A 144179-nucleotide genomic window follows, 5' to 3' on the forward strand; every position below is an offset into this window, starting at 1 on the left:
CACAAATGCTGACGGATGACCATATGGCTGCCCGTGTGGCATGTTGTCAAGCAATGTTGACGTGCAACGACAGCATGAATGGGACTTTCTTTTCGTCGGTTGTGACAATGGATGAGATGTGGATGCCATTTTTCAATCCGGAAACAAAGCGCCAGTCAGCTCAATGGAAGCAAACAGATTCACCGCCACCAAAAAAATTTCGGGTAACCGCCAGTGCTGACAAAATGATGGTGTCCATGTTCTGGGACAGCGAGGGCCTAATCCTTACCCATTGCATTCCAAAGGGCACTACGGTAACAGGTGCATCCTACGAAAATGTTTTGAAGAACAAATTCCTTCCTCCACTGCAACAAAAACGTCCGGGAAGGACTGCGCGTGTGCTGTTTCACCAAGACAACGCACCCGCACATCGAGCTAACGTTACGCAACAGTTTCTTCGTGATAACAACATTGAAGTGATTCCTCATGCTCCCTACTCACCTGACCTGGCTCCTAGTGACTTTTGGCTTTTTACAACAATGAAAGACACTCTCCGTGGCCGCACATTCACCAGCCGTGCTGCTATTGCCTCAGCGATTTTCCAGTGGTCAAAACAGACTCCTAAAGAAGCCTTCGCCGCTACCATGGAATCATGGCGTCAGCCTTGTGAAAAATGTGCACGTCTGCAGGGCGATTACGTCGAGAAGTAACGCCAGTTTCATCGATTTCGGGTGAGTAGTTAATTAGAAAAAAAATCGGAGGCCTTAGAACTTGAATGCACGTCATACAAATGAAAAACTTCAGGATTGAACAAACGACTGTTGATGGATCATCAATTGAAGGCTTGTGATGGCTTCGTGGAGAAAGTTGACAGTGAAATAAATGGAATTTTTGCTGACGCTCAGGAGAGGGGCGGAGGAGGGGGGGGGGGGGGGGGGGGACGAGGACTGAAAAAAAATTGTTTATGATAGTAGCCACAATTCGTTTCAAAAATTGTCGAACACATACGATGGCTTGATCTGGCATTGCGAATATTCGTGGATGGTGGACGGACAGCGCTTTCGGCTCGTAAGTAGCCTTTAAAAATATAAATGGAAGGAATACCAGTGTTTGCAACATTAAGGCAAAAACGATACGAATATGCGAAACTATTATTTGGCACGAATACACAATTACTCGAAATAAGACTCTAAGCAGCTCTTGAAGGGACTGTAAGAAAGCCAAAAAAAAAAAAAAAATGATCAGTTGCTTTTAGGATCCCTTGTGGCTCTAGCTAGTGACTTTATAGCAAACTCTTGCAGTTCTACATCTACATCTACATCCATACTCCGCAAGCCACCTGACGGTGTGGCACCAAAATCGGCTTACGTGGATAAACTCTACACCAGTGGAAGTTCGTAAAAAAATCATTAGAAAGAAATTTTGTAATAATTTTGCAACAGTACAAGAACTGATAAACACAATAAAGCCATATGTTGTCATAAATTATCGAAACTTCGTATGGTTGTGCGAAAAATCCATCCTTGTACCTAAAGATGACGCTGTGTATGATTTAAACAGCCGAGTTCCAAATATGATACCGGATCCAGTTAATGAATTTAAATCTTTAGATACGGTAATGGACACTGATGATTCAGTCAATTTTCACCACACAGTTTTCGAACGTCCTTACGGAATGCCACCTAATCTCTGACTACTCTGAAATTCATATCTAATCGCCTGGCGTATGGTTCATAGAACCACTTTCACTATTTCTCTGTTGTTTCACTTTCAAACAGCACATGGGGAAACGAACACTTTCGTCTTTTTGTGCGACCTCTGGTTTCTTTTACTTTACTACAATGATCATTTCCCCTATATAGGTGGGTATCAACAAAATATTTTTGCATTATGAGAAAACTGGAGATTGAAATTTCGTCAAAAGATCACGCCGCAACTAAATATGCCTTTGTTTTAATGATTGCCAACCTAACTCGCGAATCATATCCTCGACACCCCCTCCCCCTGCCCCGCCTGCCGCCCCTCACCTTTGTCGAAGGAATTTCGGAAAACCGTGTGTAGTAACTTCACTTTAGTGGCACTGGCATCTGTAACATTACCATTGCTATCGTACAATGAAGGGATTCATTTTGTATCACCGCTGGCGTACTTTGCATACAAACAGAAATCTCCCTGGATTTTATGTTATATTCCGGCACAGTTGCAATGTGGGATGTGTTAATAGCATCTCGCATTTAAGTCCACACTAAATTTCGACCTTTAGTAAAACACGGCCAATCTTAGAGATTTTGCGTCCTTTTAAATTTGGCACAATGTTTTCGTAGCTTCAGCAGCTGTTCTCTGACCTGTTTTGTGTGCCGTGTGGATGAGTTCCATCTCTTATTAATTTATTGACATAAATCTCTCAATAGCCTTCAATACTATTTCTTTGAATTTAAGCCACATCTGATCTACATTAACATAGTTTGGAAGGCATTAGGACACTCTTAGGAAAGCACCAGGCGATTTTTTATTTGATTTTTTAATTAGATACATTTTGAGTTTATTTTTGGTGTTTCTGGGTGTTACGGTATTCAGTATGACTAACGACCTTGTGCTCACTAATCCCTGAATCCGTCGTAATGATTACTATTTGCTCGGGACTCTATTTGCTAAAAGATCAAAAATATATCTTCGCAAACATTTACAGTTCTAGTTGGCTCCTGAATTAATTGTTCAAAACAGCTGTCAGAGTAAGCTATTAGAACGATTTTGGACGATATATTATGCTTATCATTGACTTTAAACATGTATTTTCAGCAACATATCGAGAGTAAATTGAAGTCATCACCATGTATAGTTGTACGTGTGAGAAGGGTGCCTATCTGGAATGAGACTCAAGTAGTCTTTGAGCTGTTCAGCAACTGTATCATCGCACTTGGCAGGTCGGTAAAACGAAAATGGGGTCAATAACGGTGCTCTTATAAAATTAAGATCTGCAAATGTTTTGCTATGGTACGAAGTAAACGCTAGAGAGATTGTTGCTAATGGCATAGAAACTTCAGTACCAACATGAATAATTGGATTAGATTAGATTCAGTTTTCGTTCCACAGATCCAAAAATGAGATGATTCTCGTGGGTGTGGAGCAAGTCAGAAAGTATAATATAAAAGCAGAAAAAATGAATATAATACTCACTACTCTGTTCGTTTGTCAGAAGATTATCAAAATTGCTGAATACATTACAGTAAACTGGAACTGCTAATATTTACAGAATTAACACACTGTCAGAAAGAGCCGTACTTATACTCTTAATAAATTTGTATACAAAAAACACCTAATCTTCACTGTTGTTACCACGTGCTGACAAAGCTGAAATCTAACAGACATTTTTACTGAAGCTGACCTAACAATTCCTATTAAGATATTCATCTATAGAATAGAAAGAGTTGCCTATCAAAAAGTCTTTCAAACTCTGTTCAAATTGTGCTTTATCTGAAACCAAGTTTTTATTGGTTGCTGGCAATTTATTGAAATTGTTTGTTCCTGAATATTTGAGGCCTTTTTGGAGCAAGATAAATTATTTTAGATCTTTATGTAAATTTTACTTATTCCTCGTACTGATACTATGTATTGACCCACTGACTGGAAATATGGACATTTTACTAGCGACAAATTGCATTACAGAATAAATATATTGAGAGGCAACAGTTAGAATAACCAGTTCCTTGAACAGGTTTCTATAATATGATCTTGAATTTACACTGCAAATGAGGCTTGCTCTCTAAAAATTTTTGCTCGGTTTCACGAGATACAGCAGAATATGATCCCACACGACATAATAGAATGAAAGTAAGCGAAGTATGGAAGCTTTTTTTTATATTTATATCTCACACATCTGACGTCATTCACACTGCGAATACAGACCTGTTCAGGCGCTCTATCAATCTGTGATCCTAGAAATTTAAAATTGTCAACCTCTTTGATCTGCATCTCTTCATTTGTTATACAAATTCTGGAAGGGAATCTCTTACAGGTTTTGAATTGCATGTAGGGGATCTGTTCAAAGTTTAATGACAGTGGATTAGCTTTAAACCATTTAGTTATACAATGGAGGAGAAAGGTTAGTCATTCAACGAATACCAGTACCAAATTCCGATTTTCCCTTAGCTTTCACAAGGTTTCTATTGCGGTTAGACTAATTTTTGCCAAAACAAATAACCATGTTCATGGACAGCCTAACTGCATGACATGTGTGTAGTATACAATACGTCCGATTACTAGACATCGTGATCCACTGTAATTTTTTTTCTTTATCCAGTTGAGCCTCTATGGACTGCGTGGTAACATCCAATTTAATTTTAGTGTCTAGGTCTTGTTCCAGCTTTGACTTCCTGCCAGCATCTTCTGAGCCTCTCAAGGAGTGCCTGTTCATGCTCTTCGGACAAAGGTCCTCTCCGTCTTTTGGACGTAACTTTATGACATTTTTTGTTATATATTTATCATCATGCCTATTTTTAATTTGCACTAATTATTGTGTAAGAAAATTTGAGACAACACAGAAAATATAAAAATGATCGTTGAGAATACGAACGTGTCAGTATGGGAATCAGAATGAGTGAGTCAGAAGGTGTGCTATTGAATTCAGGTTGCTTTAAAAAAGGAAATGAGTTGTTTCAAGCCTTTAATTAAGGAGGCTCCTCGCAAACACCTGTGAACTTCTGCAACGAACGTAAATAATATTTAAATATGACTAACAAACTTCGACACCTCCGATTCAATCAGCTGAGGAACTGGATATTTTCGATACTTTTCCTGCTCCAAAAACTCCATATCTCATTTTGCACAAACCACGATATTATGATATGGATACTGCAAATAATATTGTTGAACTTAAAGTTTGAGTTCATACACATCTGTATTGATACAGAAGTGTAGTGATTGGTGGAATGGATCAAGTATGTAAGTACTGTCTTCATACGAAATCCTGCATAAAGAAGAATCTCGAGATAAGTGTCGTTTCACTGGTAAAGTGTCTACCATCACTCACTGCAAATCCAGAACTGTTTCTCTCTTACAGGCCTGGGACTACATCAGATTACGAGAACTTCAACAATTCAAGGACATTCCCACTGATCAGCGGGAACCCTATGACCACCTGCCTGATAGCCGGCATGTCTACTTCTGGCACGGATAACAGTGGCAAATGGTCATGGCACGGAAACAATGAATCCTTGATAAGTGGCTGGAGGGAGTTAGTACCACATTTGCACACACAAGTCACCTAATTCACTTAAATTCCAGGGCGGAAGGCGATAAGCTCTGACGCCACATCTAATTTCATCCCAGATGAATTCGATAGGGTTGGGAGGCCAGCGCATCAACTACAGCTCGACACTTTGTTCCTCGAACCACTATCACACTCCTGGCCTTGTGACATGGTGCATTATCTTGTTGAAAAATTCTACTGCCGTCGGGAAATATGATCATCAATAAGGGGTGAAAGTGATACGCAACTAGTGTACGATACCCCTTGGTCGTCACTGTGCCTTCCACCAGCTCCATTTGACCCACGGATGCGCAAGCGAATGTGCCCCAGAGCATAATGGAGCCACAGCCAGCTTGTCCACATCCAGGAGTACAGGTGTCAAGGAGCTGTTCACCTGGAAAATGACGGATTTGTGCCTTCCCACTGGCATGATGGAGAAGGTATCGGGAGTTATGAGACAATGCTAGTCCCTGCTACTGCGCCAACGTCCAATGCCGGTAATCACGCGCTTGTTTCAGTCGTAGTTTGCAATGTCGTGGTGTTAACATTGGAACATGGATGGGATGGGTCGTTGGCTGAAGAGACCCATCGTTAGGAGTGTCTGGTGTAATGTGTGTTCAGGCACACTTGTACGCTACCCAGCGTAAAATTCTGATGTTATTTCCGCCGCAGATCGAAGCCTGTCGAGTTTTACCAGCCTGCCCAGCCTCCTACGTCTGTGATCTGTAATGAGGGTGACAACCCAACCCCACGACGTCTGGAAGTGGTTTCACCTCGGTTTCGCTGCGTGTTGCAGACACAACAGCACTCCACAAACACCCAACAAGATGTGTGATTTCCTAAATGCTAGTGCCGAGCCTCCGGACCATCACAATCTGCCCATGGTCAAACTCACATACATCAAACACCTTGCCCATTCCGCTCAAGGACACAGCACACTCACAGAGGCTACATGCACTGTGTGTGTCTGACTAGCAGTCCTTCCTTGCCAAGTAACGCTGCTATAGCCTGGAAGGGTGCATATCGATAGTACGTCGATGGTCGTAATGTTCTGGCTGATCAGCGTAATTCAAGCTTTCAAATAACTTCACTTGGAGCGCAATTTGTTTTAGACCAACGTTGGCTTGCAAAAACTTTCAAGGTTCAGGATCAAAGATATCGCACTGTGGGTCAGTGCCCTCCCTAGCAAATGAAAATGCAAAGCTGCTACAGCTGGGAGATGAAGGACTGGAGAATCATCGAAGACGTTGCTTTGTAGTAGGAGTAAGGCGCTATGTACTGAACTTTCAACTAATGTTTCGCGAAAACAATGAGTAAATTTTTTTTGGCACACTGTTTAAGTTCCAATAAATGTTGCTTTCAAACCTCGACCTTTCATTTAATTTCGAACTCCTACGACAAACGAAAGTTAATAAAACGAAGGAATGTGAGTGAATATGAGGAAATGAGATGAAATAATGACACTATTATAAATTTAAAAGTGTTTTATTTTTCATTTTAACATCTAAAGAGGTCGAACCATTTTTCACAACTTTTTATACTTTTGCAGAGGCAGAATTTTACGTCGGCGAAGCCACGGGCAAAATGCTACTTTTTTAATAAAGTACTGCAATTAGTGTACGTATGGTAATAACATACTGAAATTAGTGTAAGTACGATAAACCCCTCCTCTAGAAAAGTTGTGTCTTCTTTATTGTATTAAAACTACAGATCACTGTGAAAGAAATTACACAAATAACCTACGTATCAAATTTATAAGAATATTTAATGTTGTGGTTTTCTCGCCACAGCTACCATAGAAATGTAATGGTAGAAGACCGTTATCTGTCCTGACTTTTCGTCTTTTTCTTTTGTCAGCATCTTCACTTTGTAGCAGTCCTCTAAAAAATCATCAATGTACGAATCCATTTCGTCGTCTGGAATGCGACTGACGAACGCGTTCACAGATTTCACTGCACCTGAAACAAGAGAATTACAGCTCTTAATGTTCTGATATCCAGCCTGTTTTTCCTGGACTTACGATTATATTTAAAACCAGATTCCTTGCAGAACTGATTTGAAATCTCACAGCAGTTACGTAACTGAACTCAGATGTCAGAGAATGTCAGGAGAGACCCATAAATGGCTGTCTGAACTACAGAAAGGAAATAATGAACAAAGTACTCAACTGTTACCGCAGCTCTCATATAAAATGAGAAATGTGGAACAGAAAGTAAAGCACTTGTTACAATGGGAAGCCTCTACAGAATACGACAAAGTAAAGATTCAGAGGTTTCCTGAGAGTACAAGGGAAGATACTGGAATATAGAAGAAGTTGAAAGATTTATGACATCTGAGTTGGGGGACGAGACCAGACAGCGAGGTCATCGGTCTCATCGGATTAGGGAAGGACGGGGAAGGAAGTCTGCCATGCCCTTTCAAAGGAACCATCCCGGCATTTGCCTGGAGCGATTTAGGGAAATCACGGAAAACCTTCATCAGGATTGATCCGTCGTCCTCCCGAATGCGATATGAAATCTGAGCAGCTGGTACTGGAAGTAAAAATCTGTACAGAACTCATGCCGGAAATATCAGTAACAAAAATTGAAAGGTTTTTGTATAGAAGAAATTTAGAGACAATGAGATTTTAAGGAGGCATTTTGTTAAACTATACTCACATGAGAGCAACTTCTTCCTGCTGAAATAAATTAAACTAAATACAAGGGCTGGAGCTGGACCTAACATTTAACCATGAATTGTACAACAATCCATTCGTGAGGTACTACCATCAATCTAAAAAGAGTAAAAATTTACCAAATCGAGATAAAATCTGGTTGCTGATAGCTATACTTTTACTATTCCTTTCCCAGTCATCAGCTGTATTTCTAGTTTCTCAGACGGTTAGTACAACTTACACCAATCAAATTTTCACATCTGTTTTACAGGCGACAGAAGATCTAATACTCCATTAATACAGTAATGTTTCTTCATTTGTCATTGCATCAGCAGTTTTCCACGAATATTAATTTATATGACCAAAATTTTTAACTCTGTCTTGGAACATTATTCAGTTTTGTCGACTTTAAAGGGTCTTTCTGAAATAAACTGCAGAGTTGAATTTATGCTCTATTGTCTTCGTGGTTCCTTGAATTCGGGTACTTTTCGTTTTGTGTGCTGGTTCTGAAGTCTGGCAGAACAACGCCCAGCAGCTATTTCCCATCATCATTGGGCAATTTACCTCTGGTCTCTTGTATAGAAATCTCAAGTTTCTCACTTCACAAGAAACTTTGACTGGCATTTCAAAATGAATAAATATGAAAAAGTGGCTGTCATTGTTTCAGTCATGTGTTCTATATTTTCATATATTTTACCATTGACTCCTAATTTTTTTACCCCTATTTGCGTTAATTCCTTCTCGTAACTTCTTTAGCTTAGAGAAATTTATTTCTGAATAAATTTTAGTGTTTTTATGTTAGCAACAAATTTGGTTTTCTCTATAGTGGTTCTCAAACCTCGCTTTAATATTTCAGGCATTTTTATTTGGTTAGCAGTGAACTGCTTTTACATCTATAGAATGTACATATTATTAGTTTAGTTTCGGCTGTTACAATCAATATCTCACATTCAGCATGACTTCGCATTCCTGGCAGAAGATATTTTGATGTCACATGTTTATCACCGTTGTTCCTCATTACTTTCCAATTATAGTTCTTAAATGTCTTAGAGTTATGATGACAAAGCCCCGTAGGATTACATTGAAGATGTAAACAAATTTCTCAGCTGCTGTAACTGTCTGATGAACGTCATGTGAATCTACTGTCTTGAAACTCTGTCAATTTTCTGAGCTGTGCTTATGATTCTTGCATGTAGTAGCGTTCCTGTATTAACTGTAAGTAACTACTAGGTTACGAAACAGAGATGATACAAACCCTTTGTAATTGCTTTTATAAGTAAAGTGGTAAGCAGATGAACATAAATAAAAGATGTATCACGTTTTGCTTCAAGAAGATTAAATCAGATTCTGAAACCACTTTCTACAACGTACAACTGCATTTGCACTAACAAGGATTTCTATTAAAACTTGAAATATCATTTACTCAAACCACAATCAGTAGCGGTCGTTTCACTTTCTGCAAATACTAATGTGTATTGATGTATTTGATATCTCCTGAAGTGTCAATGTGAGGATATTGTGCAACCAGCACGAGGTCCCTGAACCAACAACAGAAGGGAAATTCTTACGAGAAGTCTTTTCTTGTCAGAAGACTTGTGGATATCGTAATGCAGATCTATATCACAGACTATGAACAAGATAGGTATGAGAGCAATATAAGAATGAAATATTACCATGTGAAGTCTACCGTTTTTAGGTTCTCTACTAGAGCGTTCTATTCATAGCGCTGACGTTTCATACTGAAGCCCTTGTGGATGTCTTTTGTAGCTGTTGTTCCAAGCCAAACCAGAACTACCAATTCCATCCTGGCAGTTTACGAAATGCTTCAGACTGCAAATTTACAACATATCCGTTACAAATATTAACTCTACAGCTGTGTAACCTTTACATCATTGCAAATTCTAGATCCCAACTTCCCAGTTGCATCAAGCTGGAGCAATTTTCTATAACGTGAGTTGTTGATTCATTCAGTTGTCAGCTTTACGAACCATAAACGAAGCGTCATGAATTCACTGCCTAACATGTTATAACAGTGCTTTTGAGAAAAGCACCCACATTAAAACACGTTCACAAGGAAGGACACGTTCATTAGATGCTACTCACCTCTGGTTTCAGAATCAGAATGAAATACGTAAGTTCGAGGCTCAGTCTTGACTATCACTGGTTCAAATCCCTCTTCAATCAACATGTTACGAAGATCACAGGCAGGATCCTTCGAATTCTGATATGGAGTAATGTATTTGTCGAAATCCTAAAATTCAAATCATAATACATTTTACTGATAATTATTTTAGAACAAATTCATGCATTACAGCAGAAAAACACAAGAAACAAAGTGGGCTGGCGCAGATACAGATGTCAGGCCCCAGAAACTTCCAGCAGCTCATGACACTATACTAATTATTTCAAATAAATAGATTTAAGGGAATGGTCACCACACATTGATAATCCTATGCCGATAAAACTTTTCATGTACATTGCTCTATAAAATTTCAGGCATTGTAACAGAATACGCTAGTTGACACTAGCATTTATCTCAAAATCTGGTGAATGACTCATATAGAAAGTAAGCATTTATCCTGTGATCATTCACAATAAAGAAATGAAGAAAGTAAACGTGAACGGTTCAGGCAGCATGTACTTTAAATTTTATGTAATTTAATTATACGAGTATTGTCCAGGAAGTAAGTTCCGATCGGTCGTGAAATGGACACCACAATGAAAACCTGTTGAAGCTTTGCACAGATGTGTTTGGCAGTGTCTCTAGTATGACCGTCGACCGCATCAAGATGGTCTTTTCATTTCTGGGCGCACTATGAGCGAGTAAAGGTGCCTAGAACAAGGCTGTCTCCCCCCAAGGAGGAGGGCCCGCTGAGAGGCTTCGCCTTAATGAATGCAGCCCACCTAACACAACTGCCACGCACTTCCTTCATGACAATTCTCAGCCGCACTCTGCAGGGGCAGTGAAGACGCTCCTGCAGCCTTTTCGATGGGAAGTGTTCGAGCACCCACAACACAGCCCTAACTGGCTCGTCCTGAATATCATTCACATGAAACGCTGGATACGAAGAAAACCCTTGGGCGCAGGCTACGCGCTATAGACCAGCACAGAGAATTATCGGGAAGCACAGGTGGCTGCCTTCTATGACAATGGTGTTGGAAATTCGGTATAACGCTCCGACAAATGTCTATGTCAGAGCAGTGAATATGTAGAGAAATATCTGGAAAGTGTAGCTAACTCTTGCAAATAAACTGTTTCTGATTTTCACTGTGGTTTCCATTTAGCGACCGATCGGAACTTACTTTCTGGACAACTCTAGTATATGAAAAAATTGTGTATATTGCCTAATTGCATAGAAATTCTCATTTAAAAACAATAGCATTTAATTTTTTGTCATGAAATTACATAGTGAATTTTTTATAACAAAATCGTTTCATTTAAATTTCTTGTACAATATGATACTCATCAGTTATACAGATTTTTATTTGTACATTTATTTCATCTGGCAAGATTTTGAACTTCAGTTGCTCTCTTCAGTGTAACCAGACTTCGTAAGTTAGTACAAACTATAATAATAATAATAATAATAATAATAATAATTATTATTATTATTATTATTATCTGTTTTTTCTCAGACTTAAGTCTGGTTAAAAATGGAACGTGACGCGGACCTCGGTCAAGCGTGACTTCCTTGTAACTGTATGGTATATGTTATATTGCATTTAGGAACTTTCGGGTAATTGAACATGTATCAATAATTACAGATTTTTGTAGTTGTATATATATGTTTGGATGTAGCTGTATTGCATTGATGTACTGGTGAATATTGTGAGGTATGACTCCTGTAGTTGATAGTATAATTGGGATAATGTCGACTTTATCCTGATGCCACATGTCCTTGACTTCCTCAGCCAGTTGGATGTATTTTTCAATTTTTTCTCCTGTTTTCTTCTGTATATTTGTTGTGTTGGGTATAGATATTTCAATTAGTTGTGTTAATTTCTTCTTTTTATTGGTGAGTATGATGTCAGGTTTGTTATGTGGTGTTGTTTTATCTGTTATAATCGTTCTGTTCCAGTATAATTTGTATTCATCATTCTCCAGTACATTTTGTGGTGTGTACTTGTATGTGGGAACGTGTTGTTTTATTAGTTTATGTTTTATGGCAAGTTGTTGATGTATTATTTTTGCTACATTGTCATGTCTTCTGGGGTATTCTGTATTTGCTAGTATTGTACATCCGCTTGTGATGTGATCTACTGTTTCTATTTGTTGTTTGCAAAGTCTGCATTTATCTGTTGTGGTATTGGGATTATTATTATTATTATTATTATTATTATTATTATTATTATTATTATTATTATTATTATTATTATTATCATCAACGTGCTGGACGTATCTCGTCTGGTACTGCAGTTGTGGAATAATGATAGGTATCTGTATGTGAGGTGAGATACTGAGAAGACCAGTGACTAAGGAACCCATGAAGTAAGTGTGTTATGTGAAAATTACGCCACCTATTAGGTGAATCTAACGTAACTGAATATAGAAGGGACGGATATGACCAAAGAAGCAAATTTTGCACACCTATCTTACGCAAGCATTCATCCCTAGCTTGCGCCATCAGTAGTTTTAGTTATTTGTGCCATTTTTAACTACATCACAGTAGTTCAGATTTGGTAGGACAAAACAGTTGACTAATTTTAGTTTCATTTAAGGTGAAACAACTTTTCTAAATCTGGATTACATTTAGGCACGAGAGGAATTTCTGCAGAACACTGTAAAATGAGTTCATATCCTTCCGCATTTGGAATTTTCTTAAGCGCAATAAGGCAACCACGCCCTAACGATTGTGTAACACCCAATCCTGTAACCGTCACACCTCATTCGTACTTCACTGTTGGCACCACACACGACGACAGATCATTTCGACAACCCACACCCTTTCATCGGATTGGTGTGCATACAGAGTTTTACATTACTTTGAATCACTCGTTTCCAGCCATCCAGTACATAGTGACGTTGCTCTTTACACCACCTCAAGCGTTGTTCAGGCAATGACTTCAGAGTTGTGTGGCTTGTGTGGAGCTGCTCGACCATTGTGTCCAGTTCTCTTTTTCATTCGTAAGTCACTGTGTTGGCTGGACTGATGGTAGCACTTGTAACGGAACTGAAATGATGGTGGGCTGACAGTAATTTGGAGCCCGCGCGTCGGAAACGGGCGCGCTTGTGTGAGACTGCCAGGGAGTGCACCCTGATGCCATCTATTGGCGAAACTGGGAATTAGCGCTACCTGTCAGACAATGCACTTAGCTCTCTGAGTCAAATGTATTCTTTTTCTTGGTAATTATAAGTTATTACTGTATAATTTAATGTTGTAAAGCGCTAGTAGTAAATTATTATGACTGGTAGTAAATATAAATATTCTTAAATACTAAATGATTTCAGTAAAAAGGTGGTAGGGGAACGCCCCCACTCTTGGTGATACGAGCGTAGCTAGGGGTAGCTGGAGACACAGGGACTGAACAATGGAATGGCCTGCGGAGTGTTGACGTGATCGGACGTGCGTAACTGTGCTCACGCAAAAGTGATTGTGCAACAGAGAAGAGGCGAATATCGTCGCCGTTTTTGGAGTAAAACACGACGAATGGTTGTTGAAGCCGCCTCTATGCCACTGGGGCTGATTGTAAGAGTTCCTGCGCCCAGATTTTATGGCGGACGTGCAGTAGCTTATACGATTGCTACAGCTCGTAGTTCCAGCCGCCATTAAGGGCATGAGGCGTGAAGAGCTGCGTTAGCCACATGCATCTCACCACCAGCACTGACATGTCTACCCAAGGCAAGACTGCTTGCAATTGTTAAGTCGAACTTTGTATACATGTAAAAGGAGAATACCAGTTTTCTTTTATGCAAGTGCAGAGGACGGAATATAGTAATGAGTAAAATTACGATGCATGTTGTTCATTGTAAAGTGTAGTAACCTCAAACATAGTATAGTGAAATCAGACTGAGGCCACCATCGCCTCTTTCATTTACAATTCTTTTGGTTGTAGAATACTTTAGCGTATAAGAATGTTGAAAAGAGCAATGGTCACACCAGAATGAGTCGCCTATTTATAGTTACTTAAATTTTTCCGAGTAACCTTTCAAGTAAAGTCACTTAACTAATTCTGTATCAATTGTCTAAAGAGTAATATCCAAAATCATTAAATAAGTTGAAGGATAGAATTTTGTTAACCCAAGTTGCATACACTGTCTTGGTAGTAATTACCAAGCCAACTCACAGAAATTGAGAGAGTATTTGCTTTGTAGAATCATCTAGAATGATCAGAAATAGTAATATTCAGAATTAAGTTTACATTCAACTCAAGCCATTTCACTTTGAAACGAGCCAAAAATTGATTTATTCTTTTGCTCCTTCAGAGCTGGCGACCGTAGTTATAAGTATTTTCAGGAGGATTCGACGGTAAGTCTGCTGCTCTCGTCGTGCTGATAGGATTATCCACTGCTGCTAGCAGTGGTGGTTGGATACATAAGCTCACTACCAAGTTAAGTGGGTCAGGTAGGCAGTGTTACCGTGTGAACTGTAGGGCACTGTAGGCCGTGGATCGAACCCGTTGAATCATCACAGCTCTTAGGGAAATAGTCCGGTTAGGAGTGTACTAATCATTAGGTAAATACTGGCGAGTAACGGTCAAAAATGTATACGCAAGTGAATTTAGCAAGGTCCACGTAGCACCTAGTTAATGTGGTGCAATGGCGAGGGTAGGAGTGGAGTAAAAGTGAGCTGAGCTTGTGGCAGCTGTGCTGTATTCAAATATTAACAACGTGAATTCACTACTACCTCTTACCATTAGGACTGAGCTATTTACAGTTAATATACGTAGCAGTAAGCGCAAAGGCGTGACAGCTACAAGTCCGTATTGGTTTTATACATACGGAATTAGGAAGCGGGTCATTCCGTCAGTGGAGGGGGTTAAAACAACCGAGTCAGTTGAGAACATACCCCATTTACTGATGGAAAGATTCGGCGGTTCGGTCGCACATTTTAGAGCCGACAAGTGATTACTGTCGTTTTCACCAGATTTTTTACAGTCACCCTCCGCAATGCTCAAAACTCCTGTCTTTCGGTATTTAACGTCTGCCTGGTTTAGCTGTGGTTGTTCGTTCATGTTTCCACTTCGCAATCACATCACCAACAGTAGACTTCAGCAGCTTCAGAATTGCTGAAATGTCCCAGATTTATCACTCTGGTGACACCTCACGACTGTTCCACGTTCGACGTCACTGAGCTCTCCTGCCCACGCTCTGTGGTGCTGCTCCTTCTCTATTGACAACACAGTAACCCCCCCCCCCCCCCCTGCCAGTCCCTCCTTTCACAGTGACGGGTCTGCCTCTCGTGACCTCTACCGATCAGTTCCGCACTACATAGGGCTGTTCGGATACGTTTGACTAGATATTATGTCACAGACGGTTCGTTCGCACACCGGCGTGGAGACTGACCAGCGCCGCAGTTACCCGCCTGCCGCAAGGCACACAGAGTTCGGTAGTTGCTGAAGTACACACTCTTCAGGGGGCGACCAGAGTTAGCTGGCCGCTGTGACGGAGCGACTGTAGGCGTTTCAGTCCGGAACCACGTGGCTGCTACGGTCGCAGGTTCGTATCCTGCCTCGGGCATGGAGGTTTGTGATATCCTTAGGTTAGTTAGGTTCAAGTAGTTCTTAGTCTAGGGAACTGGTGACCTCGGATGTTAAGTCCCCTAGTGCTTGCAGTCATTTTTGAGCGACCAGAGTTAGGGTTGTCACGCTCGACTGTAGGCTGCGGGGACAGACCGACAGACACACAAACAGACAAATTTCGGAGGACGAGTGGATACGGAGTAGTTTCAACAATATGGGATAAGCGAGTCCCCTCTGAGTGTGTCGTAAGAAACACTTGGGACATTGCAGAGTAAAACGTTTAACTGCAATTAATTGTAACATTCAGAAACAAGTGATTACTATAATTCCACGATGCTGAGAAGATGAAAGTATATATCAAGTTGTGATAAACGAAGCCACTTACACCTGTTGAGCACTGAAACAATTTAATTAGACAATAGTAGTGAGAAAAATCAAAAATTTGGTTTTAAAATGGTAGATTGAGGTAATTATTTCGTGCATAGAATATCTATAGCAACCAGACTGACACATGAAGATACGAGTACATAAAAAACGAAGAAAATAAGTAGTAACAACGAACTAAAGTAGTTCAGGAAATAAAAAATATAATGAACAAAAGACGGAAGTGTTGTGTGTATTGTGAGATTCCACTTCATGTCTTTCAGTTGAGATATGTTTGTTTTTGATCCTTCACTTTCTACTTTCTTTACTGTGATCCTGCCGTCATATCACACACTTTTTATACTAAACTCTGATATGGCGACCTTCAACAACTTGTCTTTCGTGTGTGAGATCTTTCCTGACAGTGGTTTCAGTCTTCGCGATTTTTCTCTTCTGGCTGAATATTTCCCTTCATTCCCGGTAGGGAGCAAATGTAATTATACCCCTGTGTTTCGTGGCACCAGGTCCTCTGCGTCCTACACGCTGGCTTCTGTCGATGTCAGTCATGTTAACCTGGTTGTCGCGAGCGATAGTGATGAAAAGGTCGTCAGTGTTCTACCGATAGGTTTCATTCACTATGAACAGGCCTGAGTTGCTTCTCTAGTAGTTCGTCGGCGATAAACGAAGCATATTACCTACATCGACATTTTTTTTGTTTGTTTCGTATTCAGGCAGGGACTTCCTTAGAGATCGTATTTTGACACGTAATTACTTCCGTCAGACCCGGTGTCGGATTCTACAATGAGATCTACACCGTCGTCTATGTGAGATCTACCGTGTCGTGTATGTGGAACGCCGCACTTACCTGGGACCGAGCCAGCTCCCAGATGTCTGGAATAAAGGACTTAAGAACACCCTTGACGCTGCGGCCTGTTCGTTTTTCTCATTATAATTCGTTGCCACTCGTGATACCCAACAGAAGAAATCACAGCGAAGCAAATAGCATTTCTATCCTACGTTACCATCTTAGTTCTCTACCGTACTACTCTAGAATACTATCATTATTGTTAAAAACTATCGAACCAAAGGCACACATGCAGCGGCCACCATCACACAGGTTCAACGGAGGAGAAGTAAATTTTTTTATTTAGACGAAGAAACGATTTCCTACAGTTATTACTACTTCTGTTTGTCACTAAAGAATGACAGTAAATATCTATAACCCTAGGCTGTCGTTTCCAAGCCTGTGGTTCACGAACCCCTGGGGGTTCGTAAAATATTTAAAGGTGTTCGTCAAAACACTTTTTCATAAGGTCAGGTTTCGAAGTTAGACCCAGTACTGTTTCCTTAGCTTCTGCAGCACTGTTATTATTATTATTACTATTATTATTTTAAAATTAAATTAACTCTGTATTTCTCCTTGTCACACATATGTAACATGGGGAATTTTTCACATTATTTCCACAATAAATTAACATTTACCGGGAATGCTTGACTTACAGTCATGTAACAACGTTAGGAACGTATTTGATTTCACTACAATGGAAATTTAGTCTGCCAGCTTCTTCACGATCTAACAATACTAACAACAGTACCACAACCCCGCTGAGGAACGCTGACATGGCGGTCAGGCCCTTGATTTTCAACAACAGCCCACTACTTCCTTCCTTGTGTCAAGTGCAGCAAGTCGTCAGTTGTGTATCAGAATCGTTCCCATTCACATTCAAATGGAAAAACTGGAAGTTCTAAAGGGAAACATGGTTTAACAAAATCTCAAGTTAGTGCTGTGACAGCTTGTGATTCAGCTTCTAAAGACGCGTGTCAGTCCGAAAAAAACTGAACTGTATGTAACGAAAAAGAGCAGTGATAATTGCATTAGGTTTGGATTTTCGTATAGAAGTGACAAGGACTGTCTGTGACCACAGAATGCCGTTTGTAGAGATATGCTTGTTAACAGTAGTCTGAAACCTTTCCCACTTAAAAGCCATTTAGAAACTGATCACTCCACCCACGTGAACAACATAACGAGTGGAAAATGATTTAACTACTTTTGTATACGCTGCAAACGGTGACGATGAAAATGCTCTTGAAGCGTCTTATTGCGTTAGCTACAGGACTGTTAAAACTACAAAACCTCATTCAATATCTTAAGTTTAATGCGGGCATGTATCAATGATGTAGTGTAGTGCATGCTTGGAGAACCTTTCACGAAAGAAGTCAATATGGTACCACTATCCGGTAATACGGTCAACCGCCACATTAAAAGCATGTTAAGTTATGTCGAAAACGAAATTCTGGAAACAGTTCGTGCCAATCCTTTTGCGATTCAACTTGATGAATCGGCGGAGGTCACCAACTTGTTACGTTTCGGCCGTTATATTGATGGGAAGTGTAGAAGAGGAGCTACTATGTTGCAGACCCTTAAAAGAGAGAACGATAAGATGAGATATATTTACATGAACATCGAATACTTTCGCGAAAATTCAATACACTCGACTAACTGTGTATGTATTGGTTCAGATGGTGCGAAATCTATGACAGTGTTCTATGCTGGGATGGTCGCCAAAGTGAAATCGGTAGCGCCGAACGCTTCTTGGACACATTTTTGCGTTCATAGACAGACTCTTGTTTCTAAACGCGTTCTCGATGGACTCAAACCTGTGCTGGACGATGCAGTAAAAATAATTTTATTAAGGATTGCGCTACAGATTCCGTCATTCTTGCAGTGCTTTTTGAGGAAATAGGAAGCATTTATAAGTGTTTATTGACACACACTGAGGTCGGGTGGCTATCTCGAGGTAAAACTATTTCTAGACTGTATGAGCTTAAAGACGGAAGTTTTTCTCACAAAGCAAAGTGCATGGAAGATGAAATCTGGTTTCAGATTTAGCTTATTTGGCAAACATTTTCTCAAAAATTAACAGTCTAAACTTATTTCTCCGGGGGTCAAAGTTAATGTTTATAGTGTGCAAGGCCCTATCGAATCAGTCTTTAAAAAACTCAATTTTTGGTAAAAGTTCTTCAACAGGAATCATACCGAGTGCTTTGATACCCTCCTCGACTTCCTCCTGGTAAACTATCTTTCTTTTGACGAAAATGTCAAGAATATAGTTAAAGAACATTTCAAGGGACTTTGAGAAACATTCAGAGATTATTTCCCAGCTATGTCCAAAAATAACAACTGGATTAGCAATTCCTTCGAAGAGTCAACTGTTCGCAGCCCATGGTCTAGTGCTGCCTCTGAATCACTGGGTCCCGGGTTCGATTCGCGGCAGGGTTTGGGATTTTCTCTGCCCGGGGACTGTTTGTGTTATCATCATCATTCGCGACAGTGGCTAGATTAGATATTGTAAAGATTGGGACTTTGTAACCTACTTCTACATCTACATGATTACTCTGCAATTCACATTTAAGTGCTTGGCAGAGGGTTCATCGAACCACAATCGTACTATCTCTCTACCATTCCACTCCCGAACAGCGCGCGGGAAAAACTAACACCTAAACCTTTCTGTTCGAGCTCTGATTTCTCTTATTTTATTTTGATGATCATTCCCACCTATGTAGGTTGGGCTCAACAAAATATTTTTGCATTCGGAAGAGAAAGTTGGTGACTGAAATTTCGTAAATAGATGTCGCCGCGACGAAAAACGTCTTTGATTTAATGACTTACATCCCAACTCGCGTATCATATCTGCCACACACTCCCCCCTATTACGTGATAATACAAAACGAGCTGCCCTTTTTTGCACCCTTTGGATGTCCTCCGTCAATCCCACCTGGTAAGGATCCCACACCGCGCAGCAATATTCTAACAGAGGACGAACGAGTGTAGTGTAAGCTGTCTCTCTAGTGGCCTTGTTGCATCTTCTAAGTGTCCTGCCAATGAAACGCAACCTTTGGCACGCCTTCCCCACAATATTATCTATGTGGTCTTTCCAACTGAAGTTGTTCGTAATTTTAACACCCATGTACTTAGTTGAATTGAAAGCCTTGAGAATTTTACTATTTATCGAGTAATCGAATTCCAACGGATTTCTTTTCGATCTCATGTGGATCACCTCACACTTTTCGTTATTTAGCGTCAACTGCCACCTGCCACACCATACAGCAATCTTTTCTAAATCGCTTTGCAACTGATACTGGTCTTCGGATAATCTTACTAGACGGTAAATTACAGCATCATCTGCAAACAACCTAAGAGAAATGCTCAGATTGTCACCCAGGTCATTTATATTGATCAGGAACAGCAGAGGTCCCAGGACGCTTCCCTGGGGAACACCTGATATCACTTCAGTTTTACTCGATGATTTGCCGTCTATTACTATGAACTGCGACCTTCCTGACAGGAAATCACGAATCCAGTCGCACAACAGACGATACCCCGTAGGCCCGCAGCTTGATTAGTAGTCGCTTGTGAGGAACAGTGTCGAAAGTTTTCCGGAAATCTAGAAATACGGAATCAACTTGAGATCCCCTGTCAATAGCGGCCATTACTTCGTGCGAATAAAGAGCTAGCTGCGTTGCACAAGAACGATGTTTTCTGAAACCATGCTGATTATGTATCAATAGATCGTTCCCTTCGAGGTGATTCATAATGTTTGAATACAGTATATGCTCCAAAACCCTACTGCAAACAGACGTCAATGATATAGGTCTGTAGTTCGATGGATTACTCCTACTACCCTTCTTGAACACTGGTGCGACCTGCGCAATTTTCCAATCTGTAGGTACAGATCTATCTGTGAGCGAGCGGTTGTATATGATTGCTAAGTAGGGAGCTATTGTATCAGCGTAATCTGAAAGGAACCTAATCGGTATACAATCTGCACCTGAAGACTTGCCCGTATCAAGCGATTTGAGTTGCTTCGCAACCCCTAAGGTACCTACTTCTAAGAAACTCATGATTGCAGCTGTTCGTGTTTCAAATTCTGGAACATTCCATTCGTCTTCCCTGGTGAAGGAATTTCGGAAAACTGCGTTCAATAACTCCGCTTTAGCGGCACAGTCGTCGGTAACAGTACCATCGGCACTGCGCAGCGAAGGTATTGACTGCGTCTTGCCGCTTGTGTACTTTACATACGACCAGAATTTTTTCGGATTTTCTACCAAATTTCGAGAGAACGTTTCGTTGTGGAACGTATTAAAAGGCATCTCGCATTGAAGTCCGTGCCAAATTTCGCGCGTCTGTAAATTTTAGCCAATCTTCGGGATTTCGCGTTCTTCTGAACTTCGCATGCTTTTTCCGTTGCCTCTGCAACAGCGTTCGGACCTGTTTTGTGTACCACGGGGGATCAGTTCCATCTCTTACAAATTTGAGGTGTGAATCTCTCAAATGATGTTGCTACTATAGCTTTGAATTTGAGCCACATCTCGTCTACATTTGCATAGTCAGTTCGGAAGGAATGGAGATTGTCACTTAGGAAGGCTTCTAGTGACTTTATCCGCTTTTTTAAATAAAATTATTTTGCGTTTGTTTCTGGTGGATTTGGAAGAAACGGTATTGAGCCTAGCTACAACGACCTTGTGGTCACTAATCCCTGTATCAGTCGTGAGGCTATCTATTAGCTCTGGATTGTTTGTGGCTAAGAGGTCAAGTGTGCCCAGCATGAGATTTTCACTCTGCAGCGGAGTGTGCGCTGATATGAAACTTCCTGGCAGATTAAAACTGTGTGCCCGACCGAGACTCGAACTCGGGACCTTTGCCTTTCGCGGGTAAGTGCTCTACCGACTGAGCTACCTGTGCACGACACCTGTCCGCGAAAGGCAAAGGTCCCGAGTTCGAGTCTCGGTCGGGCACACAGTTTTAATCTGCCAGGAAGTTTCAGTTCAAGTGTGTTTTCGCAACCATTTAAAATTCGCGTGGGTTTATGGACTAACTGCTCGAAATAATTTTCGGAGAAAGCATTTAGGACAATCTCGGAAGACGTTTTGTGCCTACCACCGGTTTTGAACAAGTATTTTTGCCAACATATCGAGGGAAGGTTGAAGTCCCCACCAACTAAAACCGTGTGAGTGGGGTATTTGTTACGAAACTCAAATTTTCTCTGAACTTTTCAGCAACTGTATCATCGGAGTCTGGGGGTCGGTAGAAGGAGCCAATTATTAACTTAGTTCGGATGTTAAGTATAACCGCCACCCATACGAATTCGCACGGAGTACCTACTTAGACTTCACTACAAGATAAACCACTACTGACAGACACACACTCCACCACCAATTCTGCCTAATCTATCTTTCCTGAACACCGTCTGAGACTTCGTAAAAATTTCAGTAGAACTTATTTCAGGCTTTAGCCAGCTTTCTGTACCTATAACGATTTCAGTTTCTGTGCTTTCTATTAGCGCTTGAAGCTCAGGGACTTTCCCAGCACAACTACAACAATTTACAACTACAATTCCGACTGTTCCCTGATCCAAGCACGTCCTGTATTTTCCATGCACCCTTTGAGATTGCAGCCCACCCCGTACTTTCCCGAGGCCTTCTAACCTAAAAAACCGCCCAGTCCACGCCACACAGCCTCCGCTACCCGTATAGCCGCCAGCTGAGTGTAGTGAACTCCGGACCTATTCAGCGGAACCCAAAACCCCACCACCCTATGGCGTAAGTAAAGGAATCTGCAGCCAACACCGTCGAAAAACCGTCTGAGCCTCTGATTCAGACCCTCCACCCGGATCTGCACCAAAGGTCCGCAGTCGGTTCTGTCAACGATGCTGCAGATGGTGAGCTCTGCATTCATCTCGTAAGCAAGACCAGCAGCCTTCACCAAATCAGATAGCCGCTGGAATCCAGAGAGAATTTCCTCAGATCAAAAGCGACACACGTCATTAGTGCCGACATGTGCCATCACCTGCAGCTGGCTGCACCCTATGCTCTTCATGGCATCCGGAAGGACCCTTTCCACATCAGGAATGACTCAACCCGGAATGCACAGGAGTGCACACTGGATTTCTTCCCCTCCTTAGCCGCCATATCCCTAAGGGCCCCATTACACGCCTAACATTGGAGCTTCCAACTACCCTCTGCGATTGCCCCACAAACCCAACATCGTCACTGAAGAGTCATCAATTTTAGCGTAAATGAAAATGAGCGTTTTATTTAAATTTCCACAGATTTTCACTTACAGCAAGTTTATAAGTCACGTCATTAATTGGTTTTTCGTTAAGTTTAAATGAGTTATGAGTGTTAGCGAATAAAGGCATAACGGATTTATTACCCTTTTCATCCACATATTTGTGCGAAAAGTCGCTTTCTTCGTACCCCCATTTAAAAAATAAATATAGAAACAGACTTCGTGCTGAAAGTGATTTGAGGCTTTATTTAACATCTGTGGTTCCTGACTTCAAGGCTCTTTGCCATGCAAAGCAGGCGCAACATTCTCACTGAATTCCAAGGAAGCGCTGAGAAATTTCAATGAAAACTTGTATTTAAGCATTGCAACTAGGCCCCCATGTTGTGCAACTTTTAAGCCGTAAGTAGAGTAACTTTAGGTTTTAATCATTAAGGATTAAGTTAGTTTAAGGCTACAAAACGTTTTGCTTGGAATTAAATTTTATGCATGTCTGCTGTATGTTATATTTAAAAGCCAGTGGTTCACCCAACTCAGATCGCTGTATAAGGGATCGCGACTCTTAAAGGGTTAGGAACCGCTGCCCTAGGCTGTTCTGTGTTGTGTTGTGCTGTGCTGTGCTGTGCTGTGCTGTGCTGGTCAGCCAATACAATTAACCACACGAAAATCAGAGGATTTGCATTCTAACGCAGGGAAGTGGTTTGATATCAGTAGCTTAAATTTTACTGACAAAGAATGCTTCGTCAACCTTACCTTCATATACTTACTCCACCGGGAGTTCTTTGCCATGTGTTGGTAGACGTCGAACATTGTACAATAAGCCTTCAGAGTAAACACCGCTTCACCACCCGGTGCCAGAAGTTTGTATATATTATGGAGGGCCCGCCTGAAAAAATTGCAGGTCTTAATGTAAAATGATCTGTAAAACAATTAACAAAATTCACAGTAAACATTTAACTGAGCTATTTCTCTGGTTTTCTCAGTGCGACTGTAAATCTGCAAGAGGGTGTTCAGCAGCGTTGTTTCTATCTATCTGCACGAAATTTTGACGAGTGATTTAACCTTTTTCACCTGTTTCGAGATGTCTTAGGGCCAGAAAATGAAAATGACTCCGGTGAGCACCCGAAGGTACACCCTCAATTAACGCAAGTGTTAAAGCAAGATAATATGAGAGTACCTCAAATCTTAAAACTTTTAGCCAACTTCATCACGGAGAATATAATGTTAGGCAAATAAGCTCAGCGGAAATAAATATTTTTCTGAGAACATCGAAATGCAACGTTACGAAACAATAATGCATCAGAGATTCAAAATAACCCAATTTTGTTAACAGAACCTGTAAACCTCGTCCTTTTTCTTTCAGTTTGATCGAACAGTTTCATTCTGCTATCTGCAGTACTTTTTAAAAAATCAAGGAAACACTAAAATGCCATTACCTCGTGGGAGAGAACAACTAATATGAAAGTAGGCTATGCCGTCAATACAGTGCTATTTATAGCTAAGTTCGACTACAAAAGCCCACTACGTAGTTTGATGTTCGTATTTCTTTTTCACGGACAGCACTGACATTCCATGTATCGTTCTGTCTCAGCAGACCTACAGGATATGTTGATATTTTAGAACTGGGGAAACGAAATAGTGCCTGTTAATGGAACGTACAGTGGAGACTGCTGTTCATTGTAGAATGCTAGGGAAATGCAATCAAGTTTACAAAATCAGTTGCTTAAAATACTCTTTTGAGCCATCCTATAACATTGTTCAACTGCATGGGACCCATATTAGATAGGGCTAAAAGGGGATAGTGAATGGCTAAAAACTCAGCACGAATAGTTATGAGTCTGTCTGACCCTCTGTTTAACATCACGGAGATGCTAAAAAAACTGAACTGCCAGACGCTTCAAGACAGACGGAAGTTATCACGTGAAAAACTACCTATTAAAAGTTGCAAAAACCATGCTACAACATTCTACGTATCGCTCCCATAGGGATCACAATGATTAGTGTATGCACACAGAGGTTCTTCAGTAAGCTTTAATCCCGCTCTCCATACATAAATTGAACAGCAAGCTACCAAACTGTTACAGTGGGACTTACTCTCTGCCAAGCAACTCAGTGATTTGCTAAATATGGATGTAGATGTACAAATATATCCACCAGTGAATGTCAATTGTATGACGATATTAATTATAATTTTCAGACTGAATTTGTTTCGACCTCATCAGCATTTATAAGAGAGACGTAGACCTACACTTAGAACTTCCCCTTGGATATTAGGTATTTTCTTGTAACTCTAAACATTATCCAAAACTGATTTAAGAAACACTTACAGGTTGATATAAATTTTTGGCGTTAATTTTAGACGATTAATTTGCTGTTTAATATTGTAAAACTGACGGCAGCGGTGTAGAAATAGATACAAAATCACCAATTAAATTTCTAGTAAAGAAATGAGACTTAGTCATTGTTTCCTTATGTAAGTTAAATAAAATACAGTGACATCAAGGCGGTGCTCGTATACAGCGACAGTGCATAAGAATATCGGTGCAAATATGGCCGGGATGAAGTCTGTTTCGTCATTAGAGTTGCCGCTGGTTTTGGTTCAAATGGCTCTGAGCACTATGGGACCCAACATCTGAGGTCATCAGTCCCCTAGAACTTAGAACTACTCAAACCTAACTAACCTAAGGACATCACACACATCCATGCCCGAGGCGGTATTCGAACCTGCGACCGTAGCGGTCGCGCGGTTCCAGACTGAAGCGCCTAGAACCGCTCGGCCACCCCGGTTTTAATTCCAGGAGAAGCAAGTAGGGTGCCAGTTAGAGAACCAGCACAAAGAATACTGATATAACTCATAGCAGTGATATGCACATCTGTTTGTGGAATTCTGATATCGTTATCAGGTGTTATAATACACAGATTTGCGACACGCGGCTTTTACCACCACTTACGAGTACATCCATCGAATTCTGCGATTACGATATTACGATATTTCAGCCTCCTTATAGGCATGTCTGTTTCCGAAGTTCTGTACCGGCATCCCTAAATGTCTGGTAACGTCTGCAGAGCCTGGGAAGCAGAGAGACAGAGAGCACATCATCTTATGAGCAAGTCACAGTGTTTGTCCAGCAACCAGTGAGGGCCACCCGGCGTCCTTGCCACAGTTGTGTCATGCTCCCTGCTTTGAGTGCCCCCACAGAGAGCACTGGGCCAGCAGCATCCATGTTTGTTTTGTACCCAGCTATATGTATATAAATTACAATCAAATGAACACCCTTAGTGGCTTACAGGTGTTGACATACGTCAACGGGGACACATGAAAATGTGGGCACTGACCGGGACTCGAACCCGGGATCTCCTGCTTACATGGCAGACGCTCTATCCATCTGAGCCACCGAGGACACAGAGGATAGCGCGACTGTAGGGATTTATCTCTGGCACGCCTCCCGCGAAACCCACATTCTCAACGTATTGTCCCGCACTACATTCGTAGTGCCCCCGCCCATTATACTCATTGCTCGCGGCGCGCTGCTGATTGCCGTAAGAGTTCGGGCACTGTTTGTGCATTCGCGCAGAATAAGAAGATGGTAAAGTGGCCGGTGAGCCTTAACGTACATATACTAAGATGGTATCTGTTCTTTCGGACATCTGTCCCAGTTGACGTATGTCAACGCCTGTAAGCAGCTAAGGGTGTTCATTTGATTGTAATTTCACTCTAACGAGCTGCATGGTCAGCGATGGTATCTGTTCTGTCGGACATGTCCGAAAGAACAGATATCATCTTAGTATCTATATGTATGTTTGTTTATAAACAGCTATACGTGTGTTTTCTCTATAAGGCCTCTTGCATACTAATGTAACCACCTACATGCTGGCCGACCAGTGTGGCCGAACAGTTCTAGGCACTTCAGTCTGGAACCGCGTGACTGCTATGGTCGCATGTTCGAATCCTGCCTCGGGCATGGATGTGTGATGTCCTTAGGTTAGGTAGGTTTAAGTAGTTCTAAGTTCTATGGGACTAATGATCTCAGATGTTAACTCCCATAGTGCTCAGAGCCATTTGAACCTAGTTGCTGGTTATGACCAAGTGGACGAAATACACTCACCACAAATGTCGTATTGTAACCAACCTTGTCCTCCGATAACACTGGAGGCTGTGAGGAGAATAAAAATGCTTCACTACTTCCCAAAGAAATGCGCTGCTTGATTTCTGGGCCTTCTGGCTGTGTAAAGAAGAATCTTTCACTGTTAACACAACATGAGGCGTACGTTCCAAACATATATTTTCAAAGACTACTTTTCAGCCAAAATATCAATTTTTACAAGAAATTTTGCACAGAGTAGCCTACCAGACATTTGGTGGAAGCAGTTATATTCCACCAACAGAGCAAGTAAAGCCATAAAATATGTTCGTATTTGATGATGTCATAGTGGAGAGCAAAGACAAGATACAAAGATATTTTTGTTTTGGCCATCATATGAAAGTCGACGTCATTTATTTAAGCCATATGTATTCCAAGATTCCTCAGCAGGTGGAGGAGATAAAGTCAACCTTATTATTCAAACAGGACAATGTGAATGTAAAATACATTTACCCAGAACATGTTGAGGCTGACATGCCATCTAACGAATTTGTTAAGGGAACCTGGACGTGGAGACCTGTACTGTTTAATAGTATTTTGAAATTTAATAACACAAGACTTTAATAGATAATGAAACTTTAACCAGAAAAAAGTCTATATGAAGAAATTTAAAAACTGTGAAATATATCAAGCAGTGAATACTTGTTTTTGTCTTACATGAAGAATTACGTGTAATTTTTACACACTACTCAAAACAGGTCAAAACAATTTTTTTAATCATTACCTTGTTGAAACAGTAAATATGGAATATTTACCAATTTGTTGTTTCTTGTATTTTTTAAAATGTTTTTAGAAGTCAATTTTTTACCTAATAATTTAAGTGCATATGACATTCTCCAGATTAAAATATTTAATACTTTGCTGAATAATGCGGTTCATTGCATAGGCAAGCATTACATTATTATTTACGTAAAATTTTGTTTTTCTAACTTTCATATTGGATGAGATGCTGATACCTACAACTGCAAAAACTTTAATTAGAGTAAATTGAAACTAAAGATTTGATGCCATTTTCTTCTCAGTAATAACATGTCAAAACATTCCAACTCCATAATTTTGTTGATTCTAAGTGTCCTTTTCATCTTCTTTGGTTGAGTTTGCATGTATGTGTTTATGTCCATTTGCTTCACACCTATTATACTGTAAGTAGGCTGTTTAGGTTTTTATGTTGGTAATGCCACATAGCGCTCTGTATGAAAAATCACTGACTGTGCTGCGTGCAGTCTGTGGCTGGTTTGCATTGTTGGAATATTTGCTATTGTAGTGTTGGGCAGTTGGATGTGAACAGCGCGTAGTGTTGGGCAGTTGGATGTGAACAGCGCGTAGCGTTGCGCAGTTGGAGGTGAGCCGCCAACAGTGGTGGATGTGGGGAGGGAGATGGCAGAATTTTGAGAGCAGACGATCTTGGACGTGTGTCCATCAGAAAGAGTAAATTTGTAATACTGGATATCATGAACTGATATACGTATGACGACTTCTGAACATTATTAATGTAAATATATTGTTTGTTCTCTATCAAAATCTTTCATTTGCTAACTATGCCTATCAATAGTTAGTGCTTTCAGTAGTTAGAATCTTTTATTTAGCTGGTAGTATTGGCGCTCGCTGTATTGCAGTAGTTCGAGTAACGAAGATTTTTGTGAGGTAAGTGACTCATGAAAGATATAGGCCACTGTTAGCCAGGGCCATTCTTTTGTAGGGATTATTGAAAGTCAGATTGCGTTTCGCAAAAAATATATTGTGTGTCAGTTTACTGTTGATCAGAATAAGTAAAGAGAGAAGTGTCTGAGTACGTTCAGTTTTGCTCAGCTGTTTGAAAATCAAATAACGTAAGAGGTTTACCAGCACAGTCATTTCTAATTTTCCAAAGGGGACGTTTCAATACGTGCAGCATGAAATGTTTCCTTCTGGCAAGAGGCGATGTTCTAGTTGCTTATCAATGGATATGTTGTGAAACAGAGTTTCCCAAACTGCTTTTGTTAACTCACTGACATTTTCGCTGTTTCTCGTGACGGCTAGAGCATAATATTCGATGAGGTTTTTTATTTCTGATTCGGTAAGTTTCCTTGTCCACCATTTGCTTTGTCAGAGTTTTTATCCTGTTATGTCCTTGCAGAGTTTCCTGACTTGCCCCAGTTCTCTGCAGCTCATGTCCTATGCATTCTAGTTTTTTATTTCAGTTTAATCATATGGTTTAGCAGCCAGAACATTAGTCAAGTCCATCAAGTCACCATCATGAAGATAGTATCATGCATGAGAGTTACCGAGCATTGCCCTCATTTAAGTTATGGCCGAAAGAGTCAGCCTACAGGAATTGTGAAACGAACTCTGTCATCCGGGACCGCGTGCCACAAAGGGCGTAGTTTCATCACGAGATGGGGAAACTCACAGGCGTCTATTGTCTATTGATGCCTAAGTGCTGTAGCGTGCGAGTGAGGCAGACGAGAACGTACGTCATAGGGAAACCCAGTAGAAGGCTTTTGTGGCAAAGGAGACGTAGCAGTGTTAAATATGGCGGACCTAAGATAGGCCATAAAGGGAAACATTTATGGAAACTATTAAATTCTGTAGTAATTCAGGGAATTAAGCAACAGTTATTTTAATCTACCAACCTTCATAAATTTTCATGGTGATCCCAATAAAACTTGAATATTGATAATGTCTATAAGAGTTTAGGATTTACTGTTAAAGTGAAATCCGCAACTTTTGTGACAAAGACCTGAATGCTAAAATCTGAACGCTTTAGTCGATCTTAACGATCGACATTTCATACAGAAGTACATCATCAAAATGACAAACGTTGTAAATATCAACTCTTGTAACTTCATTAGTTTAAAATGATATAGTAAATTTAAATTATCAGTATTTTCAGTTAAGCATCAGATCACTTCCTCCACACAAAACACACTGAACGACGATGGCATGACACATTATTGAATCATTAGGTAATAGAATATTTATTGTAAAGTTTAGTGCATAATAGTTAATTTTGTTCTTTATTTATTTATTTATCAGAAAGCACATTGGCGCAAGGCTACTGGCCGCGACATTCAAAGTTAAGAAGGAAATTTTATTGGTTTTATGTAAAAGAATTTAACAATGGATCAAGATTTGATTATTTAAGTATGTTAAAATGTAAAATAATGTAGAATAAGCTGTAGCCAATAAGATGGACGGCTTCAGGAAAGAACTGCCCTAGTCAGTTGAGCGATATTCGGCGCGCGGGAAACGTGGACGGGAACGGGCAGAGGGTCAGTGCGGGTGCAGACGCGAAAGCGGACAGTTCGGCTGGAGACACCAGACGCGAAAGTGGACAGTCGGTCTTTAGGCAGCTACGAAATGAAACGAATTAGAAAATTTCGCGTTGTGTGGTATCGCGGGACGTAGTCTGAACGGTGAGAAGCCACTCGCCTTGTGTGAACTCTAACTTGCATTGTTGTTGTTGTTGTTGTTGTCTGCAGTCCTGAGACTGGTTTGATGCAGCTCTCCATGCTACTCTATCCTGTGCAAGCTGCTTCATCTCCCAGTATCCTGCATTACGCGATGATATTGTGAATGATCAAACTGTGTCAGATGGATATGCGCTCGAGTGTAACAGTATCTCTAAATACGACCACTTTCGCTCTTATTTTGCTTTCTGAATAAACATTATTCTAACGAAATTGCAACTGTGTGGCCTATATCATTTATGGGTCGTTAATTTAATTCCCAATATTATTATTGTTATTATATGTTATATTAACTTTGTATTTCGCAAACTTGCCACCAGCCAGGCAATTTAACCAAAGGGCCACAAGTGTCTAGTTTAGGGCGTGTAATGCGACACGTCCGGTTCAACCCCTAGACGAGTTTTAGTCAAGACACTACGACGAAGACGAACCGCATGTGAGCCCTAACATCTTTGGGATGTTAGCTCGCATGCACCACATCTAGCAATTTACTTACTAAAAATAGAGACTGCCTCTTTGCTTTCCACGCCACCATTGAAATCGTCGAAGTTCTTGTCACATTTCTGTTCATTTACCTTAGTGGCACAACCTTGCCAATGTTTTGTCAATTATAATCCAACTCATTGCCTATATCTACGGAAGCAATTGTGAGAATAACCTGCAGTGATACATAGCCTCTCTTATGTCAGGAACCGTCCAATGCAGCAAGAATATTAGTACGCTGTCTAATATCTACACAGTTTCTTTCGCTGCCCTCTGCTTAGATGCTTCACTGGCTTCTGTTGTGGTATTATGCAAACGCTTATCATATCTCTCGAGTTTGACAGGTGTTGGTAGAACTCCTTTTTTTATATTCTCAATACACCTCATGGAATAAGTAAGGCGAATATTCAATTGGTTATATTTTGTGCATCTTACATGACACTGTGCATTTCGTTATTTTACACACTTGATATTCCATTACTATCTTTCTGGATAAGCCTGTTCTCTTATATGATCACTAACCATAATGGGCTTTTCACTATTACGGTATTTATATTTAGCAACACACAAAAGCAACTCTGAAAGCTTGCTCTTACTAATCAAAATGTAACCGTTATTTTTATATTTTCAACACCAACATGTTGTTAATTTTTGGTAATATGTTTGAACTTGCGTTCTGAAGCACTGCCTGGCGAAATTTTTGAGGAAACTGACTTTGTTGTACCGTAACAATTTCTTCATTTTTACGATTTCCAATGATGCATTTATGTTGACTACCACAAAATTTACGACTGCAATTAAACTTCTTCGTTTTTCGTATTTTACGATGTAAAATAGTTGAAATACACATTCACGACAGTAAGTTTGCAACACAAAAGCACTTGAAAAACTTAAGTAATCTACTTGTATCAACAGAAAGTTCGAGTGCAATAAACCCCTGCTCTTAGAACAGTCGGCATGTTCAAGAATATTACACAGACAAGTTGTTATGGAAATATCTGCACCAAAAGTATATAACAAGACGTTGTAGGTAATGTTTTGCGTACGACAGTAGTGTGACAGGCATTCGTGCTCCGCATCTGCTTTAGAAAGGCATTTAAGCACGATAATGGTGAGGTACTGTACATAAGGTATATATTTTCAATATCAGGAAGAATCAGAGATTTATTAAACAAAAAAAACTTTTTTGGGTCCTCTTTGACATATGCATGGATTTGGGGAGTCACTTTCAGTATGGCTTCCCGGTTATAGATAAAATGAAGAAACTGAATGATGGTCGGTATAGACGGAGCTTCCACAAGTTCCTGTTTAAGAGATAGAGCAAAAATACCTGACTATCAGTATACTGTGGGCTATGGATAGGCTCATGCAAATACAGTGCACTCATTTAGGGGTGCTAAGCACAGGTCGTACATGCAGACAACACGAAATTAATGGAACTTTATCATCTTATCGAAACAGTAGCCAGAATCCAGCAACAAATTGAAGAAATCAATGCAAGGCTATTGGATACACTCACTCAGCTTTGTTCAGACATTAGCTATGGAACATGCATCCCATCACCACCAGTAGTCTGAGTATATGGAATATGCATGCTAACTCAAAACCAGTTTAGCATACAATACCATGTAAGCGACAAAGTGTAAGGTTATTGAAGCGCATAACGACATTCATTGGAAATTATGATTGCTAAAATTAGGGCAGTCACGAACAAGTCAGTCTCTTAGAAAAGTTTAAATCAGTAACAAAATCTGCAAAGGTTGTCACACACTATGGATGGAGGTAAAAAAGAGGAGGAGGAAGAAGTAAAAAAAAAGAAGAAGAATGTGCTATTACAGATTTCATTAACCGTCCCAGTGATGATGAGTTAGACAACTTTCAGAGTCAGTACTAAGAAGCCATATATGTAGGGTAATCACACTATACTTTCAACCGAGAATGCAATACCAGTTGGGAATAATGAATTTGAAAGAACACCTGGTTTATTGACTAATATTCTTAAAAACTTCGAAAGCCGAAGTGTATTCCCAGATAATAAAGCACATGGTAAAATATTACGTATGACTAAGGCACATAGAAAAGCCAAGACACCTAAAAGACGAATATAAAATGCAAGAATATAACTAAACTTACATTAGAAGCTACACACAATGCAGGCAAAGGCACTGAAGTTCAGCTTCAAAGATTAAAAATTCTACCCCTGGAATACATATTATATACATATAACTATGACCGAAACGAAATCGTGGAACAAACAATTACTCACAGCATCAGCAGTTGTGGAGAATACAGGTCACACAAATTAAAACATATCAATAATATCAGAGCTTAGGAAAAACATTAACGAGTGATTATGGAGACCGTTGTTTGTGAACAGACCAGGCTACAAAACATTCATGCACAGCCATGTCATAATACAAGGACTGGATGATCTATGGCAGGCTGACCTAGTAGACATGCAGGAATATTCACAACTGAATAAGGATTTCAAGCAAGTTTTAATGGACGTAGATGCATATTCCAGATTTATATGGGCCCTCCACGTGAAGCTGAAGGCAGAGAACAAATCTGCACAGGTGTTTGTACAATTGCTGCAGACTGGAATGAATCAGTGTCCTGACAATCACACCGATAATGGAGGCGAATCTGCAACACACATTTCGAGGTAGTAATTGCACAAAAACTCCTATTTGAAAACTAATTCTGTTGGACACATTAACAGAAAAATAAAAATTCGGATATGGAAGCAATTTAATCCCTTAGGACCATGCAAATAGCTAGACATTCTATCACAATTCTTTGATGAATATAATGAAAATACTCACCGTACAATTAGGGCAAGATCTATTGACGTCCATATTGGTGAAAGACCACACTGGACTTGCATGTTGTGAAAGGCTACCGGCGATTATGAGTTTACTCCGGGATCGCAGTCACTAACTAGTAAGCCTTCCACTTCACTACCTGACTCATGCATCTGATAAACTGATATTTCCCTGTGACTGTGTTTGTAGTTGACAGCCATCATTTGACGTTATCAGATAGCAGTTTGTATGTGGTGGAAACTCTGCTCTGTTAAGGAGTAGGTTAATGTTTAACGTAACGTCGACAACGAGGTCACTGACATGGAGCACATGCTCGGATTACGGACGGATGGAGAAGGAAACTGGCCGTGCTCTTTCAAAGGAACCATCCTGGCATTTGCCTTAAGCGACTTACTGGAATCAGGGGAAATCTAAATCAAGTTTGCCGGACGTGGGTTGAACCGTCGTACTCTCGAATGTGAGTCCAGTGTGCTAACTGCCACGCTACCTCACTCGGTGGTTATCACATTCATTAGAATCTAAATGGGCTTGAGTGCTGAAATAATATTAATGAAATGGTGGTCCTTTCATTATTTTAGTCAATTGTTGATGGGTGATTAATATATCAATGCAGGACTGATCTTTTATAGAAGTTATGGCACAAACTTATTGACTAAATTAATAGGAAAAGTAAAACATGTTAGCGTGATGACAAAACATGATCTGTTGGCAACACAAGTAGATACAACGAATAGTTAACACTCCATTGGTTGACGACTGGTTGGCAAGGACTAAAGTTAGTCTGATTCAACAATTGACTCTGGCTCAAAACTTGGATAACGCAATCTGAAATTATCTAAGACTGAATCAAGTTTGATGGATCTATTCTACACAGAAGTTTTACTACGTTGGTGCAGCTGAGAACAAGTGGCAAGATTGTGATCCTGTTTGCCGTAACAAGCCGGAGCAGCGATACTGCACGCCTTCTCGATGTGTAATGCTGTCTCAGGTGACCGTCGTGGTTCACGTATCTGCAGACCAGCAATGTGCGGCGCCTGTAATTCCCAACCGCAGACACGAAATACACTATGTGATCTAAAGTATCCGGACACCCCCAAAAACATAAGTTTTTCATATCAGGTGCATTGTGCTGCCATCTACTGCGAGGTACTCCATATCAGAGACCTCAGTAGTCATTAGACACCGTGAGAGCAGCACTGATGACCTCAGAAGTTAACTTCAAAATGGTTCAAATGGCTCTGAGCACTATGGGACTTAACATCTGAGGTCATCACATACATCCATGCCCGATGCAGGATTAGAACCTGCGACCGTAGCGGTCGCGCGGTTCCAGACTGAAGCGCCTAGAACCGCTTGGCCACAACGGCCGGTTCAGAAGTTAAGTCCCATAGCGCTCAGAGACATTTGAACGAACTTCGAAATTACAGTTGCCATTGTCACAAACACAGATACATCAGTTCAACAACCACCTCCAGTAACAGATCCATTCATGATATGTCAGATTAGAAAATATGACGAATAGTTTTCAACATCTTTTGCGAAATCTTGATGTGAAGCTAAATGATCGAGATAAGAGACAAGGCGACAAAAAGAAACCCAATCCCGAACATTTAGCAAAAATTCTGGATATATGCATGAAAGAATTTTGACAAAGTAGCCAAGAACACGAAAATCAGACTAAAGTGAGTCTTACAGGAATAAGTTCCGAAATAAATGAGTCGAAAAAGCAGACGGAGGTACGCTCGGAACAATAAAGCAATTTTCTTTTGAGGTTGGCGAGTTAAAGACAACACAGACAGCAATGGAAACAGCTGTGCAACAATTCTCAGATCAGTTTGTAACATCACAAGACAGTGGATTATCGATTTTTCACTTTAATGTATGGTTAGGATTGTGTGTATTTTTCTGCAATGTTTATGCGGTGAATATGTTTATAAATGTTATTTAATTCAGTGAGCTATGTTTCAATACATTAACAATAAACGTTTAAAGTATTGTACGTAGATAGACTGGGATAGTCAAGGGGGTAACATTATCTGTAAGAGTGTCGATCGGTAGGCTTCATTAATGGGTTTGGATGCAACTGCTCGCGAAATTGCTGTTGGAGAGGCAGTCATAGCATTGAGTTACCAGACTGCTTCTGGTTCAGACGTAAAATGTGGCGTATCGCAAAAGCCGTCAACCGCCGACGCAACACGGCAACACACCGCTGTCGGGTTGGTTGCCAGCTGAGCCCCTGAGACTACACGGCGTTACGAACGGACGAACCGGGCTTCAGCAGCCCCCCCCCCCCCCCGGACCCTGGTTGGCGGAGTCCTAGTAGGCTTAACCTACTTTGCCTCCAGGTCGTCTTACTTTTGGCGTGGTTAATTCTTCTCTTTCTTTTGTGTTTTCTTATGGCCCTTCTCAGGTTCGTAAAACTTCTTGGTGCCTGCACTGCAGACACTGGGTGGGCCCATGACAGGCCGTCTTCGCTGCTCCCGGCGCGGACGGCGTAGGGAGCGCCTTACTTCGACGGCTGTTGTACAGCCGCCGGTGCGGCGGTCATCACTACTTCAGCAACTCTCTGCAGCGTGTCGGCAAGGTGTGTTACCTTGTCGATTGCCGCAGAGAGTGCTGAAATTGCTGCAGCCAGCCCTCCTTCAGGCGCTGCTGTTGTGGCGCCTTGGCTGGTTGCTGCAGGGTGACGTGAGGTACGGCGTTCCGTCTCTGTCATTTGCAGAGCGACATGCAGAGGGCCTTGGCGTGCACCGGACCACAGTACAGAGGGCGTGTAAATCAGTGAAAGGGGTCGCTCGTACCACGAACCTGTTGCTGCATCCGCCAGTCTCATGGGCAGCCAATTACGAAGAAATGTACCTCCCGTGCGGGTATTTAGGATCGCGTCCGCGACAATCACGGCAATTACGACACAGCCAGCCAAGAGAGGAAGTCTGCTCCGGATGCAGCACCGCCGACGGCACGCCGCCGCCAAGGGACTTCTGAACCGGTGCGCCAGCCTGTGAGCATTATGTCAGACTCACTGGCAAGACTGCAGAAACTGTGAAGTCGTACAGACCGTAACTTAAGTGTTAATCTGTTCCAATGTGCACCACTTAAGAAGAATAAGGACTTAATATTTGATAGTTAACTAGTAGAGAAAGAACTCTGACTATGAAAATCTTGTTTTTGTTGTTCCAAGTACTTGCGTTTAGTTGTGAGCATATTTCCCTGTTAGGAAAGAGCCACGAAGTTGGTTACTTGTTTCTTTTGGTGGTCAACGAAGACCATTTGTGTTGAATTTATTGTGTTCTTAAAGATAGGGGATGAACTAAATGCTCGTGTATTTCCTGCAGAATAATTCAGAGTTCAGGACAGTTCGAAACGTATTACAGTCGAAGTGTGCTGAGATTTGTGTGCGCTTATAATGGTGCTGAAATGCTCGTCGCTAGGCTGCAGTAAGAAGATTTTGTATGGGCAGGCGGTATTTGGAATTTTGTGAGCACAGAACAAGATTTCAAGAGGTTAACTGGCAAAAAAACGTGCTATGGGCCCAATTCTGCATACTGTAAATCGATGCCATGAAGAGCCAGTACCATTTATTGCTTCATAATGTTATCTGACGAAGCACCTAAGAAGATTCAGCCCAAAGTAAGATCTAACCAGTTTATCGTACGAGTTTGTACAGGCATATCTGCGTTTAGAACTGATATTGTTGACAGTTTTTCATTGTGATGATAATTGTTATACAGGGTGATTCAAAAAGAATACCACAACTTTAGGAATTTAAAACTCTGCAACGACAAAAGGCAGAGCTAAGCACTATCTGTCGGCGAATTAAGGGAACTATAAAGTTTCATTTAGTTGTACATTTGTTCGCTTGAGGCGCTGTTGACTAGGCGTCAGCGTCAGTTGATGCTAAGATGGCGACCGCTCAACAGAAAGCTTTTTGTGTTATTGAGTACGGCAGAAGTGAATCGACGAGAATCCGCGGGAAACAACTCAGTATGAACGTGACTCGCCTAAGGTGAACGTTTTCTGTGCCATTTAAGCCAATAAAGTTTTTGGTCCCTTTTTCTTCGAAGGTGCTACTGTAACTGGACTACAGAATCTGTAGATATTAGAGAATTGGCTGTTGCCTCAGCTCTAACAAGAAGCACAACAATTCATATTTCAGCAGGATGGAGCGCCACCACATTGGCACTTATCTGTCCGTAACTACCTGAACGTCAACTATCCGAGGCGATGGATCGGCCGCCAGGCAGCCCGTGACAGAGCACTTCATCACTGGCCTCCAAGAAGCCCTGATCTTACCCCCTGCGATTTTTTCTTATGAGGGTATGTTAAGGATATGGTGTTTCGGCCACCTCTCCCAGCCACCATTGATGATTTGAAACGAGAAATAACAGCAGCTATCCAAACTGTTACGCCTGATATGCTACAGAGAGTGTGGAACGAGTTGGAGTATCGGGTTGATATTGCTCGAGTGTCTGGAGGGGGCCATATTGAACATCTCTGAACTTGTTTTTGAGTGAAAAAAAACTTTTTTAAATACTCTTTGTAATGATGTATAACAGAAGGTTATATTATGTTTCTTTCATTAAATACACATTTTTAAAGTTGTGGTATTCTTTTTGAATCACCCTGTATTTGAGCCCAAATATTTTCCATGATAGGCTCCTTCCTTTCCTTAAGGGAACTTCCGAGTTGTATTAAAAGAGAGAACTTTACTTACGAGAGTGAATAATAATCTGACAACATTTTTTGTGATAAGTTTGAAGCAGTCGAAAATTTGACAATGCTTTATGTTAACCGCTCACAATTGAACAAATTAAATAGTAATAGTGCGAGCTAAGTTTTCTGAAACCAAAAGGTAATAATCTTCATTTCTTGAAAAGACTATTAAAGTACCATATTTTACAAAAGTGACTGGTCATGCTCAGATTAAATGAGTTTAACAATCGTCAGTACCATAACGTTTCCAGTGACAGCTTTCAGACTTTTTTCATTAAACATAGTTTCTTAAATGCCATTGGCCTTGCCGCAGTGGTAACACCGGTTCCCGTCAGATCACCGAAGTTAAGCTCTGTCGGGCTGGGTTAGCATTTGGATGGGTGACCATCCGGTCTGCTGAGCGCTGTTGGCAAGCGGGGTGCACTCAGCCTTTGTGAGGCAAACTGAGGAGCTACTTGACTGAGAAGTAGCGGCTCCGGTCTCGTAAACTGACATACGGCTAGTAGAGCGGTTTGCTGACCACATGCCCCTCCATATCAGCATCCAATGACGCCTGTGGGCTGAGGATGACACGGTGGCCTGTCGGTACCGTTGGGCCTTCATGGCCTGTTCGGGAGGAGTTTTTTTATGTTTCTTAAATAAAGGGCATTACGTTTCATCCTTCAAAACATGTAGGTCAATTTTTCAATTTTAGTTTATTATTATTAAGGTCTTATGGATTGCAGTGAGCATTACGCTACAGTTACTGCTAAAATCACTACACCAAAAAACTTATTCAATTATTGCTCCATTTTCAAAGCTAAAACACAAGATAAAATGCGAACATGTTTCCATACAGGTATACTCAATCCAGCCAACATTAAGCACTAACGTGAGTAACGTAATGTTCTGCTGTACACAATCCTATTGCTAATGAGAAATTAACGGGCAGTGGCAATGCTTCAAGAAGTTATTCTGTTTACCGGCCACAAAAGAGACCTTCATTTCACTGTAGAATTACCATTTCATAGCTGTGTCAATGTATTGTGAGAAGTTGAGTAGAGTCGTACGTGAATAACAAAACGAGCTAAGTTACGCTGCTATTGTCGTGATTTCAGTATTTCGGTATACTGGAGTTGCTCGTGCAGTGCGCTGGTTGCTGTAAAGTTTGTTTCAATTAACTTTGCATATTAATGAATAGGAAGTCAAAACAATTAACTACTGAAATTTCAAATCGGCCACTGAATAATATTTCGAGACTGTATAAAAGTGGGTTAGCGACGAATCGGCAATAACACCTGCTGAGTTACTACAGGATGATTTTACTTCGAGTCAGAAGCCTTATTCCACATTGTGGGGATCCTTAACAACACTTGTCATTACAACGTGTAGCACAGAGGAGGGGGTGTCACAAGTCCCGAAATTCAGCAGTGGAATTAAGAAAAGAAAAAGAAAAGCACCAAGAACTCGAACGCGACTATTCGTCTTAGTTGTGAACCCAGAAAGCATACACAAATGAATCAGTCAGGAGTGAATTACGTGCAAATGCACAGGCTGTAGGTCAAGAAGTCGTGCGTAAGTGTAGTCCACCGAACGATGCCGTAAACTATCAATGGAAACAACTCAGGGAAGGACTGCACCACCTGAAATATCACAATGGCGCGAAGATCTAAGAGCACAGGTTATTAACCTGCGGCAAGAATTAGCTGCGATCAGAAGTACTGCGCATGAGCCGTCACCGTTAAGTCCGCGTGTCAGCGACGCATACAGTTACGCAGATCCGTGCTATAGACAATACAGAGAGCCAACAGGACCGGTCAGTCAATGCTCGAAGAAACATGTTCTGGACCAACACCGTCGGCCATCCTGCTGGAAGAAAGGCTTGTGAAACACCGACAAGGTATATGTGCCGGAGAAAAAGATTCCCCACATCCTGATGATGTTATAAAAGGATTTAGAGGCATACACCTCAATCCTGGAGTGACGAACAAAAGATCAAATTAATAACACTTTATACAGGGTGGTCCATTGATAGTGACCGGGCTAATTATCTCAAGAAATAAGCATCAAACGAAAAATCTACAAAGAACGAAACTCGTCTAGGTTGAAGGAGGAAACCAGATGGCGCTATGGTTGGCCCGCTAGATGGCGCTGCCATAGGTCAAACGGATATCAACTTTTTTTTTTTTTAATAGGAACCCCCATTTTTATTACATATTCGTGTAGTACGTAAAGAAGTATGAATGTTTTAGTTGGACCACTTTTTTCGATTTGTGATAGATGGCGCTGTAATAGTCACAAACGTGTAAGTACGTGATATCACGTAACATTCCGCCACTGCGGACGGTATTTGCTTCGTGATACATTACCCGTGTTAAAATGGACCGTTTACCAATTGCGGTAAAGGTCGATATCGTGTTGATGTATGACTATTGTGATCAAAATGCCCAACGGGCGTGTGCTATGTATGCTGTTCGGTATCCTGGACGACATCATCCAAGTGTCCGGACCGTTCGCCGATTAGTTACGTTATTTAAGGAAACAGGAAATGTTCAGCCACATGTGAAACGTCAACCACGATCTGCAACAAATGATGCCCAAGTAGTTGTTTTAGCTGCTGTCGCGGCTAATCCGTACTACAGTGGCAGACAAATTGCGCGAGAATCGGGAATCTCAAAAACATCGGTGTTGAGAGTGCTACATCAACATCGATTGCACCCTTACCATATTTCTATGCACCAGTAATTGCATGGCGACGACTTTGAACGTCGTGTACAGTTCTGCCACTGGGCACAAGAGAATTTACGGGACGATGACCGATTTTTTGCATGCGTTCTATTTAGCGACGAAGCGTTATTCACCAACAGCGGTAACGTAAACCGGCATAATATGCAGGCACTATGGGCAACGGAAAATCCACGATGGCTGCGACGAGTGGAACATCAGCTACCTTGGCGGGTTAGTGTATGGTGCGGCATTATGGGAGGAAGGATAATTGGCCCCCATTTTATCGATTGCAATCTAAATGGTGCAATGTATGCTGATTTCCTACGTAGTGTTCTACCGATGTTATTACAAGATGTTTCACTGCATAACAGAATGGCGATGTACTTCCAACATTATGGATGTCCGTCACATAGCTCGCGTGCGGTTGAAGCGGTATTGAACAGCATATTTAATGACAGGTGGATTGGTCGTCGAAGCACCATACCATGGCCCGCACGTTCACCGGCTCTGACGTCCCCGTATTTCTCTCTGTGGGGAAAGTTGAAGGATATTTGCTATCGTGATCCACCTACAACGCCTGACAACATACATCAGCTCATTGTCAATGCATGTGCGAACATTACGGAAGGTGAAATACTCGCCGTTGAGGGGAATGTCGTTACACGTATTGCCAAATGCATTGAGGTTGACGGACATCATTTTGAGCATTTACTGCATTAATGTGGTATTTACAGGTAATTACGCTGTAAGATCATGCATTCGCAGAAATGTTAAGTTCAGAAAGGTACATGTATCACATTGGAACAATCGAAATAAAATGTTCAAACGTACCCACATTCTGTATTTTAATTTAAAAACCTACCTGTTACCAACTGTTCGTCTAAAATTCTAAGCCATATGTTTGTGACTATTACAGCGCCATCTATCACTCAGCGAAAAAAGTGGTCTAACTAAAACATTCGTACTACACGGATATGTAATAAAAAAATGGAGGTTCCTATTGAAAAAAAAAAACGCAGGTGATATCCGTTTGACATATGGCAGCGCCATTTAGTGGGCCAACCATAGCGCCATCTGGTTTCCCCTTCAAGCTAGACAAGTTTCGTTCTTTGTAGTTTTTTCGTTTGTTGCTTATTACGTGAGATATTTGGCCCGGTCACGATCAATGGACCACCCTGTATACAAGAAGATGGTGCCTTCTGGGCTTTTATGAACCAGTTATGGTCGGCATCGATTCAGCAACGTCTTCGAAAAGAAGTATATGATCAAGAACAGTGCAATACGAAATACGGCAGTTTAAGAAAATATTTTGAACGATATTTGAACAAGAAGAGATATTGGGATAAGCCCATGTCGCAAAAAGACAATCTGGCTGTTGAAATCTACATTACCTGCACATATAAAGGAGAAATTTATACAGGTGCAGGAGGTAGGTCTGGAACAGCTTATGTCAGTTCTCGATTCGTTAGAGCTTATACATGAATATTTAAACAGCAATTCTGGCAATGTCGCTAGCCAACCAGCGATAGCCATTAACGCTTGCAATAATCAAACTACACGGCGTCCAAAATTAAAGCAGCAAACGGAAATTTTGCAAGGTTGCGTTGCCACAAAGCAGTATAAACAAGTGATAGTAAATTAGAAACAATTAAAAAAAATACAGAACATATTCAACTACAACATGCATAACGGTAGCCAAAACTATTACTTTTTTTTCAGCTTAACGAATTTGCACACGCATTGTGCTCAGTATGGGGTGTGACAACCTAAGGCACCAACACGGGCCTACTAACGACAGGGCATGCTTGAATGATGTCATCAATCTCATGTTTAGGCAATAACGCCCATTCTTCCTACAGAGCTACTCACGAGTCCTTGAGAGTGATTGGTGAATGCCGACGTGATGCAGCCCATCTCCCTAGTGCATCCCAGACATGCTCTATGGGATGCAAATCTGGAGAGAGCAGGCTACGCCATGCATGCAATATCTTCCGTTTTCAGACAACTTACGGGAATTCAGCCAGGTATCATTAACAGCGACCGCTGATATTTCGGCGGGAAGACACCCCTCCATTTTCAAGGCAAACTGCAACGGACAGGCAATGTACAGGCAAATTTTAAACCTCGATTCTGGGACTAATGCAGGAAATACACACACACACAGACACACACACACAGACACACACACACACACACACACACACACACAGACACACACACAGACACACACACAGACACACACACACACACACACACACACAGACACAGACACACACACACACACTGAACACCAGTGCCACCAAAGATGACCAAAGCCAGAGATATCGATAGTGGGACTACGAACTAGCATCTAAAATTAGAGTGATTTTGGGTTCCGTTAAGGATGATCTTGGTGTGCGTAAGGCGGGTGTATATCTTATTCCTTGTAGCTGTGGGATGTCGTATGTTGGTCAAACTATGAGGACCGTGGAGTACCGATGTACTGAGAATAAACGGCAAACACGATTACAGCAGCCAAGTAGATCTGCTATTGCCGAACATTGCTTGGATACTGGTCACCCCATGTAATACAACAACAGCGAGGCATGCACGTCCAGCTACTGGGACAGTGTTATTAAGGAGGCAGTTGAGATTAAATTAGCGAGCAACGTAGTAAACAGGTATGGGGGCTCAAATGGCTCTGAGCACTATGGGACTTAATTTCAGAGGTCAGCAGTCCCCTAGAACTTGGAACTACTTAAACCGAACTAACCTAAGGACATCATACACATCCATGCCCGTAGCGGTCGCGCGGTTCCAGACTGTAACGCCTAAAACCGCTCGGCCACCCCGGCCGGCCAGGGATGGAGGTTTTTGTTTAAACTCTGTTTTGAATCCTACTCTCTCCCTTGTCAAAAACAGAGGGACAGAGTCAATGTTACCTCACCTTCTAGTTGGTAGTGTAGTCTCACTATCGATATCTCTGACTTTGGTCATCTTTGGTGACACTGGTGTTGTGCGTGTGCGTGTGAGAGATCTTTCCTGCATTAGTCTGAGAACCGAGGTTTTAAATTTGCCTGTACATTGCCTGTCCGTTGCAGCTAGGTTTGAAAATGGCGGGTTGTCTTCCCGCTGAAATATCGGTGGTCGCTGTTAATACTACCTGGCTGGATTCCCGTAAGCTGTTTGAAAATTGTATACGCCAGGAGAAACTCAGGTCTCACAATACCTTCCGTTTCCAACAAAACATGAACCACTCGTGCTCTATGAGGTCGAGCATCACCGTCCATCAATACGAAGTCTGGGCCCACAGCACCTCGCAACAACCGCGCATGAGATCCCAAGATCTCCTCACGGTACTGGACAGCAGTTAAATCTTGCTGATTCATCCGTACAGTTTCATCAAGAGGTATTCAAGTGCTCAACATAATTCCTGCCCACACCATTAGGGATCCATCTCCATATCGTTACCTTTCCATAATATTTTGGTTCCGAAATTGTGTTCCACGTGCCCTCTAGATGCGAATCCGTCCAGAATCACTCTCCAGACCAAATCGGGACTCCTACGTGAAACGAATATTAGCTCAATGTTCGACCGTCCAGGTGGCATGTTGACGACTCCACAGTACACATTCCCTTCTGTGAAGACTCGTCAGACCGCGCGGGATTAGCCGAGCGGTCTTGGGAGCTACAGTCATGGACTGTGCGGCTGATCCCGGCGGAGGTTCGAGTCCTCCCTCGGGCATGGGTGTGTGTGTTTGTCCTGAGGATAATTTAGGTTAAGTAGTGTGTAAGCTTAGGGACTGATGACCTTAGCAGTTAAGTCCCACAAGATTTCACACACATTTGAACATTTCTGAAGACTCGTCAGGGGTACAAATACAGCAAGTATCCGGCAGTAAAGGGCACGCTACCAAAGACTTCTGTACCCTGTTTGGCTTGACACAGCCGGCCGGAGTGGCCGATCGGTTCTAGGCGCTACAGTCTGGAACCGCGCGACCGCTACGGTCGCAGGTTCGAATCCTGCCTTGGGCATGGATGTGTGTGATGTCCTTAGGTTAGTTAGGTTTAAGTAGTTCTAAGTTCTAGGGGACTGATGACCTCAGAAGTTAAGTCCCATACTGCTCAGAGCCATTTGAACCATTTTTTCGCTTGACACAACACGATCAGTGGATGCTGCGATGTCAGATGCCATTTGCAGTGCAGTAGTAATACGATACCATCGTGCTCTTACAGCCAAATAACCGTCCACTCTTTCTGATGTCATTCGTTAAGCAATAGAAATGATTGCTACAAACTTTCGGAGTCCTGCTGACCATCCCTGTCCGACTGGCTGGGAGCGATTGCAGGACAGAAGCCTCACCGGTCATGGATATGACAATCTAAACAGCCTCTGGGATATAGTTTCAGTTTCTATACAGTGTCGCCTCATATGAGAAACAACAGAACAAGTCACATTAAGTCGTCGGGCCACATCAGTTTGCAACTCTTCTGCACAGCCTAAAGTTTGTAGGCATCTTCTCTGTGCCACACTGCACCATCTGTGACTGTGTACACAGTTATTGTGGATGTGGGACTACCCTGCAAACACAACCCCACCTGAGAAGTGCTCTGACGTCATTGTGGGCATGGTTTTCCGTTGATTGGAATGCTGTCTTCCATGCATAACACGATTGTAACGACATCTGTTGACAGTTTGTATGATTATATCGTGAATTAATTAGACGCATGATAGATAAAAAACAATCTGCTGCTTTAATTTTGGACACCATTCTAAGTGTAAACAGAAAGAAGGCCAGTAGTCTGAGTACTGACTGTCCACACTGTCCAGTGCAGCTATGCGCGTCTATGGGTGCACAAAGACTGTCCTGGTTAGTCTCCTAATCAAGGTGTAGCAGCAGCAGTATGAATAAAACGTCATGAATGCTCCACTAGCTCTGCTGTCTTTCTCATACGATTTTACAGAAACTATTCACCAAATTTATTTTTACGCTACATATAGCTTTATATGTCAGCTTCATGCTTAACTGCCCATGATCTCGCTACTGGTCATAATTACTGTGATATTCTCGTTTAAATAAGACGCTGCGCGAAATTCGAAAAAGTTTGTAATGAAAAATATGGGTTGCTATGATTTTGCATTTGGTGCGTATGTTCCTGCAAATGAAATTTAGCTAAGAAGTTGAATTTTTCTTTAGACTTGGGAGGAGATCTTTCTTCGAACTCTCAAAAAATGGAAATTGTGTAGCACATTCACTTCCCATGACTCGCATCTGAGTATGAAATGTTTACAACGTATTTCATAGCGCAAACTGTTTGAGGCATAGGAACGAGATTTTGGCAAATGATAGCACACAATGAGCAAGCATTTGCCACATGGTTAACATATAGAACTTTTTTATCTGTCAGTATAGCCAAAGCCATAGTTTTTATTTATTACTTTTTTCAATCCGTTACTGTAATTTTTTAAGATCCTTCGATAGCTATTGAAAAGAGAATTTACTAGTATGAACATAAACGTGAAATTTTTTATATTGCAGCAAACCGATACAATTAGGTTTTCCATAAGGTATTGAACACACTAGTAGCCTTCTGCTCGTTTAATAAAACACTTCAAAATCGTGCTTCAATAGCTATTTCAAGACGAGTCTGAGCAATTTAGACTGTGCTTCAGCAAAAAATTCAAAATTGCCAAAAATAGAAGTGTAGCCATTCCATATAACTGATGAAGATATTTCAAATGAAAAATGGTTAACAGCTGCAACAAAAATAAATCGCCAATTCTGTTTTAATATTTGCAGAATCCTGTAACCTACGCTATTCTTACTATGGAACAACTGAAATGGAAAATTACCTAAGGATTTTCCCGCTGTTTTCATCTGGGAAGTATGAAAATAATTCACAGCAATTAGTGTACCATATTTCTGTTCCCATCCCCATTTGAATGTAAGTGGTAAACTTGTCTCTCCTAATTATTTCTTAATGTATTAAAGGTAGATCATATATCTATATGATCTATTTTAACTGTAACAGTTTCATGTGGTTTGTTAAGTAATGAAACAATGTACACTCCTGGAAATGGAAAAAAGAACACATTGACACCGGTGTGTCAGACCCACCATACTTGCTCCGGACACTGCGAGAGGGCTGTACAAGCAATGATCACACGCACGGCACAGCGGACACACCAGGAACCGCGGTGTTGGCCGTCGAATGGCGCTAGCTGCGCAGCATTTGTGCACCGCCGCCGTCAGTGTCAGCCAGTTTGCCGTGGCATACGGAGCTCCATCGCAGTCTTTAACACTGGTAGCATGCCGCGACAGCATGGACGTGAACCGTATGTGCAGTTGACGGACTTTGAGCGAGGGCGTATAGTGGGCATGCGGGAGGCCGGGTGGACGTACCGCCGAATTGCTCAACACGTGGGGCGTGAGGTCTCCACAGTACATCGATGTTGTCGCCAGTGGTCGGCGGAAGGTGCACGTGCCCGTCGACCTGGGACCGGACCGCAGCGACGCACGGATGCACGCCAAGACCGTAGGATCCTACGCAGTGCCGTAGGGGACCGCACCGCCACTTCCCAGCAAATTAGGGACACTGTTGCTCCTGGGGTATCGGCGAGGACCATTCGCAACCGTCTCCATGAAGCTGGGCTACGGTCCCGCACACCGTTAGGCCGTCTTCCGCTCACGCCCCAACATCGTGCAGCCCGCCTCCAGTGGTGTCGCGACAGGCGTGAATGGAGGGACGAATGGAGACGTGTCGTCTTCAGCGATGAGAGTCGCTTCTGCCTTGGTGCCAATGATGGTCGTATGCGTGTTTGGCGCCGTGCAGGTGAGCGCCACAATCAGGACTGCATACGACCGAGGCACACAGGGCCAACACCCGGCATCATGGTTTGGGGAGCGATCTCCTACACTGGCCGTACACCACTGGTGATCGTCGAGGGGACACTGAATAGTGCACGGTACATCCAAACCGTCATCGAACCCATCGTTCTACCATTCCTAGACCGGCAAGGGAACTTGCTGTTCCAACAGGACAATGCACGTCCGCATGTATCCCGTGCCACCCAACGTGCTCTAGAATGTGTAAGTCAACTACCCTGGCCAGCAAGATCTCCGGATCTGTCCCCCATTGAGCATGTTTGGGACTGGATGAAGCGTCGTCTCACGCGGTCTGCACGTCCAGCACGAACGCTGGTCCAACTGAGGCGCCAGGTGGAAATGGCATGGCAAGCCGTTCCACAGGACTACATCCAGCATCTCTACGATCGTCTCCATGGGAGAATAGCAGCCTGCATTGCTGCGAAAGGTGGATATACACTGTACTAGTGCCGACATTGTGCATGCTCTGTTGCCTGTGTCTATGTGCCTGTGGTTCTGTCAGTGTGATCATGTGATGTATCTGACCCCAGGAATGTGTCAATAAAGTTTCCCCTTCCTGGGACAATGAATTCACGGTGTTCTTATTTCAATTTCCAGGAGTGTATTTTTTAAGGGCCATCGATAGTAGGGAAACGAGATTTGCTGTGGGTTTTCGCAACAATATTGCCCTATCAGCGCTGACACCAGCATTCTTTGGGCTCGATCTATCACAGCTTCCCTACTGAAGCAGCCTCACCTGTTGTCTGGGACCCAGTGCAGCACCATCACGCCGAACACCTTGCCGTAGGGCCCGTGCTGCCACACGGCCGTCTTAGTCACGTCGGCGTCCATCACGTCTAGCACCTCGTACGCCTTGACAGCCGGCACGGCGTTCTGCTCCTCTGCGTGCTTCACCATGGCTGGATTCACGTCACTCGCGACGATGACGGTTGACGGAGGCAACCGTGGAACCAGTACCTACACACGCAAACGTTTTATATTACATATGACACGATTATAGAAAGCTTTCACGTACAACCCACTTCAGTAAATCAGGAGCCTGGACGATGCAAATAAAGTACGTTTGGTGCGCTTATACCTGTCATCAATGTGCTTTACTTGACGGTAAAATACTAACAAGGGAACCTCCCCATCGCTCCCCCCTCAGATACGTTGGCAAAGTGGATAGGCCTTGAAAAACTGAACACAGATCAATCAAGAAAACAGGAAGAAGTTGTGTGGAACTAAGGAAAAAATAAGCGAAATATACAAACTGAGTAGTCCATGCGCAAGATACGTAACATCAAGGTTAGTATGAGCTTAGGAGCGCCGTGGTCCCGTGGTTAGCGTGCGGAGCTGCGGAATGAGAAGTTTTTGGTTCAAGTCTGCCCTCGAGTGCAAAATTTTGTTTCTTTTTTTCGCAAAGTTATGATCTGTCCGTTCGTTCATTGACGTCTCTGTTCACTGTAACAAGTTTAGTGTCTGTGTTTTGCGACCGCACCGCAAAACCGTGCGATTAGTAGACCAAAGGACGTGCCTCTCCAATGGGAACCGAAAACATTTGAACGCAAGGTCATAGGTCAACCGATTCCTCCACAGGAAAACACGTCTGATATATTCTATAGGACACTGGTGACGGCATGTGCGTCACATGACAGGAATGTGTTGTCGACCCACCTAACTTTTACACTTGGCGAATGGCTAAAAAGATTCTTCTACCTTGCCCGATTTAGGTTTTCTTGTGGATGTGATAATCACTCTGAAAAATGTGATGAAAACATAAGAGTTTGTCACATAAACTGCAACAAATGAATGCAACAGTTTCACAGTCGCACAGTTTTCCCTGTGCTCTGTCAAAACATATGTTTTTAACGTTTTCATACAATGTACCCATACTACGGCGCAGTTACCTCACGTCGGACGGACGGACGGACGGACGGACGGACAGATAATAATTGTCAGAAAACACAAAATTAAACTTTTCAATGGAGGGAAGACTTGAACGAAGGACCTCTCGTTCCGCAGCGGCTCACGCTAACCACGGGACCACGGCGCTCCTAAGCTCATACTAACCTTGATGTTACCTATCTTGCACATGGACTACTCAGTTTGTATATTTTGCTTATTTTTTTCATAGTTCCACACAACTTCTGCCTGTTTTCTTGATTGATCTGTGTTCAGTTTTTCAAGGCCTACCCACTGTGCCAACTTGTAACTAAATCTGAGGGGGGTGCGATGGGGAGGTTCCCTTGTAAGAGCAATTAGATGGAGGGGCAATGGGATTTCCAACACTGGCATTCTTGAACGTCGAAAGCCTCTTCTCCTCCTGTACGGCATGGCTGTGTGCTCCGTGCGGCTGCCTCGAGTCGACCGAGCATGCTGCTGCCTCTACACAGCGAGCGCCAGCGCGCGTTATCAGGGAACTTCCGGTTGCGCAATCTTGATTTTCCAGCAACACGGTGCTAGTAATACTAGGCACCGTGTCGCGCGGCTGCCTCGCTCAGCGGCTAAGTCCGCTCCAAGGTCACCCGCCTTATGCGGCTACGTACATTAACTGCACACAGCCATGAAAATGGCCGTGTGGCGGGGATTTCTAGACTCTGAATGCAGAATAGTAGTTGGAGCTAGATGCATGGGACATTCCATTTCGGAAACTGTTAGGGAATTCAGTACTCCAAGATCCACAGTGTCAAGTGTGTGCCGAGAATATCAAATTTCAGGCTTTACCTTTCACCACGCACAATTCAGTGGTCGATGGCCTTCACTTAACTACCGAGAGCAGCGGCGTTTGCGTATAGCTAATGCTAACTGACAGGCGAAGAACGCATCCGTTAGGACAGTGCGGCTAAATTCGGGGTTAATGAACTATGACATCAGACGACTGACGCGAGTGCCTTTTCTACAGCCTACAGCACCTCTCCTAGGCTCGTGAACCATATTGGTTGGACCCTAGATTACTGGAGAACCATGGTCTGGTCAGATGAGTTCCAATTTCAGTTGGTAAGAGACAATGATAGGGTTCCAGTGAGGTGCCGGCCTGACGAAGCCACGGGCCCAAGTCATCACAAGGCACGCTACAAGTCGGTGATGGCTCTGTAATGGTGTGGGCTGTATTTCTATGGAATATACTGGGTCCTCTGGTACACCTTAACCCATCAATGACTGTAAATGGTTGCACCTGGCCATTCTGGGGCCATTTTCAGCCATCCATGGACTTCATGTTACCAAACAACGGTGGGAGTTTCATGGATGACAATGCGCCATGTCAGTGGGCCATAATTGTTCACGAATGGTGAAGAGCGCTCTGGACAGTTCGAGAGAATGATTTGACCACCCAGATTGCCCGACGTAAATTCTATTGAATATTTATGGGAAATAATCGAGAGGTCAGCTCGTGCTGGAACTCCTGACGCGCCAACTCTTATGGACGGCTATAGAGGCACAATGGCTCACTATTTCTCCAGAGGACTTCCAGTGACGTGAATCCATGCCACATAGAGTTGCTGCTGTACGATGGGCAAATGGAGGTCCGATACAATATAAGGGAGTATCCCATCACTTGTCACCTCAGTGTAAACAGCCTACATATGAACACAGTTCACTCAGGAAACTGAGAACAACGGTGCGTTACCATTTTTGGACATGGAAACTACACAAATACCTCCTATGAGTTACCCTATCGTGACTGGAAAACCTATCTTGTTCCACAGAGCCCTTGAGCTGGCTCAAGTCTTGGTTGTGCCACCGAAAAATACGAAAGGTGACAAATCATTAAGCAATAGAGATGATGGCTACAAACTTTCAGATTCCTTCTGACCATCCCTGTCCGACTGGCTGGGAGCGATTGCAGGGCAGATGCCTCACCGGTCACGGATATGACAATCTTAACAGCCGTAGGAGGACTGTCAGTGCATTTATGTGCACTCCAGGAAGAGAACATGGCCAGCAGAAAACTAGCACGATGTTGATTTGCAGAGTGTCGCCAATCACAGGCAAGCTCAACAGTTCACGAATAGATTCTTTCCTATACTCTCCCGTTACCCATGACTAGCCTGTTATGTTGTAGGGCGAATAAACTTTCACAAAGATGACATATTGATACCGATCGTCTGCAATAGAGGTACCTTTCGTCCGCCAAAACCAGTCTTGCCCCGAGGAAAGCCATTGTGATACGGACTGAACTTAAGTTTTACAGATTGCAATTGAAGTGTTTCATATCGTTATGCGGCACCGTGTCCAGAAGAATTAATCATTACACCGGCCTATGTAGTTAAGTCAATTTGATTACACCGATGAAACACTGGAACACTAAGAAGAAGTTGTGGAACATAATGAAAGTTGGTAGATGTATTTCTACATCTGAAAGACGTCCATTCAGATTTCTTGCCAGTCGCATGAGAGAGGCGCTAGGAGTGTCACTGTGAGGATGCAAATCAGGTTTGCAGTGTATACCACTGTAATGGCCGTGAGTACCTCTGAGATTGTATGTGGTGAGTTGGTCAGCAATGAGTTAGACAAGAATGCCTTTAAGGTGATGTGATGATTGGTTTGTGGGGAGCTCAGCTGCGTGGTCATCAGTGCTCGTTCAAAGTCCAACTTTTTACACAGCCCAACTTTTTACACAGCCCAACTTTTTACACAGCCCAACTTTTTACACAGCCCAACTTTTTACACAGCCCAACTTTTTACACAGCACAACTTTTTACACAGCCCAACTTTTTACACAGCCCAACTTTTTACACAGCCCAACTTTTTACACAGCCCTATTTTTTACACAGCCCTATTTTTTACACAGCCCTATTTTTTACACAGCCCTATTTTTTACACAGCCCTATTTTTTACACAGCCCTATTTTTTACACAGCCCTATTTTTTACACAGCCCTATTTTTACACAGCCCTATTTTTTACACAGCCCTATTTTTTACACAGCCCTATTTTTTACACAGCCCTATTTTTTACACAGCCCAATCGAGTCACTGTCATGAATGAAGATGATGACACAAACACCCAGTCACCAGGCACAAAAATCCCTAACCTGCCCAGGAATCAAACCCGGGATCCCTTGATCCAGAAGCAGCAACGCTTTAAGAGTTTCAGGTGATTAAGACGCCATTATCAACACCTCGCTGCTTTTGAACGAGGTCGTGTAATACAGCTACGTGAAGCTGGATGTCACTTCTGCAATACTGCAGGAGTATAGCCACTGTGCATGACTGCTGGCAGCATCGGCCACGAGAATGTACGGTCGCAAGAAGACTGGGTGTCAGACGGGCGCGTGGCAACAGCGAGAGCGAAGACCATAGTGTTCGGTGAATGGCAATATGAGCAGTGGTTGGCTCCACAGTGACACAACGAACTGTTAAAAATTGTTACTTCAAGGACAGCTCCTAGCCAGACAAGTAGCGTGCATTCCACTGACTCCAAACCACCGCCATTTGCGACTTCAGTGATGTTAAGCGAGAGCTCATTGGAGAGCGGGGTGGAGGCGTACTGTGTTTTCTGATGAAAGTTGGTTCTGCCTCATTGATAGTGATGACCGCGTGTTGGTTAGGAGGTGGTCAGTTTGCGTCCTACAACCAACATGTTTGTGTGCTAGATCAAATGGACCTACACCTGGAATTATGGTCTGGGTGTAGAAGTGCGATGTCATACAACAGTAGGAGCACTCTCTTGGTTATCCCAGACACCCTGGCTGCAAATTTGCACAGCAGCCTGGTGATTCGACCTGTTGTGCTGTCGTTCATGAACAGCATTTCAGAGGGTGTTTTCCAACAGGATAAAGCTCGCCTACATACCCCTGTTGTAACCCAACAAGCTCCTCAATGTGTCAACATGTTACCTTGGCTTCCTCGATCACCAGATCCATCTGCAATCGAGTACATATAGGACATCATCGGACGACAACTCCAGCGTCACTCAGTCAGCATAAACCGTCCCCATAGTGACCAAGTGCAACAGGCATGGAACTCTATCCCATAAACTGACATCCAGCATCTGCACAACTCAATGCATGCAGCCACCATTTTGGACGTTACACCGGTTATTTATGTAACAGCATTTCATATTTGTAATGGTTTAAATCGCACTTACGTTAAGTTGTGATCTTGCACTGTTAAACACTTAAATATGTTACCTAGACAAACGTATTCCCGTTATTTCATCACTATACATTGAGATAATAGGTATGCTATCTAATGCTAACTTTGTGAATGTTTAATGTGGAGCACTTGCTACTTGATGGCTGGATTTTTTGGCAACCTTTGGACAATTAAACCGTAATTTATTTCGTAAATGTTCTAACAAAATATACTACCTAACTCTAAGAGTCACATATAATATGATATATTAAATGTAAGACTTTTGAGGTATCTTAAATTTTTTAAAATATCTTAATGTTAAGTTCTTGCTGTTGTATAGTGCTGATATTGCGCGGGAAAGAAGGACGCTGGTTAAGAGAGATTAATAGCAACAGTTGGACAGCGACTTAAGCATAATAAAGCCATATATGACTATACATCAACGCCGGGCAATTTAGGATATTTAAATAGCAAAACAGCATTTGCATACGCCATCGTCTTTGTAAAGTGGGATGACGACCCCAGCCTTGAAACACTGTCGCAATTAGCATAACGACACGTTGATGGTACAGCACTTACAATCAATTGCTGGCTTATGATAGGCGAGCTGTCACTTCGGACTCTCTCTCTGGGATGCCGCACACATTGTGCTGCGTTCTAAGCACAAGTCAAACAAGTCAGTGTAACGTCAATACTGGCAAGTAGGAAGCAGTTGTTTTATGCACCTGAAATGGATCATTTTCATCAAAATCAAAACAATTTTTCGCAGGCAGCAATGGTGATGGTAGAAGCCCTAAGTAGAAACACTTGTCCATTCTTCTGTTCAACATTTCTCCTGACGTTTTTTGTTTTGGTTTCGAGTTGCTTACGCCGAACATGTATTTGCAGCTATGACATTCGTTGATGAATAAATGTACGTATGCTGTGCCTTCAACACGTCTGACAAGAAAAAATGCACAGTGCAAGTAACTACGTCTCACCTACTGCAGCAGTGCTATGCTCGCCGGAGAAAATGTTTCTTACTGGCGACCTTTTAGCACTATCGATGGAGAAGAAATGCGACAGAGCGGTCCCGTGGCCTTTCACCGCTGACTCAAGCCATGACGTTGAGTACTGCCAGTTGGTTGTACGAAATCTGCGCAGTAAAACTGGTCCACTTGATAGAATGGCACACAGTGAAGTGAATGAAGTTGCCTGATTTTTTGCTGTACCAATGCAAACAGCCCAACGTAACCGCAAGTAATGATGTACCATCTACGTCTACACAAACTCCGAAATCCACCTTACGGCGCGGGGAGGATGGCACTTGTACCACTGCTAGCCGTTTCCTTTCCTGATCCACTAGCAAAAAGAAAAAGGGAGAATAAACGACTGCTATTTGCCTCCGTGTGAGCCCTAATTTCTCGTACCTTCGGGATCCTTACGCGCAGTGTATGTGGGAAGCAACAGAATCTTTATGCAGTCAGCCTCAAATGCAGATTCTCTAAATTTTCTCAAAAGTGTTCCTCGAAAAGATTGTCGCCCTCCATCAAAGGATTCCCATTTGGGTTCCCGAAGCATGCTTGTAACACTTGCGTGTTGTTCGAACCTACCAGTAACAAATCTAGCTGCCCGCCTGTGAATTGCTTCGATTTCTTCCTTTAATCTAACCTTGTACAGATCCCAAACACTGTAGCAGTACTCAAGAATAGGTCATACTAGCGTCCTACATGCGGTCTCATTTGCAGGGGGACCACACTTTCTTTTAATTTTCCTAATAAATCGAAGTCTATCATCTGCCTTTCCTACCACAATCCTCACAAGCTCCTTCCACCTCATGTTGTTGTTGTTGTTGTGGTCTTCAGTCCCGAGACTGGTTTGATGCAGCTCTCCATGCTACTCTATCCTGTGCAAGCTTCTTCATCTCCCAGTACCTACTGCAACCTACATCCTTCTGAATCTGCTTAGTATATTCATCTCTTGGTCTCCCCCTACGATTTTTACCCTCCACGCTGCCCTCCAATACTAAATTGGTGATCCCTTGATGCCTCAGAACATGTCCTACCAGCCGATCCCTTCTTCTGGTCAAGTTGTGCCACAAACTTCTCTTCTTCCCAATCCTATTCAATACTTCCTCATTAGTTATGTGATCTACCCATCTAATCTTCAGCATTCTTCAGTAGCACCACATTTCGAAAGCTTCTATTCTCTTCTTGTCCAAACTATTTACCGTCCATGTTTCACTTCCATACATGGCTACATTCCATACAAATACTTTCAGAAATGACTTCCTGACACTTAAATCTATACTCGATGTTAACAAATTTCTCCTCTTCAGAAACGCTTTCCTTGCCATTGCCAGTCTACATTTTATATCCTCTCTACTTCGACCATCATCAGTTATTTTGCTCCCCAAATAGCAAAACTCCTTTACTACTTTAAGTGTCTCATTTCCTAATCTAATTCCCTCAGTATCACCCGACTTAATCCGACTACATTCCATTATCCTCGTTTTGCTTTTGTTGATGTTCATCTTATATCCTCCTTTCAAGACACCATCCATTCCGTTCAAATGCTCTTCTAAGTCCTTTGCTGTCTCTGACAGAATAACAATGTCATCGGCGAACCTCAAAGTTCTTATTTCTTCTCCATGGATTTTAATACCTACTCCGAATTTTTCTTTTGTTTCCTTTACTGCTTTCTCAATATACAGATTGAATAACATCGGGGTGAGGCTACAACCCTGTCTTACTCCCTTCCCAACCACTGCTTCCCTTTCATGTCCCTCGACTCTTATAACTGTCATCTGGCTTCTATCAAATTGTAAATAACCTTTCGCTCCCTGTATTTTACCCCTGCCACCTTTAGAATTTGAAAGAGAGTATTCGAGTCAACATTGTCAAAAGCTTTCTCTAAGTCTACAAATGCTAGAAACGTACGTTTGCCTTTCCTTAATCTTTCTTCTAAGATAAGTCGTAAGGTCAGTATTGCCTCACGTGTTCCAGTATTTCTACGGAATCCAAACTGATCTTCCCCGAGGTCGGCTTCTACTAGTTTTTCCATTCGTCTGTAAAGAATTCGTGTTAGTATTTTGCAGCTGTGGCTTATTAAACTGATTGTTCGGTAATTTTCACATCTGTCAACACCTGCTTTCTTTGGGATAGGAATTATTATATTCTTCTTGAAGTCTGAGGGTATTTCGCCTGTTTCATACATCTTGCTCACCAGATGGTAGAGTTTTGTCAGGACTGGCTCTCCCAAGGCCGTCAGTAGTTCCAATGGAATGTTGTCTACTCTGGGGGCCTTGTTTCGACTCAGGTCTTTCAGTGCTCTGTCAAACTCTTCACACAGTATCGCATCTCCCATTTCATCTTCATCTACATCCTCTTCCATTTCCATAATATAGTCCTCAAGTACATCGCCCTTGTATAGACCCTCTATATACTCCTTCCACCTTTCTGCTTTCCCTTCTTTGCTTAGTCCTGGGTTTCCATGTGAGCTCTTCATGTTCATACAAGTGTTTCTCTTATCTCCAAAGGTCTCTTTAATTTTCCTGTAGGCAGTATCTACCTTACCCCTAGTGAGTTAAGCCTCTACATCCTTACATTTGTCCTCTAGACATCCCTGCTTAGCCATTTTGCACTTCCTGTCGATCTCATTTTTAAGACGTTTGTATTCGTTTTTGCCTGCTTCATTTACTGCATTTTTATATTTTCTCCTTTCATCAATTAAATTCAATATTTCTTCTGTTACCCAAGGATTTCTACTAGCCCTCGTCTTTTTACCTACTTGATCCTCTGCTGTCTTCACTACTTCATCCCTCAAAGCTACCCATTCTTCTTCTACTGTATTTCTTTCCCCCATTCCTGTCAATTGTTCCCTTATGCTCTCCCTGAAACTCTGTACGACCTCTGGTTCTTTCAGTTTATCCAGGTCCCATCTCCTTAAATTCCCACCTTTTTGCAGTTTCTTCAGTTTTAATCTACAGGTCATAACCAATAGATTGTGGTCAGAGTCCACATCTGCCCCTGGAAATGTCTTACAATTTAAAACTTGGCTCCTAAATCTCTGTCTTACCATTATATAATCTATCTGATACCTTTTAGTATCTCCAGGGTTCTTCTATGTATACAACCTTCTATCATGATTCTTAAACCAAGTGTTAGCTATGATTAAGTTGTGCTCAGTGCAAAATTCTACCAGGCGGCTTCCTCTTTCATTTCTTAGCCCCAATCCATATTCACCTACTACGTTTCCTTCTCTCCCTTTTCCTACACTTGAATTCCAGTCACCCATGACTATTAAATTTTCATCTCCCTTCACTATCTGAATAATTTCTTTTATTTCACCATACATTTCTTCAATTTCTTCGTCATCTGCAGAGCTAGTTGGCATATAAACTTGTACTACTGTAGTAGGTGTGGGCTTCGTATCTATCTTGGCCACAATAATGCGTTCACTATGCTGTTTGTAGTAGCTTACCCGCATTCCTATTTTCCTATTCATTATTAAACCTACTCCTGCATTACCCCTATTTGACTTTGTGTTTATAACCCTGTAGTCACCTGACCAGAAGTCTTGTTACTCCTGCCACCGAACTTCACTAATTCCCACTATATCTAACTTTAACCTATCCATTTCCCTTTTTAAATTTTCTAACCTACCTGCCCGATTAAGGGATCTGACATTCCACGCTCCGATCCGTAGAATGCCAGTTTTCTTTCTCCTGATAGCGACATCCTCTTGAGTAGTCCCCGCCCGGAGATCCGAATGGGGGACTATTTTACCTCTGGAATATTTTACCCAAGAGGACGCCATCATCATTTAATCATACAGTAAAGCTGCATGCCCTCGGGAAAAATTACGGCCGTAGTTTCCCCTTGCTTTCAGCCGTTCGCAGTACCAGCACAGCAAGGCCGATTTTGTTATTGTTACAAGGCCAGATCAGTCAATCATCCAGACTGTTGCCCTTGCAACTACTGAAAAGGCTGCTGCCCCTCTTCAGGAACCACATGTTTGTCTGGCCTCTCAACAGATACCCCTCCGTTGTGGTTGTACCTACGGAACGGCTATCTGTATCGCTGAGGCACGCAAGCCTCCCCACCAACGGCAAGGTCCATGGTTCATGCAATGTTACGCCTAGATATAAACAACATGACTGTATCAAGCAGGACATCACAAATGCTGTATCTGAACATTACAGGTTTGTTTCTCCTACTGATCCGCACTAACTTACATTTTTTCACTTTGAGAACTAGCTGCCATTCATCACAAACTAGAAATTTTGTCTAAGTCATCTTGTATCCTCCTACAGTCACTTAACTTCGACACCTTACCGTACTCGACATCATCAGAAAATTACCGCAGATTGTTGCTCTCCCTGTCTGCCAACTCATTCTTGTATACAGCAAATAACAGCCGTCCTATCAAACTCCCCTGGGGCACTCCTTACGATACCGTTGTCTCTGATGAACACTCGCCATCGAGGACAAGGTATTGGGTTCTACAACTTAAGTCTTAGAGCCAATCGCATATCTGTGAACCTATTTCCTATGCTCGTACCTTCTTTAACAGCCTGCAATGGGGCAAAGTGTATAACACTTTTCAGAAATCTAGAAATATGAGATCTACCTGTTGCCCTCCTCCCATAGTTCACAGTATATCATGTAAGAAAAGGGCAAACTGAATTTTGCACGGAGGATGCTTTCTAAAACCGTGCTGAGTCGTGGACATAGGCTTCTCGATATCAAGAAAATGTATTACATTCGAACTGATATGTTCACGGATTCTGCAGCAAACCTATCTTAGGAATATTGGTCTGTAATTTTTCGGGTCCGTTCTTTTGATCTTCTTATACACAGGAGTGACCTGCGATTGGGACTTTCGCTGGGCGAGAGATTGGCGATAAACGCAAGCTACATAAGTTCCAATGCCATAGAGTACTCTTTGGAAAGCCGAATTGGGATTCTATCCGGACCTCTTTCCGTTGTTCTCTACGCTATGGGTGCTTATTATTATGTAGTTCATATGGAAATCGGTTTTATGTTCAAACGACTGTACGTCTGTACGATTCTCCTGCGTGAACGATGTCTTGAAAGTTAAATTTGAAACTTCTGCTTCCGTTTTGCTATCTTCAAACGCCACACCAGACTGATCAACAAGTGACTGGATGGAAGCATTAGACCCACTTGGCGATTTTATATAGGATTAGATTTCTTTTCCGGTTCTCTGCCAGATCTTTTACTAAGGTATGACAACGATAGCAGTCGTATGCATATCATACACACACATCAAAAAAAGTTTTGCATCACCCCGGTTCCCAGGACTCTGGAAGATAGGCGTTGATTGTGGATATTTTATCACAGACACAGTCCCTTTGACTCTTCACAGATGTCACTAAACCGGCCAAAGATGTAAACAACCATGCATGAAAACGCCTATTAGACGGAGGAGGTCCGACGGCCGATTAGTTCCAGTCATTCCACCAGGAAGGAGGTACACGGCTCGTGTTGTCTGTAGTTAACCATGCCGAGACGGTCAATACAGCGGTTTGATCGATAGCGTCCTCATTGTTACTTTGTGCCAGGAAGGGCTCTCAACAAGGAAAGCGTCTAGGCGTCTCGGAATGAACCAAAGCGATGTTGTTCTGACATGGAGGAGACACAGAGACAAGAACTGTCGATGACATGCCTCGCTTAGGCCGCGAAAGGACTACTCCTGTAGTGTGTGATCGCTACCTACGGCTTATGGCTCGGAGTGATCCTGACACCAACGCCACCATGTTGAATAATGTTTTTCGTGGAGCCACAGGAGGTCGTGTTACGACTCAAACTGTGCGCAGTAGGCTGCATGTTGCGCAACTTCACTCCCGACGTCCATAGTGAGGTCCATCTTTGCAACCACGCAACGGGCCCAACAACATGCCGAATGGACCGCTCAGGATTGGCATCAAGTTATTTTCATAGATGAGACAATCGTCGGAGGCCGGTCTGGAGGCAACCCGGTCAGGCTGAACGCTTTAGACACACTGTCCAGCGAGTGCAGCAAGGTGGAGGTTCCCTGCTGTTTTGGGGTGGCATTATGTGGGGCCAATGTACGCCGCTGGTGGTCACGGAAGGCGCCGTAAGGGCAGTACGATACGTGAATTCCATCCTCCGACCGATATTGCAACCATATCTGCAGCATATTGGCGAGGCACTCATCTTCATGAAGAACAATTCGCGCCCCCATCGTACATATCTTATGAATGCCTTCCTTCAAGATAACGACATCGCTCTATTAGAGTGGTCAGTATGTTCTCCATCTCCATATCGAATATGCCTGGGATAGATTGAAAATGGTTTTTTACGGACGACGTGACCCATCAATCACTCTGAGGGATCTACGCCGAATCGCTGTTGAGGAGTGGGACACACTGAACCAACGGTGCCTTGATGAAATTGTGGTTAGTATGACACTACGAAGACAGACATGCATCAATGCAAGAGGACGTCCTACTGGGTATTAGAGCTACCGGTGTGTACAGCAATCTGGACCACCACTACTGAAATTCTCGCTGTATGGTGGTACAACATGCAATGTGTGGTTTTGATGAGCAATAAAAAGGGCGGAAATGATGTTTATGTTGATCTCTGATATTTTCTGCACAGGTTCCGGAACTCTCGGAACCGAGGTGATGCAAAACTTTTCTTGCAGATATTTTCACGGATGCACGAATCTCTAACCAACCCTTGCTTGTCATTTGCGCGTTCTCTGCTTCCTCAGCAGGTTCTTAATCTCGTTATTATTAACGACGTTGTAACAGTGATCGTAAAGATATTCCAAGTGACAGAAAAGGTGACTATAATGAGGTCTTGTCAATGAAAACAGGTTTCTAATTTGAGACGTACTGCTGCTGTCATTTAATGCAGGTCCATCTTTCCCATTTTCCAAGTGAACATTGCGATGCGAAACGCATGCATTGGGCACCTGGAGTCGGGTATCTCACGGAAGGCCATTGCTCGCAGCGGCACAAAGCTGCATGTATACAACGGGCCAAACACAGAAGCTGGGCTCAAGCTGAAGGTGTACGCGGTAACCGCAAGAGTCGCTACTTTGACTCTCTTCAAATGACGCTGCATCAGGCCACTGAGCCCTGTAAGCTGTAATATATCGAGGGTGTACTTTAGGGTGGAGGTGGCTCGGCGGTGTTTCTGTTTTCTTTCCGTAGCATGGCTTGAGCCGCGTCTTTCAGGTTAACGTCGACATGAACCAGGATGTTCATTTCGGCATTCTGTGTGACCATGTGTTGCCCTTCCTTCTACGAGGGGGATTTCAAGAAGTTACCCGTTATTATGGTGCAACAAGAAACATTTTTTGAATGCTGAGCTACACTTGAAAGCTACGTACGTGGTAGTGTTTCTCAACACTGTCACCAAGCCACTGCAAACCACTGTCGGAATGTTCTACCGATCCTTGAATTAGCCGATGACAGAAATCCACTCCGTAGTCAAGGAACCATTCTAGAACGCTGTGTGAACGTCTTTATAGCTGGAATATCTGCTTCTGTGCAAATGTTCTTTCAGCTTATCGAAAACATAAAAATTGCATGGAGCAACGTCTTGACTGTGGTCTTACTTCCCGATCAGCAGAAAATAGCGGCATCAGCTACAAGTAGGCGAATCCAGTCAGAAGTCAAACTACAAAGATAGGTAGCTAAAACCACACACAGTAGAAGGCCTAAAAGAGGAGGCCAAATCTAAAAACTGGAAAAACAGACGGACGAAAGAGAGGTCTTTGCACGGGAGAGAGGGAGCGGGGAGGGGGGGGGGTTGTTCACGGCTCCCACATCCAGAAAACACGAAGAGATCGTAACTACCCTGCCCCTGCTCCAGGAGTACAGCAGAACCCTGTAACTGAAAATAAAACCAGTTTCACGAAGGAAACTGAGGATCAGTTAAACCATCTGTGAATCCTCTGCTAACGTTAAAGACAACAAATCTGGACAGCTATACTTAGTGTGAAGGGCTAAAAGAAGGGGACTTTTTACCACTGTATGGGATACCGACAGCCCGGCTCCACAACCACATTGTGGGGGTGGCTAGTTACACAAGTTGGCTGGTTGGTTGGTTTATGGGATTAAAGGGACCAGACTGCGATGGTCATCGGTCCCTTTTTCCAAAAAATTAAAACTGCCCAAAGAGAATAAAAAAGAACAGCAGGAAAGACGTCAGACTACACGGGACAAGAAAGACTCCGACAGAGATCAGACAAAACAAATTAAAACACACAGAGTGTGACGGTGGTTGGCCGACCATAGAGAAAAAAAGAGGAAAAGCCAACCACCAAGAACACATTAAAAACTCAGTTTGAAATCAGAGGCCAAAAGCCAGAATCAACACTAAAAAACAAACACTCAGATTAAACGATAAAACCCCCTGCCCGAATAAAACGCATAACCAAGTCCACCATGGCAGAGTCATCTAGTAAAAGTGCAGAGAGCGCGTCAGCCAGCGCAAACGTCTGCTTGAGCACAGATAAAAGTGGACAGTCCAACAAAATGTGGACCACTGTCAATGCCGAGCCGCAGCGACAGAGAGGAGGGACCTCATGGCGCAATAAGTAGCCGTGGGTCATCCGCGTGTGCCCAATACGCAGTCGGCAGAGGACGACAGACCCCTTGCGAGAGACGCGCAAGGAGGAGTGCCACACAGTCGTCGTCTCCTTGATGGCACGGAGTTTGTTAGGGGTGGTCAGACCGCGCCATTCAGCGTTCCAAAGCGAGATAACTTTGCGGCGGAAGACAGCCCTCAAATCAGTCTACGGGAGGCCAATGTCCAGGGTGGGTTCACTGGTGGCCTGTTTGGCCAGGCGGTCAACATGTTCATTGCCCGGGAGACCGACATGACCGGGGGTCCACACAACGACCACAGAGCGGCCGCAACGGGCAAGAGAATGCAGGGACTCGTGGATAGCCATCACCAGACGAGAACGAGGGAAACATTGGTCGAGAGCTCGTAAACCGCTCAGGGAATCGCTACAGATGACGAAGGACTCACCTGAGCAGGAGCGGATATACTCTAGGGCACGAAAGATGGCGACCAGCTCAGCAGTAAAAACGTCGCAGCACACCTGGCAATGAATGTTGTTCATAGTGATCCCCTAGAGTCAGAGCATAACCGACACGACCAGCAACCATCGAGCCGTCGGTGTAAACAACTCCAGAGCCCTGATACGTGGCCAGGATGGAATAAAAGTGGCATCAGAAGGCCTCCGGAGGGACTGAGTCCTTCGGGCTCAGTGCCAAATCGAGCCGAAGGCAAGGGCGAGGCACACACCATGGGGACGTGCGCAGAGGTGCCCGGAAAGGAGGTGGAACAGGGAAAAACCCAAGCCCAGAGAGGAGCTCTTTGACGCGTACGGCGATCGGACAACCCGACCGGGGCCGACGTTCTGGCAGATGGACGACCAATTGCAGGAACAGGAGACGATAGTTTGGATGCCCGGGCAAGCTAAAAACATGGGCAGCATAAGCGGCCAGCAAACGTTGGCAGTTACACAAGTGAAAACTGGGTGAGCCTAATATGACTGATGTGTAGACAGCGTAAGACAGTGGGCATCTTCCGCGAGGAGCGGAAGAAAGAGCGCCAAACTGCAGTAGTCTCCTTCGTTGCTCATTACGGAGAGCAGTAGCGCACCAGATGTCACTCCAATTTTGGGCAAAGAGAGATTTAATGTGTACCCGCATATCTGCACTTGTAATGATAAAAGTCTACCCCTCTAGCCAAATGGCCAGCCAGTTCATTCCCTGGGATTCCCACATGACTTGGGACCCAGGGGACAGCTGAGCAGGCGGCATGGCAAGGGACAGAGATGAGCAAGGACCAAAGGCTGCCAAGAGTAACATCGGTCTGTGGCCTTTAAGCTGCTCACTGGATTGGTACATATTAAAACACTGTCGAAGGAGGCCTGAGTAACAAAATGGAGGACCAACTTAATGGCTAGCAGCTCTGTCGCGAACACACTACATGATCCCAACAGTAAATGGTGCTCCATTCCAGTAAGAGACGTAAAAGCATATCCCGCCTTATCTACCGTTTTAGCATCATTAGTTTAGAGGATGGTACCACACTGTAACTCTTCAAGGGTGGAATGTGGAAGATTTCGGAATATCCTAGGCGTGACAGAGACCTTAGAACCCTGGAACAGGCCGGTCCTTATCCGTTGAAGAGGCACCATCGGAGGGAGGGTTCACGAGGAAATACACGGAGCACTTTCCAGTAAGTGGAGATCCAACAGAGAGAAGTGAGGTGCATTCCAACCGCCAATTCCACCCAAGAGCAGGTATAAGGAGGGAGACATCCCTCGTTTGCAAAGAGGATGGGGAACACAGGATGGTCAGGGAATCGTCGAATGACTATTGTATAAGAAACGAAGAGCTGGCTCCATTGTATTTTAGAGTGAGAATCCCCTCTTCCGCGAGGAGACTTTCGACAGGACTAGTGCGGAAGGCACCAATAGTCAGAAGCACCCCATAAGGACGAACAGGGTCAGGTAATTTCAGAGTAGAAGGTGCTGCTGAGCCATAAATTTGACAACCACAATTTAGTCTGGACAAAACCAGAGCACTGTAAAGATGGAGAAGAGTAGCACATTCTGCAACCCATTATGTGTGGGCCATGTGGTGGAGAGCTTTAAGCTTCAGCAAGGATGTAGTTTTCAAGTGGCGAATATGGGGCATATAGTTTTCAAGTAGAGAATATGGGGCAGACACGTCAGCTTCTTGTCGAAAAAAAGACTGGATCGGGGTGTACTGTGGGTCGATGGCAAAAATGCGTAACCTGCGTTCTTGAAGGGACAAAATTGTAAGCCGTGGGAAAGGTCCAACGCAGAGGTCCATCTGATGAACACGTATTGGGTTAGAGTATAATGACTTTTCTGGAGACTAGAAATCTACTCTGTAGGAATCAGCATGGGTTTCGAAAAAGACGGTCATGTGAAACCCAGCTCGCGCTATTTGTCCACGAGACTCAGAGGGTCATAGACGCGGGTTCACAGGTAGATGCCGTGTTTCTTGACTTCCGCAAAGCGTTCGATACAGTTCCCCACAGTCGTTTAATGAACAAAGTAAGAGCATATGGACTATCAGACCAATTGTGTGATTGGATTGAGGAGTTCCTAGATAACAGGGCGCAGCATGTCATTCTCAATGGAGAGAAGTCCTCCGAAGTAAGAGTGATTTCAGGTGTGCCGCAGGGGAGTGTCATAGGACCGTTGCTATTCACAATATACATAAATGACCTGGTGGATGACATCGGAAGTTCACTGAGGCTTTTTGCAGATGATGCTGTGGTGTATCGAGAGGTTGTAACAATGGAAAATTGTACTGAAATGCAGGAGGATCTGCAGCGAATTGACGCATGGTGCAGGGAATGGCAATTGAATCTCAATGTAGACAAGTGTAATGTGCTGCGAATACACAGAAAGATAGATCCTTTATCATTTAGCTACAATATAGCAGGTCAGCAACTGGAAGCAGTTAATACCATAAATTATCTGGGAGTACGCAGTAGGAGTGATTTAAAATGGAATGATCATATAATGTTGATCGTTGGTAAAGCAGATGGCAGACAGATTCATTGGAAGAATCCTAAGGAAATGCAATCCGAAAACAAAGGAAGTAGGTTACAGTACGCTTGTTCGCCCACTGCTTGAATACTGCTCAGCAGTGTGGGATCCGTACCAGGTAGGGTTGATAGAAGAGATAGAGAAGATCCAACGGAGAGCAGCGCGCTTCGTTACAGGATCATTTAGTAATCGCGAAAGCGTTACGGAGATGATAGATAAACTCCAGTGGAAGACTCTGCAGGAGAGACGCTCAGTAGCTCGGTATGGGCTTTTGTCAAAGTTTCGAGAACATACCTTCACCGAAGAGTCAAGCAGTATATTGCTCCCTCCTACGTATATCTCGCGAAGAGACCATGAGGATAAAATCAGAGAGATTAGAGCCCACACAGAGGCATACCGACAATCCTTCTTTCCACGAACAATACGAGACTGGAATAGAAGGGAGAACCGATAGAGGTACTCAAGGTACCCTCCGCCACACACCGTCAGGTGGCTTGCGGAGTATGGATGTAGATGTAGATGGTGCCTTGGAGTTGGCATTCAGCAGATGCTACCGAGTGGGAGCTGCACAGACGCAAAAATCTGTCTTCGTAAAACGCTGTGGCAACCAGAGGCCCATCAGAGATACAAGTCCACTGGTGGCGATGAGGAAGAGTGTGACACTTAACACAGAATCCTACGGGGTACCTTTCTCCTGGATCTGAGGGGTACTAGGCGAAGTTCCAACTCAAACCAAGAAGAGTTGGTGGGATAAAAACTCGGATAAAAATCGAAAGGGGGCCTCGAAAGCCCCAGTAATAAAGGGCAACTAAAATGTGACGGTGCAAAGCCGTGTCGTATGCCTTATGTAGGTCAAAGGAGACCGCGACAAGATGTTGGCGGTTAGTAGAAGCCTGTCGGACTGCTGTTTCCAGTTTGAGTAGTCAGTTGTAGATCGGAAGCCACACTGGTACAGGGCCAAAAGGTCCTGAGATCCGAATACCCAACATAAACAGAAACTAATCATCCTCTCAAGAAGTTTAAAAAGTAATCGGTGAGGCTTGTAGGGTAACGGGCGAGTTGTGGCGTCCTGGAAATAACTTAAGTTCGGAGTTGGCGGCCACCATTCGGGTCGCTCGACGAGCCGCGGCTTGTTAGCAACCACGTGATGCTGCACAAAGCCGGACAACGTGGTCCAGCCGATTGCGTGGTTGGGAATTCCATGGTGACGTTGTGTCGATGAAGGAAATGTGCAGGGAGTGCCAAATATGGCGGTCTTTGTGAAACCATAATGGCAGACATTTCACCGATCATATAGATATTAATAGTAGCCAGAGGAATCATGATACCTCAAAAAGAAACACGTACATTACCATTATTTGCACAACGATTCTGATGGTGTAATCAGATTTTCAATCTCTCTATTAGTTTAAAGTTTAGTATCTGAATGTAAATTATGCAATTAACACCCAGCAACGAATTTCCAAAATCTAAACTGTTCATCCGGTTTTGTCGATCGACGTGTCTCTGTAAAGCTATTAGTGTAAACCAAAATTGGTATGAATTTCAGAAATGTAACTTGAATAGTACATGAGTTATTGGAGGTAAAGTGGCCGATTACTATTGATCGTGTCAGGCCGAAAGTACCCCACAGTTACTCGAAAAAACGGTAGCAGCATGCTTATAAATATATTACGTCTTTGTTTATATCCGATATATACTATTCATGACGAAATTGGTCAATTATTTACTGTGTTTTAGAAAGCACAGACGTTATGCTACTGGCCTACTTCTGTTATATTGCTTTGTTATATGTTTATTTAATTTGTTTATGTATTTAATAATGTGTGTTAGAGCGTGTTTATGGTGCAGCCATATGAATATTTATTTAATTTCAAGTTCTTTACATATAAATCCAGTATTTCGAATTAGTTTCATTATGTTTGTGAGTGTGCGTTAGCTTGGAGACAGGGCGGGAGCGCTCTAGCCAATCACAGCGATCTTTCCAAAAAAGGACACGTGGAGAGACTGTGTGGAAGTGGGGGAGGAGCATCGTTTCGAGAGAGGACAGGGGAGTCCTGGACAGTATGGCGCGACGGACGCACAGTCGCGGGAAAGACTTGCAGAGGGGAGCAGTTTGCACGTGGTCGTGGGACACAGAAATATTTCGTAGTGCCGACTTGTGCACTGGTGAGATTTCCGTGGCTTCTGCACTGAAGACGTAGTATGCGTTCAGAAGTGATTATCTCACGAGCTACTTTGTTGCTCATAGCGAATTACGTGAAGTACGAATCTATTGTTTCCCAGTTATTCAACTTATATTTTATTTAATTGCTGGAACATCAACACCAATAAGATTTTTACAGTAATAAAGGTCATTCTTAAAGTTACTTCTTCTATCGTACCCATCATTTAAAGTCGTTAAAATAGTACCTGCAGAATTTATTTAATTGCAAACTTTCATTTATAAATTTCTATGTAACATTCAAAATTCGCAATTGTCAAGTGATAGAAACCTTACACCATTCGATTCATGTGTATATTCATTTTGTATACTGTAGACTCAGCAGTATTTGGCTAGTAATGCGGCAACTGCGTATACCAGCCCCTAGACTACGAAACCAGCCAAAACTTTTAATATATCAACTCTGAGTCAGAGGGTACGTAGTTGAGGGCCATCACATTTCATTTAGTTTTTTAAAGCCCGCAGGCTAATCAATCGATAGCTGTTGAGTGACATTGGCTTCTTCCCAGGATTAAGGGTGGGGATAACTACATTGTCTCGCCATTGCGAGAGGAATGCACCTGTGACCCAAATGCATTGAAGTCACTGAGAAGATGTTCCCTCTCAGTAATGTCCAAGCGTTGTATCATCTGATTGTGGATGGAATGTGGACCTGCGGCCATATCATGTGAGATCGTAAGAGCCTGCAGGAATTCCCATTTAGTAAAGGGTTCATTATAGGATTCAGCTCGGCGGCAGTTGAAACGGGGGAGATTTTCTTTAACTCATCGATTCTGCTGTAAAAATGTGGCAGGATAGGTAGAGGACACTGATGCTGTCAAAGTGTGTCGTGAGGTGTTCTGCAAGTATAGATGGATCAGTATACTGAGAACCCTGTAGGATGAGAACCTGGACAGTTGATCGTCGCAGGCGATCCAGAAGTATACAGACCTTGGAGCAAACCTGCGACAGGAAGACATACATCTCCAAGGAGCAAACATAGCTATCCCAGTATTCCTTTTTACTCTGCTTAATAAGGTAGCGAATCTTCGCATCGAGATGCTTAAAAGCTATAAGGTTAGTCTGTGAAATGTGTCGTTTCGAGTGTTTCAGCGCCCATTGGCGGTCCTGGATAGAGATTGCTACGTCCTGGATTCACCACGGTACCGGTAGACGACGAGGGAGACTTGTGGATAGGAGGATAACAGTTCCAGCGGCATGAAGAACAGTGGCGGAGAATTCTAGCACGATTGCAGCAATGCAGTCAGAGATAGAGGAGTCGAAGTGTACAACAGATTATATATATATATATATATATATATATATATATATATATATATATATATATATATATATATATATATATAGCCTCGGGAGAGCCAGCCCTGACAAACCTCTACCAACTGGTGAGCAAGATGTATGAGAGAGGCGAAATACCCTCAGACTTCAAGAAGAATATAATAATTCCAATCCCAAAGAAAGCAGGTGTTGACAGATGTGAAAATTACCGAACTATCAGTTTAATAAGTCACAGCTGCAAAATACTAACACCAATTCTTTACAGAAGAATGAAAAAATTCTTAGAAGCCGACCTCGGGGAAGATCAGTTTGGATTCCGTACAAATGTTTGAACACGTGAGGCAATACTGACCCTACGACTTATCTTAGAAGAAAGATTAAGGAAAGGCAAACCTACGTTTCTAGCGTTTGTAGACTTAGAGAAAGCTTTTGACAATGTTGACTGGAATACTCTCTTCCAAATTCTGAAGGTGGAAGGGGTAAAATACAGGGAGCGAAAGGCTATTTACAATTTCTACAGAAACCAGATGGCAGTTATAAGAATCAAGGGACATGAAAGGGAAGCAGTGGTTGGGGAGGGAGTGAGACAGGGTTATAGCCTATCCCCGATGTTATTCAATCTGTATATTGAGCAAGCAATAAAGGAAACAAAAGAAAAGTTCGGAGTAGGTGTTAAAATCCATGGAGAAGAAATAAAAACTTTGAGGTTCGCTGATGACATTGTAATTCTGTCAGAGACAGCAAAGGACTTCGAAGAGCAGTTGGACAGGATGGACAGTGTCTTGAAAGGAGGATATAAGATGAACATCAACAAAAGCAAAACGAGGATAATGGGATGTAGTCGAAGTAAGTCAGGTGATGCTGAGGGAATTAGATTAGGAAATGAGTCACTTAAAGTAGTATAGGAGTTTTGCTAGTTGGGGAGCAAAATAACTGATGATGGTCGACGTAGAGGGTATATAAAATGTAGACTGTCATTGGCAAGGAAAGCGTTTCTGAAGAAGAGAAATTTGTTAACATCGAGTATAGATTTAAGTGTCAAGAAGTCGTTCCTGAAAGTATTTGTATGGAGTGTAGCCATGTATGGAAGTGAATCGTGGACAATAAATAGTTTAGAAAAGAAGAGAATAGAAGCTTTCGAAATGTGGTGCTACAGAAGAATGCTGACGATTATATGGGTAGATCACATAACTAATGAGGAAGTATTGAATAGAATTGGGGAGAAGAGGAGCTTGCGGCACAACTTGACTAGAAGAAGGGATCGGTTGGTAGGACATGTTCTGAGGCATCGAGGGATCAGCAGTTTACGATTTTTATCCTCAACGCTGCCCTCCAATACTAGAGGGAGACCAAGAGATGAATACACTAAACAGATTCAGAAGGATGTAGGCTGCAGTAGGTACTGGGAGATGATGAAGCTTGCACAGGATAGAGTAGCATGGAGAGCTGCATCAAACCACTCTCAGGACTGAAGACTACGACGACAACGACTACAGAAAGTTCCCCTACCCACTTCAGTGCCTCTCATGGCCTGATGATCTTTGTGACAGTGACCACTTTCCGGTGATCTTATCGTTCCCCCGTCGTCACCAGGCAGACACACCCACATTGGGCATTCTACAGTTCCAACTGGCATATACATACACACACATACACACACATATACACACACACATATATACACATATACACACATACATATAATACATACACATACATATACATATACATACATATACATACACATACATACACATACATACACATACATATACATACACATACATATACATACACATACATATACATACACATATATACATATAAGCCAGTTGGAACTGTAGTCTCTAGTAAGTTGGCCAATTAGAAGACCCTAGCTGTCGAAGTGGCACTCCCCACAAGAGGTAGAGTGCATTAAAGTCCCTGAGAAGGAGCTATGGAAGCAAGAGTTGCTGCATTAAGTTAGGCAGATCAACATAAGGAAGTGGCAAGGGAGGTAAACATTGCAAATGGAGATTTCTAGAGTAGTTCACACTCTTTCTGCTATTGTTTCCAGGCTGGTATGAAGGGGGATCCAGTCACTAATGGCATAGGTGCGAACGAAAGTGCAGACTTCTCCAGATGCTATCCCAGGGCTGGCACAATTCCGACAGAATTGCCGATAACCACTAAACGTTGGAGAGTGGTCATCATGGAATTGCGTTTCTTAAAGAGAAAGCCAGAATACACAATAAGAGAAAACATGTTTTATTTCCCATAGGCGACAGTAATATCTATTGCCGTTCCAATGGATTATCGTGTGTGAAACTGAGGTGAGGTCATGTCATCAGGGCCAGTGGTCGTCACTTAGAGGGATGGGATGATGTCCATAAATAAGACATCAGACTCGGGTTGTGAGGGGGGAGATGGCACCTCGGGGGGCACCAGAGAGGCCTTATCCAGAGGCTTAGACTTCTTCTTCTTCTTCTTCTTCTTCTTCTTCTTCTGCTGCTGCTCATTTAGAGGTTGATGAGGACAGGACATGGAGGGAGAGGAGGCTTCTGCAAGATCCGGAACCGAACGAGAGCAGCCGACCTTAGGGCGCTCAGATGGTGTGTCCCGTGGTCAAGTGTGTCCCGTGGTCAAGCTGTAGTAGATGGCTTACAACCTGAGTGACGCTGGGGGAGTGGTTCTGGGGGGATCCCCATCACCAGTGGGCGCCGAAGAAGAGGGGCACTTCTTTGGCCAGGGAGTGGGAGCAGTACCCATAGGGGAGGGCGCAGGAATTCCATGGGAAGGGGATGGTAGAGAGGGCAGGGGCTGGGGTAAGTAAGAGGTAGGGAGGAGGCAAATTTAGAAGAAATTGACCCAAGGTCGAGTAGCTCATATATTTGGCGAGCCTCAGCATAAGATAGGGTCTTGGATCTTCTTTTCTCTCATGTAAGCTGGGCAATCTGGGGAGGACGGAGAGTGGCGGTCATGACAATTCACACACACAGGTGGTGGAGCACTGGTGCTCCCCCATGGAGTGAGTGTCCAGTCACCACACAGAGGGTCTGCTGTACAGCAGGAAGACATGCCCAGAATGCAAGCACTGAAAGCACCTCATGGGTGGCGGAACGTGCGACTTCGTGTCACAGTCACATCGGTAACACACAACCTTGATCTTCTCTGGGAGGATATCTCCCTCGAAAGCCAGAATAAATGTGCCGTTATAGGTGTAGCAAAAGTTGAATAAAATGAACACACGTCCCTCCAGACTAGACCAGCGTTTCTCATTAGTTTGTAGGATGAGATCCCTATGAGAATCACTACTTGGGCTATATTCGCAGACTGGTGAAGTGTAATACACACCGGGACATCGCCAAGACGATCACAAGCACGAGGAGCTGCGGAATGTGCGGCAGAAGAAGCTTTAATCAACAGGGAACCCGAATGCATCATACTGAGAGACTCCACTTCGCCAAACTTGTCCTTGATATCCTCCACAAAAAACAATGGTTTTGTGGCGGTCAATGTGTCCCTGTCCATCTTCGTACAGACCAGGTAGTGGGGAAAGTGTTCCATCCCAAGACGTGTTGTGCCCCGCCGATCTTGCGGTAGTGGCGTCGTTTATGTGTCACGGCGATTTGCCTGGAACAGAGGCAATGGCCAGTGAAGAAATTGGATAAATTTTTATTTCGTCTGTTTCAGTTGCATTGATATAATTTTTTTGCTGCAGTGGTTACCGGTTTTGCGCTGCCGTGCGCATGCTGGAACTACACACCTTGTTAATAACCGTAACTGGTCTTACAGTATGATGCCAAAAGCACGAATAGCTACTGTACAAAAGTGTTAGGTGCAACATACACACAGGTTAATATCAATGACAGTGCTTATTGCCCAAAGTGTACCTTTCTGTACAGAAGTATTCGTGTTTTGCACCATACTGTACGACAAGTTAATGTTAATAAAATAGTGTGAGGTTTGAGAATAGGTGTGGCAGCCCAAAATCAGCAATCACCGCAAAAAAGCTCATCATCAGTGCAACTGAATCGGACAAAATAAAGTATCCAATTTCCTCAGTATCGAACAATTGCGGACCTAACGTCCCGTGGTAGCATGCCTCAAATAAGCAAATGACGGCAGTCGGTTGGGCTGTAGTACTTCCTGGTGACTGACCTGTTTTCGTCACCTGATAAGCTGTGCCTCTCAGTAAGTGGGTCACTGACCAGTGGCCTGATTACTGCCCTGGCTCTCCACCTCTGGCTCAAAGTTCTGTAGTAGCTTTTTCTCTTTGCAGTAACAAAATGGTTCAAATGGCTCTGAGCACTATGGAACTTAACTTCTGAGGTCATCAGTCCCCTATAACTTAGAACTACTTAAACCGAACTAACCTAAGGACACCACACACATCCATGCCCGAGGCAGGATTCAAACCTGCGACCGTAGCGGTCGCGCGGTTCCAGACTGAAGCGCCTAGAACCGCTCGGCCACACCGGCCGGCCTTGCAGTAACAAATCCATAACATGTACTTTCTTCTGACAATGCTCCACTCTTGTTGCGCAATGGTCTTAGCGTGTAATAACGTATGTAAATTACTTTGTTAAGGCTCTAACAATGGAACCTCCCCATCGCACCCCCCTCAGATTTAGTTATAAGTTGGCACAGTGGATAGGCCTTGAAAAACTGAACACACATCAATCGAGGAAACAGGAAGAAGTTGTGTAGAACTATGAAATAAATAAGCAAAATATACAAACTGAGTAGTCCATGCGCAAGATAGGCAACATCAAGGATAATATGCGCTCAAGAGCGCCGTGGTCCCGTGGTTAGCGTGAGCAGCTGCGGGACGAGCGGTCCTTGGTTCAAGTATTCCCTCGAGTGAAAAGTTTAATTTTTTTATTTTCAGACAATTATTATCTGTCCATCCGTCCGTCCGATGCGAGGCAACTGCGCCGCAGTATTGGGACGCTACACCTAAACTTATGTTTTGACAGAGCACAGGGAAAACTGTGCGACTGTGAAACTGTTGCATTCATTTGCTGCAGTTTATGTGACAAACTCTTATGTTTTCATTACTTTTTTGGGAGTGATTATCCACAAGAAAACCTACATCGGGCAAGGTAAAAGAATCTTTTTACCCATTCGCCAAGTGTACAAGTTAGGTGGGTCGACAACATATTCCTGTCATGTTACGTACATGCCGCCACCAGTGTCGTATAGAATATATCAGACGTGTTTCCCTGTGGAGGAATCAGTTGACCTATGACCTTGCGATCAAATGTTTCCGGTTCCCATTGGAGAGGCACGTCCTTTCGTCTACTAATCGCACGGTCTTGCGGTGCGATCGCAAAACACAGACACTAAACTTATTACAGTGAACAGAAACGTCAATGAAAGAACGGGCAGCTCATAACTTTGCGAAAATAAAGTAAACTTTTCACTCGAGACAGGACTTGAACCAAAGGCTTCTCGCTCCGCAGCTGCTCGCGCTAACCACGAGACCACGGTGCTCTTGAGCGCACATTATCCTTGATGTTGCCTATCTTGCGCATGGACTACTCAGTTTGTATATTTTGCTTATTTTTTCATAGTTCTACACAACTTCTTCCTGTTTTCTTGATTGATCTGTGTTCAGTTTTTCAAGGCCTATCCACTGTGCCAACTTATAACTAAATCTGAGGGGGGTGAGATGGGGAGGTTCCCTTGTAAGTACACTAACCAGTATACTAGCACACTTGTCTTCCAAGATGAGTTATGTTCACAGGGCTGCACGCTTATGTTCCTGGTTTGGCTGACACTCGGGCTCATTACAGCAACTCTACTGGTCCGATCTTAATGCCATAAAAATATGTTTGACCATTCGGGCAACAGGTGGTATGTAGCAATCCACATCCCCACAGTTTGGTAGATCTACTAGATCTGGTACGAGATGTCGGATCATTAAGTAGATTGCAACAGGGCGCAGGCCTCTGCTTGGGTCATATGGCACGACAGTGCCCCGGCTGCATATCGTACCTCTCTGGTGAGGATTCCCGGCCCGCAGCCGACCTCGAGCACCGGCTGCGGCGCGTCGGTCCAGCTGAGGCTGGGCCACACCTCATCCAGCAGCTGCGCCGCCAGACGCCTGTAGGCGCCGCCGTACTCACTGAACAGCTGAGGGTCCTCCATGGCGTCTTCAGTTGACCTTCAGCCCTGAGCAAAGAGAACATTAGTCAGGTACATCGTGAAGGCCAAACAAAGTGACAACTGCAAGGCCGTACATTCTTTTTGTTCCTGAAAGAGAAGAGAACATTAGTCAGGTACATCGTGAAGGCCAAACAAAGTGACAACTGCAAGGCCGTACATTCTTTTTGTTCCTGAAAGAGTTCTATCTTTCCTTTCTGTAGTACAAGGTGTCCTAACGCTGCAACCAACACCTTCCTTACGTACGCTGGTGGCCATTAAAACTGCAGCACCAGAGAGGACAGCAAAAGACGAAACTTCTCTTATTGTACGTACACAGTAAAGTGGACAGAATGGTCTTAAGAATAAAAAAGGAAAAGAGAATCTACTCCGGTGAAGTTTCTCAGAGCAAAATAACATTGAAACTTCCTGGCAGATTAAAACTGTGTGCCGGACCGAGACTCGAATTCGGGACCTTTGCCTTTCGCGGGCAAGTGCTCTACCGACTGAGCTACCCAAGCACGACTCACGCCCTGTCCTCACAGGCAAAGGTCCCGAGTTCGAGTCTCGGTCCGACACACAGTTTTAATCTGTCAGGAAGTTTCATATTAGCGCACACTCCGCTGTAGAGTGAAAATTTCATTCTAGAAACAACCCCCAGGCTGTGGCTAAGCCATGTCTCCGCAATATCCTTTCTTTCAGGAGTGCTAGTTCTGCAAGGTTCGCAGGAGAGCTTCTGTAAAGCTTGGGAGATAGGAGACGAGGTACTGGCGGAATTAAAGCTGTGAGGACGGGGCACGAGTCGTGCTTGGGTAGCTCATTCGGTAGAGCACTTGCCCGCGAAAGGCAAAGGTCCCGAGTTCGAGTCTCGGTCCGGCACACAGTTTTAATCTGCCAGGAAGTTTCATATCAGCGCACACTCCACTGTAGAGTGGAAATTTCATTCTACAAAATAATATTGTCTGAGAAAGTTCTCAATGTCGTACGAATAACAAATTCAAAGAATATTCTCTGACGAAGGAGTTCCTTCTCACTACCTCCTCTCCTCCTCGAGAAGGTTCAGAGTGTGCTCGTCTGCCGTGTCCGGCACAGAACACACACGTAATGTTACATTTCGTTCAACTCGCTCAAACAAGAAAACTGTTCAGTGTACAAACATCAATTTGTTCTGGAAGGGTTGCACAATGTTTCGACTTTACCTTTATGTCCGCCAACAAATTAAGGTGATTACGGACAGTTCACGAAAAAGCATTCTCTTGCGATGTTGTCTGATTTTCGACATACGGGAAACTTTTATTAAGTCAGGTGAACACATTATACGTACGAAATCTTAAGAGCAGATGCCATGAGTAATTTTAGCTTAAATGTGACGCATAGTCCGCTCGCGCGTCGAGTACGTAAGCGGTTGCCCGTGCGTTTCGTTACTAGGAACAGCCCGCTAGGTTTGTAATAAACCAATTACTAAATTTTTGATCCGTCTAGTTATTTATAACATAATAAAATATTAGATGTATGCTGCGAGAAACCTGATAATGAACATTTAAAAATGTCAGTGAGAGTTGTCTGGTGAATACCTCAGTCTTCTCGTTCATCAGTTTGAAAACTTGGGATCTACTAAATAGCAACAAAATGTTTTGATTTTCACTTCGTTTCCAATGTTGCCGTGATTTTCAAGAGGGAAATAAATCTTTTTAAACCCTTATAAACTGAATTTAATCTTTTCAGTACTTCTTTGGGCTACGTATCCTTTTTGCCTTCCAAGCAACAAAAATTCTCCCATTCTTACTAAAATGAACTCGGTAAAACTCAGCTTCAACTGGAGCTCCTCAGCTCAAAGTAAGCTACACAGCTCACTTTAAAAAACGGATAATGTTCTCCGCTTGTGAGAAGCTCCTCTAGTTTTATTCATACTAAACTGCGGGGTCAGGGATTTTCTCTGCCTCGTGATGACGGTGTTGTGTGATGTCCTTAAGTTAGTTAGGTTTAAGTAGTTCTAAGTTCCAGGGGGACTGATGACAATAGATGTTAAGTCCCATAGTGCTCAGAGCCATTTGAACCATTTATTCATACTAAATCAAAGTCTTGTTTTGAGCAACTTGCCCCACCTCTTTACTCACGCTGAGAACGTTCTCGGGTGAAGTATATTCACCGACTCGTTTTATTCATGTGAACCTGAGAATGTTCTCCGAAATTCCGACTACAAAGTACGTTCTCCGTTTCATTCATACGACCCAATATTTTCTCCAATAAAAAAAAAAAAAAGAAAGAACGACGCACTACGAAGGAATTATCCGAATGGGACAGAAATCTGTAGATGTGCCGTACACCTTCAAGACAAATGATTACAATTACAGAAAAGCTGTATGATTTGTTGAAGAGAAATACCTTGACAGGTTGAGTAAGTCAACAATGCGTTGTCCACTTCTGGCCTTTATGCTTCATTCGGCTTGGCATTGACACAGTTGTTGGACCTCCTCCTGAGGGTATCATGCCAAATTATGTCCAACTGGCTGGTTGAAGGGCCCTGCCCATAATGCTCCGAACGTTCTCGATCGGGGAGAGATTAGGGGACCCCGCTCGCCACGGTTGGGTTTGTGAAACACGAAGACAAGCAGGAGTATCATTAGTAAACTTCATCTACTCTGCAAGCCGGTTTTCTCGCGCGTGCCTCGCAGTCTCTCTGTCATCGGTGCACCACTCCGGTTTACTGTCCTTGTTGGTCTGCTGATGGCTGGTTTCCACACTTTCGTGACAGTGGCTAAGTCGTCATTGAGCCACGAAGCTAGTTCTGAGGCCCTTACTACTGTGCGGGGTGAATGTTCATTCCGCGCACACATTTAGAGGAGTACTTTCCTAAATGCCGTCCTTAGATCTTGTTTCCTTCGTATTATTTAGGAGGGGAGAAATTTCTCCTGACATACTTTCATTTAAGGAACACACCATTTCTGATAATACACTCATTTTGTCACAATGGGAGACTTAGTCATAAACCCACAAGCGATATCGGCAAGCTCCTGCAAATCAGTAACATTGACTGGATATGCCAGCTGCTATTAAAGCCGACCAACAGGCTACAGCAGGGAAGCCGACAAGCTCGCACAATAATGCAGAAACAAACCACCAGCACTGCCCAACATTGTGAATCTAGTACATGACCTATCGGACACGAAACAATGATGAACCTAACTATTACAGGTATGCTGACGCTGATCTACAAGCCAACACCGGCACCCAGCTCCACAACGTCAAAGGTATCATACCCACTACTAACAAAGCCCACCCTTGCATGACCTGTCGCAGGCAGCAAGGAAACCGCTACTGTTCTTACAGTCCGACCCAACTATCGCAGAGGTTTCTTTCCCTTGACTCTTCCGTTGGAACTTTCTTTCCCTCTGTCCTTCTTACCGCTACCGTTCGTTCAAATTTCGACCTAATCTGTCTCCAGATGCGTGCTTATTAATGGTTAAACATAACCAGACGTACGCAAACATCGCGGAACCCACATTCTGCGAGACCCCAACTCGTGAAAAGTAACCAATATGCAGCGGTGGCGCATCTCGTGGTCGTGCGGTAGCGTTCTCGCTTCCCACGCCCGGGTTCCCGGGTTCGATTCCCGGCGGGGTCAGGGATTTTCTCTGCCTCGTGATGGCTGGGTGTTGTGTGCTGTCCTTAGGTTAGTTAGTTTTAAGTAGTTCTAAGTTCTAGGGGACTGATGACCATAGATGTTAAGTCCCATAGTGCTCAGAGCCATTTGAACAATTTTTTTGCAGCGGTGGCAGTAGACCTTTTGTGTTGGCCATCATGCCGGTGTAGGCGTGGAGGGACTCCACCCTACAATTATAAAAAAAAACACGCATTAAGCCATTTAGATAACATGGGACATTAGATCTTTTAAGTAATTTTATGATAGCGACTCAAATCCTTTTTTATTAATTCGCTAGCTAAAATTTTAATTTTTAGTATTAAGATCCCTGAACAAGTCAGTAGTACAGTTCTTATAAGTTATGTATAAAAATGTTTTACGCAGAAATACACCTGAGGATGTACCTGAATCTGTTGTACCAGTCTCTGAGCGACTACAGTGAAACCGGGACTATTTTGTCTAGGAATCTTGCATACTCCGTTCGCTAGACAAACAACCTACTCGTATTAATTAGTTTTATTACAAAAAGACAATTAAAATTACTTAATTTTGATATGTATTGCAAACAAAGGGCGACTTGCGGAAGAATCAGTCATCTTCAGACCAGACAAAAGAAATGAGTGTGTTATCTTATGGGACTTAACTGCTAAGGTCATCAGTCCCCAAGCTTACATACTAATTAAACTAAATTATCCTAAGGACAAAAAAAAACACACACACACACACACACACCCATGCCCGAGGGAGGAATCGAACCTCCGCCGGTAGCAGTCGCACAGTCCATAATTGCAGCGCCCGAGACCGCTCGGCTAATCCCGCGCGGCTCAGTAGACAAACAAGTCTGTGTTACATAGAGATAGCTAACGAATTGGCGAACGTTGAAGCTGCTATCGAAGTGGCCAGCCACCATTTTGGTGCGGCGCTTATGTCCTCTGCACCTGGGGGCCGCTGCTGTCACGTTGTCGTCCTGGAGGGAGGTCGGTTAGCGTACGATTGGCTGATCTCTTCTCACAGCCGTATCTTCTCTGTTGTTCCCTATGGGAGTGCTGGCGCTGACTTGGCGCCATAACAGCGGCAAATTGGACTCTCGATGAATTTTATCAGCATTTTAGCACCTCAGTAATTTAAATTTGTTTCAATATTCCTTTCGGTACGTATAATTATCTTAGCTGTGGATGCCCAGCTTATAAGATAGTTCGCAATAATTAAAATAAGACGTCGGAATGGAAAAAATTTCTAAGAACGACTACTGCTCTTTATAACAGCCAAGATCAGTTTAGCAACAACGCTATACATTTCCCGATGGAGTCGGACAATGAACGGCACCCACGTGTTACTCACGAAAGAACATCCACATGGCTACTAGCCCTATAGTCCGATTAAAGTTACTTGATAGTTGATGTAGTCACTTGCCGCTACAGTGTTGCCACATCCGCCGACAGCTACCGTTCGGTTATAGCGGAAACGCAAATGCGTTTTGTGTCCCTGAATTTGAACTCACGTCCTGACCTAACCACAACCTCGTCACATGCAACGTGTTCCAGAAAATGGCTATCAACAATCTTCATCAGAATTGAAATCACGATCACTTTGTTCACAGTGTTTAGGGCTAACGCATACGAGCAAATAAGACAGAAAGGTTTCATAATATGCTTGTCTGCATAGCCATCCTCCGCAGCAAAAATTCAGCGGTGAAAGCAAACCAATTTTTCGCTGACATGGTTACCTGAAACCATCGTCACTCTGACTACACGGGATGCCGCGTTACCACAGATGAGCACTCCTGGATGGCACTTGGTTGCATATTACAGACGAGTAGATTCCAAACGAGAAAAGAATGATAGGAAGAAAAATAACACAAAAAATCAATACGATGACGAAAATGACGCGGAATTGGACTACAGTACACCAACACTAAAGGAACTGACAGCATTAACGTTCCAGTTACAGTACTTATAATTTATCAGTATGGTTCACTAGTGTTGATTTAAACTGGCCTGAATCGGTGCCACTTCCAAGAATATGATGAAACTCTGATGCCTGCACAGTTGTGGCTTTCTATACCGCAAAACGCGCTCCTCATGGTAGAGATTGGTTATGAATGGTATTTTAGTTCCGAACAACCAGAATTTTTTAGTACTTGTTTGGTCTCTATTACAAGAGGTGTTTTTATTTTTGAAAATAACCGAGTTGAAACGGTTCAAATGGCTCTGAGCTCTATGGGACATAACATCTGAGGTCATCAGTCCCCTAGAACTTAGAACTACTTAAACCTAACTAACCTAAGGACATCACACACATCCATGCCCGAGGCAGGATTCGAACCTGCGAACGTAGCGGGAGCACGGTTCCAGACTCAAGCGCCTAGAACCGCTCGGCCACACAGGCCGGCTAATACCCGAGTATAAAGCTGGAATATCAACAGTGCTATTTGTTTTTACACCTACCTTTCTTAAAAAGAATTTTTTATTAGTAAAATTTGCGCTATTTTTAGTATTGTGCTTTTACAGAGAAGAGGAAAAGGGATCAGTGATATTTTAATAAAAATGCCGACAGAAACGGTCAACAGACACGTGAAATAAGAATGGTTATACTACTGATGAGACAACGTCCCCATTGCCGTGTGTCGTGACGTAAGGTACGAGTCTACGTGTAGTGTGCAAGACTTGGCCCCACCTGGCGTGTACGTTAGTTCCTTGCTGTGGTCGCCGGACGTAGACTTATTGCAATATGGCACCAACCCTGCTCTAGAAATATTTTTACGAAGTGACGTAACAATGAATTACAATGCTTCATTTCCTTCGAAAGATTGAAGATTTATCTTTCATTTCCGTGAAATAAGAGGATGGAAATTATAGCAACAGCAATAAATTAAAAACTTAATTATTCATTCATAACACGCAATAAAAAAATTCCAGACACACACCGTCATACTGCCTGATGACGTCAATGCCCAACTGGGAAGAGAGAAAAAGTACAGAAATATAGAGGGTAACTATCCAGCACATATGAGAACAAACCGCAATGGGGAACGATTGGTGGATCTGTGTAGGACTTTTGGGTTGGTCATGAAGTCTACAACCTTCAAACACCTGCCAAGGAAACAGAAGACCTAGATTTCACTTAACACCAACTTGGGTGAATTCCAGATAGATCATGCAGCCATTTCAAGAAAATCTCAAAAAGAAATACAAAAAGTGGAGGTATTGACAAGATTGAGAAGTCCAATCTGGACTCAGACCACTACCTCTCAAAGATCAAAATGAGACTCCAGCCTAGAAACACTAGAGTACACAAAACCCCCAAGATTGTGAGATTTGACATAGAGCGACTTAAGAAAGGTCAAAAATTAAGCCAGAGACTGAACAGTACAGATTTCAACAGCTGGGACCAACTGAAGGAGACTCTTGTGAAGACGGCCAATGAACTCGCCTCCTTCACAAGGAAGCAGGAAGCAATCGGGGTGGAATGAAGACTGTGACAATTCAATAGCCCAAAGACATTCTGAAAACGAAGATAAATTGGGAAAATTTTTTTGAAACAAAGAAGGCTAACAACTAAGATACTTCGAGGAACCAAACGGACCTTCACACAAAACCAACTAACCCAAATCGAAGAGAACTTTGCTAAGAATAACTGACGAGATTTCTATAGAACCTTCAAGCAGACACACAAAAAATACAATCCACCAAGCCTCCACTTCAGAGACTCACAGGGCAAACTAGTTTTTAACGACAAGGACAACTGCCACCTCTTAGCTCAGTACTTTAAAAACCTACTCAACTGTGCTCCACCCAGTAAAGACTTCAACTACAAACAAACCACACCAAACCCAGACTCACTGCCTCCTTCATTGGAAGAAGTTCGACAAATCATTCAACTTCTCAAGAATAATAAAGCAGCTGGAGAGGACTATCATTGCTGAACTCTGGAAATGTGCTTTAAGAAATGCCATGAGCAAGCTCACCGAGATCATCCAGAACATCTGGGAAACAAAGAAAAGAACATCTGGGAAACAAAGAAATTACCACCTGATTGGAATACGGCTCTGGTCCATCCCCTTCACAAAAAGGAAGATGTTACTGATCTGAACAACTACTGTGGAATTTCTCTTGTCCCGGCAACATACACGATTCTCTAGAAGGCACTATTAACAAGGGCAGAAGATCAACTGGAAAGTCAACTGGGAGAATATCAGGGAGGCTTCAGGAAAACCAAATCCTGTGCTGAACAGATCCACAACCTTAAAACTGTACTTGCATACTCCAAGTTGAGAAACCGCAAAGTGGTTGTCACCTCTGTTGATTTCAAGAAGGCCTACGACTTTGTTGATAGAGAATCGCTTAACAAAATACTTCAGGAATTAGGACTAGACAACAAAACACACAGACTCATTGTAGAAACCTTAAACACCCATTCGATGGTCAAATTTAGAGGTGAGATCTCAGAAAGCTTAGAGATAAAAACTGGAGTGAGACAAGGGGATGGACTCTCCCCTCTTCTCTTCAACTGTGTCCTCGAAAAAGTTGTGAGAGAGTGGCGCAAAGAACTGATCAATTTGGGTGTCCAGAGTGGTGCCTACCTGGGCCGTAAGAACGAAGGACTGATTGTAGATTGCCTGGCTTTTGCAGACGACATGGTACTGATTACTGATTCTCTTGAAATGGCAACAATGTAGGTAAACTGCCTCAGAAAACAGGAAGCCAAAGTGGATCTTCAAGTGTCGCTGAAGAAAACAGAGTTCTTCACCAACATCAAAGAAGCTAACAAAGTGATGTTACTAGACCAGGTAAAGATCAAAAGGACCAATAAGTATCACGGCAAATGGATTGAACCCAACTTATCATAAAAAAACGTCATTATTCATGAGAGTCAACAAGTTAGAACTAGCCTATCCTCTCACTATGAACACCTACAACAAGAAATGTCCGTCACGCAACCTGAAACTTAAGCACTATATATCAGTCATACGACCAGAAGCCCTCTATGCCATGGGATGTCTTTCTATAAACCGGAGAGGTCTGATGGAGAAATTGGAAGTCAAAGAGAGAGAGAGAGAGAGAGAGAGGAGAATACTAAGGAAGATCCTAGGCCTGTTAGAAGAAGCTGGGGAATTCAGAAGGCGGCATAACTCTGAGCTCTACGAACATATAGAGAGGCTCTCTGACTGCGCAGGAAAAAGAAGGGTAGCTTTCTATGACCATGTTGCAAGATTGCCTCCAAACAGATTGACCAACCGTCTGCTCACCTTCTGGAAAAACAAGAAGGTTCGCACCGCTTGGCTGACAGAAACCGAGAAGGCCATTAAAGAACTGGGAATAACTCATCTCCAGAACAGACAGTCTGTGAGACACACACCCTGAAGGACGTCCGAGGATTTCAGGAAAAGCCCCGAAGAAAAGCGACCCCCTGGACAGAAGAAAGGAAGGAGTTACACCTACAGAGGATGCGACAGTTCTGGGCAAAGATCAAAACCAAACAGTTGAACAAGCGTGGTCCGAAGCAGGCCCATTCGAAACAAGAAGAGGAACACGCAATAAAAATAGAAAGTAGCTGATCTGCTACCGGTGTCGACATAATATGCCTTTATCTGCCTGTAGCCCTTGAAAACGGACAAATTAACATGAAAAATAGAGTTCTTCAACCTCGGATTTCACACTTAAGCACTGAATATTCGTGAGGCCCAGATACTGACATGATCCCTTGGGGCAACATGATTTGCGAGCAAAGTTTCAAACAATTAAAATCAATACTGGTGACTTTTATAGCTTCAACCACTTACCGATTGTCTTTGTTCAGTTTCTACGTGTATCATAGGAATAGGAAATTGTAATGCCTCTTGCAGCGGTCTCTCCGCGATATTTTCAGAATTTTTTTATAAATTATATAACTCAGTACATATCTCGAAATATCTCTTCTTATCTTACCGATTCCTAAACTTTAATATACGATGATTATCAATGCGAAAGTAGTTTCAAGCCCTATTATTCCTTGGAGCGTGCATTTACTCCATGGAATAGCTTCTCTACTATCTATGTTTTCTCTTATAAAAAGAATCAAGGAGATCTTGCCGATTAGCCGTGACAGATCGAAGACGTATATGTATGTATTGTTGAGCTAGTCGCCATCTTGATGAGTTTCTGTATGAGAAGGAATTTAAGACATGAACTAAAGTGTGTTCGCGTATTATTTAACTGATTATGATTGACAGTGTCTGCTTACTACGCTGTGTTGCACGGGATCAGTGGGGAACGTCTGATTTACACTGGTCGAACCTGCCGTTTTGTATGCTCAAGATATCCAGCTTATTACTTTCAATAAATAGGCTAACACGGTCTTACCAGCAGATCTCCGGTCTTCCCCATGTGATCACCGAAAGTTAATAATTATTACAAATGTTTTCAGGAGATCGACTGACAATTTTCGTCGCACCGAGACTTCGAAATTGCTTCACTGCCTTGTGGAATTTAAGTTAAGCTCAATTTAATCAGGATAGAACAGTACTGAACTGTGTGAATGTGATAAGCCTGCTTTGTGAATGAAAATTCCCTTAATATACGCATGTTTTTTACTATCCTGATCAGTGAAGCTAAATCAGGCCGGTGTGAGAGAGGTTTTTAAATTTTAGATCCCACAAAAAATATTAAAAAATGAAAACTGAAAATTGGTTATTTCAGATGCCGATTTTTTTGAGTGGCTTTAACAATCGGGTTAAACTGGCGTGGAAAAAGCGATATAACCTAAACCCGTTTGTTTCAGCGGTAACCACCATCCCTAGCGAAAGTACTACACAGAGGAGTCAACAAACACCGGACACAATTTCATCAACGACACGAGCCGTTATGAGAATAAGCATTGTCTTCAAACTGCAGTAATTTTTATCTCAGTTTTCATTCTTTGAAAAACAAATCCAAGCTCTCGGAACTTGCAGTCATATGCCTACATTGTGTTACATGAATTTATTTTCCTTTTTGTAGTTAATAATCTGTATTACTTGCGACAGATTCCTAGCTCTGTACTATTAACGTAACCAACGGAATCGTTTGGTAGGAGATCATGTACGAGGGCCAGTCACGAAGTAATACCTCATCTTTTTTCTCCTTTGTTAAATGGTAGTACTCAGTTTAGCGTGCTTCTGCAGTTAATCTAGTAACATTTCCTACGCTAGATGACAGGACTGTCTAAGTACAGAAAATGGCCCACATTAACGTACGTATAAGACAGCACTCTTTAATTGAACCTCCTTACAGCAGAAGATGAAACACCAAATCGCGTTCATGAAATGTTCAAGACGCTGTATGGATTTGCTACGGCCGACTTCAGCACCGTTAGATGATGGCTTCCATCACCAGAGAGAACCTTGAAGGGTAAACACAGTCGGATGACGCAACGCAGAGCGGCTAACGACTGCAGGGACTTCACCCGACATCCAGCGTGTCGGCCAAATTAAGCTCAGGACAGATTATTCAGTTAGGGTTTTCGAAATTCCCGTGCAACAGAAAAAAATGCCCCAAAATATTATTTCGGCATCTGTTCCCCAAGTACCTCAAACTTATCTATTCCTTTAAACAACTATTTGTTATCAGTGTTGGCTGCTTGAAGACGTGGAATTGTGAGTTCAGAGCAGTAAAATTATCGTACATATCAAAAAATTATCGTACATAAACTAAAATTTTCGATTTGTAAATAAAACCAGTATCCAAAGCAGAAAAAATCTTCACTAGGGCGTCACATTTATTTACCTCATGCTTTTTTTCATTGTTCTCTTTATTTAGCATTAGCCACCTATATCTCACTTCACAACTGGACATCTATCCACTACGCTAGTGTGAACTCACAAGATCGATGCGTGCCAGATGGCTCTTAACCGCACGTTATTACCTCATATTTAATTATAATAAATCACACCAATACCCACGTCTTTTCAAGAGCTCCTCAATAGATAAAACATATTCATAGGACATACCTTATAATACCAAACCCATAAATTACAAGCTTCAACAAAATCAACTACATACAATACTTCGTCTCCTCAGGATTCGATAAGACCTCGCAAGTAGGCAGACGTCCCAAACGGTTGAAACTCGGCATACACACGTCATAGTGACCTCACGGAGAGGTATCACCGCTGTGAGCCCAAAGTCCAACACAGATGGAAAGGTATATCAATTGATCTGAAGAGAGAGCGACATTTAGTGAATATCTAGAAAATTGAGTATGATTTGTTTAAACTAAAATATCAGATGGCATTAATAGCAAGGTTAGGCAGATAAAATACTTCCCCAATTTCGCCGGTACCGAAATTTTCATCCCCAAAAATTTCCGCAAGGTTTCAGTTTCCCCAACAGTTGTCCGAAAAAATATTTTTACGCAAAATTACGAAAAAAACCTAAAGAGTTGTTGCCTTAGTATAACAGATGATTTGTGCCCGCCATATTCCATCGGTAAAGGCAGTGTGGTGACCGTTATTGGAAAGACTGGGCTACATAAAGATTTGTGCACGCTAGGTAACTAAAACCTTGACCGATCAGAACAAAAGGCAAGGCACACAACTGTATCCAATCTGTTGCCGTGCTTTAGTTTTGAGAGGGAGCACTTTTGGTAGAAATTATGGCTGGAGACAATTTTTTTAACCTAGCTGAAGAAGCAAGACCACGATTTTTGGAGCACTTGTTTCAAAGGGAGAAAAGAGAAAAAAGGTGGTGATTGTTTTTAAAGTGACAAACTAATCGTGAGCGTTGTACATATTATCTCATTTATGGCATTTACTTTTATTGTAAAATAAAAATAAATAATAGTAGGCATTACTTTGACTGACCCACATATCTCAGTTTGGATTCATGGCCGTTAAGGTACAATTTATGTATCTATAATACTCGGTATTAGTTTCAGAACTTTATGCAAGGAATATTAATGGCAGCGTTTGTATAGGCCATAACCGTTATGACACGATCTGAGCAGAGCATACCGTGACTTCCTAGATTCCTCAATTGTGCGATAAGAATCATTTACTTCTTGACGCTGATTCACAGTGCAGTCACCTATTTTGTTATTTTGTGAATAAAACTATCTGCATCATGTAATATTTGTCTTCACTTACAAAGTCATTTTGGCTACTGCCATCATCAGATCAAAACGTGTGAAACAGGGTTCATTGTCAGTATCACTAAAACCTAAACATAATCGGTGTGTCAACTTGCACATGGCTGTTAATGATACTGACACTCAACCTTGTTTTACATGCTCTACGTTTTGATCTGATGAAGGCAGTAGCCAAAACAACGTTATAAATGAAGATAAATATTGATCAATGTAGACAGTCATATTCAGAAAGTATGCGCAATGGTCGCAGACTCATTTATGAAATTTATTTTCATCACTACCTTTTCGCAGCCACGTGTTGCTGTGGCTTAGCCTTGCTGAATGTAAAGGAAAGAGAAAAAGAGATCACCCGGTCTCTGTCCATCTCCTCACCCCCCCCCCCTCTCTCTCTCTCTCCCCCCCCACCTCTCTCACCTTCTCTTCTTTCTCATTGTGCATCCTCATCACCAACGTCCTTATCACATCCTCGTCGTCATCGTCGCCGTCGCCGTGTTTATCTCCTCTTCCTCCTCTTTCCCCCTTCCTACGACAATCTTCTCTTTCATTGCCCATCTTCTCCTCGTTTTCTCTGTCCAAGCCCTCCTTTCCGCCTTCTAAGTCCCTTTGCTCCCCTTCTTTCTGAACCTGAGTCTTGTTTATCATTATTGCGAACTCAATATTCTAAACTTAAGGTGATAAGCCAAAATACAATTTTCCTCTTTGGCAACAGCATTTCCATATTATGTACATCAAAATATATAGCCTTCGTCCGTAAGAATGTTCATTAGCGTTTTATGGAAAAATCTAAAGTAAATCGGTTAAGAACTTTTCGATACTTTAGTAATAACGTTTCCCCTTTATATACAGGGTGAGTCACCTAACATTACCGCTGGATATATTTCGTAAACCACATCAAATACTGACGAATCGATTCCACAGACCGAACGTGAGGAGAGGGGCTAGTGCAATTGGTTAATACAAACCATTAAAAAATGCACGGAAGTATGTTTTTTAACACAAACCTACGATTTTTTAAATGGAAACCCGTTAGTTTTGTTAGCACATCTGAACATATAAACAAATATGTAATCAGTGCCGTTTGTTGCATTGTAAAATGTTAATTACATCCGGAGATATTGTAACCTAAAGTTGACGCTTGAGTACCACTCCTCCGCTGTTCGATCGTGTGTATCGGAGAGCACCGAATTACGTAGGGATCCAAAGGGAACGGTGATGGACCTTAGGTACAGAAGACACTGGAACAGCACATTACGTCCACTTGCTAACACCTTTTTATTGGTCTTTTTCACTGACGCACATGTACATTACCATGAGGGGTGAGGTAAACGTACACACGTGGTTTCCGTTTTCAATTACGGAGTGGAATAGAGTGTGTCCCGACATGTCAGGCCAATAGATGTTCAATGTGGTGGCCATCATTTGCTGCACACAATTGCAATCTCTGGCGTAATGAATGTCGTACACGCCGCAGTACATCTGGTGTAATGTCGCCGCAGGCTGCCACAATACTTTGTTTCATATCCTCTGGGGTTGTAGGCACATCACGGTACACATTCTCCTTTAACGTACCCCACAGAAAGATGTCCAGAGGTGTAAGATCAGGAGAACGGGCTGGCCAATTTATGCTTCCTCCACGTCCTATGAAACACCCGTCGAACATCCTGTCAAGGGTCAGCCTAGTGTTAATTGCGGAAAGTGCAGGTGCACAATCATGCTGATACCACATACGTCGACGCATTTCCAGTGGGACACACCCTATTCCACTTCGTAATTGAAAACGGAAACCACGTGTGTACATTTACCTCACACCTCATGGTAATGTACATGTGCGTCAGTGAAAAAGACCAATAAAAATGTGTTAGCATGTGGACGTAATGTGCTGTTCCATTCTTTTCTGTACCTAAGGTCCATCACCGTTCCCTTTGGATCCCTACGTAATTCGGTGCTCTCCGATACACACGATCTAACAGCGGAGGAGTGGTACTCAAGCGTCAACTTTAGGTTACAATATCTCCGGATGTAATTAACATTTTACAATGCAACAAACGGCACTGATTATGTGTTTGTTTATATGTTGAGATGTGCTAACAAAACTAACGGGGTTCCAATTAAAAAAACGTAGGTTTTTTATAAAAACATATTCCGTGCATTTTTTTATGGTTTGTATTAACCAATTACACTAGCCCCTCTCCACACGTTCGGTCTGTGGAATCGATTCGTCAGTATTTGATGTGGTTTACGAAATATATCCAGCGGTAACGTTAGGTGACTCACCCTGTATTAGACGTCATTTATATATTTTACATATTTGGAAAAAGGTATATAAAACCACAGGTTTATTGGAGTGCAACCTTGTGTCAAAATTTCAAACCATTCTGTGAAAAACTTCTGGAGATGATTAAGAACCAACGAACATTTACATTTTTATTCATATACAATAACAAGTTTCCTTGCCCGCTAATTATACGTAAACAGCGTTTGTCACAAAAATATATTGCAGTGGCGTTGTTTCGAAGAGCCACGCACACCCAAGACTCTGGGATGAATGTGACAGCAGAGAACTCTAACCTACGGCATTACGCCTGATGTCCGTATCCATTATAACTTCTTATAGTTTCGCAGAGACCCCTGTCCACCGGCTTACCTCGAAACAAGCTGACAACACACCTCGTGTCCTGTCGTCGCGGCAACAGTAGACGGAATGCTCAGCCTGCAGCAGAACGCCGTGTCAGTTTTGTAACAGCAACTCGCGACTACGCGCTCGGAAGAAAAGTGAGTCTCATTGGCTGACGTAGATAACGGCGGAGGGGGTGGCGGTGAGGAGGGGGGGCGCAGAACGGTTCCAAACAGGGCCGCTGTTCCATGTGACACAATATAGAGTTACGTGAGTACATCTGTTGAGTGTCCAACCCGCGACTGTGCCACAGTTTGTGCCCGCAGGAAAACATCTTTGCTTTCGAAAGACACAGCTTTTCTGCCTTTCATACTGACGGAGAGTCCATAGCAGCTGCGCTGTTAGTTGAGAAACGAAGTAACAGCAACAGCAGCAGTAACAGCAGAGCACGCTCCTCTTTGGAACTTCTTTGTTTTTGCTTAACAACACTTTTTGTCTGGGATAATACAACGAAACCGGATTCATGAAACGATACGGTGTTTCATATTTCGAATACAATAATTTCGTATTCTGTAAGCAGTGTATTTGTCCTCCATGTTAACGTACTAGTACGCCACTTAATAACTACCAGTAACCCACGCGCCGAATTATTTCAAGAATCGAACTCCGGTGGGTAAAACACTTTCAAACGGCTGTTTACTTTACAGAGAAGTTACTGTGTTAAACATTTGGCGTTAAACATGTAACAGCTTTATGGTTGATGACGAAACATCATATTTATGTTTGTTTCATTAGTTTCCGATTATTCACACACGGATTAACGGAAAAGTCAAAACCAAAACTACGAAATGGTTTGAAATTATATTTAACGTAACTTGCAAGTCGTCAACCAAACACATGGTGAATATAGTCCGGATAATTTGAGCGCCACCCATTGCGCTGACACAAGACAGAAACACAGACGTGACTTTGCTGTGTTCAACGTATAATGTAAGAATGTAAGTCTTAATAAGTAGATTAAGATAGCTTTTTAAAATTTGTAGATTGGGTCAATAATTATATAAAATACTGAAAATCAAATTTTTATCGCCTTTGGAAGCAAATAAATAACCAACCTGCAACGGGGATTGTGTGACTGTTTAAGTCGTATAGTAATCCAACATCTACAGGGTGGTCCATTGATAGTGACTGGGCCAAATATCTCACGAAATACGCATCAAACGAAAAAACTGCAAAGAACGAAACTCATCTAGCTTTAAGGGGGAAACCAGATGGCGCTATGGTTGGCCCCCTTGATGGCGCTGCCATAGGTCAAACGGATATCAATTGCGTTTTTTTAAATAGGAACCCGCATTTTTATTACATATTCGTGTAGTACGTAAAGAAATATGAATGTTTTAGTTGGACCACTTTTTTCGCTTTGTGATAGATGACACTGTAATAGTCACAAACGTATGAGTACGTGGTATCACATAACATCGGCCAGTGCGGGCGGTATTTGCTTCGTGATACATTACCCATGTTAAAATGGACCGTTTACCAATTGCGGAAAACGTCGATATCGTGTTGATGTATGACTATTGTGATCAAAATGCCCAACGGGCGTGTGCTATGTATGCTGCTCGGTATCCTGGACGACATCATCCAAGTGTCCGGACCGTTCGCCGGACAGTTACGTTATTTAAGGGAGCTGGAAGTGTTCAGCCACATGTGTAACGTCAACCACAACCTGCAACAATGGCCAAGTAGGTGTTTTAACTGCTGTCGCTCTAATCCGCACATCAGTAGCGGACAAATTGCGCTAAAATCGGGAATCTCAAAAATGCTACCTCAACATTGATTGCACTCGTAACATATTTCTGTGCACCAGGAATTGCATAGAGACGACTTTGGAGGTCGTGTACAGTACTGCCACTGGGCACAAGAGAAATTACGGGACGATGACAGATTTTTCGCACGCGTTCTATTTAGCGACGAAGCGTCATTCACCAACAGCGGTAACGTAAACCGGCATAATATGCACTATTGGGCAACGGAAAATCCACGATGGCTGCGTCAGATGAACATCAGAGACCTTGGCGGGTTAATGTATGGTGCGGCATTATGGGAGGAAGGATAATTGGCCCCCATTTTATCGATGGCAATCTAAATGGTGCAATGTATGCTGATTTCCTACGTAGTGTTCTACCGATGTTACTACAAGATGTTTCACCGCCTGACAGAATGGCGATGTACTTCCAACATGATGGATGTCTAGCATATAGCTTGCGTGCGGTTGAAGCGGTATTGAATACCATATTTAATGACAGGTGGATTGGTCGTCGAAGCACCATACCATGGCCCGCACATTCACCGGATCGGACGTCCCCGGATTCCTTTCTGTGGGGAAAGTTGAAGGATATTTGCTATCGTGATCCACCGACAACGCCTGACAACATGCATCAGCTCATTGTCAATGCATGTGCGAACATTGAGAGGAATTTCGTTACACGTATTGCCAAATGCATTGAGGTTGACGGACATCATTTTGAGCATTTATTGCATTAATGTGGTATTTACAGATAATCAGGCTGTAACAGCATGCGTTCTCAGAAATGATAAGTTCAAAAAGGCACATGTATCACATTGGAACAACCGAAATAAAATGTTCTAATGGTTCTAATGGCTCTGAGCACTATGGGACTTAACATCTGTGGTCATCAGTCCCCTAGAACTTAGAACTACTTACACCTAACTAAGCTAAGGACGTCACACACACCCATGCTCGAGGCAGGATTCGAACCTGCGACCGTAGCGGTCACGGGGTTCCAGACTGAAGCACCTAGAACCGCACGGCCACATCGGCCGGCAATAAAATGTTCAAACGTACACACGTTCTGTATTTTAATTTAAAAAACCTTCCTGTTACCAGCTGTTCGTCTAAAATTGTGAGCCATATGTTTGTGACTATTACAACGCCATCTATCACAAAGCGAAAAAGTGCTCCAATTAAAAGATTCATATTTCTTTACGTACTACACGATTATGTAATAAAAAATGGGGGTTCCTATTTAAAAAACGCAGTTGATATCCGTTTGACCTATGGCAGCGCCATCTAGCGGGCCAGTCATAGCGTCATCTGGTTTCCCCCTTCAAGATAGACAAGTTTTGTTCTTTGTAGTTTTTTCATTTGACGCTTATTTCGTGAGATATTTGGTCCAGTCATTACCCATGGACCACCCTATATAATTCTGTATTATAGATGACCAGATTACGATCACGCCATGTCTGTTTAACATTAATTACTGTTTATTTTGTTCTGTCTTGTGGGATGAAAACTGGAGAGTGTGAAGGGAAGTGACGGTATTAATTTAAAAATTGAAATACAGTCTCGTCTTATCACTTCCCCCTCCCGCGTTCCCATCTCCCATTCCCTCTCTTCCCCAATCGTTTCATCTGCAACCACTCCTCCCTCCTCCCAAAGCGCAAACACACACACATACATAAAGAGAGAGAGAGAGAGAGAGAGAGAGAGAGAGAGAGAGAGATGTTTACAAAAATACTCTGGGTAACTCCTCACTTAAAACTATTCATTTCACAAAAGAACGTAATTAGCATGTTGTGTGTATTACGCAGACGTACTTCTTGCATGCATCTCTTCACTATGGTAAACTAGAATGAGAAGTGTTCCTATAATAGCACAAAAGCGCGCCGGCTTGTCGTGCCGAGAGACCCGGGTTCGGTTCCCGGTCGGGTAGAAGATTTTCTCCGCTCATGGACTGGGTGTTTGTGTCGTCTTCGTCATCACTATTTCATCCTCATCGACGCGCAAGGCGCCGCAGTTGCGTCACCTCAAAAAGACTTGCACCAAGCGATCAGGTCCACACGCCGAGAGGCCTTCGCCACTCGACATTTTATTTATAGCACAAAAAACGCGAATAAGTCCCGGGCATCTTTAAAGACATGTAAGTAGGCTGTTTATGTTTTCTTTATGTAAGTAGGCTGTTTATGTTTTCATATTGGCAACGTTACGTAGCGCTCTATATGAAAATCACTGGCTGTGCTGTGTGCAGTCTGTGGCTAGTTTGCATTGTTGTCTGCCATTGTAGTGTTGGGCAGCGGCAGCTGGCTGTTAACAGCGCGTAGCGTTGCGCAGTTGGAGGTGAGCCGCCAGCAGTGGTGGATGTGGGGAGAGAGATGGCGGAGTTTTGAAATTACATATACTGTATTATGACTTTTGATGATATTAAGGTAAATACATTGTTCGTTCTCTATTAAAATCTTTCATTTGCTAACTATGCCTATCAGCAGTTAGTGCCTTCCGTAGTTTGAATCTTTTATTTAGCTGGCAGTAGTGGCGCTCGCTGTATTGCAGTAGTTCGAGTAACGGAGATTTTTGGTGAGGTAAGTGATTTGTGAAAGGTATAGATTAATGTTAGTCAGGGCCATTCTTTTGTAGGGATTTCTGAAAGTCAGATTGCGTTGCGCTAAAAATATTGTATGTCAGTTTAAGCACAGTCTTGTATAATTTTTCTAAGGGGACGTTTCAGACATTGCAATCAAAACACTTTGACATATTCGTGCTTTTTTACTTGTTGGTATTACCACCCTTGTCATGTAATATTATGCACTGAGTCAAATAAAGTAACATGAAATCATAAGTAAATCAGGACCCTAAGCTATCGACAGGCGTTGATATACATCAACGGGGACAGTTGAAAATGTGTGCCCCGACTGGGACTCGAACCCGGGATCTCCTGTTTACATGGGAGACGCTCTACCCATCTTTTTTTTCGGTATTGTTCGTTGCGTTTGGTCTGGGCGGACTCCTCAAGACATCCGTTCAAGTTGATCGTTGGTTCCTTTATTCAGTTTTTTCTTATTACAGAGGGCGAGCAGAAGGTATCGAGAGAAAGCAAATACGGCGTTAGTTTCAAACGTGGTGCCGGCCCGGCACGCCGCATGACGTCACTCCATCCTGCGGCGGGAGGGAGCTGCTATGAGCAGAGGCGAGGATGGGCTAAAATGGGAAGCTACGACCGGCATTCGGTGTTCGGCTGGCGTTCGCATCACCTGATGCCTCCCGCTCGCTACTTTGAGGACCCCATACTGGATTTCATCGTATTTTATTTTTTCTGTATTATAACTCTCATGCTATGATAGTATGCCGTTTCAGAGCAATAGACATTGAAGATTTATCATAAAAAAGTCACACTTGGTATGATACATTACAATAAATGTCAGTTAAAGATAATAATTATGGCAGTTGTATATATTCTGGTAGTCTTATGGTTACAGACGTGCAGTTACAGAGTTGAAGGAAGTAGGTTCGTGCCCCGATACACGCTAATTTTTCTTTTTTTCATCTTCGAGTTTGTAACAGAATCTGGTTCTTTATTATTCAACTAAAAGAAATATCTTCTACAATATTTGATGTTATTTACGTATAAGAGCGTTCTCTCTCAGGAATAAGTTACTTTGATTTTGTTACTTCAGTCTGATTAAGAAACGAAAGATGGAATTCATGTGAATGAAATGTCCAGCAATGACTTTTTTATTCTAGTGTGTCAGAAATATTTGTTCATTTTATTCGAATATTTCGCATTTTCCGAGGGTGTAGTTGGGCAGGAACCTAAGAGTAGAGCTTGTATTTCCGATAGTAATGTGAGCAAGAATGACGTAAAAATCTTGAATGCTTGGTGCTTCGCTGCTTCCTGATATTTATTAAAGAACATCTTCTATACTCCATGAGCCGCGCTAGAAACGTTTTATTTCCCAAATCCGGGTTTCGGTTTCATATCCCATCATCAGTGACATCTGATACACGGGAACAAATAGTTGTACGCACATTGATTTCTACAAAAAGACAACTACATACAGTAGCAGTAATATAAGTCTACTTACATTATGCACCTGTATAACAATGACTTGCACGTCAGTTAATATGACAGGATCTGAAATCTGTCCTATGACATAGTATACAGGTCGTCATGTTATTTGAGTAAAATTTTAGGCAGTGGCAGTTCTTGAAAATGTTTGACATAACTGTCATACAGAATAAACATGGAATGGCAGGTCAAAGAGTCTGCGTTACCTTTCTTCTGTTATTTCTAAGATCATATTTATTTATATATGTGACATGTATTCCTACTGTATATGTAATTTGCAATTCTTGATAGTTGAAATACACAAAAGGTATAAAATTGCAAAATAATTTTACATTCAGGACATAGACTCCAAACCAAGATGACTCCGTTAAAATATCGTTGCGATTTTGTGTATGTTCTTCTTAAACTCTGTTTGTTCATTAGCATCGTACTTTCCCTATAAGATTAAAGAGTATTAGCCCTGTTCATTTAGAGACACTGTTACGGGATACTAATATCATCAAGAACACAAGAAAGCAGTGCAATGTTGCACACAAAATCGGGGCTTGATAATTATTTCTGCAGTCCCTTGCATTCTTCCCTTACATTTGATATAGTAGACATGTCTACTTCAAGGAGCACTCAAAGCCTGGTAGGACTTCCATATTGCTTGCACTGCTCTAAAGCCAGCCAACACACTCAGACTTTCTTAAAGTATGCACCAAGTTTTCTGCAACAGATGACAGGTCATGTTGATTCTTTAGAGGTTGATGGTACAATGCATACGGCTTGTTAAAAAATGATAATATGAGTCACACCATGAACCTCTCCAAATTGCATCAGCAACCTCTCACTCAACTCGGTGGCACAAACAGTGCCATGGGAACAGTTCGCTGCACATTTTTATTTGACCCTGAAACACCTGAAATCCTACCTAGTATTACACTAGCACCATCACTGCACGCTCCAACCAAATTTCCATTCAAATAACTTGGAGAAAAGCTATGCTTCCTGAGACATTTTTAAACTTCAGCTATATTGTTTCTGCATCCGTTTTTTGAAGTCCAATGACATCGACAAACAAGGTTTTTACATTACACTACTAATTTCTGACCTTAAATACACTGTTAAAACTGACTGTGAAGCCACAGATGTAGATTCGAATGTATACAGAGATCTTAGAATCCTTTGTTATTATGGATGAACAAAGCTTCTGCCTCGTAGTGTCCGCAATGAAATCTATGACGTTGGCAAACTGAGTTTACTATGCAGTGTTTTATCATGTGGAAACCATTTTGTATTTGTGCATTCAAAAGCTTGTGAAGGTCGAAATATGGATTGTTCTTTTTCGCTACAAAATATGCTGTGTGAAACACTTTCCTTGTACTTTCAAATATATCTTTTTGCTGTTCAACTGCACGATTTTCTAGAATATTGTCTAGCCTTTTTTCTCTATCTGCATGCAGTTAAATTGGTTTCGTAATTCCTGTAATTATGAATCTTTTTTTTTTTTTTTGGTGATGTTAACTAAGCTTGTCTACTTTCTCAGACTGGACTCACCGAAATACTACATCATCATTCTTTAGAAATGTACACTACTTGTAACTTACTCATTGCTATATTCTGCACACCTTTATTCACTGAACACCACTACCTGCCTTCCCTAAATATCATCAACTCGTATTTTGTCTTAAATTCTCTCCATGTACTGTCATTCCAAGAAACAGGATAATTATATGTGTTTTAGGACTCCAAATAACAAGGAATTACTATACATGATTGGTTCTTATCCTCAACAATAATTATTCCGGTGCTACTATTCGTATATGACGTAGGTAGGCCGTTATCAGTTACACATTCTTTTGAACAACGTGGACTGTCTGTAGCTGAAACCCCAGAACTAAATCTACTGCACATCGTTCCGTACTGAAAAATGACATCTTTCAATTACCAGCGCAATTTATACACTTAAAAATTAATAATGTCTTATGCCTGGTTTTAAAACAACGAAGTAATTCTTAGAGCCTTAGGAGCAGACAAACTTCACTAAGAAGACAATTGAACCGCAATACCTATACAGGCTTTGCCTTGTCCAACAATTAAAGCTATTAACAATCGGACAAACGAAAGTCACGATGACTGTTCGCTTCGCAAAAATAATACCATTCATAGAATGTAGAGACGAGATTCGATATTTGTTGTTTTTTCAGATTTATTTGACTTCAGTACAGTAGTCAAGCCATAGTCGCAGTAAATTACAGAAAGTTTACATGACCAGTTTCGGTGTGAAGCTCAGTCACCATTATCAAATGTAAAAAGTATGAAACAAGTCTGGTATTAATTATGAGAACCTGAAACGTAAGTAACATCTAACCACAACACCTTTGTCATAGGAAACAATACTGTGAAATTATCATATTAAATTAAACCTCATTATGCAGTAATGGCAAGAAACAACATCACTGCAATTGATCGCTGTGAAACCTCTATCCATATAGAACATTAGAAGTTTAACGTTGTATATGTTGGATTAGGATCAGCATTGACCAAGTAGTTGTTGGCTATGCGTGTAGTTGGTCAACACCGATCCTAATCCAGCATATACGTCATTAACCTTTGAATGTTCCGTATAGATAAAGGCTTTACAGTGATCAATTGCAACGATGTTGCTGCTTTGCCATTACTGTACAACGAGGTTTAATTTGATATGATAATTTCTCAGTATTCTTTCCTAGGACAAAGGTGTTGTGGTTAGATGTTACTTATGTTTCACGTTCGCATAATTAATAGCATACTTGTTTCACATTTGTTACATTTGATAATCATGACTGAGCTTCACGAAAACTAGTCATGTAAACTTTCTGTGCTGCAGTCCGGAACCGCGGGACTGCTACAGTCGCAGGTTAGAATCCTGCCTCGGGCATGGATGTATGTGATGTCCTTAGGTTAGTTAGGTTTAAGTAGTTCTAAATTCTGGGGGACTGATGACCTAAGATGTTAAGTCCCATAGTGCTCAGAGCCATTTAATCCATTTTTAAACTTTCTGTAATTTGCTGCGACCTTGGCTCGACTACTGTACTGAAGTCAAATTTAAAAAAATTACATTTAGTCGTGCTTCTTAAGACAGTCACGTCTAATTACAAAATTTGTTGTTGCACCATTGAAAAATTCAATATCAGCATAAGGAAGAGGGAAATGTTTTTATTTTACCAATGCCTTAGCTTACGTTTCAGACAGGAGTCGAGTTTGCTTGCATCGTTAAAGAATGCATCAGCGTGAGGAAGAAGGGAGTTACGTGTTGTCAGACGTTATTTTCCTGGAGCATGTTACACGATGTGAGTATCTGAATGACAATGTCCATTAGCTCAGCAGATGCCCGTTCCAACGGTCCTAATGTTCATTGGTCTCCTGCGTTGTTTGCCTGGGCCAATTACTAACGCTCAGTTGGCTTCACAGCTAATATGTTCTACGAATTATAGCTCAGCATTGAGAATAATGTAATTAATAGAGACGATGAAAGCGAATTTCTGTAGCAAAAAATGTTCTCCATGTAAAGTATTAAGTGGACGGTGTACTCTCGGAAAAAGAGTTCCGTCTCCCACATGGCCCTGAGTATAACCGTGTCTGGCATGCCAGAGCGCCGATCCTTATCTTCGCACAGTAGACAATTAATCCGGATCTGCCAAAACCGTTTCCGATGAAGGCTAATTTCAGATGCAACGCGTGTTGACGCACTCTAACGTGCGATCAAATTTCTTACATTGCATTCGCAACTGAGGGACAATAAATCTAAATTCTTTAATTAGTTCAGAATGTCTATAAAATCGTTTGGCGACTTCCTTCTCATGATATTCAAGCAGTCCAGAATATCATCAGATACTGCATTCCACTAAAAGAAAAACTCCTAACTGCTTTAAAGTAAGTATTTATTTAGTTTTGACAGCTTAGCAATTTAACAATCGGGATACAACTGAAGTTGTGAATTTTCTCTGGAGTCAACTGGAGAAGACGTCCTTGGTGCTAAATCCCGTCCTCTTGTTGTGTGACCATAACTATAAGAATATTGTTGAGCAGGACAACTGTTTTCGTGTGAATAATCTGATGCTGTTTGAGAGCTGAAGTCATTGTGCGTACTTTCGTGCTGTGCTATTACGTTGTGCAAGTCTGTCTCAACTCTGAGTCGGCTATGATCTTGGATTGTCTTTATTTCGCTCTCCAAAGATAATCAACGTAATTTGCCTTCATCTGTCACATCATCATTGTTCTTCGTTAATTCGGTGAACTCAAGATGTCTCTGTTCTATACTCCTCTCTAAAAATTTAGTGAGTTTGTAATCGCTGTCCTTGGATTTGGATTTGTGGGCGAGGAAGCTGATGGTACCAGTGGACAATTATTAGCATTCACACAATTATTTTCTCCTGTCTCATCTTCATCTATGTCAGCGCTCAAATTATTATGCCTTTCTTTAGCCGGTACGCAAGACTTTAGCTACAGGAGTCTATTGATGCGAATGTAAATGCCCTTGCACGCACCAGACCCAGATGTTCCCTTTAGTGAAATTATCGTTCAAGTTTTTTCCCATTTTGCTTGTATCAAAGTACATGTAGAGAGTAAATACTAATCTACAGAATATATACTGTCGCGTAGAAGAAGGTGCAATTAGATGAATGACGAACACTAACTTCACTTAACGAAGGTTTGTTCAGCACTTGCACATACAAGCGTGCGGAGCGAACTGCCTCCGGCCAGAACACATACAGCATGTATACAGCTACAGCACATTCCAGTACAATGATTCTTGACATTTGTGGATACTTCTAGATGTTGTTGCTGTTGTGGTCTTCAGTCCTCAGACTGGTTTGATGCAGCTCTCCATGCTACTCTATCCTGTACAAGCTTCTTCATCTCCCAGTACTTACTGCAACCTACATCCTTCTGAATCTGCTTAGTGAATTCATCTCTTGGTCTCCCTCTACGATCTTTACCCTCCACGCTGCCCTCCAATGCTAAATTTGTGATCCCTTGATGGCTCAGAACATGTCCTACCAACCGGTCCCTTCTTCTTGTCAAGATGTGCCACAAACTCCTCTTCTCCCCAATTCTATTCAATACCTCCTCATTAGTTATGTGATCTACCCAACTATTCTTCAGCATTCTTCTGTAGCACCATTTTTCGAAAGCTTCTATTCTCTTCTTGTCCAGACTGTTTATTGTGCATGATTCACTTCCATACGTGGCTACACTCCATACAAATACTTTCAGAAGCAACTTCCTGACACTTAAATCTATACTCTATGTTAACAAATTTCTCTTCTTCAGAAACGCTTTCCTTGCCATTGCCAGTCTACATTTTATATCCTCTCTACATCGACCATCATCAGTTATTTTGCTCACCAAATAGCAAAACTCCTTTACTACTTTAAGTGTCTCATTTCCTAACCTACACTCCTGGAAATTGAAATAAGAACACCGTGAATTCATTGTCCCAGGAAGGGGAAACTTTATTGACACATTCCTGGGGTCAGATACATCACATGATCACACTGACAGAACCACAGGCACATAGACACAGACAACAGAGCATGCACAATGTCGGCACTAGTACAGTGTATATCCACCTTTCGCAGCAATGCGGGCTGCTATTCTCCCATGGAGACGATCGTAGAGATGCTGGATGTAGTCCTGTGGAACGACTTGCCATGCCATTTCCACCTGGCGCCTCAGTAGGACCAGCGTTCGTGCTGGACGTGCAGACCGCGTGAGACGACGCTTCATCCAGTCCCAAACATGCTCAATGGGGGACAGATCCGGAGATCTTGCTGGCCAGGGTAGTTGACTTACACCTTCTAGAGCACGTTGGGTGGCACGGGATACATGCGGACGTGCATTGTCCTGTTGGAACAGCAAGTTCCCTTGCCGGTCTAGCAATGGTAGAACGATGGGTTCGATGACGGTTTGGATGTAACGTGCACTATTCAGTGTCCCCTCGACGATCACCAGTGGTGTACGGCCAGTGTAGGAGATCGCTCCCCACACCATGATGCCGGGTGTTGGCCCTGTGTGCCTCGGTCGTATGCAGTCCTGATTGTGGCGCTCACCTGCACGGCGCCAAACACGCATACGACCATCATTGGCACGAAGGCAGAAGCGACTCTCATCGTTGAAGACGACACGTCTCCATTCGTCCCTCCATTCACGCCTGTCGCGACACCACTGGAGGCGAGCTGCACGTTGTTGGGGCGTGAGCGGAAGACGGCCTAACGGTGTGCGGGACCGTAGCCCAGCTTCATGGAGACGGTTGCGAATGGTCCTCGCCCCAGGAGCAATAGTGTCCCTAATTTGCTGGGAAGTGGCGGTGCGGTCCCCTACGGCACTGCGTAGGATCCTACGGTCTTGGCGTGCATCCGTGCGTCGCTGCGGTCCGGTCCCAGGTCGACGGGCACGTGCACCTTCCGCCGACCACTGGCGACAACATCGATGTACTGTGGAGACCTCACGCCCCACGTGTTGAGCAATTCGGCGGTACGTCCACCCGGCCTTCCGCATGCCCACTATACGCCCTCGCTCAAAGTCCGTCAACTGCACATACGGTTCACGTCCACGCTGTCGCGGCATGCTACCAGTGTTAAAGACTGCGATGGAGCTCCGTATGCCACGGCAAACTGGCTGACACTGACGGCGGCGGTGCACAAATGCTGCGCAGCTAGCGCCATTCGACGGCCAACACCGCGGTTCCTGGTGTGTCCGCTGTGCCGTGCGTGTGATCATTGCTTGTACAGCCCTGTCGCAGTGTCCGGAGCAAGTATGGTGGGTCTGACACACCGGTGTCAATGTGTTCTTTTTTCCATTTCCAGGAGTGTAATTCCCTCACCATCACCCGACCCAATTCAACTACATTCCATTATCCTCGTTTTGCTTTTGTTGATTTTCGTCTTATATCCTCCTTTCAGGACACTGTCCATTCCGTTCAACTGCTCTTCCAAGTCCTTTGCCGTCTCACTCGAACCGAAAATAGACATTGTACTGGCCAGGTGAGTTTTGAACTCACGACCCGCCATGCAACATTTCAGTATTATAACCACTACACCAATGTGCTACTCAGCTTCTTCTGCGAGATTGCTCGCTCCTTACGAGAACAGCATCTCGGAGTTACGTCATCCTAGTCCGGGAACGAGTTATCGCTCCCGCATACTCCGAATCCTGATGACTGATTCTCGCCCTGGCAGTGATCTTGTTACAACTTCTTTTGCCGCTACGCTCTTCGTCACCTTTCCGCTTGTTGCCTGTCGCTGGAGCTTAGAATTTACCGTAGGTTGCAGGGCTTCATTCGAAGGACGTTGACCGTATCTCTGATCTTTCGTCGTTTTGTGTCTGGGTCGAAATCTTCAACTTCATATGTAACATCAGACAACAGTCTTTACAACCTTATAAGGTCTAAAGTAGCACCTGAGGAGCTTCTCAGAGAGACCAACCTTCCGAACAGGAGTGAAGATCCAGACGAGGTTATAAAGGCACATTTGCATGCCGAGCGTGAGTTTCCTCGGAAACGCGAAATATTAATTAAATAAATAATCAGTGACAAATAAATAAAGCCTATGGCACACAACTGCAGCGCTGTGTCGCTGATAAAACAAAAGCACAATTACGTTACTCATATGTTTGATTAAGAAAAGGGAGAGCTCTGGTTGAAGTGGTGCGAGAAGCACGTATTTTATTTTATTGTCTGGCACACCGCCATATTTCATGTTATAGAAAATTACTGCGAGTTGCAACCACACTAGGCACTCGATTCTGTAAAGAATTTATATTTATAAAAGTAAGTAGGATTATGAACTGTAGGCTTATTCATTGAATATATCTGATTTAACTAACAGTGTAACTTTTTTATGTTTAGTAGACAATCACCTCTGTACGACGTTTTGGCATGGCTGGCAAATTATTGTAATATTGAGATTTAGATTATGAGTCCGCACCTACCGCAGCAGTCTTTGGAAACGATTTAACTACGAAGTCCGATTATTTCAATTTTATTTCACGGTCAACTACGAGTAACATTGCCTTTACGAAAAAGCCATTGTCAAGCGTCTGATACCGAATAATTATCCAGATAAGCAAATATCAATTACAATTACATTCACCATCATACAGAATAATTAACATTAAAATAATTAATATTTTATTTGATTTTATTTTATTTATTTTATATTGGCGACTGCGTGTCGGACTTGTTATTTTGTCATTTGTTACATTGTTCTCTTTGTTTCATGTAAAAAATCAACTTTCTGGACCTGGACGTCAATGTATGAGAGATAACAAAATTTGAAGACATTGCAATTCTGAAATTTTGCCGGAAGACGCAAAGAAGCTTCCAGCAAAATAAGGTAAGACGCAGTATCCTTGCATTGGCAGGCTTGACCAGACGTATAATTCAGTGTATTAGCTTTTCAGTAAATTCTGTAGTGTTTCTTTTCCGCATAACAGTTTCAGTGATAAATTTCATTCTCAGTACTTTTCCCTAAACAATAACGTATGCAACAATACCAATACACGAGTGTACAATATGGCCGACTTCTGTACGATACGTAGTAACATGGACAGCAGCCATTACCAATAATCTCAAATTCAGTTTATATTTTTAAATTAATAGACAGCCATTGTTGCTACGAGCGATTCATGCTCAACTGCATTTTATTTTAAAATCAGTGTCAAATATTTTCTTGAAACATATTTCACGTGTGGCATGGTAATAACTAGAAAACAATACGCAAAAATGGAACAGCAAGGACGTACTATTCAGACGCAATCCGACTCGGACGTGAGACAAGTGTTAGAAAATGACTTTACGACAGCACCCGGTAGTGACGATTCATCAAACATTGACGCAAGTGTTGACGAAAATTTTGACAATAGGCCGTCCACCACAAAAATTTCAAAGTCTCAATCAGAGCCCATGTTAATGCATGACGTCACGTCTAATGACGCGGCGGGGGCAGAGACCTTGCAAACGGTAAACATTGCCGACATGTTACAAATGTTAATCAAACAGAACGCCGAAAACATGGCAACCTTAAAGACACAAAATGACGCAATTAAATCTGACCTCATAGCACTCAAGACAGGTAATGACACTTTATGTAAACGTGTGGAACTTATAGACGCCACACTGACCAAACAGATGACTGAACTCAGTACTAAATTTTCCCAGCTTAATACGAGACAAGAAAAGACTACAACTGACGTAGCACTTTTACAGACACAAATAAAAAACCTTAATGTCACGTGTGAAGTTCTTACTGAACAAATTCAAACATATCCTTCACTACATGACAACCTTGAAAAACGAATTACTGACGTACAGAATAAATTTGACAATGTTGAACAACACCTGACTGACATCTTACAATCTGATGCCACAGCTCATTTTGCCTGAGTTTCCTGCCCAAAACTGTAAAATAACTACTGCACTAGGTAATAAGTCATGTAGGGTTACGAAGCAAGTTTTTGTAAACGTTAAAATAGGTAATGGAACCGTACAATGGCCATTCCTGGTTGTACAAAACCTTGTGACTAATTGCATATTAGGAATAGATATTATGAGCGAGAAGGACTGCATTATAGACTTCTCCAAAGGTAAATGTATTTTAAATGATAAAAGCAGGGTAATTATTATTGATTTGGACAGGAGAACTCTAAAGCATGACAAACACTGTACAGGGTACAAGGTTCAGTTAGTACTTGACAAAGACATTCAAGACATGCAAACACACTCATCTGACACAGAGCTAATGGACTTGAAAACATTGCTTGATCATAAGATAAGTGAAGCTACAGCTCTCAGTGTACATGAACGTATAAAACTACAGGAAGTGTTATCCAAATATTTACAAGTTTTTACCAAACGATTAGGTGTTATCAACACGTATGTGTACAAGATTGAAGTTAAGCCTCACAAGATCTTCTACCATAAGACATATAACGTACCGTTATCTCAACGACCTGCTGTGTGGCAAGAATTAAAACAAATGTTAGACTGGAAGGTCATTGAACCATCCACCTCACCTTACTGTAGTCCTCTACTTGTTGTCAAAAAATCAAATGGAAGCATTAGGTTAGTGTTAGACGCACGAGCTATTAATGAAATAATTTTACCGGTTCACACAAAACCTGAAAATTTAGAAGAGCAATTACAGAAATTTCTAGATGCAAAATATTTTTCCACAATAGATCTCGCTAATTCGTTTTGGCAGGTGGGTATCACTCCTGATTCTCGGAAATATACTGCATTTATGTTCGGGGGGCGAACCTATCAGTTTTGTGTTCTACCCTTCGGACTGAATGTCAGCTCTGGGGTATTCATTACAGCCCTGGATACCGTGCTTGGCGACGATTTAGTTGAGACAGTCACACACTATGTAGATGATATACTGATAGCTACACAGTCTTGGAATGAACACGTTGACACACTTCAAAGAATTTTAGAAAAATTTGCACAAGCTGGAGTCACAGCCAACCTAAGAAAATCAAAATTTGGTTGCAGTGAGATAAAATATTTAGGACATATCATTAATTCACAGGGCATACGTCCTGATCCCAGTAAATTAGATGCTATCAGAAACTTTCCTAGCCCTCGAACTAAAAAGCAGTTAAAATCATTCCTTGGGCTATGTTCATTTTTCAGACGTTTTTTGCCACAACCACTTTTGAACAGTAAACATCTGCTAAATCTACTCAGAAAGAATCAAGTTTGGATCTGGACGGAACAATGCCAGAATGACTTTAATACAATTAAACATGCTTTAGTGAATGCTAACATATTGAGGCATCCAGATTTCAATTTAGATTTTTGTATGACTTGTGACGCTTCACGTACTGGCTTGGGATGTTGCTTATTTCAAGTTGTAAAGAATAAAGAAAAGGAACAGATAAGAATTATTGGGTTTGCAAGTCGTACTTTAACTGAATGTGAGCGTACATACTCGACTACTGAGTTAGAAACACTTTCCATAGTATGGGCATTCAAGAAATTCAATTATTATTTATTTGGAAAACATACAGTAATTTACACCGATCACCAGGCCCTGACATTTTTGTTAACTTGTAAACTTGTACATCCTAGACTATCACGATGGGCAGTTACACTTCAGAACTACTCTTTTGAAATTAAGTACATAAGAGGTAAGGACAACACCATTGCGGACACTTTGTCTAGACTTCCACAAGGTATGAATGATACCAACAGTGACTTAGAAAATATAAATAACTACAGGATTCTCTTAATGCAAGACAAGCAGTATCACCAATATTATATTGATATGTGCAGAAACATGGCTGAATTACAAAAATCTGATCCTCACTGGTATAAGATAATAACATTACTGGTAGAAAAACAAAATCATCCTTCGACTAAGTATTACAAGTTACACAATGATGTGTTATTTTATCGACGACATCCAAATGCTACTAACTGGTGTGTATGCATTCCCGAAGAGTCTGAACGTAATTTAATTTGGCACACACACTTAGTTTGGGGTCATTATGGGACGAAAAAGTGTTTGGCAAAGCTCAGCACATACTGTTATTTTAGCAATATGAGAAGAAAAATTTACAGGGAACTGAAAACATGTGTCATATGTCAAAAATCAAAACCTCAGAATTTATCCACAAAAACAGATTTACATTCTATTTTACCCAGTAAACCCCTGGAAATTCTGTGTACTGACATCAGTGGACAGCATCCAGCAAGCTCTGGAGGCGTCAAATATATCTTAGCTTTTTACGATGTATTTTCTAAACATGTAAAACTTTATGCTTTAAAATCCGCCACTGCAAGTGCTATAATACGAAGATTCTCAAGTGATTACCTGACGCACGTGGGAAAACCTAAAGCAATTCTGTCAGATAATGCAGCATACTACTCTGGGTACAAATGGAGAAATTTCTTGAAGGACAATAACATTAAAAGTATATTTATTTCGAGGTTTAGTCCACAATGTAACGCGACTGAGAGACTTTTCCGAGAATTAAATCGATTCATGAGGACCTATATTTCATCAAAACATACTAATTGGGTGTCTTACCTAAGTCTTTTCGAAGACGTACACAATAACTTAAATATTTACGATACAAATTACACACCTAACGAGATCATGTTCAATTGCAAACAGAACGATCAGTGGATAGAACCATTACCTAAGTTGTCAGACAAGGAAATCACACCTGAACAGAAAATAAAAGAAGTATTGACTACATTGACACATCACGCACAAATACGAAACAAACATCACAGAAACATAATAAAAAGAAAACAAAAATTCGAGGTAGGAATGCTTGTACTACTTCGTACTCATCATAAATCTGTTGCACTCAAACGACGCAACGCTAAGTGGCGTCTGCTATATGAAGGACCTTATATAATTGTTAACATACCGCACCCTGGTGCGTATCTGTTACAACATCGTAGAACTAACAAAATTATTGGGCTATACGCACACCGAGATCTTAGAGCATTTCATGCTGAATAATGTCAAAGTCATACCCATCAAAACATTGCTAAGCAACTCGTTACAACACAGATAATAAGTAGTATAGAAATTTTCATTTCAGCGTTCCAGAGTCGCAGTTGAAGACAGAAGAACTTTTCTTTCAACGCCGCGGCTCCACCGAGAAGACTGAATATTAAAGTAAAATTTATGATTACGTAGCAGTGAATGATATATTAATTTTTCACGGAACATTTGTGACTGTAGGTACCACTGACTTGGTATGACACCTGACGAACTGACAGACGTCATCTGTGAAGCGATCTTTTACTTTGAGAAATAGATTAGACGCACATCTCTCAACACGAAAAGCATCTACCAGTAGTCAAGGCCACACAGACACTCTACACACACGCACAAAACGCGAGGAATCGAACATTTTCTCTCTCTTACTATTTTGAATATTTATTGAGTAGTGAAAACGCCTGGTCTTGCCTACTGATGTAATGAATGTTGTGTCTAACCTATCTTAATTTCAGATGACATCACAAAACCGATAAAGAGGACGTAAATATCTGCAATTCATGTAATCAAATGTGACACAATGTAATAACCTATAGCGATGTAATGATGATGTAAACATGTTTATGTGCAACTGTATTATGTTTATACTAAGAAAATATGTGACGTGTGTATGTATAATTATTTTTTTTTTAACTGATGTATCATGTAAAAATTTGAACAAAACGAATGCCAAAAAGACATTGCATAGTGAACCTCTGTTCACGGACATTAACGAACATTACTAACTCTGCAACTACGCAGAAACCTATGTGAAGGAAACGGTTAATGCCATTCATTATGCATCGTACCTATGTAAACGCGATGAACGATTTCCTTGATTAATAACTACGAACATTTAGGTGAGCTATATTCAGCAAAAAACTGAAAATGTGAAGTGCATAATTCGTGCATCGTCTAGTGACATTACTACAGTACCTAACTTCAAGATGTTAACTGGATTAAATGGACACAAAGTGCCTGTCCAGAAAACAACACGACGGGTGGAAGAATTTTGGTTGGAACTTCAGGGAATGAAATGTTCTCGAAATGTGACGGACACTCTTACCTGGACTGTCCTAGGATCGACGCCAGCTATGTGCCGTCCGAGGTTCCACAACCAAGCTTCCACGGAATGTAAAAAACGAACTGCACGTGGACCAATTACTCGGCGGGTCACGTCTGATCTGTAATAAGCAATGCTTTTACTCACAACGAACTGCATCACAACGACTATAATGAAAATAGGAAATGGACACGCTTATGTATTAATCACGTTGTTATACAACGATGTTTCTGTGATCAAAAAACTTTACCACGACGATACTAACCTGTAAAAAATTATTGTGCAGCAGATGAATATGAACTGTGATAACGACACGATGTGTATAGGTCAACGCACCTGAAACATACGGACATTTTTCTTTGAAGTATTTCAAAACAATACTATGTAACTAAGAACATTCAACAATCTAAGTTGTATTGTGTTATAACGAATATTGTAAATTTAAAACTAAGTTACCTGTCATAGAATGTAGTCTTCATATGTAATCTTGGTTGAATATTTTCTTGGTGCAACGACTGAGAGACGCGCGCACACGAACAATATGAACTGCAATACTGTGCCGCGTGATCTAACTGTACGATATAACGGCAGTGCCGGAGTCACACAGACGCTTCTGCGCATGCGCGCACTCTATCTGCCAACATAAGAGCTTTTATGGCGCACCCGCGTCATTCAAATTTTGTATATAATGTGTATAATGTGGGTCATGTAAATAGTTGTAGATAACTTAGATTTTCTTGTGCCTTTAGGTGAATTGCTCGCCTGCAGGTGTGTCCTTTCGCCTCGCAATTCAGGGGGCAATATAAAGGCACATTTGCATGCCGAGCGTGAGTTTCCTCGGAAACGCGAAATATTAATTAAATAAATAATCAGTGACAAATAAATAAAGCCTATGGCACACAACTGCAGCGCTGTGTCGCTGATAAAACAAAAGCACAATTACGTTACTCATATGTTTGATTAAGAAAAGGGAGAGCTCTGGTTGAAGTGGTGCGAGAAGCACGTATTTTATTTTATTGTCTGGCACACCGCCATATTTCATGTTATAGAAAATTACTGCGAGTTGCAACCACACTAGGCACTCGATTCTGTAAAGAATTTATATTTATAAAAGTAAGTAGGATTATGAACTGTAGGCTTATTCATTGAATATATCTGATTTAACTAACAGTGTAACTTTTTTATGTTTAGTAGACAATCACCTCTGTACGACGTTTTGGCATGGCTGGCAAATTATTGTAATATTGAGATTTAGATTATGAGTCCGCACCTACCGCAGCAGTCTTTGGAAACGATTTAACTACGAAGTCCGATTATTTCAATTTTATTTCACGGTCAACTACGAGTAACATTGCCTTTACGAAAAAGCCATTGTCAAGCGTCTGATACCGAATAATTATCCAGATAAGCAAATATCAATTACAATTACATTCACCATCATACAGAATAATTAACATTAAAATAATTAATATTTTATTTGATTTTATTTTATTTATTTTATAAGGTCACCAGGCTGGTAGACAACAGGGCGGTGGCTCGCGTCGTACCCTCGGCGATTGTTTTCTTGTGCCTGCGGCGTGCGCAGTCGAGCTAACTGCCGAGCTTCCTCAGCTCTGGTTAACTGACACGCTATGCCATTACAAAAACCGCGAAAACAGCCGAAGCATCCCAGGTAGACAAATTAATCGTAGAAGACATTGTATTAAGACACGGTGCCCCAAGATCGTTAATTACGGATCGAGGGAAAGTTTTTCAATCGAACCTTGTGACAGAGATAAACCATCGGTGCAACATTGCCCATCACATGACTACTGCCGATTTAATCGCCGTCCACGTCATCAGGATGTAACGGAAACACAGTGTCCATCGTCGTAGTCGCCTCACGCCCATCCACCAGGAAAAATGGCGTAAATCGTCTGGTGTCTTGTTTGGCGGTGTTGTAGGCAAACGTCACATCCCAGTTGCTCTGTTCAACATTGACGATCATTGATAGCAAGTCGGCCAAGGTCTTATAAAGGCGTTCGGTAAGCCCGTTAGTTTGCGGATGGTAGACAGTCGTCAAGTGGTGGGCAATGTTGCACCGACGGTTTATCTCTGTCACAAGATTCGATTGAAAAACTTTCCCTCGACCCGCAATTAACGACCTTGAGGTACCGTGTTTTAATACAATGTCTTCTACGATGAATTGGCTACCTCGGATGCTTCGGCTGTTTTCACGGTTTTTGTAATGGCACAGCATGTCAGTTAATCAGTGCAAACAATAATCCATCTATTGCCACTAGCAGACGTTGAAAATCGTCCGAGGAGGTCAATCCCAACACGCTGGAAAGGCGTTTTGGCTGGTGGAATTGGTATGAATCGGCCAGGTGGTTTCTGAGGAACTACCTTTCTCCTATGGCACTCTCGACAGTGCGACACATAGTGACGGACACTCCTAAATAAACCTGCCAAGAAAAATCTCTTGCAGATCATATCGTATGTCTTAATAAATCCTAAATGTCAGGCCTCAGGTGTGTCATGGAATTTCTGTAGAACTTCTAAGTGCATGTGTTTAGGAATCACTATCACTGGTAGCCACCTCTTTCCAAACGGATCAAAGTTTTTCTTGCAAAGTAATCCATTAAGTACCTTACATTGACCTTTCACATCCTCTGACCGATTTAAGGCAAGCATAATTTAAGATATCTTGGCGTCCTTCTTCCGCTCAGCAGAGAGATCCTGGAGTGCAGCGAGACAGTTACTATCTTCATCAAAGTCTTGATGGTCTTGCACAGGGTTTCTTGAGAGACAGTCGGCATCTTGGTGTTTTCTTCCACTTCCGTATACTATGGTAATGTCATACTCTTGAAGACTTAGTGGCCACCTGGAGGGTCGTCCTGTTGGATTCTTAAGACTGTCAACCAACAAAGTCAGTGATGGCCTGTAACAACTGTTAATGGCCTTCCATAGACATACTGTAGGAATTTGCACATGGCCCGGATCACAGCCAGACTTCTCTTTCTATAGTTGAGTAGTTTCTCTCGCCTACTCCAAGTGTCCTAGAAGCATAGGGTACAACCTTCTCTGTTCCATCCGAAATTTGCATCAGAACAGCATTGATTCCATACCCACTGGCATCTGTGTGTAGTGCTGTAGGTGATCTCTCATCATACAGACCAAGTACAGTGTCAGTCGTAGAGCTCTTCGCAGCACATCGAAAGAATCTTGTTGAGCACCACCCCAGGTAAATTTAGCATCAGCTTTTTACAATTCTTGGAGTGGCCCGGCTTTGATACAAAAGTCTTTGATAAAACGACGGTAATAAGAACATAATCCGAGGAAGCTTCTCATATCTCTAATCCTTTTAGGAATAGGAAATTCCGTCAGAGATCTCATCTTTTCTTGGTCTGGCTGCACACGTTCGTTTGACACAAGGTGTCCAAGTTCTTTGATTTCTTTTGCTCCAAAGAGACAATTTCTTGGATTACGTTTCAGTCCGCCTTGTTGGAGATACTCAAGAACGGCCCTCAGGCCTTTTAAATGTTCATCAAATGTCTCTGAGAACACTGTAATGTCATCTAAATAACAAAGACGCATCGTCCACTTCAGGTGACATTGAAGATTATCCATCACCCGTTCAAAAGTTGCTGGTGCATTACACAAACCAAACGGCATTACCTTAAACTTATACAGGCCCTCAAGGGGGATGAATGCAGTTTTCTCACGATCAGCCTCATCTACATCGATTTGCCATTATCCCGAGTGCATGTCCACTGTTGAGAGAAACTGAGCCCCCTTCAGACAATCTAGTGTGTCGACAATTCGGGGAAGAGGGTAAAAGTCCTTTTTAGTTATCTTTTTAAGCTTCCTGTAATCGACACAAAAGCGCCAACTGCCATCTTTCATCCTGACCACTGGTGACGATCATGAGCTCTGCGAAGGCTGAATGATGTCATTCTTCATCATTTTCTCTACCTCGTCGCCAATTATTCGACGTTCCGTTGCTGACACACGGTATGCTCTATGGCCTATTGGTTGATGGTCTCCAGTGCTAATCCGGTGCTTCGCCGTCGATTTGTCTAATTTGCGCTTCAGCTTTGGTTTGAAGCATTCAGAGAACTCTTGAAGAATGGCAAGTAGCTTCTTCTGTTGTTCCTTAGTGAGATCTGGTGATAGTCGAGCTAGAAGATCTTGTCTCGTTGTTGTAGAGCTAATTTTGTCCACAGACTCGGCATGGGAGGTTTCTATGACGCTCAGCTGTTCTGCAATTAACGGCTCACCGTTTCGTACACACATGCGTCTTCGATCTGCGGTTTTCGGCGACAGTTAACTATCCACAATTCACCGAATCCGTTCTTAAACGAGACGACAGAGACTGGGATGACCAAGTTATTCTTCAGTGGTATGCCTCTCTTACATTCCACTACAAGATCCATGGTTTGATACATGGTATGACACGTGACAGTTACCTTTCTAGCGCTGACTGCACGAATGATCACTTCATCCAGCACATATAGTCTCAACACACTCGAATGCGCATCTTCCTGTCCACAGTGTCTCATCTCGTCTAGCATGATCTTCGAGCGACCACAATCTATAATTGCCTGAGAAGCTTTCAAAAAGTCCCATCGGAGAATGACGTCATAACTACACTCTTGTAAGACGATGAATTCTAAGGGCTGTGTATGGCCACTTATACCCACACGAATGGTACATCATCTTGTAGGTTTTACATATTTTCCATTAGCCACCTTCAGCAGAGATATTTTGCTGTCGACGAATACGGTTTTCTGTAACTGGCGACGGTATTTCTCCGAAATGACTGAATATGATGCTCCAAAGTCCACAAGAGCTTGGGCTGGTCGGCCATCCATGAGGATATCGACGTAGTTTCCTATCATTTTTGCAGTGATCGACGACGGAGGATTTGTCTCTTCGGCGGCCTCATCTCCAGGGAAGGTCGCACCCTTATTTTTTCCAGGTTGCGGCGGCTAGGTGGTCGGCTGGAGCTTCTAAACGGCGATGGAGACCTTGATCGGCGTGTTCGGGAGAGTCCTCTCCAGTGGCTAGCTTACGACGATCGTGACCTACGTCGTCCTGCACCCACATCTTCTTGTTCATCGTCGTCGTCCTGGAGTCGGCGACGGCTTAGATCAGTCTGCTGTCTTCTGGCGCGGATGACATCAAATATCCGCTGCCTTCTCGACAATATCGCACCACATGTCCCGGTCGTCTGCAGTGGAAACATACTGGTTGGTTATCATGGGACCTTCAGACGTCAGTCTTCCTTGGTGCCCAAACAGGTTCCTCATGCGGCATTGTAGAAACGTAACTCCGCCTGGGTCTCCACTTTTTCACCGTTTTAAAGGCAAATGGAGAACGAGAGATTGGATTGAATGCCTGTTCCACTTCCTCCCTTATGACCTCTTGAAGCGTCTCGGTTTTTTGCTCGCTGTGCAATCCAAGTGCCTTCTGAACCTCCTCTCTCACCATCTGGTGAAGAACACTTGTGAAATCAGTTGCTTCCTCTATCACATGCATCGATATGACGTTCGGAAGCCGTTCAAACTTCTTGCATGTAATTCTTTCTCGATGCATTGTCTCGATATACTGGCACCAATTTATGAAGTCGTCAGCTGTCGAAACCTCCTTCAGGAGTAGGGCTTGATACATGTCCTCAGCAACACCCTTCATGAGATGTGCAACCTTATTTTCCTCCTTCATTCTAGTATCCACTGCGATCTGTTGAATATGGCTGGAACTCTGGTTTCTCGCCACGTAAACGGCGACTCTGTCTTGGCCCGATGGGAGCCACTGTGTCGTCGATAATGTGTGCTATCACAAGTTCCAGTACCCAGCGTCTCCACCAGAATAATGCCACGTAGAAGAAGGTATAATTAGATGAATGACGAACACTAACTTCACTTAACGAACGCTTATTCAGCACTTGCACATACAAGAGCGCAGAGCGAACCGCCTCCGGCCAGAAGACATAGTGTATATATACAGCTATAGAGCACTCCCGTACAATGATTCTTGACATTTGTGGATACTTATCGAATGTACTCGAACCGAATATAGAAATTAAAACTGTACAGTGTAAGTGAGATTGAACTCACGACCCGCTATTCAACATTTTAGTATTATAACCACTACACCACGATGCTATTCAGCGACTTCTAAGACAATATTAATCATTACAAATATCCGCTGTTCAAACGCGGAGTTACTATGCATATAAAGTTGGAAAGTAGGCTGTATCTAGGATGACTCATCAGTATGCAAAGTTATCTGGATTAAACTAAAAGATATTGTGACATCCAACGTTAGATGAATTAAAAATGGATTGAAATGCCTCAACGATTTAAACAGTACGCGAAGGTCCGGCACTGCATTGGAGCTGCATTTCAGAATAAAGAATTCCAGCACATTCAGGTTCCTCATAATTCAGTTAGAACAACTTTTATCTCTAGTGCCGTTGGCGCTATGTCTCTCTGACTATCGCTTTATCAAGGCAGACATTGACGCTCATAGACAAGACAGCAATTCAAGAATTTTCAGAGATTCCATTTTATATCGAACACTCACTGAAGTGTTTTTGGAAATACCTATGACCATTATCAGAAAAACACAACGTGACACTGTCTTAAGCGTTCGTAGGTGATGAATCATTTTTGCTCATGGAAAATTTACTGAGAAAGCATCTGATTTAGTAAAAATAATATTTTACGATCAACTAAATTTAGCAGTTAGGTACGTTGAGTGGTTGGTATAACGTATAATAAGTAGATAATACTACATCGCTCAATAGATGTCGGTGTAGAGTGTGCAGAAAACATCGAAAAGCGATTACAGTATTTCACAACTGTGTTCGAATGAGTGAAAATTCAAACACGAGGACACCTTATAAGAAATCCTACAACTACGAATGCTACCCACAATGGAAGACTCACTTCATCAGCGAATAGTGTCCGCATACCATCTAGAGCTTAAGAAGAAAAAAAAAATCGACTTAGAACGACGAAATTATCCGAATGGGACGGAAAGCGTTAGATGTGTTGTACATGTACAGACACACAAATGTATACAATTTCTGAAAGAATGGATGATTTATTCAAGATAAAGAGAGTCACAAACTGAGCAGGTCAATAACGCGTTGATCCACCTCTGGGCCTTATGCAAGCAGTTATTCAGCTTTGCATTGATTGATAGAGTTGTCGGATGTCCTCGTGAGGGATATCGTGTTAAATTCTGTCCAACTGGCGCGTTAGATCGTCAAAATTCCCTGCTGGTTGGAGGATCTTGCCCATAATGTTCGATACGTTCTCACTTGGGGAGAAATACGGCGGCTTTGCTGGCCAAGGTAGGATTTAGCAGGCACGAAGACAAGCGCCCCAACTGGTAGACGAGTGTCTCAGCACTGCCAACAGACGTCCATTTCAGCAGCGAGGTGGTTGAAAAAAATGGTTCAAATGGCTCTAAGTATCATGGGACTTAACATCTAAGGTCCCCTAGACTTAGAACTACTTAAACCTAACTAACCTAAGGAAATCACACACATCCATGCCCAAGGCGGGATTCGAACCTGCGACCGTAGCAGTCACGCGGTTCCGAACTGAAGCGCCTAGAACCGCTCGGCCACCGTGGCCGGCGAGGTGGCTTATTATGATCTGTAAATCACCTCTAATGAGAAGGTCTGCATGTTCCGGCATTGCAGGAGTCACAACTATGTGCAGCCCACGGCACGCGGGAGATCAGTCGAACTGGTTTGCGCGACCTGTTGCGACGATGACCAACGAATCGCCCAACGACTCACTGTGCTTTTGTTCACTGCCAGTTCTCTGTAGACATTCTGTAAGCGCCTGTGAATATCTTCAATGTTATGGTTCTCGGCCAAAATAAACTCAATGCCAACTCTGTGCTTGTACCGCACCTCAATTAGAGATGGCTTTTTGAAGGCTACATACAGCACCGCTATCTATTGCAACGTTATGAAACTATAGTAGCTCTATAGGGAATATTACACGATGTCCCAAAACAAATTCTGCATTTCTTCAACTGAAATTCGGAGAGAAAAATGTGTTGAATTACTTACTGAATTTCCTTTGTACGTGTTAGTATAGCGTCAGGCCGCATGGCTGCGAATACAAGGGTCTAGACATCACTGCTTGCAGTTGTACTGGTCTCGGATGTAGCACTCTGATAGTGCACCCCATGCCACTTGCACCTGAGCATGCATCTAGCGGGACTTTGAATTTCGCCGCGCTACACTCGTTCCCTCAGATACAAATTATACCGTCGCAGCGGTATGAGCGCTCGACGGCAGAGAAAATACTAAAATTGTTTTCTATCCGTTTCTTTTTTGTCTCTCGAGAACGGAAGCTTAATGCAGACGTGAAAAACTTATTAGCCAGTCTTTATCTGATTTTAATGTGTAGACATATTGTGGAAGTTGTTATGAAATTCGGAGGATGGAAGTAGCAAAGTAAATTAAATTGCATTCAGTATCAAAATGATTTTAATTTGTATAAATTAGTGATTGCTGGACGACTGCAAGATTTCGGAGCAGACTTTTCACGCAGAAATGAAGTAGGAGATTTTTGAAGACCTGGACGCCGCACGAAAGAAGACATGTTAACATGGTAAATGATGAACTCTTATCTATGCCATTTCCCCCTGTTAATCACATTTTGTTATTCTCTGTTCCTTTCAATAATTTTTGTAGTGGAAACTGGTTTGACGTTTGCTCAGAAACACCACAAGGACCATCCAAATACTAGCTTTTCCGAATCACGAAGTCCGATAACTTTTCTGTAATACGAAGTCCGATTTGCATTTCATTCTTTCCCTTTTTTCACGGTCATTAACAATTTTAAAACCCACCTCTTTATTCACCATTCCTTCCCACATTTTCAACCTTTTCTTTTCTTCTCTTCTTCCTTTTTATTAACCTCTACGTGCAGCTGCTGCGCATGGAAGTGGGTGGAGGTGGAATCAGGCAATACAGGTGGCCATAGACGAGTATATACAGCTGCAAGGCACACTCGGTAGGTGGCAGTGGTATGAGGACGAGGGTTGTCCTGTTAACTAGGGCATGGGCATTCACAAATTGCAGAGACACATCCTCTGAGTACCGTGCGACAGTCACGGAGCCCGTTAGAAACGCAAATGGTGAATGGGCACCAAAGGATATCGTCCCCACACCGTCAAACTGGGCTGGCGGAATGTCTGGTGGGAGTCACAAAGCAATCGACACTGCGCCTTCAGACATGGAACGTGTTTGTCGTGGTCTCAAGGCAGAAGACTAATCACTAAAGATGTCCCGCTGCCAGTCTGCAGGGCCGCACAACCATCCCTGCACACACCTGGCGAGTGGGGCACGATCCTGCGGGGCTGTGAGTGGTAGGTGTCGAAACGGTCGGCGTGTGGCGAGCCCTGTGTCTTGCGGCTGCGAGCCCTTGGTACTAGCACCTGTGTGATGTGCGTAGGACGCAGTACAGCCCACTGAATGGCCAATATCGTTTCGTTTGGATCTGTGTGTGGATGACAGACAATCCATAGGTCGTCTCTTCTCGTGGTGCGTGTCGGACGTCCAAATTACACAGGTCGTACGCGTGTGCCTTGCTGTATGCAGTTCCAAGAACAGCGGACAATGGTGGATTCCGTACGACTAGTGTGGCGCGCAGTACGACTGAGCCATGTGCGGCTCACGTTCTTGCCGTTCATACAGGGTGTTTCAAAAATAACCGGTATATTTGAAACGGCAATAAAAACTAAACGAGCAGCGATAGAAATACACCGTTTGTTGCAATATGCTTGAGACAACAGTACATTTTCAGGCAGACAAACTTTCGAAATTACAGTAGTTACAATTTTCAACAACAGATGGCGCTGCGGTCTGGGAAACTCTATAGTACGATATTTTCCACATATCCACCATGCGTAGCAATAATATGGCGTAGTCTCTGAATGGAATTACCCGAAACCTTTGACAACGTGTCTGGCGGAATGGCTTCACATGCAGATGTGATGTACTGCTTCAGCTGTTCAATTGTTTCTGGATTCTGGCGGTACACCTGGTCTTTCAAGTGTCCCCACAGAAAGAAGTCACAGGGGTTCATGTCTGGCGAATAGGGAGGCCAATCCACGCCGCCTCCTGTATGTTTCGGATAGCCCAAAGCAATCACACGATCATCGAAATATTCATTCAGGAAATTAAAGACGTCGGCCGTGCGATGCGGCCGGGCACCATCTTGCATAAACCACGAGGTGTTCGCAGTGTCGTCTAAGGCAGTTTGTACCGCCACAAATTCACGAAGAATGTCCAGATAGCGTGATGCAGTAATCGTTTTGGATCTGAAAAATGGGCCAATGATTCCTTTGGAAGAAATGGCGGCCCAGACCAGTACTTTTTGAGGATGCAGGGACGATGGGACTGCAACATGGGGCTTTTCGGTTCCCCATATGCGCCAGTTCTGTTTATTGAGGAAGCCGTCCAGGTAAAAATAAGCTTCGTCAGTAAACCAAATGCTGCTCACATGCATATCGCCGTCATCAATCCTGTGCACTATATCGTTAGCGAATGTCTCTCGTGCAGCAATGGTAGCGGCGCTGAGGGGTTGCCGCGTTTGAATTTTGTATGGATAGAGGTGTAAACTCTGGCGCATGAGACGATACGTGGACGTTGGCGTCATTTGGACCGCAGCTGCAACACGGCGAACGGAAACCCGAGGCCGCTGTTGGATCACCTACTGCACTAGCTGCACGTTGCCCTCTGTGGTTGCCATACGCGGTCGCCCTACCTTTCCAGCACGTTCATCCGTCACGTTCCCAGTCCGTTGAAATTTTTCAAACAGATCCGTTATTGTATCGCTTTTCGGTCCTTTGGTTACATTAAACCTCCGTTGAAAACTTCGTCTTGTTGCAACAACACTGTGTTCTAGGCGGTGGAATTCCAACACCAGAAAAATCCTCTGTTCTAAGGAATGAACCATGTTGTCTACAGCACACTTGCACGTTTTGAACAGCACACACTTACAGCAGAAAGACGACGTACAGAATGGCGCACCCACAGACTGCGTTGTCTTCTATATCTTTCACATCACTTGCAGCGCCATCTGTTGTTGAAAATTGTAACTACTGTAATTTCGAAAGTTTGTCCGCCTGAAAATGTACTGTTGTCCCAAGCATATTGCAACAAACGGTGTATTTCTATCGCTGCTCGTTTAGTTTTTATTGCCGTTTCAAATATACCGGTCATTTTTGAAACACCCTGTAAGTTGACGTCGTGTAATAGTGGTGGTGGCATCTCGATTCCTTCGTGTGATAATGGTGCCACTATGTTGCTAGTATTGTTTGTCCACGAGTGGCAGCAGCAGCAGTTATCGATAGCCAGTACTGTGGTACTAACTTTGGTGCCACGGCCAGTATTCTGGGTCCTCGTGTGTGTGTCAGGCAGTTTGTCTTCGGACGGAGCAGCGAGGAGGTCCACGGCGCGGCGGCAGGCCAGGACTGCTGGCGGCGTGCAGGCACAGTCAGACTGAGGGGCTGTAGCCGACTACTGAACCCAGGACGTTTGAAGTTGAGTGAACCGCGTCCAGTACTGAAACCTCCACTGTTTGAGATCTCGCTGTTGTTTGCGAGTTGGTCCCAGGATCACTGAGACCAACTGCGACAAGTGAAGTCTGTCAGGCTGGCGGAAACTATTGCTGCCCTCCACTCCTTGATGTTAGTTTGTATTTAGTAATATTATTATTATTGTTGTTGTTGTGGTCTTCAGTCCTGAGACTGGGTTGATGCAGCTCTCCATGCTACCCTATCCTTTGCAAGCTTCTTCATCTCCCAGTACCTACTGCAACCTACATCCTTCTGAATCTGCTTAGAGTTTTCATCTCTTGGTCTCCCTCTACGATTTTTACCCTACACGCTTGCCTCCTATACTAAATTGGTGATCCCTTGATGCCTCAGAATATGTCCTACCAACCGGTCCCTTCATCTTGTCAAGTTGTGCCACAAACTCCTCTTCTCCCGAATTCCATTCAGTACCTCATTAGTTATGTGATCTACCCATATAATCTTCAGCATTCTTCTGTAGCACCATATTTCGAAAGCTTCTATTCTCTTCTTGCCCAAACTATTTATCGTGCATGTTTCACTTCCATACATGCCTACACTCCATACAAATACTTTCAGAAACGACTTCCTGACACTTAAATCTATACTCGATGTTAACAAATTTCTCTTCTTCAGAAACGCTTTCCTTGCCATTACCAGTCTACATTTTATGTCTTCTCTACTTCGACCGTCATCAGTTATTTTGCTCCCCAAATGGCAAAACTCCTTTACTACTTTAAGTGTCTCATTTCCTAATCTAATTCCCTCAGCATCACCTGACTTAATTCGACTACATTCCATTATACACTCCTGGAAATTGAAATACGAACACCGTGAATTCATTGTCCCAGGAAGGGGAAACTTTATTGACACATTCCTGGGGTCAGATACATCACATGATCACACTGACAGAACCACAGGCACATAGACACAGGCAACAGAGCATGCACAATGTCGGCACTAGTACAGTGTATATCCACCTTTCGCAGCAATGCAGGCTGCTATTCTCCCATGGACACGATCGTAGAGATGCTGGATGTAGTCCTGTGGAACGGCTTGCCATGCCATTTCCACCTGGCGCCTCAGTTGGACCAGCGTTCGTGCTGGACGTGCAGACCGCGTGAGACGACGCTTCATCCAGTCCCAAACATGCTCAATGGGGGACAGATCCGGAGATCTTGCTGACCAGGGTAGTTGACTTACACCTTCTAGAGCACGTTGGGTGGCACGGGATACATGCGGACGTGCATTGTCCTGTTGGAACAGCAAGTTCCCTTGCCGGTCTAGGAATGGTAGAACGATGGGTTCGATGATGGTTTGGATGTACCGTGCACTATTCAGTGTCCCCTCGACGATCACCAGTGGTGTACGGCCAGTGTAGGAGATCGCTCCCCACACCATGATGCCGGGTGTTGGCCCTGTGTGCCTCGGTCGTATGCAGTCCTGATTGTGGCGCTCACCTGCACGGCGCCAAACACGCATACGACCATCATTGGCACCAAGGCAGAAGCGACTCTCATCGCTGAAGACGACACGTCTCCATTCGTCCCTCCATTCACGCCTGTCGCGACACCACTGGAGGCGGGCTACACGATGTTGGGGCGTGAGCGGAAGACGGCCTAACGGTGTGCGGGACCGTAGCCCAGATTCATGGAGACGGTTGCGAATGGTCCTCGCCGATACCCCAGGAGCAACAGTGTCCCTAATTTGCTGGGAAGTGGCGGTGCGGTCCCCTACGGCACTGCGTAGGATCCTACAGTCTTGGCGTGCATCCGTGCGTCGCTGCGGTCCGGTCCCAGAACGACAGGCACGTGCACCTTCCGCCGACCACTGGCGACAACATCGATGTACTGTGGAGACCTCACGCCCCACGTGTTGAGCGATTCGGCGGTACGTCCACCCGGCCTCCCGCATGCCCACTATACGCCCTCGCTCACAGTCCGTCAACTGCACATACGGTTCACGTCCACGCTGTCGCGGCATGCTACCAGTGTTAAAGACTGCGATGGAGCTCCGTATGCCACGGCAAACTGGCTGACACTGACGGCGGCGGTGCACAAATGCTTCGCAGCTAGCGCCATTCGACGGCCAACACCGCGGTTCCTGGTGTGTCCGCTGTGCCGTGCGTGTGATCATTGCTTGTACAGCCCTCTCGCAGTGTCCGGTGCAAGTGTGGTGGGTCTGACACACCGATGTCAATTTGTTCTTTTTTCCATTTCCATTTCCAGGAAATGGATAAAAGAACACATTGACACCGGTGTGTCAGACCCACCATACTTGCTCCGGACACTGTGAGAGGGCTGTACAAGCAATGATCACACGCACGGCACAGCGGACACACCAGGAACCGCGGTGTTGGCCGTCTAATGGCGCTAGCTGCGCAGCATTTGTGCACCGCCCCCGTCAGTGTCAGCCAGTTTGCCGTGGCATACGGAGCTCCATCGCAGTCTTTAACACTGGTAGCATGCCGCGACAGCGTGGACGTGAACCGTATGTGCAGTTGACGGACTTTGAGCGAGGGCGTATAGTGGGCATGCGGGAGGCCGGGTGGACGTACCGCCGAATTGCTCAACACGTGGGGCGTGAGGTCTGCACAGTACATCGATGTTGTCGCCAGTGGTCGGCGGAAGGTGCACGTGCCCGTCGACCATGGGACCGGACCGCAGCGATGCACGGATGCACGCCAAGACCGTGGGATCCTACGCAGTGCCGTAGGGGACCGCACCGCCACTTCCCAGCAAATTAGGGACACTGTTGCTCCTGGGGTATCGGCGAGGACCATTCGCAACCGTCTCCATGAAGCTGGGCTACGGTCCCGCACACCGTTAGGAAGTCTTCCGCTCACGCCCCAACATCGTGCAGCCCGCCTCCAGTGGTGTCGCGACAGGCGTGAATGGAGGGACGAATGGAGACGTGTCGTCTTCAGCGATGAGAGTCGCTTCTGCCTTGGTGCCAATGATGGTCGTATGCGAGTTTGGCGCCGTGCAGGCGAGCGCCACAATCAGAACTGCATACGACCGAGGCACACAGGGCCAACACCCGGCATCATGGTGTGGGGAGCGATCTCCTACACTGGCCGTACACCACTGGTGATCGTCGAGGGGACACTGAATAGTGCACGGTACATCCAAACCGTCATCGAACCCATCGTTCTACCATTGCTAGACCGGCAAGGGAACTTGCTGTTCCAACAGGACAATGCACGTCCGCATGTATCCCGTGCCACCCAACGTGCTCTAGAAGGTGTAAGTCAACTACCCTGGCCAGCAAGATCTCCGGATCTGTCCCCCATTGAGCATGTTTGGGACTTGATGAAGCGTCGTCTCACGCGGTCTGCACGTCCAGCACGAACGCTGGTCCAACTGAGGCGCCAGGTGGAAATGGCATGGCAAGCCGTTCCACAGGACTACATCCAGCATCTCTACGATCGTCTCCATGGGAGAATAGCAGCCTGCATTGCTGCGAAAGGTGGATATACACTGTACTAGTGCCGACATTGTGCATGCTCTGTTGCCTGTGTCTATGTGCCTGTGGTTCTGTCAGTGTGATCATGTGATGTATCTGACCCCAGGAATGTGTCAATAAAGTTTCCCCTTCCTGGGACAATGAATTCACGGTGTTCTTATTTCAATTTCCAGGAGTGTATTATTAGTGGAGTGCAACCAGTGGTATTTTCTGCCTTGTGGTCGCTAACGCCCCCGTTACCTGCCCTGGAGATTAGTGTACTTTTTCGGCAGTGCACCTTTCCTCGTCGTGTTGATGCTGACCGACACAGCGTGTAGTTTGACAGCCTCTTGGATTGTATTGTGCACATGTTTTTGGGACGTCTACCTTGGTTCTAGTGTTTCCTTCGGCCTTGGATGTCTTTCTGAAGACGGGGTGCTATCCATCTCTTCGCCCTTGCCTAAAAATACTCCGTCGTTGTACCGGTGATCGGACGTTAGACGGATTGGTTAGTCAGTCGGTCGGCGCTTAAGCTACCCCTAGTGTGAGTTGCCATCCTGTTATGTGAATACAACTCTTGGTTGCCTGTCTCACCGCTTACACAGCTGTAGTCACTTTTCTCAGGTCAACCCAGGGAGCATTGTCTGTGGATCATTCGTCTTATTTGGACAAGTTGTAGTTATTTTTTTAAAATTTCCTCTAATGCTTTAACATGTAATTAACTTGTAATTAACATCTAATTAACATTTAATTAACTTTAAACTTGTAATTCCGGCCTTCAGCCGTTAATTGTTTGTAACACTGCTTGTGGCCTTCAGCCGACAAATAATTTTCAATCCTGTTTTAGCGAGGCCTTCAGCTGTCAGTATAGCTCGTTACAAGTTATTAAGATTAGTAGAAAGGCTTTTAGTATTTTTAAGGTGTAATTGTCCACCTTATTTGTAATTCAGGCCTTCAGCCCTTGTGTATTCTGAAATTGCTGCTGGCCTTCAGCCGACGAATAATTTTGAACCTTCTTAATCAGGTTTTATGTCAACCGGTGAGCACGACGTCACAGCAGCACACACACTCCCCGAGTAAAAGTAATCATTGGCATAGCTAATGACGAGCAACTCACCAACCCGGAATTTAGTGGATCAGTCGGGTCCTGAGTGCATCTCCTTTTTGATGATCAGTGTAATTACATGCACACATTGAAGTTTGTTGCGTCACAAATGGTGCCAGTACTAGCACTTGTAATGTAAGTGAAAATCGGAGAGACGCTCTATTCACTGATGTGTCTAACTTCTATATGGATGTAGTTTTTGCATATTCGACCTCTGGAACCCTGGAGGGTTTTAAGAATAACCCTGTGTGTAATTGCAATCCAGTACATCTATTATCTGCAGTCCACGCTATCACAATAAAATTTATTTGCTTGAGTCACAAGCCATTTAGGGTAGTCTGAGTCATATTTCTGATATAAGACTATAATCATTGGAACGTGGAAAGTCCCTAGAGCCTCAGGACTATAGTCTTTTGCTTCTTGCATGAGTCACTTCGGAAAGAGCAGCATGGAGATGCACAGTCTTTGTTGTCAGTATTGTAGGTACGACCCACAAAGCAGTAACAAAAGTCTCTCTGAAAACACAGCCATTCAGTCTCTAGGCAAACACTCTCCCGCCAGTGCTGCTACCCACACACACACACACACACACACACACACACACACACACACACACACACAAACACCACACTACCTTCGTGAGAACACAGTGCCCAGAGGTATGGGTTCCACCAGTACACACGACTAAACAACTTTCATACGTTCACACTGCATACAACAATGTGGGAGTGGGAACTGATATACGACTCTCAGGAATTATGTATTCCTAACCCTTCGCTGGTCCTGTGTCTACAATAAAGCCTTTTCCGGATATTTGTCACAAAAAAACGTACAGAGGCTCCCATTCTTCTGGATTCCACTAAAAGAAGATATCGAATAAGTCAAGCTATAAATGCCACTATTACTGAAAAGCTAGAAAGTATCAATTTACCTTTGGTATAAAATTATAAAATACAGGAACACGTATTCACTCAGTTACAAGTAAAAAAGTTCTCAGTAATTAATGGAAGTCATTATAAGTGCATAATGGAAAGCAATTACAACACATATAAGAAAATAATTCTTGCAATAAGGCTAAATACCTAACTGATGTATTTACTCAACTTTTTCTCGGTTTAACTGTAACACAAGTATAGAAATTAGACATGCTTATTGCTGCTTAGGCAGATCAGCCGAAAAGTGTAGTTCACCGTGCTAAATACCGTTGATTCAGTGGTTTGATGTTCCATTGTCACGAAAAACCACGATCGATTCTACTGTGCACTAGAAGCAAAACATTAAATATATGCGAGAAAATTCTACGTGGAATCACAATCATAAAATTACAGTCACTGTAGTTTGTAACAAACTGACAAACCATTATTCTGGTTTTTGAAACAACTTTACTGTCTTCTAGTTCTTCACTTACCGCCTCCACGCAACTGATCCGAAAGTGCGTCACGGGCTGTGGTCTGTTCGACACTGAGACTTACTGCTGTTCTGTGAACATCAGAGAAATCTCAAAACATAGAATAAGATTAAATACTCGTCTTAAGTTCGCGATAGCGGCCACTACAAAGCGAAAGAAACAGAGCAAGAGCTCCCGTTAACTGAGCCTTAGAGACAAGGGACAAAGACTACCGAAACCATTAATATTTATGAATCTGTTTACTCTTTCTCTTCCAGCATCTCTTTTACCGCTATGAATAATGGAATCAGGGGAGCTTTGACAAACGTAGACACAGAAAACTTGAGCAGCTCATGTTTGTGAAAGTCCCTACTTCCAAAGGACACGTTATATTGTTGTCGCGTTCTTTCTCTCTCCTGATAAAGTAATGAGATTCGCTTATCCAGTGTTCCAAAGAAATAAGCGTTTGACTGAACCTGTTAAGGAAACACATCCATCTGTACCAGTAAATCGTTCATCGGTCCTCTCGTATACACCGCGTGTATATTCCTCTCCCATCTGCTCCCCTCATATTTTATAGCTGCAATTCTGTTCTTCTAAAGAAAAGAGTCTTGATCTAACTTCCACATTTGTGCCACTTCCTACTATTCATAAGCTTAAGAGGTATCTTCATTAGGTTTCCTTTACGCCTTTTTGAGTGGCAATGACTACAGAGAATAACGGTTGGCTCAAAATACATCTTGTGGCGGTTCTCCAGAGCGCTCACTTCCTATTAATATCAGTTCTGCTACTCTGGCTTGACTAAATCGCCCCTTAAAAGAGGCGTAACATGCAAATCCCCGATTAACTCAAAGTATCCGGTACATAACGTCTGCATCTGACTGTCTGTTCTTAGGTATGTTCTACAATAATAAAAGTCCCACCACTTGGAGCGAATAACAGCTCCAAGGAGTAATCATAACAATCAAAGCACAATTATCTGTCTCTTAAAACGTTATTATTTATTAATAGAAAAGAAATTTACACTGCAATAGCTTCAACTTAGGTTCACCATACTATCACACACGTCGTTCAGTCAAATAAAAGCCGTATCATGTAATTAAATTTGTTGCATATAGTCTGAAACCACCCTTTCAGTCAATGTACTTTGTAATACCTATCCATCTTTTAAATTATTCATTGAGAATCAACGTTAACTTTAAAAAATCTGGCCTAGTGCAACAAAAGACTATCACTGGTCTCAAATGAGTACAAGGGCATCATCATCATCATTCGTATTATTATGTAATGAACACCACTGTATAAAAAATAAACCGACTACATATTAATATCTAGGTCTCTAATCCAAGCCACAGCTGTAACATTGGCATTCATCAAATCATTTCATGTTCCCTTATAGCATCGTCGGACGCACTTCACTCCTATATGTCTGTTAAGTTGTTTGTGACCCAAAGTTTACTTTCAAATTCGACACCCACAGTATGACAGTTATATTTCTCGAACTGTTTCCGTTCTTCGTGATTTCCAATGTGTTGATAGTTGTTGTTCCAGAGATCTCTTGCTTTGGTGTTACTCGTAGCCAGCTGTTCAGCGTACAGTAGTGGCGGGTGTCTCTAACGAAACCCCTGTCGTGATTAATGGATAGTTCCTTATTCCCTTGTATATTATGGTAATCTCTGAGCAGAACCTCAGTTCTGCGAACCTGTGATAGGTAGATATTGCTTAGCAGGGGAAGCCAGTAGGCACGAGTTTATCTGATTGTCCCAGTAATTATGCGTATCGTGTTGTTGAGATGCCCATTAATGAGGCTGGTATGGCAACTATTAGACCAAACTAAAGCACAATACCCTGCGCCCGAAAAAACCAGTGCAGGAGCCTATGTACGCAAAGTCTCCATTGAAGCCCCGCAGGTTGCGCCACATAGCCTCTGAATGATATTGTTGCGAGTTTTTATCTTATCTTATGTGTTTTCCATATTTTTTACATGGTAGAGTGCCGTCAGTGGGATGCCAAAATACTTGGGGCACTTGTTGTGATGTAAAATACTGCCATCAAATTGTACCTTGAACTCAGTGTTAGCTTGATTTTTTTTTTGTTGAGATGGAACGCACAAACCTCGCTCTTAGTGATACTGGACTTCAGTTTCCATTTTTTAAAATACGTTCTCAGTCTTCCAAGCTGTTTTGATGGACAAGCAAGAGTGATATCGTCTGCATAGCAATACTTACTCCGTAGAAGATGTTTTTGGAAGGTCAGAAATATAAAGGCTGAAGAGGAGAGGTACAAGAACTCAGCCCTGTGGCAGACCATTATTTAGTTTCCTTATGGAGCTTCTATTTTCACCTCAACACATCTGAAAATATCGATTGCTTATCATGTTATTAACGACCAAGAAGAGTGCGTAAAGTGATGCTACTCCACGATAACGCCCTCCCCCATTGCATTCTGCTAGATTGACAAAAAACACAGTACAGAGGTTGGGTTGAGAAGTCATTCCGCACACACCCTGTTCAGCTGTTCTTGCCCTCATAGATTTTTACCTTTCCTTCTCTCTCTCGAAAAACTTTCAAGGAACTTCCCTGAAAACGCGCTCCGAACGTGGCTCGAAGAGTTCTTTGCCTTAAAACCACGAGATTTCTACAGTCGCGGAATCAGAACGTTACCCCAGCGAGGGCAGGCTGTTGTAGACAATGAAAGTATGTTATTGGTGACTGAAGTCTGTTACGTGTACCTACTGTGTTTATTAAACTTATGTAAAAACACCACGAACTTACGCAGCAACCTAATATGAATGGGCGAGAGGACTAAATCCGGAGTTAAGCCCACTGTTCGCTTGCTTATTATGGTTCCTGTGTCATCGTTTATAATGAACGAAGTTTTTCATTTTTGTGTCGTTTCAAAACTTATTTAAGTTAACAGTGTTGCAAGATCGACTTAGTTATCTCGTTAAATCGCATTTTTACTGCGACATTAGCAAAAAACTAGGTCTACATAATTTTTTAAATACATTTATTTCGGAACACAGAAGTTGCAGCTCAGTTTTTGCATTGTGCAAGTCATTTTTTTGTAACGAATAGCACTTAATTAAGTAAATAATATTTCCAGATTAATTTTAAATTTTACTGTGGTTATTATCTGCAAAAAGTCTCCTTTTTATGAAGTTTTCTCCTACTTGTGTCGAGGAAAGGTGTGGACCCTTGTCTGGACAACTACACCCACTCGTACAAAACAAGAACTGCCGGTGCTGGCGACAGCATATACCTCAAGCCATTCCCTTCGATAGATTTCTGCTATTTGCAGCAAGATATTCGTGTGACTGGCGTAGTGATGTCTGTACATGATGCCAGACCAAAACATGGCTAACAGACTTTCCATCTGAACCAGTGTGACTGCGTTGGCACCTGGCTGCCTCTGGTGGCATAATCACCATCAGACGGTTGCATGGACTACCGTCTGGGTTCATTCAGCCCATGCATCTGCCTCCACATAGGTAGTGCGTGTTTCTTCTACTGCTCCCTCTTCAGTATCTACCAGCCATTAGCTCCTATTGTTGGCTGCGGACTACCACTACGAGACATATCTGAAATATTTCGTATCGTACGATAGCTGCTGACTGTTCGAAATAACTTTCCGATGTAACAGCACTATTGCTGTACAGTGCAGATTCGCACACGGAGCAAGCGAGCTACACTGACAGATTGCAAAGGGTACACAACTAGCGTCGTCCAGATCACGATTGTACACAAGCGCTCCTTTCTGTGCTGCGTTGAGAATGGAGATTTACTCTTACCTCCATTAAACAGTTACGAGGGTGATGTGAAACTTCTTTTAAACAGCTATACAAACTAAGAAAAGAAAAGAAACACCATGATGGAATTATCCGAATGGGACGGAAATCAGTAGATATGATGTACATGTACAGACAGTTTCAGAAAAATGGGATGATTTATTCAAGAGAAAGAGCTCCATAAATTTATTAAGTCAGTAGTGTGTTGGACCACTTCTGGCCCTTACACAAGCAATTGTTCGGCTCGGCATTGATAGACTTGTTGGCTGTCCTCCTGACATATATCGTGCAAATTATGTCCAACTGGTGCTTAGGCCGTCAAATCGCGAGCTGGATGGAGCGGCCCATAACGCTACAAACGTTCTCATTTGGGGGAGATTCGGCGATTTTGATGGCCAAGGCAGGGTTTGGCAAGCACGAAGACAAACAGTAGAAACTGTAGTTGTGTGCGGGCGGGCGTGAGTCCACGATGGCTTGCCACGAGAGGCAACAAAACGGGGCGTAAAATATCGTAGACGTAACGCTTTGCTGTAAGGGTGTCGCAGATGACGACCAAAGGGATCCTGAAACGAAAATAAATGGCACTCTAGATCATCGAGCCTGGTTCTTCGGCTGCATGGTGGGCGACCAACAGGTTCGTATCCCACCATTGACCTATGCGTTTCTAGACGCGTCTTCGACTTGGAATCTCGTTGACTGGAGTAGAACTGTTCTCAGTGATGATCCCCAGTTCGAATTGAGCCCAGATGACTAGCGAAGACGTGTCTTGAGAAGCCTGAGTCCGCGGTGGGATATCAACCTGTCTGTCGTCCACCATACGGCCAAACAACCAAGACTGATGGTGTTGGATGCCATTTTATTTCATAGCAGGATCCCTTTGATTGTCATCCGCGGATCCCTTACAGCACATCGGTACATCGACGATATTCTACGCCCCATTTTGTTGCTCTTCATGGCAAGCCATCTTGGGCTTACAGTTCAGCAAAATAATGGCCGTCTGTACATGGCGAGAGTTTCTACTGCTTGTCTTCGTACTTGCTAAATCTTACCTTGGCCAGCAAGATCGCCGATCTCTCCCCAACTGAGAACGTTTGGAACATTATGTGTTGGGCTCTCCGACCAGTTTGAGATTTGGCAATCTAACAGGCTAGTTGGACAGAATTTGGTACAATATCCATCAAAAGGACATCCAACAAATCTATGCCAAGCCGAATAACTACTTTGCATAAGAATTGGTCTTTGTCTTTAATAAATCATCCAATTTTTCTGAAGTGGTAATCATTTGTTTGTACATGTACATCGTATCTACTGATATCAGTCTCATTTGGATAATTCCTTCGGGGTGCGTCGTTTTTATTGTCTTAGAGCGTATACCAACCAGTAATCTGCTCCTGTCCCTCCCCCCCCCCCCCGCCACCTCCCACACGCATACATAGAGACTATTACCAATTTAAATGTACAACTAGAGTCACCTACAATTCAAGAGGAGCAATCACCGGTCTCTAGTATGGACACAAATCATAAGGTTGCTTAAGTTGAAAATTCAGTAAATTCAAAATCCACTACAGAGGAAAACTCATAGAGAGAAATGGCCTACCTGAACAGATGCCAATCCCGGCAGACATATTTCAGTGGGCGGAATTCCGGGTGCAAAGCGGTAGCCACCTAGCTAACCATTTCCCAGAATTCAATCCTGAAGGTACAGTTCACCCAGATTTTTTAAGAACCTTTCAGACGCTCTATCTGCCTCATGTGACTGCAAGAAAAGAACAAAATTTGTGATAAGAGTTTTAGAAGGCGAGACCACAGAGTAAGGTACGTTACATACTAAACAATTTCTAAATTGACTTCAGAAGACTTCAGTAGACACCTTACGGACAGATACTCGTCGGACAGCGAGCAGCAGAAATTAACTTTAGAACTTCTCAATTCGAACCCATAAGTTGTGGAGAAACACGAAATATTTTGAGTGACATCTAACCATAATGAAATTTCTAGATGTACCCATTAGTGATGGACTTTAATACCTGGAAAAAATTATTGTCAGCGAATGAAACAAGGTTAATGTAATATTAAATTGCTTAGAGCAGTTAGGTGTATTAAGTAAAATAACAGTAGACGAGAAATCAAGGTTTTGTAGAGATAAAAATGGAATGGATGACGCCAGGAGAGAAGGAGAGGTAAGGAATTGCCATTACTGTTAAATGTTACCACAATAATAATGATAGTAATAGAAAAAGTAATGGAGGCTATTGGACAATCATTTTTCAGGTGGAAATGATTCTCCAACAGAAACTGCTATTATAGAACATATGGAAAATCTAGGAAATATCCCGATTGGGGCCACGCTGAAGGACCAACAAGTGAAGGTTAATTAACTTAGTAGAAGAGATGCTGGCGGGAGACGAATTATTGGAGGAAGAGACATTTTCCATTGAATCTTGTAGTATTAAAACTGTTATTATACGTAGGATACAAAAAGAAGTTATTCACTTGGTTCTAGATTCAGGTAGTAATATATGTGTTGCAGATCAGACTTATTTTGAAACAAAGAAACAGAGATACAAATGTCCGAACTGGTCGGTTACTGGTGTCAAAATAGTAGGAATAGTAGAAGATAAGCTTAAGGAAGGACTCTTATGCTCATTTGCATAAGAAAGTAGCAGAAACCTTGTGTGAGGACCACATACTTAATCAAATGAAAGAAAATACTAGTTATCACAGGGCTCAACAAACGGAGGCACGAAACTATGGGTCTTTTTCTGTAACGTCGGCCATGTATAGAATTTTGGAACATGTTTTATGGTCTTTCAGTATGATATTTCTAGACACTGAAAATCTCCTCTGTAAGAAGCAACATCAGAAGACAACGACAATGTGAAACTCAGTGTGTTCGTCCCGGAGACCCAGCAAGCAGCACATAGAAGTGCACAGCTTGATGCCATGTTCCTTGACTTCCAGGAGGTGTTCGATGCAGTTCCACACTGCTTCCTAACGAACAAAATAAGAGCGTGCGGAATCTCAGACTGGTTGTGTGACTGGACTGACGAGTTTGCAGCACATAGATCTCGGTATCTCATTCACAATGGAGAGAAAGCTTCAGGCCATTGCGGTTCATAATACACACATCAAAAAAGTTTTGTATCACCTCGATTCCGAGAGTTACGGATCCTGTACATAAAATTGGAACAGAAATCAACATAAACATCATTTCCGCCTTTTTTATTGCTCATGAAAACCACACATTGCAAGTTGTATCACCATACAGCGACACCTTCAGAGGTGGTGGTCCAGACTTCTGTACACACCAGCGCCTCTAATACCCAGTAGCACGTCCTCTTGCATTGATGTATGCCTGTATTCCTCGTGGCATTCTATCCACAAGTTCATCAGGGCACTGCTGGTCCAGATTTTCCCACTCCTCAACGGCGACTCGGTGTAGATCCCTCAGAGTGGTTGGTGGGTCACGTCGTCCATAAACAGCCCATTCCTATCTGGCCCAAGCATGTTCGATAGGGTTCATGTCTGGAGAATATTCTGGCCACTCTAGTCGAGCGATGTCCGTTATCCTGATGGAAATCATTCAAAAAATGTGCGTGATGGAGGCATAAATCGTTGTCCATGAAGACGAATGACTCGCCAATATGCTACCGATATGGCTGCACTGTCGGTCGGAGGATGGCATTCACGTATCGTACAGACGTTACGGCGCCTTCCATGACCACCAGCGGCGTACATCGGCCCCACTTAATGCCACCCCAAAACGGCAGGGAACCTCCACCTTGCTGCACTCCCTGGGCAATGTGTCTAAGGCGTTCATCCTGACCAGGTTGCCTCCAAACACGTTTCCGACGATTGTCTGGTTGAAGCCATATGCGACACTCATCGGTGTCTATTTATGTCAAAACATGGGTACTGCAAAGGACATGTGACGTGATCCTTTTCAGGAGCCTGTCATCAGTGTAGTATGTGACCACTGCGAGTCTGAATGCCACCTGGTCGTGTTACAGACTTGTGATGCACTAAGTAAAGTACATCAACGGAACAAAGACGAAATTGGGAGTCATTCTGGCGAGGCGACTTGGCCCGCAAATGGGAAAATCCACTAACATAAGTGACTGTATCAAAGGGCAGATTGTTATTGCCCAGTGCCTTGGAACGAACTGGTCAGGTTTTTGCTAGGTACTGTCGTGAACATCTATGAAGAGTGAATGAGAGCCAGTGCAACCACGAGTAGGCGAGAATGTGTTGCACGTCTTCGCCCCATCACCGAATTTGGAGGTCGGATGCTTGGCCACTACAAGGGAGCTGAGCAGACACACCTCTGCGTCGAATCAGGATAGCTGTTGGGAACCTGTGAAGCATTTTTGTAGCCAGTAACTAGAGTTCAGTTATTCATTCTCAATGTTTACAAGACATTGTCCTTCTCCAAAGGGCTTGGCTGATGCTTCATTCAGCTGCATGTTGAATTCCAGCTGTTGTCAGTGGATTCAGCTCAGCATCTGATTGCCCAGGCAAGGTGTGAGCGACCACGGCGCCGTTGTGCATTGCCAGTAAGCAGGCGTTGCCGTCGCCCAGCACACAGTGGTTTCATGCTTAATCTGCATTCTACAATGACCCCTATATTTATATTTAGCGTATGGCGCTACACATATGGTTTACACTTATTACATTATGAAATTATATGATAAAATACTCCTGGAAATGGAAAAAAGAACACATTGACACCGGTGTGTCAGACCCACCATACTTGCTCCGGACACTGCGAGAGGGCTGTACAAGCAATGATCACACGCACGGCACAGCGGACACACCAGGAACCGCGGTGTTGGCCGTCGAATGGCGCTAGCTGCGCAGCATTTGTGCACCGCCGCCGTCAGTGTCAGCCAGTTTGCCGTGGCATACGGAGCTCCATCGCAGTCTTTAACACTGGTAGCATGCCGCGACAGCGTGGACGTTAACCGTATGTGCAGTTGACGGACTTTGAGCGAGGGCGTATAGTGGGCATGCGGGAGGCCGGGTGGACGTACCGCCGAATTGCTCAACACGTGGGGCGTGAGGTCTCCACAGTACATCGATGTTGTCGCCAGTGGTCGGCGGAAGGTGCACGTGCCCGTCGACCTGGGACCGGACCGCAGCGACGCACGGATGCACGCCAAGACCGTAGGATCCTACGCAGTGCCGTAGGGGACCGCACCGCCACTTCCCAGCAAATTAGGGACACTGTTGCTCCTGGGGTATCGGCGAGGACCATTCGCAACCGTCTCCATGAAGCTGGGCTACGGTCCCGCACACTGTTAGGCCGTCTTCCGCTCACGCCCCAACATCGTGCAGCCCGCCTCCAGTGGTGTCGCGACAGGCGTGAATGGAGGGACGAATGGAGACGTGTCGTCTTCAGCGATGAGAGTCGCTTCTGCCTTGGTGCCAATGATGGTCGCATGCGTGTTTGGCGCCGTGCAGGTGAGCGCCACAATCAGGACTGCATACGACCGAGGCACACAGGGCCAACACCCGGCATCATGGTGTGGGGAGCGATCTCCTACACTGGCCGTAAACCACTGGTGATCGTCGAGGGGACACTGAATAGTGCACGGTACATCCAAACCGTCATCGAACCCATCGTTCTACCATTGCTAGACCGGCAAGGGAACTTGCTGTTCCAACAGGACAATGCACGTCCGCATGTATCCCGTGCCACCCAACGTGCTCTAGAAGGTGTAAGTCTACCCTGGCCAGCAAGATCTCCGGATCTATCCCCCATTGAGCATGTTTGGGACTGGATGAAGCGTCGTCTCACGCGGTCTGCACGTCCAGCACGAACGCTGGTCCAACTGAGGCGCCAGGTGGAAATGGCATGGCAAGCTGTTCCACAGGACTACACCCAGCATCTCTACGATCGTCTCCATGGGAGAATAGCAGCCTGCATTGCTGCGAAAGGTGGATATACACTGTAATAGTGCCGCCATTGTTCATGCTCTGTTGCCTGTGTCTATGTGCCTGTGGTTCTGTCAGTGTGATCATGTGATGTATCTGACCCCAGGAATGTGTCAATAAAGTTTCCCCTTCCTGGGACAATGAATTCACGGTGTTCTTATTTCAATTTCCAGGAGTGTACATAAGTGAAAGATACATATTCAGATAAAATATAATACATAAACACAATAAAAAGTAACATCACAGCAGATATTGTGCGTTACACAAGTCCTCAAATTCTGACGTCCAAATTGGCGATCCATTCGAGGCAGGTCGGTGTGGCGTTGAAGAAGTCAGCCCGACTACCCTGGTAGGCTCTTAATTCACAGTCCTGGGCGATGTGCTGTATTGTTTGATTAGGTGCCCCACAGTCACAGCTTGGGCTGGGAAGCTTTCCCCACTTGTGTAGATTGTGTGCACATAGTCCATGTCCTGTTCGGATCCTGTTTAGGCTTTTCCATAGCTGTCGTGGAAGTTCAAATCCCTTAGGTTTCTCTGAGGGACAGGTAAGTTCACGGTTGTCAGGGGAGGCACTATCACTCCAGCTCTCGTGCCATTTAGTATCCATGCTGAAGTTGGCAGCTGACAGTTGTTGGGCCAGTGTTAAAGGGAGCGGAGTCGTATTCTTTCCAAAGTTGGGACATCTACATGGATAGGAAGGAGGGGGTTATTCATTATTTTAGTGTATTCCTCCATCAGAGCTTCCTGTCTTCACAGGGAGGGTGGAGCTAAATGACTAAGTGTTGGAAGCCAATATAGTGGGGTAGTCTTTATGCATCCTGTTACGGTTCTCATAGCAGCGTTGAGCTGGGTGTCCACCTTGTTTACATGCTTGCTGGTTAACCACGCTGGTGCACAGTACTCGGCTGCAGAGTACACTAAGGCGAGTGCAGAGGTTCATAGTGTGTCTGCTGATGCTCCCCAGTTAGTGCTGCAGAGCCTCTGAATGAGGCTGTTCCGTGAGCTTATTTTATTGCATACATTTTCCAGGTGTCTTTTGAAGGATAATGTCCTATCTACAGTGACCCCCAGGTACTTTGGATGTGGCTGATATCGCAGTTGACTGTTATTCATATGAACCTTCAGCTCATATCCCGCCATTCTGTTGTTCAAATGAAAACAGCTGACTTCAGTCTTGGTGGGATTTGGTATTAGCCTTCATTTGGTGACATACTTATGCCTTTTGTTTAGGACAGTTGTGAGGATGTTTTCATTGTCTTCAATCTGCTTGCTTTGGATAGGTAGGGCCATATCATCAGCATAGCTGAACTTCCTTGAGATGGTTTCTTGCAGGTCAGAGATGTAAAGATTAAAGAGCATTGGTGCTAAAACTGATCCTTGAGGCAGTCCATTGTTAAGTTTCCTCTGTTTGCGTATGTACGGCTGGGGATTACTTTTATCAGTTTCTGTAGAAGTCCTTACTTCCATACAGTGTCATAGGCAGCTGTTAGGTCTATGAAAGCTACCGCAGTCTTTCTTTGTTTTTGAAAACCTGCTTCAATATATGTCGTTAGACTTAGAACCTGGTCTGTGCAACTCCTATTGGGTCTGAAACCTGTCTGCTCTGGTGGGATGGCTGCTAGGATTCGTGGGCCCAGCCTATTGAGGAGTAGCTGTTCCAGAAGTTTGTAGCAGCAGCTGAGAAGAGCGATAGGGCGGTAACTTTCGGCTTTATCTGATGGTTTGTTTGGTTTCAGCACAGCAATTATTTTAGTAATTTTTAAAGCTTTTGGCAGGCAGCCCGATGTTAGTTTGCATGAGTAAAACTTGGTCAGCCATTTCTTCGTTTCCTTCCCACATCGAGTCAGGAATTCAGTGTGCATTCCATCATAACCAGGCGCCTTACCCGTTTCAACATCACTGAGAGCAGCTTCTAGTTCTTCAGTTGTGAAGCTCCAAGAGTACTCAGTTTCTTGAGGTGTTGTTCGCTGCATGTTTCTGTATTCCCTTTTTACTTTTTGTGTGTGGCGTTTGTCTCGTGGTGCTCTAGATAGTGATAAAATTCGACTTGCTATCTGGTCTGGTAGCACTGGACGAGCTACTTTGATTGGTGGTTCACTTCCTCCCAACTTCTTTAGTAAGCTCCAAGCTTTTCTGCTTGACTTCTTAAAATCCATTTTAGCAGTTGTCTTAATCCATCTATTTCTTTGAGCCTCATCCAGTGTCTGTAGCAGTTCATCGGATACGTCTGTATCACCATGTTTTACGTATGTTTCAAAAAGTTTCTCACAGTCTTTGTTCCAGCCCAGAATGTATTCCTTGCGGTACCCACGTGGGACACACTTTTTTGCTGTTGCAATCACTGCACCCACAAATCTGTTGTAATTTTTAGGTGTTGCTGGGATCCATCTTAGAAGCTTGTCAACTTCTTGGGAGAACAGTTCCCAGTTTACCCTTTGGAAATTCCATCTAGGTCTTGGTATAGATCGGATCACTGGGAACTGTATGCCTATTTCATATATGACTGGACGATTTTGACTGCGTGGGAAATCTGGTAGGATCGTGCTGGTTATGCTAATTGCTTGGCCACTGTGATTCTGGGTGGAGAAACATAGATCTGGATTTGAGTCTCTACCCCATGCTGCTGATCTGAAAGTTCCCTTACGCTTTGCATCGAATATGAGACTTAAGTTGTTTTCTTCCATCTAGTCTGTGAGTGCAACGCCATTCTGGTTACATGTTTTATTTCCACATTGTATGGTGACTATTTAAATCTCCCAAGTACAAAGCTGGATGGGGGAGTGGGGGTAGTACCTCTGGAGGCCACTGGACGAGTGGAGGTTTGTAAAATTTATGCACCCTGAATTCCTGACTCAATGTGGGAAGGAAACTTCTGCCACTTTTATAGTGACAGTGTGGATTCCACTGTCAATGCCAGAGTGCAATATTTGGGCATTTTCTATGTTGCTGTGGATATAAGTAGCACATCCGTGTGACTGATGGTAGGTCGCACCTAGTATCTCGTATCCTGGTATTCTGTCTCTTGCCTTAAGATCAACCACACTAGTTACATGAGTCTCTTGTATAGCAACAACATCAATGTTTTCAGAATAAGATTTTCACTCTGCAGCGGAGTGTGCACTGATATGAAACTTCGTGGCAGATCAAAACTGTGTGCTGGACCGAAACTCGAATTCGGGACCTTTGCCTTTCGCGGGCAAGTGCTCTACCACACAGTTTTGATCTGCCAGGAAGTTTCATATCAGCGCACACTCCGCTGCAGAGTGAAAATCTCATTCTGGGAACATCCCCCAGGCTGTGGCTAAGCCATGTCTCCACAATATCCTTTCTTTCAGGAGTGCTAGTTCTGCAAGGTTCGCAGGAGAGCTTCTGTAAAGTTTGGAAGGTAGGAGACGAGGTACAGGCAGAAGTAAAGCTTTGAGGACGGGGCGTGAGTCGTGCTTGGGTAGCTCAGTTGGTAGAGCACTTGCCCGCGAAAGGCAAAGGTCCAGAGTTCGAGTCTCGGTCCGGCACACAGTTTTGATCTGCCAGGAAGTTTTAACATCAATGTTCCTCTCACTGAGAATTCGAGACAGAGTTTCGCATTTGGATCTGCTTAGTCCTTCAATATTTAATTGGAAAATTCGGAGGTTAGGTCCGATATTTATTGTCATGCAGCTCCTGCAGGAGCCATTATCTGACAGGCTTGCTCCCATGTGCGCAAGGCCAGGAGATCATCTAGAGAAGATAAGTCTGGCGCCAGCTATCGTTCTAGCTCATTTAGCATTACCCAGGGTGCACGTGTGGACTTCTTCCACGGACGCGAGCTAGTTTACACCCCGCACTGACCCCTGATGACCCATCGGTGGTGTAACTTGTGTTGGTTGTCATGTTGTCAGCTTTGTTTTATTATTATTTACACATCAAATTTCGTAGGACCAAGTCGAGGAGAAAATCTCCGACGTCTTGCAACGTGTCAGTACATGAAATTACAACAGATAAAAATAAAATGTTTATGAACCCAAAAAAGTCAATCCTCAAGTTTAAGTAAACGTAATCAACAATACAACAAGAATCAGATTAATTTTTCAAGGAACTCTCCGACAGAATAGAAGGAGTGGCCCTTGAGGAAGCTCTTCAGTTTCGATTTGAAAGCGCGTGGATTACTGCTAAGATTTTTAACTTCGAGTGGTAGCTTATTGAAAATGGATGCAGCAGTATACTGCACACCCCTCTGCGCAAGAGTTAAGAAAGTCCGATCCAAATCCAAGTTTGATTTCTGCCGAGTATTGACTGAGTGAAAGCTGCTTTTCTTGGGGAGAAGCTTATATTGTTAACAAGAAATGACAGTAAGGAATATATATATATATATATATATATATATATATATATATATATATATATATAGAGAGAGAGAGAGAGAGAGAGAGAGAGAGAGAGGCCAATGTCAAAACACCCAGACTCGTGAACAGGGGACGACAAGTGGTCTGTGAACTTACACCACTTACTGCGCGAACCGCCCGTTTCTGAGCCAAAAATATCCTTTTAGAATCGGAAGAGTTGCCGCGAAATATAATGCCATACGACACAAGCGAATGAAAATAAGCAAAGTAGACTAATTTTTGTGTCCAACGATCACTCACTGCAGACACCGTTCGAATAATAAACATGGCAGCCCTAAGTCTTTGAAGAAGATCCTGAACATCGGCTTTCCACGAGAGTTTACTATCTGAACACCTAGAAATTTGAACTGTTCAGTTTCACTAATCATATGCCCATTCCGTGAAAGTAAAACGTCAGATTGTGTTCAATTCTGTGTTAGAAACTGTAAAAACTGAGTCTTACTGTGATTTAGCATTGGTTTATTTTCTACAAGCCACGAACTTAGGTCATGCACTGCACTATTTCAAATCGAGCCAATGTTGCTTTAATTTTCGAGTACTTGTAATAGTGTTCCATAGATTTCGTGTTTGTTTTGAATACAGTCCAGAGACAGTTATTGCTTATTTTCATTGTTTCCAACAAGAAGTGTCTAGTAACCACAGTTTAGTCAGCTATCATCCACCTGTAGTGAATTAGCAGTCTAGTTAAAAGTTTATTACTTAACTCTCTACAGTAAATTGTTGATTTATTAGGATGGATAAGATGTGTGGCTGCTTTGTACGGACGCAGGAGGAGCTGGCCACTCTTCGCGAACAGCTGAACGTGTTGATGGCCGCGGTCAGCCGTCTTCAGGCTGCTGCCTCGGAGTGTAGCGGCAGTGGGGAGTCTGGTGCGTCGCATGGTACACCCCAGGTGTTACATGCTTCACCCACTGTCCCTGCTGTCGAGACATCCTCGCGGGTACCGGGCGCGGTTGGGCGACCCTGACCCAAGGAGAGTGGAGGGTTCAACGGCGTTCGCATTGCACGAGGCGGAGGGTCAATGTGGAGGCTGGCCGTGTGGACTCAAATGGAATATTGTTTTTTATGTACATAGTCACTCCCCACCGCACAAGGAACTCCTTGAAAGACAGCCAGTTGATCTGTATCCTGATAAAGGAAGCCTCTGAATTGTCAAATTAATTTGAGTGGTGCTCCGATATACCAATAATTTCAGAGTCAACATCTATAAGCAGTTCACTAACTTTATCTCTAATACCTCTTATATTTTGATGAAATATGCTAATTCCTTCTCTGCTCGGAAACAAGACCTCCTC

At 43.1% G+C, this 144179-nt stretch overlaps 1 protein-coding gene and 1 pseudogene across 2 annotated transcripts; one reads left to right on the plus strand and one right to left on the minus strand.

Moving 5' to 3' along the window:
• Positions 1–6715: 6715 nt before the first annotated feature.
• On the minus strand, positions 6716–91948 carry LOC126149306 (juvenile hormone acid O-methyltransferase-like). Of its 2 annotated transcripts, none has more exons than XM_049915807.1 (6): positions 91856–91948; positions 76297–76473; positions 48910–49130; positions 23743–23875; positions 9984–10131; positions 6716–7185 (listed from the first exon to the last, which is right to left on the minus strand). In XM_049915807.1, exons 2-6 carry the CDS (start codon positions 76447–76449, stop codon positions 6992–6994), a joined length of 849 nt encoding a protein of 282 aa, XP_049771764.1. In that variant the 5' UTR covers positions 76450–76473; positions 91856–91948; the 3' UTR covers positions 6716–6991. The 2 variants fall into 2 exon arrangements, with proteins under 2 accessions (XP_049771764.1, XP_049771763.1); XM_049915806.1 differs by having other exon boundaries at positions 91833–91940.
• Positions 38896–39013, plus strand: LOC126163254 (5S ribosomal RNA; annotated as a pseudogene).
• Positions 91949–144179: the final 52231 nt, after the last annotated feature.

This window comes from Schistocerca cancellata, chromosome 2 (assembly GCF_023864275.1).
Source record: "Schistocerca cancellata isolate TAMUIC-IGC-003103 chromosome 2, iqSchCanc2.1, whole genome shotgun sequence".
NCBI classification, from domain to species: Eukaryota; Metazoa; Arthropoda; class Insecta; order Orthoptera; family Acrididae; genus Schistocerca; species Schistocerca cancellata.

Excerpts from the sequence above, each read along its gene's own strand:
- LOC126149306 (XM_049915807.1), bottom strand. The coding sequence starts at position 76,449 with ATGGAGGACCCTCAGCTGTTCAGTGAGTACGGCGGCGCCTACAGGCGT. Across the intron at positions 10,132-23,742 it reads GGTGGAGTAAGTATATGAAG|GATTTCGACAAATACATTAC; the intron begins GTAAGGTTGACG and ends TTTGAATTTTAG. Across the intron at positions 7,186-9,983 it reads TTCTGATTCTGAAACCAGAG|GTGCAGTGAAATCTGTGAAC; the intron begins GTGAGTAGCATC and ends CTCTTGTTTCAG.